Source organism: Taudactylus pleione, unplaced genomic scaffold (genome assembly GCF_031769625.1).
Source record: "Taudactylus pleione unplaced genomic scaffold, aTauple2 ptg000116l, whole genome shotgun sequence".
NCBI classification, from domain to species: Eukaryota; Metazoa; Chordata; class Amphibia; order Anura; family Myobatrachidae; genus Taudactylus; species Taudactylus pleione.
In genome coordinates, this window is record NW_028284518.1 from 22,243,786 (window position 1) to 22,387,964 (window position 144,179).

General features: G+C 46.0%; 1 protein-coding gene across 1 annotated transcript; it reads right to left on the reverse strand.

Moving 5' to 3' along the window:
* Positions 1-8,097: 8,097 nt before the first annotated feature.
* LOC148524822 (leukocyte elastase inhibitor-like) lies at positions 8,098-72,022 on the reverse strand. The gene is made up of 8 exons (XM_088471803.1): positions 71,978-72,022; positions 71,563-71,752; positions 53,831-53,878; positions 33,985-34,122; positions 32,949-33,066; positions 20,914-21,056; positions 20,620-20,787; positions 8,098-8,604 (listed from the first exon to the last, which is right to left on the reverse strand). Exons 2-8 carry the CDS (start codon positions 71,725-71,727, stop codon positions 8,200-8,202), a joined length of 1,185 nt encoding a protein of 394 aa, XP_088327929.1. The 5' UTR covers positions 71,728-71,752; positions 71,978-72,022; the 3' UTR covers positions 8,098-8,199.
* Positions 72,023-144,179: the final 72,157 nt, after the last annotated feature.

Below are 144,179 nucleotides of genomic sequence, written 5' to 3' on the forward strand. Positions count from 1 at the left end.
TACAGTATACACATATCACATTTTCTCTTTTTTCAATTTCACATCCTCCTAACCCTAGTCCAATCTTGTGTGACAGAATCATACAGCTCACCCAGTGGTGTAACTATAAATTTTGCTCCCCCAAGCCAAAAAAGTTTCAGCCCCCCCCGCCCAAAATGAAAATACACCCAAAGACAACATTTAAGCTGTTTGTTTCATGATACAGTAATGTGCCTTACACCAGAGGTTCCCAAACACAGTCCTCAATGCTCCCCTATACAGTTCAGGTTTTAGTGATAACCATGGTTAAGCACAGGTGGTTAAATCAAATTGACTGAGGTACTAATTAAATCACCTGTGCTTAACCATGGAAACCACTAAAATATGAACTGTTGGCGAGCCTTGAGGACCGTGATTGGGAACCTCTGCCTTACACATTATGACACACTAAGTAATGCCACTATATAACACATTATGCCACACCAGAATACCCCTATAACACATTATGCCACACCGTAATGCCCCTTACAACACATTATGTCACACAGCAATGCCCTTTACACATTTGTCGAAGTCGAATAACTGCATGCGACCGCAATTCAACTGTTATCGGATGATTTGGTCGTCCACTGTCCGATTTATGTTGGTACAATCCATGATGCACCATTGCATGCGCACGGACCCAGTGTGCGCACGTATCCACACATTCGCACAACACTAAATAGAGAATAATATACAACACTCTCACACTGACAAAGACAATATACATGCAGGGTTTAGTTAGTAATGCAAAACAGCTTCTGTATACATGTCTGAGAAAAGTAATTAAAAAATATATACACCAGGATATTGTGAGTGTTTTACACATAAATTGAGAAGCCCCGCATACAGACAAGTATGGCTGTGGCAATTGAAACATAACCCAGACACTGATATGCACAATTGAATTTGTCTGAATGAGAAGTTAGGAACAATGGTCGGAGGTTTGCTTAAGAAGTACTGACAAGTGGATTCTAAATAGGCAGAGGAAAACCTTTGAATTAGCTATCAGACGAAGTGGCAATGGCAGTCAGCTGGGGGTATCCACCCTGCTTGAAAGTGAACCTCACTGCTTGTAACACCTTGCACTGTAGTTTTAAAATATGTTAGCAAGGGATAATATATATATTTAATCCATCATGCATAACACACACACATAGACTTACATGCATACACACATTAATGAAACATATAAATATATCAAAGCACAAAACACATAAACGCACGACACATATTAGCGAAACTATGCAATATTCTTACACTTACACATTGCACACTTACATAAATAGGTTCCCTAGCATTAAGGTTAATATTCAAGGTTTATTCATTATTAAGTATGTAATAAAGCGACTGTATTTAAGATCTCAGGTTTAGTACATGATAAACAGACCGTGTTTGGTGCTATTCTAAACCACTGTGTATTTGCAGACTTCCAGTTCCATCAGTGAGGAAATCACAACATGTGTCTGGGAATTATGGATCATAGAGAGATAGGCATTAAAATGTACTCTGTAATTCAGCCAGTTTAGACTTGTTCTTCAGTGGGAAAATGGACACAAAGAGCTGTTGGAGGCTGGACTGTGATCATACAAACTGAACTATGAACTGCATCATAACAGGAGAACCAGGAAGAAGAACCAATGGGATTATGCCAACTTGTTCTATTGTATTGCCTATCTCTGCAAGGGTTTATATGCAAGCTCCCTGAACCTGCTAGGGAGTCATCATATTCTTTTTGTTGACGGAGGCTTCACCTTTGATGCCAGAAATCTGGATCCAGAGCGCCTGCTTAATGTATTGACTGTACCTTGTTTATGTATAATCTTTTGCGCTAATTGTATTTAGATCACAGCGTGTAACCATCTGCTTTTTGGTGAATAATATCTTTCTGTACTTTGGAACCACAATCCAAGTCTGGAAAGCAATTATTTCTTGTGCAACCTATAACGGTATTTAGCGACATTTAGAGTTTATAGATAGGTAGGAATCAATACATGCCACACAATAATGCTACGTATAACACATAATGACAAACAGTAATGCCCTTATAACAAATTATGCCACGCCGTAACACCCCTATTTCACATTATGCCACACCGTAATGCCTCATACAATACATTTTGCCACACAGTAATGCTCCTTACACATTATGCCCCTTATAACACATAATGCCACACAGCATGCCACACTAAGTAATTCCCCTAATAGCAAATTGTGTACACGGTAATGCCCATTACACATTATGCCACAGAGTAATACCCATTATATCCCACCCTGACAGATCTACTTCACCAACCCTTCTCTCCGCTACTGCCAGTCTGTCACCTCAGCTCAAGACAGGTTGCAGTTTTTATGTCCATGTAGAACCAGATTTTTGGGAACACAGTTTATAACCTGTGAACTGTGTATATGAAGTTACTGCCCCTTATACAGTGTCCCCTGTAGTTGTGCTCCTTATGCAATGCCCCCTGTAATAGTGCCCCTGATGCAATGCCCCTTGTAGTAGTGCCCCTTATGCAATGCCTCCTGTTGTAGTGCCCCTTATGCAGGGCCCTCTGTAGTAGTGCCCCTTATGCAGGGCCCCCTGTAGTAGTGCCCATTATGCAGGCCCCCCTGTAGTAGTGTCTATTATGCAGGCCACCCTGTACTAGTGCCCCTTATGCAATACCCCCTGTAGTAGTGCCCATTATGCAGGCCCCCTGTAGTTGTGCCCCTTATGCAATGCTCATGTAATAGTGCCCCTTATGCAATGCCCCCTTATGCAGTGCCCCTTATGCAGGGCCCCCTGTAGCAGTGCCCCTTATGCAATGCCCCCTATACTAGTGCCCCTTATGCAATGCCACCTGTACTAGTGCCCCTTATGCAATGCCCTCTGTAGTAGTAAAGTAGTGCCCCCTGTAGTTGTGCCTCTTAAAGTAGTGCCCCCTGTAGTTGTGCCCATTATGCAATGCCCCTTAAAGTAGTACCCCTGTAGTTGTGCCCCTTCAAGTAGTCACAACTCCAAATTATGAATTATATATAAATGCAATAAAATTTTGCAATCAATAGAGGTGTTTAGCATAATCATGGCCAAGGTTATGGGCCTACCCACCATATCCAGGTAACCTCTTTCGGGTAGGTCCCTAACATACTAGGGTTCAAATCCAGAGCACAGGACCCCCCAAAACTGGCCCAGCCAAGCCGCCCCAGGGCACCACCATAGTAAGAAAAGTGCAGTGTAAAGAGATAGTTAGGAGCAGCTGCAGCTGCATATAAAGAATGAAAATAAAAAAGTGAAGTACATATATATTAAACACACAGAGTGGAGGGTTAAAATGTGTTATAAAGGAAAGTGGGTTATAATGCGGTGCCCTGAGACAGATTAACCAATACAATCCAGGGGGACCAAACCCCAAAAATGAACCAAAGTTGCACTACAGTATATAACTTGTAGGACTTACCTAGAATTGTGTCTAATACAGTGTGCATATACATTACCATACTCCATGCTTTGAAACCAATAAGGAAGGGTGCTAGTCCAGAATGAGGGCGTCTCCTTTCTCTCAGAAGTGCAATAAAGCACATTAAATGGAGTATGTGGGAAAGATTTCTGGACTGCACAACCTGACTATATATATAATGGGAGGTGCTACCTGATGAGACTAATTGCAGGCACAGAAACAGACAAATCTCAGGTGCACAACTCCAAATTATTAATAATATATATAAATGCAATAAAATTTTGCAATCAATAGAGGTTTTTAGTATAGTCATGGCCAAGGTTATGGGCCTACCCACCATATCCAGGTAACCTCTTTCAGGTAGGTCCCTAACATAATAGGGTTCAAATCCAAATAAAAAAGTACTTCATTTTTTTATTTTCATTCTTTATATGCAGCTGCAGCTGCTCCTAACTATCTATTTACACTGCATTTTTCTTACTATGGTGGTGCCCTGGGGTGGCTTGGCTGGGCCAGTTTTGGGGGGTCCTGCACTCTGGATTTGAACCCTAGTATGTTAGGGACCTACCCAAAAGAGGTTACCTGATATGGTGGGTAGGCCCATAACCTTGGCCATGATTATGCTAAAAACCTCTATTGATTGCAAAATTTTATTGCATTTATATATATTATTAATAATTTGGAGTTGTGCACCTGAGATTTGTCTGTTTCTGTGCCTAGAATTAGTCTCATCAGGTAGCACCTCCCATTATATATATAGTCAGGTTGTGCAGTCCAGAAATTTTTCCCATATACCCCTTCAAGTAGTGCCCCCTGTAGTTGTACCCATTAAAGTAGTGCCTCCTGTAGTCGTGCCCCCTCCCCTCCCCACCTCAGTACTTACCTGACTCTGCGCATCGTCCGGGCTGTCACTTCTGCTGTCGTGCTGACTGGATCTAAATTGATCCAGCAGAAGCTGCCGCGCAGGTTCCCCAGGTCGCTGGTGATGTCATGACTTCACCCGTGCACTGCATTACTGGGAACGCTGGCCTCTAAAGTGATCGGAGGCTTCCACAGCTTGTGCGAGCGGCCTGACGATGGTCACAATTATCGCGACCATCGGGCTTGTGACGAGACCCTGTGGTAGAGTCTTGGCTCCCGCAAGCCCGAGTGGACTTCCTGCTCTAATAGAGCAGGAAGTCCACTAATGACATCACGAGTGATGTCAGTAGGGCAGCCCACAATTGGCAGGCGTTTCTAAGGGAACGCCTGCGTTTGTGCAGCCAACCCCCCTCCCTGCCTACAAAGCAAGGCAAGCTGTCAATCAACATTGACAGGCGCCCCGTCTTGTAGCGAGCCCCAGAGTGACTTCAGTCATGCCAGACGCGGCGCATGCGCAGGGGCCAAACATCGACCCGCTTGTGAGCACTATGCGCTTGCCAGCGGGTCTGAATCAGGTCCTTAGACCACAAGTTGAGAACAATGTGCAAGATGCATTGCAGAACTCCAGATTGTTCTTTATAACCACTTATGATAAAACATCCCATCACTTAAGACCACTGTCCCCTGGACAGGCTGTCCGCATCCATAACCCTGTCAGTTTTTAAAGAGTCGAGACTGAGGAGGGATCTTGCAATCTGACGGTGCCATGTTTAAGTGTGAAAGGAGCCACTTACTTGGGGTGTGTAAGCCAAAACCTCCATCTCACCTGATACCAAACTGAGGGTGTTTGAGCATCCATTATCATGAACAATGAATCCCCTGACAAAGCACCTATTAGGGTGTAGGACAGTTCCATGCCCTCACCCAAAAGTGAACCCATTCAGACACCAGCCACACAACTAGCCCCTTTCTTTGTCACCAGGTCTGGGATAATTTACAGGCCTAATCTAAAATTCCAGGACAATGTTACTTTGTCTCCCATGTTCAATTTGTGTTTGTTCTTTATAATTCAAAGAACAAAAATATCACCATATAAATTCAACAGGCACTGAAAGATGCATCAATTCTGTGTCAAGGTCAAAAGCTTCTTGTACTATCCTCAAGTTAGACCCAAAAGAAAAAGAAACATAGACAGAAAATAGTGAAGTATATCCATGTAGAATGGATGCTCCCCAAAAAATAATGAGGTACTCCTACCAGCTGTTGTGGTCTACCAAATAAGTAGACTGTAGTCGCTTAATAACACAAATCTTTCAGCAATTTCTTTTACTCTTCCATTTGGTATCATCGGTTGTACATAAAAATCAAATGAAAAATAAAAACTATATACTGTAATATAGTTTTAATAAATGGACAAAAACAAATAACAAGTGGTCTCTCTCGAAATGTCAAAGTCTACATAAAGTAGACACATAGGATCCAGGTCATGTGGATATATTTATGCTATGTGTCTATTTGATGTAGACTTTGACATTTGGTGAGAGACCACTTGTTATTTGTTTTTGTAGGGTTATGAGGGCCGGTGGTCATTCATACTGATTCCACGTAGCCATCAGAGTGCTGGATGTCATGATCTGTTGCAGTACCACCCTCCTACCAGTGCTGCTACTGTCTTCTGTGGTACTTCCAGCATATTCTGGTCTTGGTGATTCTGCAGCCTGTGTTGTTTAGCTGATTCAGCAGAATGGACTGCACCTGTGATGGCCTGACTTAAACCAGCTCCACAGTGATCTTTGGGCCAAATCATCATGTTATTGCATTCCTGTCCATCTGCAATTCCCAATGTTATCTGTGATTTTACTACTATTGCATTCCTGTTCATCTGCAATCTCCAGTGTTTTCCAGGATGTTACTGTTATTATATTCTCCAGTGCAATCTGGGACATTACTAGTATTGCATTCCAGATTTATAGAGGGCCCAGTTAACCAGAGATATTAGGGCTGATTCAGAGCCGGACGCTATTTGCGCTCGCTCGTTCAGAAAAAGAGGCCGGCTATTTAAATTGAGCGCTCGCTCTTTGTGGTCTGTTGACGCCTCTATGTCTGAGCGAGTGAACAAAACATGCGCTCGCTATTTTGTAAAGACGCCCCCTGGCCGCTCACATCCTACGTAATCTCCGCTATTTATTTGATTAATCGAGTACATCGAAAGGCATCTGAACTGCTCGCAGTGCTTGTGGTAGGATTTTCCTACCGCAATCATGCAAACAGTTCAGGCTAAGAAACAACCATGTGACGTGGTCGATGACGCTGCTTTGTTAATTATGCAGACCCTTAAAACGCCCGTTTTGACTGTTTGGCACGCCTGCGTTCGGATCTCCACTTCAAGCACCTTCCCCTGTTACCACCCACAAACGCCTCATCCTGTCACTCAAATTAGCAGGCACTCGCTATTTTGCGATTGCTCGATTTCCGACCGCAATGACTGGTTGGTGCATGCGCATTACGACCCATACGCATGCGCAGATGTGCAAACATCGCTCGGAGCGAACGAGCGGCTGCTTACGAGCGGCTCTGAATCAGGCCCTCAGTCTGCTCACTCTAGTTTTTGCTATATGTATTGTGTGCCTTGTCAGGCTCCAGTTTTGAGTTCCCTGCATTGGGTACCAGTTCTGAGTTTCCTACATTGGTTTCCAATTCTGAGTTCTTTGCATCAGGTTCCAATTCTGAGTTCCCTGCATCACATTCCAATTCTGAGTTCCCTGCATCAAGTTCCAGTTCTGGGTTCCTTGCATCGGGTTCCAGTTCTGAATTCCCTGTATCAGGTTCCAATTTTGAGTTCCCTGCATCAGATTTTAGTTCTGAGTTGCCCACATCAGACTCCAGTGCTATCTGAAAACATGCAACTGTATTGCTCTAGGGTTTGTTCCACAGACATCCTGAAAACAAGTTTCTGGATGTACTTTCAGTATTGTGCTTATCCAATCCAGGACTAGACTCCTAGACTAAATGATTATTGACTTTGTGTTATCCTGCATCTCCAGCCTTATTATGTTTCTGCACTTTACCCCATGTGTGTGAATAAGGGGTCTATTTACTAAGCAGTAAGGTGATAAGGTGCCAGCCAATCAGCTCCCAACTGTCATTTTTCAAACACAGCCTGTGAGATGGCAGCTAGGAGCTGATTGGCTGGCACCTTATCACTTTTCACTTCTCCCAACACTGCTTAATAAATAAATCTTGTTTGCTTCACTCCTATATACATGGCGCTACTGATTCCTCTGGGCACACACACAGGGGAATTTCCCCCAAGACACATGAAACTGGAAAGCGGTGACTACTTTCTTGTTGCACACATCCTCCTTATTATTCTCCCCTGTGTTTCCCGAATGTTGGGTGGTGAATTATGACATCATTACTGTGGCGTGTACACCAAACCCAGCCTTAGGGATATTGCTAAATGAGGAATTTATGTATCCTAAACTCTTTTGTTACTCATACACTGCCCCCTTTTCAGTTAACTTGGTAGGAGAAATTTTATCCAATTCTCCAGCACTGTATGTAAAATGAAACATCAGGGGTGAGGAGAGTGTCACCTTTTACACCAAATAGGTACATTGTAACACAGAATTCAGTCCAGCATGATCTATGCAGATTTTGTTTTAAAAGTGAATAAAGAATGCACAATGGTAGAATCACTTACTTGCTCTTTATTGAGACTACAAAGTACTTCAAATTTTATATGGTTCCCAATATGTTTATACAATATAGACTTTTTCACAAATTAGCAGGTAATGGGTACCACTATTAAAAAACCCCCAGCATCTTAATAGTAAAAAGTGTGTGTGTATATATGCTATGCTCATCATGTTGAAATATTCTATGGGGATACAAATTTTCCCCAAAACAAAAAAGTGTTTGTCACGTTATCCTTTATAATGAAAATGAAAGGGTGATCTGCCTGAAATTTCACCACCACGGGAGCCATTTTAACAGTTACAACAGCAGCAGTAGCTGCCGCAGCTTCTGTTCCTTCCTCATTTATTTCTACAAATGCTTTGTGAATGATGTGTGACACATAGAGTTTTCCTGTGTCCGATATCCCAGTGATATCAGCTTTATCTGCATTAAAAAGGTCAGCAAGCCCCATTTTGCGCAGGTGTGACTTCAAGTCATAGTTCTCCTCAAGACGAATGCGTGGAAGATCTATCTCCACTTCAGTTTTCTCCATGACTTCAGCCTTGGTCCACTCACTCAGCTTGTCATAGCTCAGTTCTTTTTCTAGCTATTTATATTTTAAAAATAGAAAGAAAAATATAAATATGCACATTTGTATGAATTAATGATACTAAACTGGGTTTTGAATGAGTAATCCTTCCTTATCTAATATTGCAGAGTGTGCTTAGATAAGCAGTACAATAATTATAATGTTCTAAGTAGCATTACACCCATGTCGAGTTCCTGGCTGTGGCATTGTCAGGACGATATTGTACTAATTATTCACATAGTGAGTGTAGACCTCATGATCACATCCCAGTGTCAAATTTTTGAGTTGCACTTGCAGCCCCTTACACTTGAAAACATAGACCAAGAGTTTTAATATGCATGTTCTTTATTGAATACGGCCCTAAGTTTGTACTGTATGGAAAAAAGTTAAGTATATTCCTATGAGATGCACCTGAGGTGGTTTTGGCAGAAGCGTGCAAAAGGTTGTAATAGTCATGGTTAAGCAGCTCAGAAATGGAGGTGCCGAGCCTTCTGGTATCAGATAATTAATGCCATGTGACCAAGGGGCCGATTAAATTCTAAGCGATATATGCAATGTGCCATCAGAACAGGGTGGGAACGATTGTGATGGTAGCACATCACAACCACAACATCAGGGTGTACAATAAAATAAACGATGTTGCTCTACCATAATTCCGAGTGATGTCCACAGCCGCACATCACTTAGAATTTAAAATGTTATATAAAGCAAGTTCAAGTTTTGAAGTTGATTGTGATTATTGTCATATTTAGGTTTCAGATGCATGTATTTGTATGCTAGATTTAAGGTTGCATGTAACTTGTATGCCTTTCAAAATATCGACATGGAAACCAAGAGCCCTGGGCCCCGCTTGAACATTAATTAAGACTGCGGTGCTAAGTGCAGCATCTGGACTTGCTGGGCTGTAAGCAGAGGAGGAGGAGAGGGAGTGGGTGTGTTTTGAGGAGGAGCATTGCTAAACAGCACTGGGAACAGTCCAACTGAGCTGATATAGGAAGGAGGTTCACAATGTCAACATTAGGAATGTCAACAATCATCGACATATGAAATTAGGGTTAAGGTTAGGCTGCAATTAGAGTTAAGGGCCATACACACTGGACTATAAAAGTGAACGATATGAATGATAATGATATAGTTCAATGATATATCGTTCATATTGTCCAGTGTGTATGCCCTGAACAATTAATGATGCGTGCTCCCACGGGTTATCGTTAACGCTGCCACGCTGCCGATTGCAGCATGGCCCCACTACCTCCCCCCCCATGTTGTGGCAGACAGCTGCAAGTGTGTACACACTTACCGAAGTTGGCACCCACCGCAGTAGATATTAGCTCATACACACATCGTCTAATGTGTAGGAGTCTTTAGGGTTAGGCTGCAATCAGGGATAAAGGTTGTCAACATTATGACTAGCCACATTCATAATGTCAACAAAATAAACAGGTCAACATTTTACACATGTGGACTCCTCAAATTATGGTGTCATATTATGAATGTCGACATTTCATACCACACCCTCAAGGACTGCAGAAACAGGACACAAATCATTTGGTAAACATAAACGATCTCTCTTTTACAATGCGGCATGGCATAACTAGGGCAGGTCGACCAGGGCTTGTGCCCTGGGAGACGTGGGACCAGCGGCACATGGGGGCGCCACCGGCTGCGGTCCAGGTCTGCCAGTAAAGTCAGTTTAGTGCGGACTGCAGCGAGTGCAGTCCACACTACACAGTAACACACATCGCCGACTCGGTGTGTGTGTTTCAGCAGCCAATGAGAGATAGACAGACTCTCATTGGCTGCTGTGCCCACTGCAGGTGCTGGGCTGGTGCTGACTAATGAGCTCCGCCTTCCGGCTCCTGCAGTGGGTGATGGATGAGCCGAAGGAGCAGACAGTGGTGGGCGCGGCAGGAGCGGGGATTCAGGTAAGTGTTTTGTCTATGTATGTATGTATGTCTGTGTTTGTGTGTGTGTTATGTAAGGGGCACTACTGGCCGGGGGCACTGTATAGGAGCAGAGCCGGATTTAGATCTCATGGGGCCCTAGGCAAGATACCAGTTTTGGGGCCCCCCTCCCTCAAACATTCCATAGGACTATATTTTAATTTCTGATTCTCAGCACAGAACCCCCCTCCTCCCCTCACAGCACAGACCCATTCTTTCACTGACCCCTCTCCCGTCTCAGCATAGACCCCCCCTCATGCAATGCCCCTGTACTAGTGCCCCTTATGCAATACCCCCTGTAGCAGTGCCCTTTATGCAATGCCCCCTGTAGCACTGCCCATTATGCAATGCCCCCTGTAGTACTGCTCATTATGCAATGCCCCCTGTAGCAGCACCCCTTATGCAATGCCCCCTGTAGCAGTGCCCATTAAGCAGGGCCCCTTAAGCAGTGCCCCCTGAAGCAGCGCTCCTTATGCAGTGCCCCCTGTAGTTGTGCCCATATGTATTGCCCCCTGTAGTTGTGCCCTTTAAAGTAGTGCCCCTGTAGTAGTAGTAGTGCCCCTGTAGTTGTGACCTTTAAAGTAATGCCACTGTAGTAGTAGTAGTGCCCCTGTAGTTGTGACCTATAAAGTAGTGCCCAAGTAGTAGTAGTAGTGCCCCTGTAGTTGTGCCCTTTAAATTCGTGCCCCTGTAGTAGTAGTAGTGCCCCTTTAGTGCCCTTTGCTCCTGTAGTAGTAGTCCCCCACCCCCCCGCCCCCTACTTACCTGACTCCACGCGGCCGTCATCCGGGCTGACGCTCCCGCTTCTGTACTGACTGGATCTAACTTGATCCAAAAGTCGTGGCCGCGCAGGCTCCTCACGTCGCAGGTGACGTCATGACGTCCCCCGCCCAGTTGATCACTGGGAACGCTGGCTTTGAAGCGATCGGAGGCTTCCTTATCCTCCGATCACTTCAGAGGCCAGCGTTCACTGGCCCTATACTGAAACTCCACCTTCTCCTCCCTCCACCTGGTAGGAGCAGGGCCCTGGACATGGTGCTGCTGCTGGCACCGGCCGGTGAGAGGAGACACAGCAACAGCACATCCAGAGCCCTGCTCCTACCATGACAGGGAAGGAGAAGGTGGTGTTAAAATGCAAGCTCTCTCCAGGGCCGGATTCTGGGGGGGCCCGTGGCCAGGCCCTTTGGGACCCGCCGGTTCCTGAGCATCCGCCTAGGATGCCTAGCGGTAAATCCGGCCCTGTATAGGAGGCTCCTTATCACTACTGGGGGCACTGTATAAGGGGCACTCCTGGGGGCCTGCATAAGAGGGACCACTATTGGGGGCACTGCATACTGGGGGTACTGTATAAGGGGCATTACTGGGGGCTTGCATAAGTAGGGCCACTACTGTGGGCACTGCATAGAGTGAACTGTATAAGGGACACTGCATTGGTTGGCATAGTATAAGGGTGTACTACTAGGGCCACTGCATAATCGTCACTGTATAAGGGTGCACTACTGGAGGCACTGTATAAAGGGCACTACTGGGGGCACTGAATAAGGGGCACTACTACATGTGGTACTGCTACTGGGGACATTGCATAAGGGGCATTACTACAGTAGGCATTGCAAGAGGGGCACTACTGCTGGGGGCATTAAGGATCATATAGAATGGAATGTACCCAGAGTGGCGAGAAAGGCTGTGTGTGTCACGTTGACATGCCCCTTTTTTCTGTGGCCACGCCCCTTGTGGCATGTGACCACGCACACTTTTTGGCACATGCACATGGGAGGGAGGGGGGGTTCCATTTTTCATCTTGCCCTGGGCTACAAATACTCTAGTTATGCCACTGCAATGCGGCTCAGCCACTAATAAATTTGTCCTAATTGTAAAGCATTATATGGGACTATTTTTGTCTGCTTCTTTATTTAAATAGTGGAGCATTTTGCTAGGTTTTCATGAATTTAAAAAAAAAAGAACAGACTACTTGCACATCTTTGAATTTTTGGTTTAAGTACAGCTGATTTTCAGCTCTAATAGTAATAAAATAAGAGATATGGTAAGACCTTACCTTTGTTATCTCTATTTCTATGAAGTCCATAGGGATCCACAGGAGACCTTGGGGTATAGGTTGATGACGTCAGTCATCGAGCACCTCAATAGTTAAATTTGTGCTCCCAGGAAGCACCGGGCTCCTCTCCTATACCCTGCCCCAGGCCAAGGAACCTCAGTTTCATAACAAGCCAATGGCTGGAGGAGGAAAAGAGAGAAGGAAGACATTCTGGAACACTCAAGTATCACATTCTCACATACAGAAGGAGACGGAAAACTGGTGACCAGAACACAGGCCATCTGCAGCACAAGTGCGACAGGGCGGGAGTCCTGTGGATCCCTATGGACTTCATAGAAATAGAGATAACAAAGGTAAGGTCTTACCAGATCTCTTATTTTCTAAGGCAGGGTCCATAGGGCTCCACTGGAGACCTTGGGGATGTCCCAAAGCAGGCTCCTTAAAGGTGGGGACGCTCCTGTGCAGAAAGCATCCTGAGAGGCAAAGGTAACAAATGCATAATACCTTAAGAATGTATGGACAGTAGACCACGTGGCCGCCTTGCACAGCTGAACAGCAAAGGCGCCACAACGAGCTGCTCACGAAGGACCCACAGACCGAGTAGAATGAGCCTTAACAGAGGATGGTACAGGAAGGCCCTCATGAAGGTAAGCCTCTGAAATTGCCAGGCGAATCCAGCCTGCCAAAGTCTGTTTAGTGGCAGGCCATCCTTTCTTTCGGAAACCAAAAGGACAAACAACGAGTCTGACTTCCGAAATGGGTTGGCACAGTCCACATAAGTTTGTAGAGCACGTACCACATCCAAAGAGGCCTCACCAGCTGAAAGGTCTGGGGAGTTAAAAGCTGGTACTACAATTTCCTCGTTAATGTGGAAGCTGGATATCACCTTAGGTAGGAAACTAGGGTGAGTCCGAAGAGCCGCCCTGTCCCTATGAAAAAGCAGAAAGGGAGGGCGACATGAAAGAGCCCCCAAATCTGACACCCTTCTGGCCGAAGCAGTGGCTAGAAGAAACACAGTTTTAATTGTGAGCCATTTTAAATCCACTGAGCCCAGTGGTTCAAATGGCGGTCCTTGTAGAGCCCTAAGGACTACAGTCAAATCCCCAGGAGCCACCGGTGGGATAAAGGGAGGTTGTATGCGAAGCATACCTTGCATAAAGATGTGTACATCCGGAAAAGTAGCAATCATATGGTGAAACAGTACTGACAGGGCAGAAACCTGCACCTTCAGAGAAGCAAGGCGAAGACCGTGATCTAAGCCCCCCTGTAGGAATGCCAAAATCCTGGATAATCCAAATGTCTGAGGATTATAACCTCTGGGGCGACACCATTCAAAGAAGGTGTGCCACACTCTGTGATATATTCTTGCAGAAGCAGGCTTGCAAGCTCTGAGCATGGTGTTCACCACCGAGCTGGAAAAACCCCTGGAACTCAAGAGGGCAGTCTCAAGAGCCACGCCATCAAAGACAGATGACTCTGGTTCAGTTAGAGGCAAGGACCTTGGGACAACAGGTTCGGACGTTGAGGCAACAGCATCGGAGTGACTATAGATAGGCTCCGAATATCTGCATACCAGTGACGTCTGGGCCAAGCTGGAGCTACCAGCAGTAGCATACCTCCTTCTTGCTTGAACTTCCGAATCACCTGAGGCAGAAGGGAGAATGGAGGAAACAGGTACACGAACTGGAAGGTCCATTTGAACAACAGAGCATCTACCAGCAGAGCCCCCACGTCTCTTGTTCTTGAGCCGTGCCTTGGCAATTTGTGGTTGTGCCGAGATGCCATTAGCTCTACTTCAGAAAGTCCCCACTTGTTCACCAGAAGCTGAAATACTTCCTGGTGAAGTGACCATTTCCCTGGGTGTACATCATGACGGCTTATGAAGTCCGCTTCCCAGTTCAGGACTCCCGGGATAAACACCGCCGATATGGCCTGGACATTTTCCTCCGCCCAAGTCAGGATGCGGGACACTTCCATTAGTGCCGCCTGACTTCGAGTGCCTCCTTGGCAGTTTATGTAGGCCACTGTGGTGGCATTGTCTGACTGGACTTGCACGGGTTTTCCGTGAAGTATGAGCCTTGCTGAAGAGCCCCCAAGAACCGCCCTGAGTTCCAATATGTTTATTGGAAGCACGGACTCCTCTATTGTCCACCTTCCCTATAAGAGGTGTGAACCCGTCACTGCACCCCAACCCCGGGGACAGGCATCCATTGTCAGAAGGACCCATTCCAGGATCCAAAAGGGGCGGCCCTTGGTAAGGTGACTTGTGTGGAGCCACCAAGTCAGAGACAGACGTACCTCTGGAGAAAAGTACCAATGTCTGGGTTCATATCCGGCGTGGAGATCTGTCCCATCTGGAAAGGATCAGTGTCTGTAGAGGCCGGGAATGGAACTGGCCATACCCCACCATGTCGAAGGTCAACACCATGAAGCCCAGTAACTACATTGCCGAGTGAATTGACACCCAGCGACTGTGTAGGCAGCTGCAAACCCACTGCTGCAGCGTGGTTATCTTGTCCCTGGTCAAGAAAATCCTCTGTTGTTGAGAATCCAACAATGCCCCAAGATGTAGCATCCTCTGTGAGGGCGTCAGTGAGGACTTCTTCCAGTTGATCAACCAACCGTGGCTTTGTAGCACTGTTATTGTCAGCTGTAGATGCTGAAGAAGTAATTCCAGAGACCTGGCAACAGACGGACCCCCTGCAGCCGCAGTTGGGCCGCCATAACTGCCATAAGTTTGGTGAACACCCTGGGTGCCGTGGACAGTCCAAATGGCAGGGCCTGAAACTGGAAGTGTTGTTGCAATACTGCGAATCTGAGGTACCTCTGGTGAGCCAAAGCTATCGGGACATGCAGGTAGGCATCCTGAATGTCCAGAGACACCATAAAATCCCCAGGTACCATAGCCAATATAATTGACCGCAGGGTTTCCATTTTGAACCAAGGCACTCGGAGAAACTTGTTTAGGGACTTGAGGTTTAGGATAAGTCTGTATGCACCATTCGGTTTTGGAACCAAAAAGAGAGTGGAATAATAGCCCATTCCCCTCTGGGGAGTAGGTACCGGAACTATAACTCCCTGTAGGAGCATAGATCGTATAACTTTCTGCAGTTCCAATGCCTTTTCCTGATCCATCTGAAGTCCTGTAGGGAAGAATTGATGAGGAGGTCTGTATTGGTAGGAAAGGGCGTACCCTTGAGAGACCACTTCCCTTACCCAAGTGTTTGTCGTGGTATGTCACCAACACTGGGCAAACTAAAGAAGTCAGCCTCCCACCTTGGGGGCCCCCAAGGAGAGGCCCACCCCATCAGGCTGAGGGTTTTGCATCGGGCTTGGCAGCTGGACGCCTGGTACTCCAAGCCTGCTTCTTGGGCTTTGTGACCTTCTTAGCTCCTAATGGTCTGGGAAAGAGCTGAACCTTGGCCTTACCCTGAGGATGGAAAGTCCGAAAGGACTGAGTTCCAGATCCTGGTGGCATTGGGGCCGAAGGTAAACAGGCAGACTTGGCAGCAGCCAAAGTGTCCACGATTTTGTCCAAATCTGGCCCAAGTAAGACCTGGCCATTAAAGGGTAAACCTTCTAACCCTTTCTTGGAATCAGCATCCACTCTCCAAGATTGCAACCAAAGAGAGTGTCTAGCTGACACTGCAGCCAATGAAATGCGAGATGTTAGGAGACTAACATCCAAAGCAGCCTCATTCACATATGTAGCCGAGTCTCTGATGTAACCTACCAGTTCAATTTGTTCTCTGGTAGTCTCTACAGGCAAGGATGCTTCCAAGGCATTTGCCCAACGTTCCATGGCCCTGGCCACCCAGCATATAGCCATAGCTGGCCTAGCGACACCCCCCCCCCCCCCGAGAGGGAATAAATGGACTTTAGGCACACCTCCACTTTTCTGTCCGTAACATCCTTTAATGATGACATGGACAGCATAGGAAGTGGTGCACTTTTGACAAGGCGTGTAATATGAGAATCCACCTGAAGAGGAGTTTCCCATTTAGAGAAATACTTCTCCTTGAATGGACAAGTCACTTCCAACCATTTCTGCGGTTTAAACCTCCTGCCTGGAGTTTTCCAGGCTTCTTCCAGATGTTCAACTAGCTGATCCGACAGGGGAAAAGCCGGCGCTGAACTTTTCACTTCCTTAAAGAAAGCATGTTTGGATTTGGCTGCTGGGGTATCCCCATCCCCAAAATCCATAGCCACACGAACTGCAAGAATGAGGCTGTGTACATAAATTTTGGACTTAGGCTCCGCCTCCTTTTGAGGGAGCTCTGTATCTGATAAGTCCTGAATTTCCCCATCATCAGTCGACACATCATCTTGATAATACTTGGACTGGGAAGACAGTACCTCCTTCCTAGCAGAGCGCTGGAAAGACTCTCCCTATAAAACCTCCATCAGGTTTTGCACCGTATTGGAGAGAGTATTAACCCAAACAGGTTCAGTCTGGTAGGGAGTAGGTTGTAAGGGCATATTATGAGCCACAACCAGCTGTCGGGGAGTCCCCTGTGACATAGATGGCATAGCAACCTGCGGAGCGTACCCCAATTGTGGGGCCACTGGAGGTGCAGCAAGCCAACCCATCAGTGTAGTTAGTGCTTGTGCAAAACAAGCCCTGGGCAGCTCTTGAGAAGAGCTGGGCCCAGCAAGTAATTCTGCATTTCTGGTACACAGGGTCCTCCCACAATAATCTCTCCCTCCTTTTGTCCAGCAAAGCACCTGTTGCAGGATTGTGTAAGGGGGATATCAGCCTGAGCAGAATCACTGCCAGCCATAATGAATGTATGTGTCGAACTCCTCAGCTCAACTTAGGCTCCACCTTCACCACTGAACTGTGAAGTAATTTGATCCCTCAGCAGCACTGTCACCGCAAGGGCTAATGAAAGAGAAAGTACAGGGATAGCTAAAATGGCTGACAGAAAAAGAGTTTTACAGTCAGACAGTGCTAGCAACAGACACATACAATGCCAGGAAAACCTGCACTATACTGCACTATTATCAACTAACTAGACCTTGTGTCTAGTAGGAATAGTGCTACATACACCAACCTGCTTGGAGGAGGGGTATGTAGGGGGACACAGGCTCTGCAGCTCTCCCTGTGAGACTAGCGATTTATGCACATTAAAATGGCTGCCGGAGGACTCACAGGGGGTGTGCCTGAGGGAGGAGAGCTGCCTGTAACTGCCAAACCACTGGTGCACCGTGCAGCGTGGGAGGGGCCGGCTGTGCCATACAGGGAAGGCCCGCTCCCCTGGCATGCTATTAACTCCTGGGATGCCACAACGTCCGCTCGTTGTGGCCCCCTATCCCTGATGGTCTAGTGACAGCGCAGGTGCCGTGCCTGGTGCCACACGCAGCCTCTTCCCAGGGTCCCCCCAGCCCTGGGAAGTAAATGAACTGTGTTATCAGCGGGCGCCCGCCGCGGACACCCGCTGCTTACCTGAATGTCCCCCGTGATATCCGGCCACAGTCCTGGGCGTCTGTCGGGCTTTTGCTAGCCAAAACTCCCAGACACCTGCCGCGAGCCCTAGCGCCATCGGTGGGGTGTCGGAGTGGCAGCATGGGCGTCTGCTGGACATCCCATGCTGACCATTCTGCAGTAAAAAAAACAACTATTTTCTGAGCTGTCAACGCAGCCCCTCTTGAAGTGACCTGACTCCGTGCCGAGCACCTACGAAACTGAGGTGCCTTGGCCTGGGGCGGGGTATAGGAGAGGAGCCCGGTGCATCCTGGCAGCACAGATTTAACTATTGAGGTGCTCGACGACTGACGTCATCAACCTATACCTCAAGGTCTCCTGTGGAGCCCTATGGACCATGCAGTAGAAATAAAGTTATCAATCACAATATGACAAAAGAATATACTTTTATTAATTGTAGCTGTGCAAATTTACCTAAGATAAGACTGGGAGAATGTGTAATTAGGCACATATTTGTTTTTAATTAGCTTAATATGGCCAATAATTACATGTCAATTTTGTGGTGATATTCTGCAAAGTGCAGAATAATGGGTTAAATTATGAGGGAAAGGTATATAAGGGTGCTGTATGAATGGGACAGGTGTTTTTAAGATTGCAGGTGAGAGTTACAGGTGTTATTTAAGACATTATTAAATGTTGCTTAAAATGACATAAAAATCAACTTTACAGGCATATATATGCACAGCAAATTAATCTAGAGCATTTATTTACTAAAAAACACTAGCTTTCTATCTTTTTGAAACTGTTTTTACAAAATTAGTACCGTATATACTGGAGTATAAGCCGAGTTTTTCAGCACATTGTTTGTGCTGAAAAAGCACCCCCTCGGCTTATACTCGAGACATGCCCGCATGGTACGCTGCTGAGTAGCGTACCATGCGGGCCGCGGTGCAGACTGTGTCACTGTGACACAGCCTGCACCACGTGTGTAGCGCTGACCGGATGGAGTTCGGTCAGCGCTACACACTGCTATACACACAGCCGCCGGAGCCGGCAGCTATGTGTTTGGTGTAATCAGCAGCCGCTGAGAGTCTGTCAGACTCTCAGCGGCTACTGCTGTTCCCACTGCGGGAGCCATCTTCCGGCTCCCGCAGTGGGTAATGGGAGAGACGTCGTCATGACGACGTCTCTCCCATTATGCAAAGCGGCGGAGGAGCCTGTAGCAGCGTCGGGACCAGGAGCGGGGTTACAGGTAAGTGTTTTTTTTTTTTACATTTCTTTCTACTGGGGGGGCTACTACCGCGGGGTACTACCAGGGGGGGATATCGCTACTGGGGGCACTACCAGAGGGGGGGGATTAATAATGGGGGAACTACCAGGGGGGGATGTTGCTACTGGAGGCACTACCAGGGAGGGGGGGAATACTGGGTGCACTACCAGGGGGGATGTTGCTACTGGGGGCACTACCAGGGGGGGTTAATACTGGGGGCACTACCAGGGGGGGATATTGCTACTGGGGGCACTACCAGGGGGGGGATTAATACTGGGGGCACTACCAGGGGGGGATATTGCTACTGGGGGCACTACCAGGGGGGGATTAATATTGGGGGCACTACCAGGGGGGATGTTGCTACTGGGGGCACTACCAGGGGGGGATTAATACTGGGGGCACTACCAGGGGGGGATATTGCTACTGGGGGCACTACCAGGGGGGGATATTGCTACTGGGGGCACTACCAGGGGGGTATTACTACTGGGGGCACTACCAGGGGGGGATATTACTACTGGGGGCACTACCAGGGGGGATATTACTACTGGGGGCACTGCCAGGGGGGGATTACTACTGGGGGCACTACCAGGGGGGGATTACTACTGGGGACAGTACCAGAGGGGGGATTACTACCAGTAGCTGCTGCATTTCCCACCCTAGGCTTATACTCGAGTCAATAAGTTTTCCCAGTTTTTTGTGGTAAAATTAGGTACCTCGGCTTATATTCGGGTCGACTTATACTCGAGTATATACGGTAATTTTAAACCTTTGAAGAGCCCCAAATATTTTTAATTTGTAACATGTATAAAACTTGCTCCAACGTAACCTCCAACCGGAAGTAGTTTACCTCTATAGTATATAAGAGAAGCACTTCTGTCACACTGCCCTGAGTAAGAGAGATACTCTTTTGAAACGCGTTGGCAGCATGTGACAGGAGAAAGTTCAACATACCATTTGGAGCAGCCTGGAGAGACCATCACATTTTAGTTCTGCAAGAGGTTTTTCAGAGATCTCCAACTTTATATCTACAGGCCCTTTCATAAGGGATATCTGGTAAAGCACCATTTTGTTGCATTGTATGCTTTGAGTGTTTGCCTTTGTATGATATATATTCATATTTGGAATTTTTATGAAAACAATAAAATAGTGTGTTTCGTATTACACCTTGTTATAATATATTTTTCTCTCTATGTGATGACAATAACCGTGTATGATATCACATACTTCTACAGGGGACTTATGACCAATATATTGAAATACAGAGGAAAGTATAGTCTTATAAAGTATATATTAGACATAAGCACACCTGTGTGATCTAAATCTCTTTTTGTGTTAATATCACCTGTTCCAGTCCAGTAGAATTGTCTTTAATGTCATCTGGCAGTAACATTATCATGCTCAGCTCATTGTTAACATAAGGAAGTTCCAACAATTTTGTCTCAAATTCTTCAACGTAATACATATTAAATTTATTCCTCTGGAACATCATTGGGACCGGTTTACTTTTTGTCTGTACAAAGAGACACATTGTTTTTGTTAATGTGAAATACCAATTTCTTATATAGTTATTAATCTGTCTTTTAACGCAGCAAAGCATGCAATATTATACGAAAACACGTCAATTATATGTCCATACCTTACTCATTCTAAATGGTCTTTGTTCTGTATTTTCTTCTGGAAATTTAATATTCCAGTTTCCTTTAAAGTAAATTGCATTCACCAAGACAAGCTTAGTAAGAGCATCAATGGACCCAGGAGCCAAAATGTCCTTTATATTCCCTTAAAAAAAGAAACATCATTGACTTAATTTAACCTGATTATTTCTGTTTTATGATTACTTGACAGCAAAGCTTCTCTATTGTGCCCACCTAATGTACATTCATTACCCTCATAAAGATACTGGAACGTATGGTAAATTATTATTTTGTTGAAATTGCTATTATATACTGTAAGTATATAGCTGAATTTACACGAGGGCCTAGCAATCTGTATGTTCTCTATTAAATTCTAGTATAATACACATGATACGTCAACTTTCTATATTACTACAGGTTGAGTCTCCCATATCCAAATATTCCGAGATACGGAATATTCTGAAATATGGAATTATTTTGGCATGACTGAGATAATGAAACCTTTGATTTTTGATGGTTCAATGTGCACAAACTTTGTCTAAGGCACAAATTATTAAAAATATTGTATAAAATAACCTTCAGGCTGTGTGCATAAGGTGTATATGAAACATAAATGAATTTCAGTTCTGTACACAAACTTTACATGAGCGACAAAAGTATTGAAAATATTGTATAAAATTACCTGCAGGCTGTACGTATAAGGTGTATATAACACATAAATGCATTCTGTGTGTATATTTGGATCCTATTCCCAAGATATTTCATTATGATATGCAATTATTCTAAAATACGGAATATTCCGGTATCCAAAATACCCCTGGTCCCAAGCATTTTGGATATGGGAGACTCAACCTGCATTATAATATGAAATATTTTTTATTGTTTTGATATGCTCAAACGACATCTAATACTGGTCTGGCCAAAATGTGGGTCGCAATCTAACAGTAGCTCGCGGAGCTCCTGCCAGTAGATCGCGACCAACTTGCTACATCAACTGGGAACGCTGTTCTCTGAAGCGATCATAAGGGGCACAACTACAGGGGGCATTGCATAAGGGGCACAAAAACAGGGGGCACTGCATAATGGGCACAACTACAGGGGGCATTGCATAAGGGGCTCTAATACAGGGGGCACTATTACTGGAGGTATTGCATAAGGAGCACTACTACAGGAGCAGGGACGCATCTATAATGGGTGCAGGGTGTGCGGGGCACACGGGCCCGGGTCCAGGGGGGCCCCGCACCGCACACCCTGCACCCATAGTATTACTTACCTCTCTGGAGTCCCACGTCGGCACAGGAGTCCGGTGCTGTAAAACGACTGGAAAATGGCGCTGGCCACGAACAGCTCAGTGCGCTGCCGGCCGCCGGACAGAGAGGAGAGGGCCCGTGTTGGAGACTGCACATGGGCCCCCTCCTCTCTAGAAACGCCCCTGTAACGGAGGCATTGCATAAGGGATACTACTACTGGGGGCACTGCATAAGGGGCACTTCTACATGGGGCACTGCATAAGTGGCACTTCTACTGTGGGCACTGCATAAGGGGCACTACTACAGTGGGCACTGCATTGGGCACTACTACAGTAGGGCTGCAACTAGGGGGAGGCTGGAGGTGCCGCGGTAGCTAGAGGCTGGAGTTCTCTCCTGAACTCCAACTTCCAGCTCTCCCCACGGGCACTATGGGAGAGACGTCATGATGTCTCTCCCATAGTTCCGAGGAGCAGCCGGGTGGACCGGACGGCGGCGGATGTAGGAGCAGGGTTTAAGGTAAGTGTTGTTTTTTTATTCATTGTGTAAGCGTCACTACAGGAGCAATACCATATGGGCACTACTACAGGGGCATTACTATGGGGGCATTACCATATGGGCAATACTACAGGGGCATTACTATGTGGGCACTACTACAGGGGCATTACTATGGGGGCATTACTATAGGTGCACTGCTGAAGGGGGCATTACTATAGGTGCACTGCTGCAGGGGGCATTACTATGGGGGAATTACCAGGTGGAGCGCCAAATGACTGTCTTGCCCCAGGTGCCAAAAATCCTAGTTTCGTCCCTGACTACAGGGGGCATTGCATAAGGGGCACTACTACTGGGGGCATTGCATAAGGGGCACTACTTCAGGGGCATTGCATAAGGGGCACAACTACAGTGGGCATTACTACAGTAGACATTTTATAAGGGGCACTACTATGGACATTGGGAATAAGGGGCACTACTTTGTGTCGTAATGTGAATAGGAACACTACTATGTGGTTTAATATGAATAAGATTGTGCTACTATGTGGCGTAATTTGAATTGGGGATATGTGTGATTTTGGCAGGACAGACGCCACACCCCTTGTTGTGAAGATCATTTTGTTTTACAGCAGAGCTAATATATCCATCCTATCTAGTAGCTGGACTCCTAATTCATCTTGTTTCAGTAGATAACAATATATAAACTTACAAAAAACCTGCAAAGGAGGGCACCCTGTGCTATTTGCCTTGTTCATTATTATGCTTTAAGCATAATGTCAACTTGACCTGAATGTCAACATTCAGAATGATATTTTCAAAATGTCGACATTTGACAAGTCAACATTCACAATGTCACCAGTTAGAATGTTGACAATAGGATTTTCAATCTAAACCTAATCTAACCCTAACTGCAGCCTAACCTTGACCCTAACCTTAATCTAACCCGAACCCTAAAATCAGATGGCAACATTCTGGTTGTCGACATTATGCTGTCAACATTCATAATGTTGACAATGTGACTGCATACCATGACGTTACCTCTAGCAGCCTCACAACATTTACCATAGCTTTACTGCTTCTGGGCCTGATTCTGATGTGAAAAGATAGCATCGCTGCTGCATCTATGCAAAAGCAGCAGGAACGGTCTGTAGTAGAAAGACGCCTCCTGTATACCTCAGTGATCCACAGCTGCATCCGAGGACGTAACCATCGGATCACTTGCGTGACCTTCAGCCGTCTGAGTAACCATCAGGTTACTCAGGATGGCTGGTGGTTTGATGCTGTCGGGGACAGGAAGTCTGCATCGGAAGTCTGACCTTGGCACCCTGTTTTGTGGAATGGACCTGGTCACTGCCCCTTCCACGTCCCCAAATAGCTGCAGCCTGTCAATCAGGCTCGGGCTCAGTGGGCACTGCGAGTGTGATTGCAGGACCCACTCTGCACTTGCACAAAATGGGTCCTGCGCATGTGCAGATGCCTCACCATCGGATTTCTACGTAATCAATCCAGTTTGCGTACAAATACGAATCAGACCCTCTGTTACAAACCAGAGCCATAACTCATGTCTCCAAGGTAATCTCCTCATCACAGTTAACGATGAGGGCTCCTTTGTGAATGAAAAGGGGATCGCAGAATATATCTCCAATAGCTGCTAAAGTCCTTGTAGATACATTAAGGGGATACGTAAAGTAATATTTGTTTTTGGGTTATGTCCTGCTAATATGATTTGATAAATAGATAACCTATACATGGAAAGAGGTGACACTTAGCTGTGCTCCTACACACAATGGTCCTGATTCAGAGATGTATGCAAAGCCGATATTTACTCAATTGAGCAATTATCTGTAAAATGCACATGTGTCTAAGTTGCTCTCTGCATGCATCAAGGTACATTACCGCAGTCGATTGCAGTGACTTTTAACTTGCAGTATGTGATTGGCAGGCAGGGAGCTTTTGGGGGAGGTAATGGGGGCAAAAACACAGGCGTGTCATGACTATTTTCAGTGCGTGTCACAGCCTGCATGTTACGATTCCCATACGATGATGGGATCGCTACAAGGACTAGTGGAGTGTTGCTGCAGAGAGATGGCACAAGCAGCGGCAGATACTATGGTCCGATGAATGTCTTGAGACTAATCGCAGGAATGACCAGGACTGTGGTTAATAGCAGGATTACAACACAAGACTAGACTGACAACGACAAGATAGGCAAGACTGGTCAAAAGGGCTGAAATTAAACTTAAGACATTACTAGAGAACTGAGGTGCAACTTGAGACTGGACAGATGAACAGAATACAGGAGTTGAAGTGAATGCTTGAATACAGGAGTTGAAGTGAATGCTTGGAACACTAGAGTTGAAGTGAATGCTTGAATACTGGAGTTGAAGTGAATGCTTGAATACAGGAGTTGAAGTGAATGCTTGAATACAGGAGTTGAACTAAATGCTTGAATACAGGAGATGAAGTGAGACATGGCAAGTACACTGACTGGAAGCAGCGTGGATGAGAACACTGCAAACTTAACTTTGGTGAACATAGACATGGCAGATGATCAGTTGATATGCAGGCTGTTATGTGGCCCAGCAGGCTGAGATGCAGGAACCATATAGCAAACAGGAGCACTCCGACACAGGCCCGGATTTCCCACAAGGCAACCTAGGCGCTCGCCTAGGGCCCCGCGAGTCCCAAGGGGCCTGTGGATGGGCCCCTTTTGGCTCGCCGGGACCTAGACAGGCCCCTTTTCCCCAAGAAATCTGGCCAGTCAAAATGCTCCCAGAGGTGCACTGTGCGAGTATCGCATGACTTCATGAGTTCACGAGGACCCGCTTATACTCCCAGAGTCCCGCTGCGGCACCCCTGTCTGCACTGTCACAGAGTGACTGTGCATAAGAGGGAGGAGGAGGGTCACCGGGTCCTCCAACCAGCCCCATCGAGCTCCAGCCCATCCCCAGCACAGCAGCCTCTGCTACTGACTGCCAGGCTTGCAGCTTGCCACCAGCAGCATGCACCGGTGGCACCCAGCGAGGAGCAGAGGAACAGGCCAAGGCAGAGTCTGGTTGAGTGAGACAGTGACCGGGGATCCAGATTTCAGGGAAGAACAGCAGCCAGACAGGTAGGGTAAAGTACTGTGCTATTCTCAACTACTCTAATATAGATTGAATTATGTAGGATTTATTTTTTATGGTAGGTGGGGTCTGGGAGGTGGACAGGACTGCCTTATATTACAAGCATATAGTAATATACATTATGATGATCATGATATTATTAGTACATCAATCCAGGATGATGGTATTTTCATGTTAGATACTTGTAATATACTTGTACTATAATGCAGTCCTGTCCACTCCCCACCTACCATTAAAAAAATAAATCCTATAGTGTACTTTAAAAAAAATGGGGGGGTGTAATGCCGACGACTCATCCCCATCATTGTACTCAGCTGAGCACAGTCACACACAATACTGGGCATGACCACACCACAGCCCCCACTGCAGATGCCACCTCTAATCCTTAGCACTCCTCTGGTTTATGTGTTGTATTTAATGGATAATGAGGAGTAAAACCTTAGGGTATGAGGTTTAGTTTGGGTTATGGTATTAGGGATAAGGTATTAGGGTTGGTGTATCAGTTTGGGTTAGGGTATTAGGGTCAGATTAGGTGTATCAGTTGGATTATTAGGGATGGTGTAGGGTTTAGCGGTTATGGTTAGGGTCAGGTTTGAGCTTAGGGTTGAGTTAGGGTCAGCATTAGGGTAGGGATGCTTTGCATGAATCAGGAATGGAAATAAAGTGCTATGGATTGTTTGAGGGAGGGGGGGCCCAAACTGGTATCTTGCCTAGGGCCCCATGAGGTCTAAATCCGGCTCTGCTCCGACATGACAGGAATGCAGGCTGGATGACACGCAGGCAAATCCAGGTCAGACAGATAGGCACTGGGTACTGAAACAGCAGAACTAGTTTAGGACTCAGACTTCTGAGCACAGAACAAACATACTCCGGACGTCAGACAATATAACAAGCATTGAGTGAAGGGCTGGCTGAAATGTAACAGAAGCAGGGGCCAATCAGAACCAATTCCTGGAGAGAGCAATTCCTAATCACAGGCATGAGTATACCTGCTCTGCACACAGACAGCTAAGTAAATAGTGAGCACATGATACCAAACACACAGACAGACATGAATGACAGGCTATTATCTAAACACAAACATAACAGGATTTCCAGCTACCTGCAAAAAGCTAGAACAAGGACAAGACATGATGCAGTATCCCAGTAAAAACTATGACTGGGAACTGCCACCAAGATGATTGGCTAACCACAAATCCTAACACTGCATCTGCTATCCCACATACAATAAAAATTGTTCTGGCATCTCAGTTCCCACAGAAATTCTGTGCGACCATAGCATTACTCAGAAGACTGATAAGTGAATGGTCAGCGACCGATACTAAGTCATTGTACACAGATGCTTGGATTTTCAAAGCCACAGGTGGATGTCTCAATACATTCCTCAGCATCTGCGACATTTGCATATTTTGGTAAAACAGCTGCACAGCGGATCCCAGCTGTGATGGCATTATCGGACATCTTTGAATCAATCTATACTAATCTTTGAAAACTATATATATATATATATATATATATATATATATATATTGTGATAGAAGCACTGGAGAAGTCTGGGAGGGCATATATGTGTGTCCCAGATTCCTATCATATGTGTTTTAAAAACCCCAGGAAAAGTCTGTTATGCCAAACAGACCAGAAGTGTCGGCTTTTGGTAAAATCCGGATAATGGGTCCTAGGGGTCTGGATGTGAGTAGAGACGGGAGGGCTCCATCCACAGGCCATTTCAGGTGTTGGGTCTTTCAGTCTGAGAGCAGGCTGACTAGTAGTTGCACATGCAAGTGGTTCATATAGCTGTTTTAAGGTTTTGGTTCAGTGGCTCACATACCCTGGGGAGAACAGACACTGAGGTTTGTTCAGAGACACTGTGATATTTGAAAGTGCTGTGTTTGTGTTTGTGGTAAGGCAGTAGGCCCTGCCACTTGTAGAGAGGGAATAACCTATCTTGTTAGTGCCCAGAAGGGCTAGGATTTATTTTTATGTTTTATTTATTTTGTTGTTTATATTGCACAATAAAACTAGTTCCGACCAGCTTGCATGAAAACCCTGGACTGGTGTGCTGTTTCCTGGCTGCTGTGTGTAAGGAGGTGTCCATCTACCCCAGGAGAGGGACCCCCTACCATGACTATATCACAAGTGGTGGAGAATGTGGGCAGACACACGGAAATCTGCAGCAAGAGGAAAAGTTTTGCATTGAAAATTTAACGAGACAGACACCAATTTGTTGTTTGGATGTCCACCTGTGTTTTATGTAATCCAGGAAGGTGGCTTCGGTAGATGCTTAGAGAAGCCAGATTCCGCTTCCAACCTACACCTAAAGACACCATGGAGGACATTGTTAAGGCCTTGCTCCAAGCTACAGCAGCTCAGCAGGAACCTAACAAAATTCAGCAAGAAGCTACCAGAACTCAGCAGGTCGCCATAGAGGAAACCCGCCAAGCCTTAAAAGAGCTGGTACAACAGCTACTAGTCCGGTCTGGAGATGCTTCCCCTGCTCTTCCAACTAACACTTACACCATATGGGTCAGTCACTTTCTGCAAAAGATGACCCAGAATGATGATGTGGAAGTGCATCTTACGGCCTTTGAAAGAACCGCAGAAAGAGAGAATTGGCTTAAAGAGCACTGGGCAAGTCTTGTGGCACTCTTCCTGTCTGGAGAACCACAGAAAGCATACTATGACTTGTGTCTGGCTGATGCAAAAGACTATGTTAAATTGAATCAGGAAATCTTAACTCGTTTGGGAGTCACAGTATTTGTTCGCGCCCAATAAGTCCACCGCTGGGAGTTCCAAACAGAAAAGCCTCCACGCTCGCAAATGCATGACCTCATCCATCTTACCACAAAATGGCTGAAGTCAGAGACTCTAACAGGACCACAGATCGTGGAAAGGATCATTATGGATCGATATCTGCGGTCTCTACCTGCAACTCTGCGCAAATGGGTGAGCCATGCAGACCCTAAAACAGCAGACCAATTGGTTGAACTGGTGGAGAGGTATGTGGTGGCTGAGGAACTTTCGAGTGTGCCCCGCTGAGCCCCGATTCTGCAACGGCGATCTCTCATGATCACTGGTAAGACTGTTTCAAGGGAGAAGGGTGCTGGGCGGTGGAATGTACTTAAGACTGAGGGTTTGGAACCTGGGGATAGGCCAGCCAGGCCAGGAATGTTCCTACCCCGTAATAGACTTGATAATAATATGATTCAATGTTTCTGATGTGGTGGTTTGGGCCATATTTCTGCTAATTGTTCACTTACCTCTGAACCTATGCAATGTGATACTGCTTACGTCAATTGCAGAATGTCTTTCTTTGCACAGACAGCCTGTACTGCTGATTGACAGGCTGGGACAGATAAGCAAATGTTTATAGTTACTGTAGAAGGCAACCGAGTAGAGGCTCTGTTTGATTCTGGTCGCCTGGTTACACTTGTGAAAGCTGAACTGGTGACCCCCTTGAAGCATAATGGAAAAACTGTTGGTGTGACCAGCATACATGGGGATACTCGCTATTATGTTACTGCAGAGGTGAACATAGAAACACAATGTGGTTCTGCGATAGTCTCTGTGGGTTTGGTGCATGGCTTGATGTATGATGCAATATTGGGGAGAGACTTTGCCCACTTCTGGAAGTTGTGGGAAAGCCAATTTGTCATAGAAGTTAATAACCACGACCCTTTTGAGAAGGTTACTGATGCAGTAGCAGAGGGAGTTTCTTCAGAATCTGAGAATGATGGTGGCTCACGAAGTGATGTGCCTCCTACTGAGTTGGGAAGCGTTATTGAGCCAGTTGGTCATCTGCCTGATCTTGAAGTCAGAAAAGAGGTCTTTGCCATGGAGCAGTTAAATGACCCTGCTCTGGTAAAAGCCAGGGAAAATGTAAAAGTGATTGATGGTAAATTCGTGGACCCTGATAGTCCATATAAAACTGTTATTGATCATGTTTCCCAAATGCAGGAAAGAATTGCTGTTGTGGTGCCGATAGTGAGAGAGCACTTGGAACAGGCCCAACAGGCACAGCAGAGGGTGTACAACCGCAATGCTCAGTTACGTGTCTTTGCTCCTGGGGACAGAGTGTTGGTGTTGGTTCCCACAGTAGAAAATAAACTTTTGGTGAAGTGGCAAGGACCCTTTGAAATTCTACAAAAAGTGGGGGAGGTTAATAATAAAGTTTACTAGCCTGGGAAAAGAAAGCCAGAACCGATATGCCAAGTAAATCTTATAAAACCTTGGAAGGATAGAGCAGCTCAGTCAGCCATCCAAGCCCCTCCAGTAAACCTAGGGCCCTTGGTTCCCGAAGTGACAGTATCTAAAACCCTGTCGGCAGTTCAACAGCAGGAAGTTAAGGAATTTCTAAAGCCCTATAGGTTACAAGAATCCCAAAGAGAATCTGTATTTAAAGAAATGTAAAAAATTTTGGAATTGGGTGTAATTGAAGAATCGCATAGTGAGTGGTTAAGTCCCATTGTGCTTATTCCAAACCTGATGGAAGTGTGCGTTTCTGCAATGATTTCCAAAAATTGAACAGTGTGTCAAAGTTTGATGCCTACCCTATGCCTAGGGCGGATTAACTAATTGAAAAACTAGGAACAGCCAGGTATTTAACCACTCTAGACTTAACCAAAGGGTATTGGCAAGTGCCGTTAACTGAGAATGCCAAAGAAAAGACAGCTTTTTCTGTACCAGAAGGGTTGTTCCAATACAAGATGTTGCCCTTTGGGTTACATGGGGCACCGGTTACCTTTCAAAGGGTGATGGATAGAATTCTAAGGCTCCATAGACAGTATGCTGCTGCTTATCTAGATGATGTGATCATTCATAGTCCTGATTGGCAGTCTCACTTGCCCAGAGTGCAAGCAGTGTTGGACTCCATCTATAGGGCAGGGTTGACAGCCAACCCAAAAGGATGTTGCCTAGGGATGGAAGAAGTAAAGTATCTCGGATACACCATTGGTGGAGGTTTGATAAAGCCACAGCTTAATAAAATTGAGGCAATACAAAACTGGCCACGAACCCTGACTAAGAAGCAGGTGAGAGCCTTCTTAGGGATTACTGGGTATTATAGGAGATTTATACCCAATTTTTCCACCATTGCAGTCCCACTGACTGACCTTACCAAAGGCAAACAGGAAGTCATGGTTAAATGGAGTCCTGAAGCAGAGATGGCTTTTCAGGGGTTAAAAATTGCATTGTGTACCCAACCAGTTCTGATGACCCCTGATTTTGACAGGGAGTTTGTTGTGCAAACTGATGCATCAGATGTAGGCATATGAGCAACCCTGTCCCAGAGTAAAGAAGGTGAAGAACACCCTATTTATTACTTAAGCAGGAAGTTGAATGTATATGAGAGAAACTATGCGACAGTCGAGAAAGAAGCGTTGGCCATAAAGTGGGCATTAGAAACTCACAGGTACTACTTGATGGGAAGGAAGTTCAGGCTGATCACTGACCATGCCCCTTTGAAATGGATGTCAGAGAACAAAGTGAGCAATGGGAGAATAACAAGGTGGTCCTTGGCACTGCAGAACTTTAAGTTTACAGTCAAACAGAGGCAGGAAGCCAGCTGATCAATGCAGGTGCTTTGTCGAGTGTTCATTGTTTGGGGGCTGCAGTTGTTTCGCCCCACAGGTCAAAACAAAGGGGGGGGGGGAATATGTGATAGAAGCACTGGAGAAGTCTGGGACGGCATATATGTGTGTCCCAAATTCCTATCATATGTGTTTTAAAACCCCAGGAAACGTCTGTTATGCCAAACAGACTTTGGTAAAAGCCGGATAATGGGTCCTAGGGGTCTGGATGTGAGAAGAGAAGGGAGGGCTCCATCCACAGGCCATTTCAGGTGTTGGGCCTTTCAGTCTGAGAGCAGGCTGATTAGTGGTTCACCATGCAAGTGGTTCTGGGGAGAACAGACACTGAGGTTTGTTCAGAAACACTGTGATATTTGAAAGTGCTGAGTTTGTGGTAAGGCAGTAGGCCCTGCCACTTGTAGAGAGGGAATAACCTGTCTAGTTAGTGCCCAGACGGGCTAGGATTTATTTTTATGTTTTGTTTATTTTGTTATTTATATTGCACAATAAAACTGGTTCCGACCAGCTTGCACAAAAACTCTGGACTGGTGTGCTGTTTTCTGGCTGCTGTATGTCCATCTACCCCAGGAGATGGACCCCCTACCATGACTAGATCACAATATATATATATATATATATATAAAATAAAATGTCCTGACTGATTGACTAACTGACTGACTGACTCATCCAGGGCTGGAGCTAGGCTTCTCGGCAACCAGTGCCATCTTGTGCTACACTCCCACTGCCCTCACCCTCCACCCTTTCCCTCCCCCTGCTCCCTCCCCCTGAGCTTATATATCAATAATTTCAACATGTGGGTGGAGTTCTCCTGGAGCTGGCCAGGTTGTGGTCCTGGTGCCTTTGTGCGGCCGCACAGACAGAACATGTCTCTAGCCATCTTTGGACTCATCAATGCCCAAACCCCTGGACCTAGAAACATGAATATTGGGGAGTATATGCCTTTCATGATGTAGGTACCCACTAAGAAGGGATTTTATTTCTAAATTTGATTCCTAAAGGGATGTAAAGGGCTAAAATGTTTCCTCACCCTGTACAAATTCCTGCCTGATTGTCTCATCATGGCTGTAGCACAGTTCAATCCAAACACCAACTGTCATCAGAATTGCTGCCAAACATCACTGGCAGTTGGTGTGGCTCTCCTGTTTAAATAGTGAGGGAAGAAATGTGTTACACCAGTCAAGGGATGGGAATATGTTACTACAGGGGAGAGTGGGGGCAATGTGTTACAACAGAGGTGAGGGAGGGGAATGTTGAATGTGTTAAAACATGGGCAAGGGAGGAAAATGTGTTACTACAGAGTTAAGCGAGGATAATGTGTTACTACAGAGATAAGGGACTGGAATGTGTTAATACACAGGTGAGGGAGGGTAATGTCTTACTATAGCAGTGATGCATTACTATAGAGGTGAAGGATTATGTGTTACTGAAGTGGTGAGATGGAAATGGAAACAGGAAATATCTAAGGTCTACCTGGGTGAAACAGAGTACATCAGCTAGTATTCTATACTACATTTTTCTTTCCTGGTAAGATGAGGTACACTAGAATATCTTCTTTATAAAAAAAAAACAGAGAAGTGGTGCTCACCCTCTGTCTGCGCTTCCACCCAGCTGTTAATTTCCTTTCTACTTTTTTCGTCATCTCGTGAGAAATCCACAGATTGTATTTCAGCATGAAAAGATTTCTTCATTTGTTGTGCATAATTCTTGAAGGAGAGAGAAAAATCAATTCATCCTTTTGAATACTTTAGGAATAAACTGAAATTAAGTGAGCAATAAATTGGAGAAAGAGGGCTGTGTGGGGAGTGTTTATGTAATAACATTATTTTAATTCAGTGTCTGGTGGTATTTTTTGTTTTACCATTTTGCCCTAGAGGTCCCAATGTGCCTTGGATGCCAGGCAATGCTGGCACTTGTGGTTCTTCAAATACCAGTATGCTGGAAGTGTATTTCTAAAAAAAGCAGCATGCCCAGCCACTGTATGTAATGCATGCGCCGTACTTGTCACACATGCGCAGTGGCAAATAATTGCTCAACTACATGAATAGCGGCAGTGCCTTGGAATTGTGTGCACCTCTGAATCAGGCCCTCTGCCACAAATAGTAATTTACAGGAATTTGTACTTTTTATTTGCATCATATACACATACAAAGTCACGTATAGGGGGGTATTCAATTAGGTGGGAGATTAGCAAGAATCCCGCACCTGCGCAGTAGACAATGGCACAGTGCCTGATGCTACTTGTGATGTTTTCATTTTCATTTTCCCAGTTGCTGACAAGCTTGTAATCAGAATTAGATCATTTTCAGTTTGCCTAACAAAGCAACTGCCACATAGAATAGCATAAATAAAGGTTATGAAGTCATTTTACCATATCCCTTTTGGAAAGTGAAGAATAGAATAGGACTTGGAACACTTTAGTAAAAGGCACTATAGACAAAATATTCAATAGTCATTGCATAATATAAAATGTTATCAAAGTATGTCTTGTTTATCAGTCCAAAACTGGCGCAATGCATCTGATGAATATTACAATTACCAGTCTGTTAGTTCAGTGTAGTTTTCCTTTTTTCAGCACAAGCAAAGAATGTAGTATACATTACATAAACTATTAGACAACTTACCGCTACAATCTGGAAGCTTTTTTCACTATATAGCCTGTTAGCTGTTTTCATTGTGTATTTGCTGTTGGGTTGATTGATGTGTGAAGACAATTCTTCATATACTTTGGGAATGTTTTGTATGTCTACAGCACCTGCGTTCTGAAAACCAAATCTGCAGGTTTACATTATACAACTTGTATAAAAGCATATCACTGTACTAATACATTAGATATTTTAAGCTAACAGACTCGATGAGCGTTCCCGCTTGTCAGATTATGATATCTGACATCTGATGTGTTTGCAGTCAGATTTGGACAATTCCATTCATTTTAATACAGTCTAAAATCGTTCCAATCGTTCATCTGACATATCTGACGTGTGTATGCACCATTAGAATATGTTACAGTATACATTTCTGAAAAGAATCAGTCAAAAACAAAACATATTTTGTGTACTTTGTGTAGATACTGTAAGGTAGAAGGATTTTTAGGGCATTTGTGGAGGCAACTGTAGGTGTGTGGCAGAAATCTTTCAGCAGGATATAAACAGCTAGTTAATAAATTGTTGGAAGATAAAGGAAAGGGTAGAATAATAAGATTGTTGATGGTTTGGAGGAGGGGGGTATACTGAAAGCAACTCTGGTACAAGTGCTTAATGCCCTATCACCCCACAGGTGGATAAGTATATGTTATATCTCTTTTAAACTAAAAATCTAGGTCCAACCTGAGTTTTTGGACATATTTCCAACCCAGGTCAGACCCAGGTCAGACCCCCGTTTACACTGCACCTTCGATCTGGGTTACTCTCAGGTCAGCCCTGTTCACACTGAACCCAGGTCTGCCCTGCTAAACTTGTGAGGTCATAAAAAGTGTCAGGTGACTGCTCCCCAACCACCAATCAGCACATTTTAGGCATGACACAGGTCGGATATCTTGGATTGCGTCGTTTGCACTGCACCATTACCCAGGTCCATCCTGGGTTAGACCCTGGTAGCTACCTGGGTTGGATTGCAGGGTCACTTAACCCGGGTTATTTTTCAGGGACCCTTTTACATTGAGCTGCGACCCAGGTAGACCCAGCACCCACGTTTTTGCTCTGGTGTAAAAGGGTATTAGTGTACATATGAGAATTACATAGGAAAGGCGTGCTGTGTGATGGCAGTTTCTGCTTGTCGCAGAATCAGCCTCAAACCAGAATGTCTAGAAACTGTAGTAAAAAGACAAGAGCACGCACTTAAGGCTGATAGGATAATTTTGCTAACCTGCACTTCTTAAAGCGACCTAATTTGGGGCATTTAGGGCTGCTGTATTTAAAAGGGCAATTATATTAAATACAAAATCAGGTGCATTTGTATTTAATATAATTACCCCTTTAAATTAACCATCCCAAACCGGCGAAGGCATGGCAGCTTTGAAAACTGCTGCTTAGTAAATTTAGCCCATAGTGTAATAATTAAAATTTGCAAGTTAGTACAAGTTCAATTAGTTGTTAATAATGTGCGAATTGAATTCATTACTCTAAGGGTCTCATTCAGACCCACTCCCAAGCGCATATGCGCTCGCATGCGGGTCGATGTTGAGGCCCTGCGCACGCACAGCGGCCGCACTGCGTGTGCCAAGCCCGTAGCGAAAGAGAAATTCTCTCACTCCGGGACTCACTACAACAGGAGCGGCTGTCGATGGTGATCAACAGCTTGCCCTGTTTTGTAGGCGGGGCAGGGGGGTGGCTACACAAACGGAGGCGTTCCCGACAGAACGCCTGCAGTTTGGTGGCAGCCCCACTGACATAACTCGTGATGTCAGTGGTGAGCTTCCAGCTCTAATAGAGTCAAAAGCTCAGTGGGACTTGCAGTAGACAAGACCCTACCACAAGGGTCTTGTCGCAAGCCCTGATGGTCACGATGGTCTTGACCATCGTGACCATCAACCAGGCAGCTTGCTAAAGCTGTGGGTGGTCAGCCACAGCCTAGCGAGCGGCCAGGAGGCCAGCTCTGAAAATAGAAGCCGCCGCCCTCATTCAGAGCGAGCGCTCGCATCTTGCGAGCAGCTCTGAATGAGGTCCTATGTGCACTCTCTTGTCTTTTTACTAGAACACACATGCACTAAATTAAGTCTAGAAGGATGAAACACATTGGGACATATTCAATTTGGAGCGAAAAGTCAGTTGTCATCTGAGGTTTTCAGGTTGAAAAACTTATCGCGCTCGTTCCCGCTTATCCCTGTATTCAATTCCAAAACAGCAAAAACGGGAGCCGGCAATAACGAAATCAGCGAAAGTGCTGTCATTTTTGGGGAAATCAGCCTGACACCTACCCAAAAGGTGGTCTGACATGGGGGTTCACTATGGGTACCACCGAATAGCCCTGCTAAAGGTATTTGGGGTGTTTAAACAGTCTCAATAGCTTTAATTTTGAGTCTTTAAAAAAGTGGTGAAGAATAGCATTTTCAAAATTTTTGGGGGAAAATAAGTAGTCCCATCAAATTTGGGGTACCTGAAAATGGGTGCAGTGGCTAAAGTGAACTTTTAAAAATCGTGAAAAATCCACCTGCAGCAAACAAACACAATCAAAAAACACCTGGGGCATACTTGGGGACCCCCCTGAGTCTATTTTGCTAATTTTAAAGTTTGTCCCCTAACTTTTTCTTTTTTCACTCCCAAAATGAAAGCACTGTTTTTGGGGTGTCCTGTTGAACTTTTTATTTTTTGACACAGATTACCTTTTGGGGACTGTCCAAGGGATGTAGGGTTGCTTTTTGAAGTTTGTACCCCAAAACCGCAATTCTGCCCTTTTTTTCGACACCTATTCATTCATAGGTGATACTTTATCACTGGGTTCGAACCACTGATTTTCCACACTGGCGAAAAGTCCGAAAAACTGAATACGGGGATAAGTGAGAAATGCGAAAATGACCTCATTGGCGATAAATTGCCGATAATGGCTTTTCGCAGCCTAATTGAATATGGCCCATTGTGTCTTGCACTGTTTGGACACCTCCATCCTAACACTAGGTTTTGGCTCTTTTTGATGTATGTATATTGGCATATGTTTGTTTTAGTGTGTAATACATTATATTATACTATCAGTAATATTTATTTCTTGTTATGGGGCTGATTCTGATTTGGGAGCAAAGAAAGAAGTAACTTTGTAACGACTGGAATAAATGCTGCAATGGAAAGGGTGCAAATAATAATCTTTTTTTTTTTTTTTTGGCTGCAAGGTAAATATTGGCTGCTTTACATGTAACCCACAAATAATGACATCTTTTACACTGCAGTTTAGAATTCAGCTAGGGTACGCCCCTCCCAATCTAAATCTCTCTGCATACTTTTAATCTGGCCCACCTGCATTGTATTATGGTTTTACCAAGACACAAAGTAAAGGGCCCCATACATCTGCAATGAATTGTCACGATCCCGCGATGCTGCAACCCGGCATCGCAGGATCGCAGAAATCCAACATGTTGGATTTTCCCGATTTGATGATCGCAATCAAAAAATTATTGTGATTGTCTAATCGGGGACATTTAACATGTCAAAATTCAGCAATCCTGCGATAGATCGCTGAACATCGATGGTGGGCGGTCGCTGTTTCCACCTGGAAACGCCGGCATTTCCCATCGCATCGCCGGATCACGACAAACAGTCACTGATGTATGGGCAGCTTTATTTGCTTATTTTTGCTTTGCTCCCAACTCAGTATAAGCTCCAATGTGTGTAGATATTGCTAATAATTCATCAGTATTTTGATGACTATCTTAAGTCCCTTGTTGGGATTTCAATGTAGGTATTGAGACCGGCGGCATTGCGGCTGCCGGTCTCATAACTACATCCGCTGTAACATAATGCTACCACTAATATACTGCACTATAGACATGGGGGCTGATTCTGAATTGCATGCTGTGTCAATGGCTGATGTTTTAAGTCTGCACATACATCCCAGTGGCACAGTGCATGCATCCTGATTGTTAGCGCTCACAGACACAGAATAGAGTTGGATGCATGTTCTGTGGAATTCAGTGGGGTTTCCTGAGTAACAGGGGTGGAAACGCCAGCATTTCCCATCGCATCGCCGGATCACGGCAAACAGTCGCTGATGTATGGGCAGCATTACTTGCTAATACCTCTTTTCCACCAAAAACCCAGGTCCGACCTGGGTTTTTGGACATGGTTCCAACCCTGGTCAGACTCAGGTCAGACCCATTTACACTGCAGCTTCGATCTGGGTTACTCCCAGGTCAGCCCTGTTCACACTGAACTCAGGACTGCCCTGCTAAAGCTGTGAGGTCATAAAAAGTGGGAGGTGAATGCCCCACAACCACCAATCAGCTCATTTTAGGCATGACCCAGGTCAGATAACCCGGGTTGAACCGTTTACACTGCACCATTACCCAGGTCCATCCTGGGTCCAACACTGGTAGCTACCTGGGTTGGATTGCTGGGTCACTTGACCTGGGTTATTTTTCAGGAACCCTTTTACACTGAGCTGCGACCCGGGTAGACCCAGCAAAAACCCAGGTTTTTGCTCTGGTGTAAAAGGGGTATTATTTTTGCTTTGCTCCTCCAATGTGTATAGATATTGCTAATAATTCATGGGTGAAAAAGAACATCTCAGTATCCCAAAATATATACATAGTTAAGCCCATACTTTCCTTCATTACGATCATGCTTACAGTTGTACTACTGCTGCTTGTAAAATACTTTAAATAGCATTTTACAACGGCCAACATAATGATGTCCTAGTTCTGGGGTTTACATATACTGTAGCTTGCTGGCATTTTGATTGTTAACCAGCCATATGTAACCCGTTTTGGGGTGGTTACAAACTTTCCACTTTGTTTGGGAGTGATTTTAGCCCATTCATCTGAGCAGATTTGCTTGAGGTTTTTTAAATTAGTCAGATGACACTTGTGCTCCACAGCCCTCAAACAGTGCCACATATTCTTATCTGGATTAAGATCAGAGCATTGATTAGGCAATTGTAGGACATAAACCCTTTTCTTCTTGAGCTTCTTTAATGTTCTTCTTGAATTTTCACCCAAGCTTCCATTGTTTAGTAGAGTGAAACAGGTCCTCTTGCAATATTTTCTTGTATTTTACACAGTAACTGCTGAGGAAAAGCAGCTCTGCAACATGGAATGGGTATGTAATGCCATCTTTCGAGATGCCGACAGCGGCATCCCGATGGTTGGTATCCCGACAGGGGTCGGGTAAGTATACTTCCCCTCCCCCCTTCCCCCTCTAACCCTCCCTTGTTGTAGCCTAACCCTACCCCTCCCCGTTAGTGCCTAAACCTAACCCCCCCTTCATGCCTGAACCTAACCCTCCCCCCCTGCGGCTAATGCTAAGGGCACCCCGGACTTACCTCGTTCGGGCTGGCGTCCTTCGGCATTCCGGCACCGGGATTAAGATAGGCGTTGGTATTTTGACGACTATCTTAAGTCCCTTGTCAGGATTTCGATGTAGGTATTGAGACTGGCGGCATCGCGTGCGCCGGTCTCATAACTACATCCCCTGCAACATAACGCTACCACTAATATACTGCACTATAGACATGGGGGCTGATTCTGAGTTGCATGCTGTGTCAATGGCCGATGTTTTAAGTCTGCACATACATCTCAGTTGCACAGTGCATGCGTCCTGATTGTTAGCGCTCACAGACACAGAATAGAGTTGGATGCATGTTCTGTGGAATTCAGTGGGGGTTCCTGAGTAACAGGTGGGTGGCTAAGCAGATGTAGGCATGTCGTGGGCGTGTCACTGTAATTGTCTGCGTACAAAGACACACAGGAGGCCATGGTGCGATGGAGAAACTGCACCTGTCATAGGGCTGGCGCAAGTTTCGATGGTGTATCCGACGGTTCATCTAAAGAAGCGCAAAGATGGAAATGCACTACTGCAAGACACTGCAAGTGGGCAACTCAGTTACATTGTTTTGGCCGTGGCATTAGCATAAGATGCAGCCACGGCTTCAGTTAAAGATGCAGAAGCAGTCGGATCTGAGAACGACTCGGAATCAGCCCCATGGTGTTTGATATGGGTTAGTGGTAGGGATGTGCAGGTTCGGATAGGTTCGAGTTTGTACGCTGAGTTCGGATTTTTCTCTCCAAAAAAACGGAACTCAGAAAGAGGCAAAACGTCACCTTGCATGGACAACCATCATCATTCCTGGACTTTTGTCCAGGAATGATGATGTTTGTCCATGCAAGATGACGTTTTGCCTCGTTCTGAGTTCCGTTTTTTTGGAGGGAAAAATCTGAACTCAGCGTGCAAACTCGAACCTATCCGAGCCTGCACATCCCTAGTTAGCGGTGTACCTATTCTATATTCTCAGTAATGGACCTTACAGCTTCTTCAAAGTTATAGCTGGCCTCGCAGTGGCTCCTATCCCATGCTTCCTTCATATTTGTGCAGTTAGTTTTGATGAACACCCAAGATAATGGAACCACCAGTGCCCACTTGGACATCCAAACCCCTGTATTTTGCTTTGTAATTTTCTTAACACATGCATCTGTATAACTTTATATTTTTTGGTCTTTGATGGGCTCTTTAGCCTTCATTTCACAACTGTTCTCCAGATTTACAACCAAACAAGCCCTGATATGGGGGATTTTATATTGAAATTGTAGGAATTATTTTTACGATTCATTAATGGAGGCCAACTGTAAAGCAAATGATGTCCTCATTTGAAAAGTGTTTTTCACCAGTGTAAACTTAGAGGTTTAACAACACAGGAACTATTCTTTTTTAAACAGCACATTTTAATATTTTTCTTAAGATGTTTTTGCAACATAAAAGAATGACACATTAAATAAAATAATTTTAGTACTTCACAATAAAGTATCACAAAGAAGTGCATTTGCTATTCAGTAAAATGAGATCAATGTAAAAGGGTCCACATTCTTTTGCAAGGCACTGTTTATAATGATATGTATGTATGTATGTAAGTATGAATGTATATATGTGTATACATATATATATATATATTATATATATATATATATATATATTGTGATAGGATCACTGGTAAAGTGGTCTGTGGCAGGTACATTTGTCCCAGATTCCTGTCATTATGTGTTTTAAACCCCCAGGAGAAAGTCTGCAGTGTAGCAGGCTTGAGTCTCGGCTTTTTGAAAAGCCGGTTTGGGACCTGGGGGTTGTGGGTGAGAGGAGAGGGAGGGCTCCACCCACGGCCACTCCAGGTTTTGGTTCTCGCAGCCTGGTAACAGGCTTGTTAGGGTTTCCACCTGAGAGTGGCCAATATAAGCCTAGTGTGTTTAGGGCTGAGTGTCTCACCTGGGAGAGCAGGCAGGGAGTTTGCTCAGAGACACTTGAAAAACCTATTTGTGAGTACTGTGCTGTGCCTTGTTGCTGGTGAGGGCATTAGGCCCTGCCAGGTTCTTGTAGTGAGGGAACCACCTGTAAAGTTAGAGCCCAGCCAGGGCTAGGATTTACGATTTATGATTTCTTTATGCTATTTCTGTTTTGCACAATAAAGACTGGCGCCGACCAGCTTGTACTCGAATCCAGTCAGGAGTACTATTTCCCAGCTGCTGTGTGTGTAAGGAAGGAGTCCTCTACCCAGGAGAGGAACCCCTAATCTGACTGTGTCACAATATGGTGGAGAATGCGGGCACCCACACACACTGAAGTTGCAGCGAGAGGAAAACTTTCCGTTTAAAAATTAAAGGGACAGACACCCAATTTGTGAGTGTGGAAATAACGCTGTGTCCTTGGAGTCCCATAGAGGAGGCGTCAGCCAATGCTCAGAGAGGCAAGGTTCAGCTTCCAACCTACACCCCAGGACAAAATGAAGGAAATTATTAAGGCCTTGCTCAAAGCTACAGGAGCTCAGCAGGAGACGAACAAACTTCAGCAGGAGACGAACCATCTTCAGCAGGAATCTACCAGGGCTCAGCAGGAATCTACCAGGGCTCAGCAGAAATCCACCAGGGTGCAACTGTTGGCCTTAGAGACAGCCCAGAGGCAACAACAGGTCGCCATCGCGGAAAACAGGCAGGCCATAAAAGAGGTGGTACAGCACCTGGTCGCCCGGCCCAGAGATGTTAATACTGGTCCTCCCACCACCACTCACTCCGTACGAGCCAGTCACTTCCTCCAAAATATGGCTTTGGGCGATGATGTGGAGGCCTATCTCGCCGCATTTGAAAGAACGGCCGAAAGAGAGAGTTGGCCCAAGGAGCAGTGGGCAAGTCTGGTGGCACCTTTTTTGTCTGGGGAGCCACAAAAGGCCTATTTCGACTTATGCCTGGCTGATGCCAAGGACTATAAAAAACTAAAACAGGAGATCCTAACTCGCTTGGGAGTCACCACCTTTGTTCGTGCCCAACGGGTCCACTGCTGGGAGTTCCATAGGGACAAGCCTCCACGTTCACAGATGCATGACCTCGTCCATCTGTCCTCAAAATGGCTACAGCCCGAGACGCTGACCACAGATCGTGGAAAGGGTCGTGATGGACCGGTACCTGCGATCATTACCTGTGACTCTGCGCAAGTGGGTGAGCCATGCAGACCCTAAGTCCGCGGACCAGTTGGTCGAACTGGTGGAGAGGTACGTGGCGGCTGAGGAGCTGATGAGTATGCCCCACCGAGCCCCGATGGCGCACCGGCGAACTCCCACAGACACTGGTAAGACTGTTCCAGGGGAGAAGGGTGCTGGGCGGTGGAATGTACCTAAGACTGAGGGTGTAGAACCTGGAGACAGGCCTACCAGGCCAGGAAGGTTCTTGCCCCATAAACGACTAGACATTAATATGACTCAGTGTTTCCGATGTGGTGGCTTCGGCCATATTGCCGCTAATTGTTCACTTACAACTGAACCTATGCAATGTGATACTGCTCATGTCTACCGCAGGGGGTCTTTCTTTGCACAGACAGCCTGTACGGCTGACCGGCAGGCTGAGACTGATAAGCACATGTGTGTACTCACTGTAGATGGCAACCGAGTAGAGGCACTGTTAGACTCTGGTAGCTTGGTGACACTTATAAAAGCTGAGCTGGTGAACCCCTTGAGGCATAAGGGGAAAACTGTTGGTGTGACCTGCATACATGGGGATACTCGATATTATGTTACTGCCGAGGTGAACATCGAGACACCATGTGGCTCTGCTATAGTTTCTGTGGGTTTGGTGCATGGTCTGATGTACGATGCAATATTGGGGAGAGACTTTGCTCACTTCTGGAAGTTGTGGGAAAGCCGTTTTGTTCCAGAGGGGAACAACCCCGATCCATTTGAGAAGGTTGTCGATGTAGTGGAGGAGGGAGTTTCTTCTGAGTCAGAGTTATTCCCTTTTTCTACTATGATTGGCGAACCAGAGAATGCGGAGCGTGACGGTGGCCCGCCAACTGATGTGCCTCCCATTGAGGTGGGAAGTGTTGTTGGGCCAGGTGATCATCTGCCTGATTTAGAGGTCAGAAGAGAGGTCTTTGCCGTGGAGCAGTTGAATGACCCTACTTTGGTAAAAGCCAGGGAGAATGTAAAAGTAGTTGATGGTAAACCCGTAGACCCTGATAGTCCTTTGTCCTATCCCCACATGGCAATGTGTCAGGATTTGTTATATCAGGTGACTAAGAAGGGGGAAGATATTGTGGAACAACTAATAGTTCCCAAAGCCTACAGAAGAACAGTGTTGGATCTGGCCCATGGTCATATAACGGCAGGCCATCTAGGGGTAGAGAAAACCACTGAGCGAATAATGCAGAGGTTTTTCTGGCCCGGGCTTCATAAAGAGGTGTCTGACTTTTGCGCATCCTGCCCTGAGTGTCAGTATCATGCTCCCAGGCCACATTTTAAGGGTCCACTAGTTCCATTGCCTGTTATAGAGGTGCCGTTTGAAAGAATAGCGATGGATTTGGTTGGACCCTTAATGAAGTCTGCCAGGGGACACCAGTATATTTTGGTCATAATGGATTACGCTACCAGGTACCCGGAAGAGATCCCGTTGCGCAATACATCAACCAAGACCATTGCCAGAGAGCTAGTTCATGTCTTTAGCAGGCTGGGTATACCCAAGGAGATACTAACTGACCAGGGTACACCGTTTATGTCAAAAGTCATGAAAGAGTTATGCCGCCTGTTCAAAATTGAACAGTTAAGAACTTCGGTTTATCACCCCCAAACCGATGGGCTGGTCGAGAGGTTTAACAAGACGTTAAAACACATGCTTAGGAAAGTGGTCGACAAGGATGGTAGGGATTGGGATTACTTATTGCCATATTTATTGTTGGCCATAAGAGAGGTTCCCCAGTCCTCCACCGGGTTTTCACTAGGGATGTGCAGGCTCTGTTCTACTCGGTTCCGTTCGGTTCTTTTTACCGGATCTTATTGGGTTTCAGCTGTCACGAGTTTTGGATAGCCAATAAGGTTCGGTAAAAAGAACCGAACGGAACCGAGTAGAACCGAGCCTGCACATCCCTAGTTTTCACCCTTCGACTTGTTGTATGGGAGACACCCAAGGGGGTTACTAGACATTGCCAAAGAGACATGGGAGGGGCAGTCTAGTCCTTACAAAACGGTGATTGAGTATGTTTCTCAAATGCAGGAGGGAATGGCTGCGGTAGTGCCGATAGTGAGAGAGCACCTGGAACAGGCTCAACAGGCATAGCAGAGGGTATCCAACCGCAATGCTCGGTTATGCAGCTTTGCTCCTGGGGACAGAGTGTTAGTGTGGGTTCCCACTGTGGAAAATAAACTTTTGGCTAAATGACAAGGGCCCTTTGAAATCTCAGAAAGAGTGGGACAGGTCAATTACAAAGTTTACCAGCCGGGGAAAAGAAAGCCGGAACAGATATACCATATAAAGCTGTTAAAGCCCTGGAAAGATAGAACGGTACTGTCGGCCATCCGAGCCCCTCCAGTAAATCCAGGGCCCTTAGTTCCCGAAGTGACAGTGGCAAGAACCATGTCGGCAATTCAACAACAAGAGGTCAAGGAGTTTCTAATCAGAAATAGGGTGCTGTTCTCTGACGTATCTGGGAAAACCTCAGTCGTTAAACATGACATCATCACTGACCCAGGGGTTAAAGTTAATCTAAAGCCCTATAGGTTACCAGAAGCACAAAGAGAATTGGTGTCGAAAGAAATTAGAAATATGCTAGAGTTAGGGGTTATTGAAGAATCACATAGTGAATGGTCAAGTCCCATTGTGTTGATTCCAAAGCCCGACGGGAGTGTGCGTTTCTGCAATGACTTCCGAAAGTTGAACAGTGTTTCAAAATTCGATGCCTACCCGGTGCCACAGTGGAGAAGGAGGCGTTGGCCATAAAGTGGGCGTTAGAGGCTCTCAGGTACTACTTGGTTGGAAGAAAGTTCAAATTGATCACTGATCATGCCCCTTTGAAGTGGATGTCCGAAAATAAGGACAGTAGTGTGAGAATTACGAGATGGTTCTTTACGAACGTTAAAATTTTCAGTGGAACATAGGCCAGGAAGCCAGCTGGCCAATGCAGACGCATTGTTACGCGTTCATTGTTTGGGGGGCTTCAGATGTTCCGCCCCACAGGTCGAAACAAAGGGGGGGGATATGTGATAGGATCACTGGTAAAGTGGTCTGTGGCAGGTACATTTGTCCCAGATTCCTGTCATTATGTGTTTTAAACCCCCAGGAGAAAGTCTGCAATGTAGCAGGCTTGAGTCTCGGCTTTTTGAAAAGCCGATTTGGGACCTGGGGGTTGTGGGTGAGAGGAGAGGGAGGGCTCCACCCACGGCCACTCCAGGTTTTGGTTCTCGCAGCCTGGTAACAGGCTTGTTAGGGTTTCCACCTGAGAGTGGCCAATATAAGCCTAGTGTGTTTAGGGCTGAGTGTCTCACCTGGGAGAGCAGGCAGGGAGTTTGCTCAGAGACACTTGAAAAACCTATTTGTGAGTACTGTGCTGTGCCTTGTTGCTGGTGAGGGCATTAGGCCCTGCCAGGTCCTTGTAGTGAGGGAACCACCTGTAAAGTTAGAGCCCAGCCAGGGCTAGGATTTCCGTTTATAATTTCTTTATGCTATTTCTGTTTTGCACAATAAAGACTGTCACCGACCAGCTTGTACTCGAATCCAGTCTGGCGTACTATTTCCCAGCTGCTGTGTGTGTAAGGAAGGAGTCCTCTACCCAGGAGAGGAACCCCTAATCTGACTGTGTCACAATATATATATTTATATATATATATATATATATATATAAATGTTCCAGTGATCTCTGTATATAAATAGCAGAGATATATTCATGAAGCAGTTTCACAATATAGGGTGTGCAGCAAGCCCGATCCTCTGTGCAGCTACCTCGCTCCACGCCCCTCCACATCGTACCTCTCAGGAAAGTGGGTTCTCCCTCCTATGTGGTGTCATCTTCCCAGTGATATTCCATAAGATGACGCATGCAACAAGATAGCAAATGCACAGTGTCAGAGTCTTTGCTTTCACTGCATGGTGCCATCTTTTCGACTGTCACTGCACCACATAGGAGGAGGACTGTACTTATGCTCTGGGTGCAGGGTGTGCAGTGCAAGGCCCCACTGGGCCCGTGTGCCAAATATAAATATGTCTATGCTTAGAATATAAAGAGATGTCTCTGTTTACTAATGAAGTGCAGAAAGGCCGGTTCTCATAAATAACAGTTCACCTCACAAAAAGTCAGCCTCCACTATGTTCAAGTAAAAGGTATGCTTTAAAGTAAGAAATTGTTGGCATCATTGAAGTGGATCTGGCAGATCCTTTTTCTTTATTTAGATTTTTCATTTTGTTTAGCTGAGCTTCAGTTGGCCTTCCTACTGGAGATTGTTCTAATCTAAGTAGTATTCAGAGGCAGCGTTACTTTCTCTTCAAGACACTTATTGACACCAGGGTTGGTCCTGACCAAATTCCTGCCACCCCCCACTGGAAATAGATGCCACCTCAAAGTAGCGTCGCACCAACATCTTGCTGTGAGTGAGAAGGAAATATTTTAACTGGAGCACCTTAAATTGAAGCCAATTTCACAATTCAGTATATTATTCGGGAATGGATAAGTTTGATATGTACCCGACAACCCAGTCCCAAGCTCACCTACTTTGTTTCCTAGTTAAATCACCTATGAAAAAGTTGTTGTGGCAGTAAGAAAAAAAATGAATATCACCTGGTACTTTAAAGGATTTTGATCAAAGTCCAACTTAGTTACAGTATATTAACTTGAGTGCTGGTTCTAGTAAGGCCCCTCAGCTGAATGCCAATAATATTCACTGCACAGCCCCAACTCCCTTATCCTCTTCTTGGCTCATCTGCCTCATTTTCTTGACCCAACTTTGTCCTCTTCCTGGCTACACTTCCCCAAGCCCCAGCCTGACTACCTCCTCTTCCCTACCTGCCTCCTACCTGTCCATGGCCTGTGTGTCTGCCTCTTGGGTATCCCTCCTCTGGGCCACCTACCTCCTATTTCTAATCCACTTCCTTCCTCTTCCCGGCCCACCTGTGTCCTGCTACCAGCTCTGCTTCCCTCTCTTACAGCCTGCCCAGCTTCTCCCCACACTCTGAGCCTGCACAGCTCTGCATATTTGAAGAGTGATCATTGATCACCAGCCGGTTATCATCTGATCATGGCACCACAGCTCCCCCAATGAGTGTCACCTCTCTTCTTCAACTGGTGCACGAGCCTCACATGTCACCTTAAATGCACCCCCCCTGGAGCTAGGTCACCCTGGTCAAGTGTCCTATGTACTATAAACTTTAAACTTGCCTCTTTGCTAGGCAGGATGGTAGATATTAGAGAGCCATGATAATAGGTTATAAAATATGCAAGGGATTTTATTCCATTACTATGCTGTAGTTAAACCATACTTAAAGCTTCCAATTCAGTTACAGATATTCTCTAAGGTGTCAGGTCTGCAAGTTAATCCTTAATTGATGAAGGGTTTAAGAAAGATAAACATTTTTATTAGGGGTGAGCGGGTTCGGATTTCTGAAATCCGAACCCCACCGAGCCCCCCGATCCGAGTCCGATCCGAGTCAGGCTCGACTTTTCCCGCCTGACTCGGATCTGAAATCGAGGCAAAACATCATCATCCCGCCTTCCGAGTCTCGCAGGTTTTGGATCCTATATAAGGTACCCGCGTCGACGCCATTTTCTCACTCGGCTGTGGACAGTGAAGAGGGAGGGTGGGAGTTAGGGCTGTGTAGTGTAGTGTAGTGTAGTGTAGTGCTGCTGTTGTCCACTACTTCAAAGTCCATAGGGGCTGGCTGTGTTGTGCTGTGCTGCTGTTGTTAATAGGGGCTGTGTCCACTACTTCAAAGTCCATAGGGGCTGGCTGGACTGTGTTGTGCAGTCAGTTCTCCATAGGGGCTGTGTCCACTCCAAAGTCCTGTGCAGTGTCCCAGTCCTAAAGGGGTGCTGTAGTGTTGTCCAGGGGGTGCTCTGTCCATCAGGGGTGCTCCCCCCAAGTGCTAAAAAAATAATATATTTTCTGTGTTTGTGAATTGTGTGCGCAGTAGCCGCACGTGCATCAACAAAGTAGTGCCAAGCGTGCGCCTGTGTCATAAGTAAAGGGCCGGCTGGCTTGACCGTTAAGGGTGCTGTAACCCCCAAAGTACACTCCAGTCCAAACCAAAAAAAAAATTATTTTCTGTGTTTGTGAATTGTGTGCGCAGTAGCCGCACGTGCATCAACAAAGTAGTGCCAAGCGTGCGCCTGTGTCATAAGTAAAGGGCCGGCTGGCTTGACCGTTAAAGGGTGCTGTAACCCCCGAAAGTACACTCCAGTCCAAACCAAAAAAAAATTATTTTCTGTGTTTGTGAATTGTGTGCGCAGTAGCCGCACGTGCATCAACAAAGTAGTGCCAAGCGTGCGCCTGTGTCATAAGTAAAGGGCCGGCTGGATTGACCGTTAAGGGTGCTGTAACCCCCGAAAGTACACTCCAGTCCAAACCAAAAAAAAATTATTTTCTGTGTTTGTGAATTGTGTGCGCAGTAGCCGCACGTGCATCAACAAAGTAGTGCCAAGCGTGCGCCTGTGTCATAAGTAAAGGGCCGGCTGGCTTGACCGTTAAAGGGTGCTGTAACCCCCAAAGTACACTCCAGTCCAAACCAAAAAAAAAATAATTTTCTGTGTTTGTGAATTGTGTGCGCAGTAGCCGCACGTGCATCAACAAAGTAGTGCCAAGCGTGCGCCTGTGTCATAAGTAAAGGGCCGGCTGGCTTGACCGTTAAAGGGTGCTGTAACCCCCAAAAGTACACTCCAGTCCAAACCAAAAAAAAAATAATTTTCTGTGTTTAGCCGCACGTATATATCAAATCGATATAACATAAATGGAGGACCAAACTTTCTCCGATAAAAATAAAATAGAGAAAGATCAAGAACCACTTCCTCCTAGTGCTGAAGCTGCTGCCACTAGTCATGACATAGACGATAACATGCCATCAACGTAGTCTGCCAAGGCCGATGCCCAATGTCATAGTAGAGGGCACATACAATCCCAAATGGCAAAGTTCAGGAAAATGACCTTGAAAAAGACATTTAAATCAGCTGAAGAGAAACGTAAACTTGCCAATATGCCATTTACGACTCGGAGTGGCAAGGAACGGCTAAGGTCGATCCCTAGTATGTTCATGACTAGTGGTTCAGCTTCACATGACGATGGAAGCCCTCCTCCCACTAAAAAAATCAAAAGAGTTAAGCTGGCAAAAGCACAGCGAAGAACTGTGCTTTCTAAGAAGATATCACAAATCCCCAAGGAGAGTCCAAGTGTGGTGGTGGTTGCAATGCCTGACCTTCCCAGCACTGGACGGGAAGAGGTGGCTCTTTCCACCATTTGCACGCCCCCTGCAAGTGCTGAAAGGAGCACCCACAGTCCACTTGCTGATATGCAAATTGAAGATGTCACTGTTGAAGTACAACAGGATGAGGATACTGGTGTAGCTGGCGCTGAGGAGGAAGTTGGCGAGGAGGATTCTGATGGTGATGTGGTTTGTTTAAATCAGGCTCCGGGGGAGACAGTTGTTGTCCGTGGGATGAAAAAGCCCATCACGGTCATGCCTGGGCAGAAGACCAAACATTCCACCTCTTTGGTCTGGCAATATTTCTATCCAAATCCGGACAACAACTGTCTTGCCATATGTACCATATGTAAAGGTGAAATAAGTAGGGGTAGGGACGTCAACCACCTAGGAACATCCTCCCTTATACGGCACCTGCAGCGCGTTCATAAAAAGTTACTGTCAAGTTCAGAAACTTTGGCTAAGACCGTAAGCAGTCCAGGGACACCTAAATCCCGTTGTCCTGTTGTATCCAAGCGCCTGCAAACCACACCGTCAACTCCCTCCTCGTCAATTTCCTCCTTAGCAGGATCGGAAGTAGTCCTGCAGGCCATGTCACTGGCATGACTGACTCTCCTATCCGGGATTCCTCCGGAGGATCCTGCATTGCTACGCCTACTGCTGCCGCTGCTGCTGTTGCTGCTGCTGGGAGTCGTTCATCATCCCAGAGAGGAAGTAGGAACACCACTACTTTTACTAAACAATTGACCCTCCAACAGTCCTTAGCAAGGAGGATGAAGTACGACAGCAGTCATCCTGAAGCAAAACGTATAACTGAGGCCTTGACTGCTATGTTGGTGTTAGACGTGCGTCCGGTATCCGCCATTAGTGCAGTGGGATTTATACAATTGATGGAGGTAGTGTGTCCCCGGTTCCAAATCCCGTCTAGATTCCACTTCACTAGGCAGGCGATACCGAGACTGTACAGAAACGTCAGAAAAAGTGTCCTCAGTGTCCTGAAAAATGCTGTTGTACCCAATGTCCACTTAACTACGGACATGTGGACAAGTGGAACAGGGCAGACTAAGAACTATATGACTGTGACAGCCCACTGGGTAGATGTATCACCTTACGCAGCAACAGCAGCAGCGTCACCAATAGCAGCATCTCAGAAACGCCAGCTCGTTACAAGGCAGGCTACGCTGTGTATCACCGGTTTCAGTAAGAGGCACACCGCCGACAACCTCTTAGAGAAACTGAGGGAAATCATCGCCCAGTGGCTTACCCCACTTAGACTCTCCTGGGGATTTGTGATATCTGACAACGCCACCAATATTGTGCGGGCATTACATCTGGGCAAATTCCAGCACGGCCCATGTTTTGCTCACACAATAAACTTTTATGGTGCAGAATTTTCTGAAAAGCGACAGGGGCGTGCAGGAGATGCTTTGGGTGGCCCGAAAAATTTCTGGCCACTTTCGCCATTCAGCGACTGCGTGCCGAAGACTGGAGCGCCAGCAAACACTCTTGAACCTGCCCCACCATCACCTGAAGCAAGAGGTTGTGACGCGGTGGAACTCAACCCTCTATATGCTTCAGAGGATGGAGGAGCAGCAAAAGGCCATACAAGCCTATACATCCACCTATGACATAGGCAAAGGAGGGGGTATGCACCTGACTCAAGTGCAGTGGAGAATGATTTCTGTGTTGTGCAAGGTTCTCCAGCCCTTCGAACTTGCCACACGTGAAGTCAGTTCAGACACTGCCAGCTTGAGTCAGGTCATTCCCCTCATCAGGCTTTTGCAGAAGCAGCTGGAGAAAGTGAAGGAGGAGCTAAGACAGAGCGATTCCGCTCGGCATGTGGGACTTGTGGATGAAGCCCTTCATTCGCTTAGCCAGGATTCCAGGGTGGTCAATCTGTTGAAATCAGACCACTACATTTTGGCCACCGTGCTCGATCCTAGGTTTAAAGCCTATGTGGTGTCTCTCTTTCCGGCCGACACAAGCCTGCAGAGGTGCAAAGACCTGCTGGTGAACACACTGTCAGCTAAAGCGGAACGTGACACGTCAACGGCTCCTTCTTAATTTTCTCCCGCAACTGGGGCTGCCAGGAAAAAACTTAGGTATCCTAAGCAACCCGCTGGTGGTGATGCAGGGCAGGCAGGACCAAGTTTGGACATCTGGTCCGGACTGAAGGACCTGGCAACAATTTCTGACATGTCTACTGTCACTGCATATGATACTGTCACCATTGACAGAATGGTGGAGGATTACATCGGTGACAGCATCCAAGTAGGCATGTCAGACAGTCCATACCTGTACTGGCAGGAAAAAGAGGCAATTTGGAGGCCCCTGTACAAACTGGCTCTATTTTACCTGAGTTGCCCCCCCTCCAGTGTGTACTCCGAAAGAGTGTTTAGTGGAGCCGGGAACCTTGTCAGCGAAAGGCGTAGGAGGTTGCTTCCACAGAATGTGGAGAAGATGATGTTCATCAAAATGAATTATCAGCTCTTCCAGGGAGACCAGCCTCCAGAAGGTACAGAGGGACCTGTGGTGGTGGATTCAAGTGGGGACGAGTTAATACTTTGTGAGGATGAGGATGTACACACTGAAGAGGGTGAGGAATCGGTGGATGAGGAGGATGAGGATGACATCTTGCCTCCGTAGAGCCAGTTTGTGCAGGGACAGATTAATTGCCAGCTTGTTTTGTGGGGGCCCAAACGAACCAATCATTTCAGCCACAGTTGTGTGGCAGACCCTGGCGCTGAAATGATTGATTTGTTAAAGTGTGCATGTCCTGTTTATACAACATAAGGGTGGGTGGGAGGGCCCAAGGACAATTCCATCTTGCACTTCTTTTTTTTCTTTGCATTATGTACAGTTTGGGGCCTAGTTTTTCTAACTGCCATCCTGTCTGCCACTGCAGTGTCACTCCTAGATGGGTCACGTGTTTGTGCCGCCCACTCGTGTCGCTTAGCATAGTCATCCAGCTACCTCGGTGCAACCTTTTGGACATAAAAACACTATTGTGAGGTGTGAGGTGTTCAGAATAGACTGGAAATGAGTGGAAATTAAGGTTATTGAGGTTAATAATAGCATAGGAGCAGAAAAACCTACAAATTCTCTGATTTTAGCTGTTTTTATGCTTTTTTTCAAAAAAATACAGATCCAAAACACAAAACCCAGAACCCAAAACACGGAAGGGTGGTTTTGGCAAAACCAATCCAGATCCAAAACACGAAGAAAGATCCAGATCCAAAACCAAAACACAAAACACGAAAAGTGGCCGGTGCACACCCCTAATTTTTATAAACAATGTCATACTTTTACAAGACATTTTAGTTAATTATTTGCTGATAATAAAATGTACAGATGTAGAGTTGTGTAACTGACTTTACTACATGTACTGTTAAGCTGGGTTCACTCTATACCAGAGGTTCCCAAACTCAACCATTACAGTCCAGATTTTAAGGCTATCCATGCTTGAGTCCAGATGGTTAAATCAAATTGATTGCGGTACTAATTAAGTCACCTGTGTTCAAGCATGGATATCCTTAAAATGTGGAGTATAATGGTGGAGTTTGGGATCCTCTGCAGTATACAATTATCCAGCAGATGATCTGAGAATTTTACACAAGGCCTGATTGATAAGTGGAGGCGTACACTCAGGGGAAAGCATGCACTGTAGGGGTTTCCAGGTCTTTTCGCACATGCACAGTAGCAAATAATGCAGTAGCTCAACTGTGCAAACATTGACATAGCGTTCATCTCTGAATCAGGCCCACAATCTCTATTTACAGTATCTGAGATAAATAGGTCTCATCTCCTCATTGTTCCATCTAGGATGTTTATAAAATGCAATATATTTGGCCATGGTATCATAAACATTTTGCAGTGATCTTTCTATCCAATCATTAGGATAGATAAATAGTAGAATTGGAAGAAACAATTGTATAGTGTGTATAAGTGAATATCGGAGGATTTCCTTGCAAAGACAAATCGTGAGTTCATCACATCTTAAGTAAAACTTGTGTGTACCCAGCTTTACAACTATGTAGAAAGTTTTTTCTTGAAAATAATGCCTAGTTTGCCAGTACTAATAAATGTGGGATACAATATACATGCCTCGGAAGATAGATGTTTACCTGAGAATGGCAGCCATGTGCACCTGCAGGCTTCTTGAAGTTTAAAACCTAATAAATAGATAATGAGTAGACAAAATAAATGTAAAGCATGTTATATGATTACTACAGAAAGTGGTAATATACAGTAACATGGAAATATAACGGGCAGGGTACTGGATGCCGGTGCTTGGGATCCCGGCAGTCAGAATCCCGATGCCGGCATCCAAACCCCAGTACTTACCATCGGGATGCCGGCGTCTGTATTCTGACAGGTGTCGGGATTCCGGCATAGGCATCCTTAGTGCCGGCATCCTGACTGTCTGTATTTTGACCGCATTCCAATATAACCTAGTGTTGCATGTACAAATGTTATACACAGTGATAAAGTAGTCATGTAGGATGCTTCTTAAGACCGTTTTCTATGTTACAAGCATTTATTTATTATAAATGGCGGTGTACCCCCGATATCAAATAATCCTTATTGATGCAATTCTCAGCCAAAACATTTTCAAGCACAGATTTTGTTATAAAAACCTATGTGTTGATTCCAAAGCAAGAACACAATGTACTCTTTGGTTGTGTTTTTGCTTTTAGTTCCATTTTTTGGTAGTTTTTCTTTGCCGTATCAAGCGGTATCAGCAAACTAATTACATACGAATTTTATATATTTAAACAAAGGGCCTGATTCAGCATGGATCACAATTGCAGCCGTGTATGCAGATCAGTTGATGGTGCGTACAGCGCATGCATATGCATTGCAGTGCACGTGTGTGAGTTAGCATTGTGATCTCTCTGTAATCATGCAAGGAGAAAGAAAGCCATTGCAAAGTGAGTGACGGGACATCAGTGTTTGGGGATGATGACATGGGAGTGGTCGGAGAAACGCAGGCGTCCCAGTTCGTTTGAACGCAGTTACTTCGGCATGGATGAATTTGCCACTGCGACCGCATACACAGCTCGCAGCTCACTGCGTGTGACAAGAGTTGTAATTTTTGAGACAGGCCAGACCTGCTATAATTGTGCTTGGTGGGCCGATGTTACTAGATGGTACCGATGTATACACAGGTCTTACGGAAGTGAGACAGCGGTTGTGAGTATCTCTATATTGGCTTTGCGATTGCAGACATTAGCATATTTTTGAAGCAGAACTGCGTGCGTGATCACAGCTGTGATCGCAATAGCAATCCGTAGTGAATCAGGCCCAAAGAACGGTACACTGTTGGAGGCTTTATCAAGAATACAGCATAGAGTAAAATAAGATTTTAAAATTCTTACCCAAAGGTGTTTGACATACATGAACCCCAAGCACCTCAATAGGGTTCCGGACTGTAGATAGACACGAATTAGATAGACCATGCCTAGATAGACACCAGATGTTAGACAGTCAATAGGTTGAGAGGGACAAAAGGTCGACAGGGGCAAAAAGTTGACACACTAAATGTCGACATGTAAGAAGGTCAACATGTACAAATGATCAACAGGGTCAAAAGGTCGACATGAAAATGTTCGACACAAAAATGGTCGACACAATTTTTTTTTTTATTATTTTTTTTTTAGGGTTAGGATTAGGTTTAGGGTTAGGCACTTACTGGAGGATTAGGTTTCGGCACTTACCCCCACGGTTAGGGTTCGGCACTTACACAGATGATCAGGGTTAGGCACCAGGAGGGAGGGTTATGGTTAGGCACTTACTGGAGGGTTAGGCACTAGAAGGGATGGTTATGGTCAGGCACCTTCCCCGATGGTTAGGGTTAGGCACTAGGAGGGAGGGTTAGGTTTAGGCACCAAGAGAAGGGCTAGGGTTAGAGTGAAGATTAGTGCTAATAAAAGAAAACATGCGTCAACCATTTTTGTCGACTATTTTTGTGTTGACCATTTTCATGTTGACTTTTTGTCCCTGTCGACCTTCTTACATGTGGACCTTTGTCCCTGTCGACCATTTGTCCCTGTCAACCTATTGTCTGTCTAACATCTGGTGTCTACCTAGACCAGTGATTTTCAACCTTTTTCAACTTGCGGCACATTACACAAGATTTTAAAATTGCCAAGACACACTATCCGGCGATGCGGTGTACGCGGACTATGAAAAAACACACTACATTGGTTCCCACAGGAACAAAACACACTACATTGGCCCCCACAAGAATAAAACAATCCCACTGGCTGGCCTCCACAGAAAAAAACCCCCACATTGCTCCCCACAAAAAAAACAACCATACCACATTACGTCCCACAGGAAAAAAACAACCATACCACATTGCGCCCCACAGAATTGCTCCCCACAGAAAACAACTGCCACATTGCTCCCCACAGAAAAAGAAACCTATGGCTGGCCCCACAGAAACAAAAAAAACAAACAAAACCCATTGTTCCCCACTAAATAGGCAAATATATGGCTGGTTCTCACAAAAAAAATTACATGACTGGTTCCCACGAAAAAATAAACTATGGCTGGTACCCACTAAGAAGAAAAAAATGTCTGGTCCCCACCGACATAAACAATACCCACATTTCTTCCCCCCTTGTCACTCACACTGCAGCAGGATCGTGTGCGTGCGGGCTTCCAGGTAGGCTGCCGGGCGGGAGATGAAGAGAGAGTGCGGGCTGGCTGTTTGGTGCCGGGCGGGAGGTAAAGAGAGACAGAGCGCGGGCTGGCTGATTGGCGCAGGGCGTTGGCTGGCAGAGCAGGCTGGAGGGCAGTGGACAAAGCGGCGTGAGTGACCTGTGATGTCACGCCGCCGCATCTTTGCAGGTCACTACCCAGGCGCGCCTGAGTCTCCCAGAGGAGCTCAGCAGCCCGGGATGCTGAAGTACAGTAAAATGTGCCCGGTGGCTCTGACAGCCCCGCGGCACACTTCACAACCGGCCATGGCACACTAGTGTGCCGCGGCACACTGGTTGAAAACCGCTGACCTAGACATTGTCTATCTAATTACTGTCTATCTCTTATACCACACACCCTCAATCTGTGTCAGATGCATCTGCAGGCGCTGTTCCATTCAGCCGCGGAAACCTTCTTTCTACCTTATGTTAATAAGAGTACTCGGTGAGAGTGCGGCGTTACCAACGCCGGCATACATGTGAAGACCGATGGGATGATTCACATCCTGAATGAGCTTGAGTCATGCATCCTGCCCTCTATCACCCCAGCCAGCACCCCTTGTGTCTCTCCATACAGCACCATTTATTGACAGGTCGATGATATCACCGCCATTACATGCCGAGCAGGCACGTGGAGATTAAATCATCTACAAGCAACAGTGCTTGCTATGCTGTGAATTGGACCCGTGTTGCATCGACCCAGGTTACTTGTTCACACTACACTGCCAGCCGGTTTGAACCCATGTTCAACTCTACTCATTACCCGGGTTGCTTCAACCGGGATTTTTCAATTGGCCCTTTCACACTGCACAATAGTCCACGTTGCTGCATGTTCACGTGAATAATCCTGGTTATTGCTGGCAGTGTGAAAGGTGTATAAGAGATTGGTCTGGAACAGGCATCCTATTTCTGTCTGCATACTAAAACAAGCATGGAAGTAGGACGGCACGCCCAAAGCACTCCCATGAATGACACTTCTACGTGATCGATCAGTTTTGTGCAATCACATAGTAGCCGCTCAGTTGCCACACAGAAACACCCATTTCAAGGAAACAATGTCCAATAATGCACAAATCAGAATACCTGTCCATGTTCATATGCATGATCCAGCGCATGCGCACTCTGCAAATACTTTCTAAAAGTATTTTCTGAAAGCCAACTATAATAGGGTGAGAATTTAGTAAATGTGAGAGTTTAGCAGTAAACTCTCACATTTTTTAGACTAAAAAACTATCACGATTTAAACTCTCATCTGAATGTTTTCCCATTTTGAAGATAAAACTCGACCAATGTGAGAGTTTACTGCTAAACTCTCACATTTTCTAAACTCTCACCCTATTACATTTGACCCAAAGTATTTTGAAGATTAAAGCAAGCTATAATTTGTGTGGATACTACATAAACACATTGCTGATATTGATGTCGTTATGTGGCCAGCCCAAGATTCTGAAAACAGCCTCAACACAGGGGTGAGAAAAGCCTCAGTAGAGAAGAGGTTAACTGAATAATTAAAGTAACACTTTAGTGTTAGAGTCATTGAAATATTTATAATGGGTGCAGGGGTGAGCGGTACAAATTGGTTCAGGTGGGTCAACACTGCACACCTTGCACTAATGTTTAATACTTCATACTATCAGGAGTCCAATGTCCCAGCTGCAGCACAAATCGCCGGGAAAATGGCGTGGCGGCCATTTTCTCAGAGATTTTCTCATGTGCAGTAGATAAGTTTCTGGGACCATGGCACAATCAGGGCTACTATCAGATATCATGGTGCCTGGTACTGACTAAATAGGCAGGGCCCCTCCCCGTGATTCTGTAACTCCAGCTCCTCAGTATTACCACAGCTAGCACCCCTTCTGTATCTCCAGCCTGTACACCTTATCTCTCCCCAGCCAGCACACCTTCACTCTGTCTCTCAGTGTGCTGTGGGGCCCTCACTACCACCTGTTGCAAGGAGAAGGGGTCAGAATACCAGAGCATGCTGGGGAGAAAGAAGTGTGCTAATCTCTGCTCAGGCATATGCTGATCTGGGCTGCTGTGAGCTCATGGCAAGGTGAATGGTACGGGGAGGGGCCAGTCACCAGGAAGTATAGCTATGACAACTGTCAGTGACAGTTGCCTGGAGCCATGGATCCTCAGTAATGATGATCCGGTATGTGCTGGGATCCCGGTGGGCCCATTAATCCCAAGGGGCCCCTGCTGCATCGCTGATAGGTCCGTCCCTGAGCCGGCTCTAGCTGCTGCCTGCATGCAATGTGATGTCACAATGCAGGTCACAGCCCTATATAAAGAATGCCCAGCTACTGGTAGCCATTTTGTGATGAAATTTTGTCCAACATTGACACTCTCTGAGTAGCTCCTGCTTTATTAACCACTTAACTGACAAATTCTTTTTCCAAAAACCGCTCCAAAATTGTCGGTTTCTTTTATGATTGAATTAGGTCACGAACATAGGCCCTCATTCAGAGCCGTACGCTCTGAGCAGAGCGCACGCTCTGAATGAGGGCCGGGCTCCATTTTCATGGAGCGTCCTCCTGGACGCTCGTATAGCTGTGGGTCACCACCCACAGGCTATACGAGCGTGCATTGTGATGGTCGCGATGGTCGAGACCATCGCGACCATCGAATTTGCGAGCCGGAGCCTGCGGTTGAGGTTTTCAACCGCAAGCTCCGGAGTGATTTTGGCTCTATCAGAGCCAAAATCACTCCCACTGACATCACTAGTGATGTCAGTGGGCCGGCTTCTGACGGGAGGCGTTCCCGTGGGAACGCCCCCGTCAGGGAGGCACGCCCCCGGCACGCCTACCAAAGGGGGCGTGCTTTCAATCAACATTGACAGCACGCCCCCTTTGATCGGACACAACGAGCGAAGGACTTTCCTTCGCTCGTCGCGTCTGGCGCATGCGCACGACGGAGCTCCCTCCGTCGTGCGCATGCTCAGTCCATAACATCGACCCACTTGCGAGGGGACAGCCGCTCGCGAGTGGGTCTGAATCAGGCCCATAATTTTAAACTTATCCATCACTATTTTATTTGAAAAAAATATTTTTTAAAAAACACAGTATACCATAAAAATAGCAATTTTTATATTATACTGTAGTGATGGCCATTGACGGCTGTACCATCGATGGTTCAACCATCGTTAGAAGCCATCAATTGTTTTGCGCTTGGTCGAGGAGATCTGTGTACACCACAACTGCCGATGTTTCCTAAACATCGATTGAGGGTTGCCATTGATGGTGCAACATTGATGGCCACAAGCAATGGCAAACCACTTGTCTTCAGTAAGATCATCGATGGTTTGCAAACCATCGATGGTCAGTTGCCACCCCTAATCAGAGGCTCTGCGATAATCATCGATCGATATATATATATATATATCGATCGAACATTATATATATATATATAATATATATATACACACACACACAGTATATATATATATATATATATATATACACATACATACGTATATATATATATATATACACACATACGTATATATATATACATTCGTATATATATATAATACATATATATATATATATATATATACACATATATATATATATACATACACATATATATATATATACATATATACATATATATACACATGTATACACATATATACATATATTTACATATATATTTACATATATATATATATTTACATATATATACATACATTTATATATATATATATATATATATACATACATACGTATATATATTTGTTATATTTGTTCAAAATGATTTATTGCCCGATCACTGTGGCCAGCAGTGATCGGGCACATGGGGACGGGGAGGCGGAGCTGAGCCCGGGCGAATATTGCAGCAGCCGCGGCTACCAGAGCCGCTGCTGCTCCTCCACAGTGATCAAGGTGATCACTGTGGTGCCGGAGCCGCAGCGGGAGCGTCTCCCGCTGGCGGCCCGGATACAGAGCAGCGGCGGCGGCTAGCAGAGCCGCTGCTGCTGCTCCTACACAATGATCACCTAGTGATCACTGTGGTGCCGGAGCCGCAGCGGGAGCGTCTCCCGCTGGCGGCCTGGATACAGAGCAGCGGCGGCGGCTACCAGAGCCTCCGCCGCTGCTCCTTCACACACAGTGATCACTATGTGATCACTGTAGTTCCGGAGCCGCAGCGGGAGGGTGTCCCCCTGGCAGCGCGGATAGATAGCATTAGCGGCGGCTACCAGAGCCGCCGCTACTGCTGGTTGCTGAAGGGGGTGGATGGCTGCCCGATGACTGCTGGCCACAGTGATCGGGTCACAAAAGGCAGCACTGCTGCTTCTATGGGAGGGGGGCTGCCTACGGTGCCCGATCACTGTGGCCAGCAGTGATCGGACACGCTGGAGACGCAGCCATTTTTGCAGAGGGACCAGAAGGTCCCTCTGATGTTGGCGGCTGCAGGAAGATTAGCTTCCCACAGCCGCCTAGTGGCCATTTTCTGACTGGTCGTATCAGATATGACCATGTCAGGGAAAGCCCAGCCTGGTGCGGTCGTATCTGATACGACTGTGCCAGGCAAGTGGTTAAAGGACTTTGGATAACTACTACTGATATGGACTTTGAAATACATCATCCAATAAGGTCCTAAATAGCAACATCTTCAGAAAAAGAATCTGAATAACATCTTCAGGTAAGGACTATATAATACACTTTGGCTAATCTCCCTTACCTCTTCAGACACCTCCCTCCATTTAATCTGCAGTTTTTCATTTTGAAACAATGGATAAGCAAATTATTAATCTCATGTGTTGTGACACTGCATGACTTAAGAGGAGTACAGACTTGTCAAATCCTCCAGGGATCCAACTCCAGATCAGACTATTGAAACAATCCTACTGGAGACCTGGACGCAGATTCAACACCCAATATATGCCTATACAGCTGTCCAATATTTTAGCAGATCTAATGGGGGGCAACCACTACAAGATCTGAAAACGACTGCACAATTACGACATTATAATCGTGCAGTCGTTTGTCAGTCGTGTGATGTGCCTGCACTGAACGAGCAGACGTTCAGTGCAGGGTCATCCATCATCTGGAAACATGCATGCTGAGCCTGACGATATCGTCAGGTTGACCAGCATGTTTGCACGATGATAGATGTCTAAAAGATGTCTAAAAGACCAAATTTTCAAACGATATTCAAACGATGATTGAACGATTATCGAACGATTATCAAACGATTTTATCGTTATCGTTCAATCATTCAACTTTATCGTCTAGTGGATACCCCCCTTTAGATGTACATCTTCTAATATAATCTACTAAAAGGATTTTGTCACTGTGCACACTCTTCCACTCACAGGAAAGTGTGTAGCTACAGTAGGTGCAGAGAATTTGTTGTGAACTGTCCTCTCCAGAAGTTACACTGCCATCTCCTTAGCCATGGCTTTTCTATTCTCACCAGAATTGCTGCTGCAGAGCATCTGGCCAAAAGCTTATCTAAGCTACAGCCATCTCTAGCTGCTGCTGGTATGCATTGTGGTGTCACAGTGCAGTTCACAGGTCTAAATTAAGGCTGTCCAGTTACTGGCAGCCATTTTGTGGTGATATTTTGTCCTACATAGATACTCTGTGTGTAGCTCCTGCTTTATTTAAGCAACTTTGGATAACGACTACTGATATGGATTTTGAATTACATCTTCCAAAAAGGTCCTGAACAGCAAAATCTTCAGAAAAAGAAATTGAATTACATCTTCTGGTAAGGACCAGGGGCGGAATGCAGCAAAGGGACAAATGCGGTCAAACCCTGAAAATGCGGGTTTGACCGCATTTCTCATATGCACCAAGGTTGTGGTCGGTAACGCCATCTTCCTGATCCTTTGCGCATTCCTACATGCATATCGGCATTACCAATGCGGGCATGCATGCGAAGAACGGCGGGACCCAGCCCTCTACCTGCACTGAGTTACACTGCCACCCAGGGCTGCCATCAGAAATCGTGGGGCCCAGGACTGACTAAATAAGCAGGGTGCTTCCCTATGTTTCTGCAACTCCAGCCCCGCAGTATTTCCCCAGCCAGCACCCCTTCTGTATACTCAGCCAGCACACCTTCTCTTTCCCCAGCTACCACCACTTCTGTCCCTCCATATTCCTCTTTCTCTCTCAGCGATTCCCTCAGCATTCCTCTCTCAGCGATCCTCTCAGCATTCCTCTCTCTCTCTCAGCGATCCCCTCGGCATTCCTCTCTCTCAGCGATTTCCTCTGCACTCCTCTCTCTCAGCGATTCACTCCACAGTCCCATATATCAGCGATCCCCCCCACATTTCCCCACTCATTATCAGCGATCCCCTCCACATTCCTCTCTGTTTGTTAGTGACCCCCTGCACATTCCTCTGTCTCTCTGTAATCACCCCCACACACATCCAACTCTGCCTCTCAGTGATTCCTCTCTCTCTCTCTCTCTCAGCAATCTCTCCCACTTTTCCCTCTCTCTCAGCGATTCCCAAAACCCTCTCTGTGTGTCAGTGATTTCCCCACATTCCCCTCTGTCTGTAAGTGACCCCCCCAGACAAACACACATATCCCTTCTGTCTCACTGTGATCCTCACACACATTCCCCTGTGTCTGTCAGTGACCTTCCCCCCACACACACAGCTTCCCCTTTGTTGTCCTGTGGTCCCCTCATTTATCTCTGTCACTAATGTTGGCCATACACAATTGCAATTTTGGGCCAATTGCCTGATTTTAGTCGCGTACTACGATGAATCATGTGGAAATCGTGTAGGTTTTAGGTAGGATACATTCTGATGCATGCTCCCGCCGCTCTTAAAACCATACTTGCCGACATTCAGCTCCCTCCTTCCGGGAGGGGGCTGAATGTCAGCTTACAGCGGGGGGCGTGGCCGCACAGTAATGTTGTTGCGGGGGCGTGGTCAGTGCGGGCCGGGGGCGTGGCCGCAAGATCGCGTCATAGCGGCTCCGCCCCCTCTTCACAATGCCAGGGTTAACGGCATTGTAAAGCGGGGGGCGGGGCTACGATGACGCGATTCAGCGCGAATCGCGTCACCGGGCCACCCGCTGCGGGGGTTGTGCTAGTAACTCTGCGGGGGGTTAGGGAGGGATGGCGGCTTGCGGGAGGCTTGCCTGCCTTCCCGGGGGGCCGGGAGCGGCACCCGATAATCGGGAGGCTCCCGGCCAAATCGGGAGGGTAGGTAAGCCTGCTTAAAACATATATGATCAAATGTGCAGCCCATATTATCTATCATAATCATATGCAGATCGTGCCGTGTATTTGTGCATGCGATGCATCGTGCGTCCGACCGGAGTCATTTGAGTTACATTTTGAAGAAGTGTGTGTTCTTTTAATAACCTTCACTCCTAAGTGCAGATGAATTGTGTCGTGTGATCGTATGTACATCGTATGTCAATCGTGCGGCCTGGACTGCCATGGAGCTGCTGGGGAGTTCAAGGTAAATCTCATCTTATGCTGGTCATACTAGTGTATGGCCAGCATTAGTGCGCTGTGGTCCCTCACTGCCACCTGTTGCAAGGGGGAGGGGTCAGAGTAGCGGAGCGTGCTGGGGAGAAAAGAGCGTGCTAGCCACTGCTCAGGCATATGCTGATCTGGGCTGCTCAGAACTCATGGTAAGATGACTGGTCCAGGGAAGGGCCAACCACCAGGAAGTATAGCTATGACAGCTGTCAGTGAGGGCTGCCCAGCGCTACGGATCCTCGGTAATGATGATCCGGCGCGGTATGTGCTGGGATCCCGGCAGGCCCATTACTCCCAATTCCCCTCTCTGTCTGGGCCCTGGACTCCAGGTCCGGATGTCCCCCACCGGATGGTGATCCTGGGCACAGTTGCCATGTTACCAGAGACATGTGCATGCACAGTAGACTCTGGCATGTGGGCCCCCTGGTTAGAATAAGTATTTGACTACATCCCATTAGTCTACTGCTGTCCTGCTTGTTGTTTATAGTTTTTGTGAGTTTGTTAGTAAAGTTTATTTTTAAAATAGGCAGGGTGGGATTTCACTATGATAGGGAGACCCACACGTGTGGCCTTTCATATTCTAAATGAAACAAAGGCAAAAAAAGAGAATGAATGAAAGTATGAGGGAAGGGAAATCCTTCTATCTCCTTGACCCTTGCCCCTATAAAAATGGGGGAACCCTCATTTAAAATATGAGAAAGTGATAACCAGATATTAATCCCAACACTCCAGAAAAATAATGGAGTTTAGAGATGGGGGGAAATTTCCCCTCAACCTGGCATCCAAATATTTAGGGTAGGGGTGTGCACCGGCCACTTTTCGTGTTTTGTGTTTTGGTTTTGGATCTGGATCTTTCTTCGTGTTTTGGATCTGGATTGGTTTTGCCAAAACCACCCTTCCGTGTTTTGGGTTCTGGGTTTTGTGTTTTGGATCTGTATTTTTTTTTAAAAAAGCATAAAAACAGCTAAAATCACAGAATTTGTGGGTTTTTCTGCTCCTATGCTATTATTAACCTCAATAACCTTAATTTCCACTCATTTCCAGTCTATTCTGAACACCTCACACCTCACAATAGTGTTTTTATGTCCAAAAGGTTGCACCGAGGTAGCTGGATGACTATGCTAAGAGATACGAGTGGGCGGCACAAACACGTGGTCCATCTAGGAGTGGCACTGCAGTGGCAGACAGGATGGCAGTTTGAAAAACTAGGCCCCAAACTATACATAATTCAAAGAAAAAAAAGAGGTGCAAGATGGAATTGTCCTTGGGCCCTCCCACCCACCTTTATGTTGTATAAACAGGACATGCACACTTTAACAAACCAAACATTTCAGTGCCAGGGTCTGCCACACGACTGTGGCTGAAATGATTGGTTCGTTTGGGCCCCCACAAAACAAGTTGGCAATTAATCTGTCCCTGCACAAACTGGCTCTACGGAGGCAAGATGTCGTCCTCATCCTCCTCATCCACCGATTCCTCACCCTCTTCAGTGTTGTGTACATCCTCATCCTCACAGAGTATTAATTCGTCCACGCTGGAATCCACAACCACAGGTCCCTCTGCACGTTCTGGAGGCTGGTCTCCCTGGAAGAGTTGATAATTCATTTTATGAACATCATCTTCTCCACATTTTGTGGAAGCTACCTCCTACGCCTTTCGCTGACAAGGTTCCCGGCTGCACTAAACACTCTTTCGGAGTACACACTGGAGGGGGGGCAACTCAGGTAAAATAGAGCCAGTTTGTACAGGGACCTCCAAATTGCTTCTTTTTCCTGCCAGTACAGGTACGGACTGTCTGACATGCCTACTTGGATGCTGTCACCGATGTAATCCTTCAACAGACAGACGCACGCTTGTCGCTGCTGCTTTGAGGATGCAAGTGCGGCTACAGCCCACACAATTCACAAAGACAGAAAAAAAAAGAATATTTTTATTGTTTGTGGTTGTGGAGCGCACTTTGAGGGTTACACCACCCTTTAACAGACAGACGCACGCTTGTTGCTGCTGCTTTGAGGATGCAAGTGCGGCTACAGCCCACACAATTCACAAAGACAGAAAAAAGAAGAAGAATATTTTTATTGTTTGTGTAGCACACTTTGAGGGTGTCACCACCCTTTAACAGACAGACGCACGCTTGTTGCTGCTGCTTTGAGGATGCAAGTGCGGCTACAGCCCACACAATTCACAAAGACAGAAAAAAGAAGAAGAATATTTTTATTGTTTGTGTAGCACACTTTGAGGGTGTCACCACCCTTTAACAGACAGACGCACGCTTGTCGCTGCTGCTTTGAGGATGCAGGTGCGGCTACATCGCACACAAGTCACAAACACATTAAAAAAATAGTTTTTTATTTTTTGGAGCACTTTGAGAGTTACACCACCCTTTAACAGACAAACGCACGCTTGTCGCTGCTGCTTTGAGGATGCAAGTGCGGCTACAGCCCACACAATTCACAAAGACAGAGAAAAAAAGAACAATATTTTTATTGTTTGTGTAGCACACTTTGAGGGTGTCACCACCCTTTAACAGACAGACGCACGCTTGTCGCTGCTGCTTTGAGGACAGTATCATATGCAGTGACAGTAGACTTGTCAGAAATTGTTGGCACGTCCTTCAGTCCGGACCAGATGTCCAAACCAGCCCTTGACTTATGACACAGGCGCACGCTTGGCGCTGCTACTATGTTGATGCACGTGCGGCTACATCGCACGCAAGTCACAAACACATTAAAAAAATAGTTTTTTATTTTTTGGAGCACTTTGAGGGTTACACCACCCTTTAACAGACAGATGCACGCTTGTCGCTGCTGCTTTGAGGATGCAAGTGCGGCTACAGCCCACACAATTCACAAAGACAGAAAAAAGAAGAATATTTTTATTGTTTGTGTAGCACACTTTGAGGGTGTCACCACCCTTTAACAGACAGACGCACGCTTGTCGCTGCTGCTTTGAGGATGCAAGTGCGGCTACAGCCCACACAATTCACAAAGACAGAAAAAAGAAGAATATTTTTATTGTTTGTGTAGCACACTTTGAGGGTGTCACCACCCTTTAACAGACAGATGCACGCTTGTCGCTGCTGCTTTGATGATGCAAGTGCGGCTACATCGCACACAAGACACAAACACATTAAAAAAATAGTTTTTTATTTTTTGGAGCACTTTGAGAGTTACACCACCCTTTAACAAACAGACGCACGCTTGTCGCTGCTGCTTTGAGGATGCAAGTGCGGCTACAGCCCACACAATTCACAAAGACAGAAAAAAGAACAATATTTTTATTGTTTGTGTAGCACACTTTGAGGGTGTCACCACCCTTTAACAGACAGACGCACGCTTGTCGCTGCTGCTTTGAGGATGCAAGTGTGGCTACAGCCCACACAATTCACAAAGACAGAAAAAAGAAGAATATTTTTATTGTTTGTGTTGCACACTTTGAGGGTGTCACCACCCTTTAACAGACAGACGCACGCTTGTTGCTGCTTTGAGGATGCAAGTGCGGCTACAGCCCACACAATTCACAAAGACAGAAAAAAGAACAATATTTTTATTGTTTGTGTAGCACACTTTGAGGGTGTCACCAACCTTTAACAGACAGACGCACGCTTGTCGCTGCTGCTTTAAGGATGCAGGTGCGGCTACAGCCCACACATTTCACAAAGACAGAAAAAAAAAGAAGAATATTTTTATTGTTTGTGGAGCGCACTTTGAGGGTTACACCACCCTTTAACAGACAGACGCACGCTTGTCGCTGCTGCTTTGAGGATGCAGGTGGAATCTAGACGGGATTTGGAACCGGGGACACACTATCTCCATCAATTGTCTAAATCCCACTGCACTAATGGCGGATACTGGACGCACGTCTAACACCAACATAGCAGTCAAGGCCTCAGTTATACATTTTGCTTCAGGATGACTGCTGTCGTACTTCATCCTCATCGCTAGGGACTGTTGGAGGGTCAATTGTTTAGTAAAAGTAGTGATGTTCCTACTTCCTCTCTGGGATGATGAACAACTCCCAGCAGCAGCAACAGCACTAGGAGGAAGTGGTTCTTGATCTTTCCCTATTTTATTTTTATCGGAGAAAGTTTGGTCCTCCATTTATGTTATATTTATATATACGTGCGGCTAAAGCGCACACAAACACAGAAAATATTTTTTTATTTTTGCTGGAGAGTAGTGCACTTTGTGGGTTACACCACCCTTTAAGAAATGAGCCAGCCGGCACTTTACTTATGGGACACAGGCGCACGCTTGGCGCTGCTCCTTTGTTGATGCACGTGCAGCCACAGTGCACACAATTCACAAACACAGAAAATATATATTTTTTTGGTTTGGACTGGAGTGTACTTTGGGGGTTACAGCACCCTTTAACGGTCAAGCCAGCCGGCCCTTTACTTATGACACAGGCACACGCTTGGCACTACTTTGTTGATGCACGTGCGGCTACTGCGCACACAATTCACAAACACAGAAAATAATTTTTTTTTTGGTTTGGACTGGAGTGTACTTTGGGGGTTACAGCACCCTTTAACGGTCAAGCCAGCCGGCCCTTTACTTATGACACAGGTGCACGCTTGGCACTACTTTGTTGATGCACGTGCGGCTACTGCGCACACAATTCACAAACACAGAAAATATATATTTTTTTGGTTTGGACTGGAGTGTACTTTGGGGGTTACAGCACCCTTTAACGGTCAAGCCAGCCAGTCCTTTACTTATGACACAGGCGCACGCTTGGCACTACTTTGTTGATGCACGTGCGGCTACTGCGCACACAATTCACAAACACAGAAAATATATATTTTTTTGGTTTGGACTGGAGTGTACTTTGGGGGTTACAGCACCCTTTAACGGTCAAGCCAGCCGGCCCTTTACTTATGACACAGGCACACGCTTGGCACTACTTTGTTGATGCACGTGCGGCTACTGCGCACACAATTCACAAACACACAAAAAATATAATTTTTTTAGCACTTGGGGGGAGCACCTCTGATGGACAGAGCACCCCCTGGACAACACTACAGCACCCCTTTAGGACTGGGACACTGCACAGGACTTTGGAGTGGACACAGCCCCTATGGAGAACTGACTGCACAACACAGTCCAGCCAGCCCCTATGGACTTTGAAGTAGTGGACACAGCCCCTATTAACAACAGCAGCGCAGCACAACACAGCCAGCCCCTATGGACTTTGAAGTAGTGGACAACAGCAGCACTACACTACACTACACTACACAGCCCAGCCAGCCCTAACTCCCACCCTCCCTCTTCACTGTCCACAGCTGAGTGAGAAAATGGCGCCGACGCGGGTGCCTTATATAGGATCCAAAACCCGCGAGACCCGGAAGGCGGGATGATGACGTTTTGCCTCGATTTCAGATCCGAATCAGGCGGGAAAAGTCGAGCCTGACTCGGATCGGCCTCGGATCGGGGGGGCTCGGGGGGGTTCGGATTTCAGAAATCCGAACCCGCTCACCCCTAATTTAGGGGCACCCACGTTTGATACATTGGGTTTCTTCTTTCGAATCATGGGGCCCCTTAGTACATATTGGGGCTATTTCTAAGTTGGGAGCAAAGAAAAAAAGAGCAAGTAACTGCACCTCGGCAAAACCATATTTAGGGGCATGTCAAAATTGAAATCTAATTAAACGTTGCAATGTAAAAATAAAGCTGTCAAGCAATTGTGACTACATGCAAAAGCAACCAGTGTTTACCCTGCAAGCAAAACAAATAAATGTATTTGCACACTATGCATTGCAACATGGTTTGTTACAGATGCAAAGTTACTTGCTTTTTTCATTTGCTTTGCTCCTAACTCAGAATCAGTCCCAATGTCTGGTTGTCACCCAGCAATGGGAGTATTTATGTGTTTTAAATGTGTAACAATTTATCTCTTTGGAATAATTGAATGGCAATGGAAGAATCTCTGTGTATCTCAGCAATGTTTCTGGCAATCTAAGTACATCTGTGGAACAAATTGCTGGTAACAGAATTACCTGTGTGCAATGTATTGATGGCAGTTGAATTATCACTGTGTAATATGCTACTGGCAAATAGAAGGCTGTCTATTGAAGTTCTGTACTTTTGAGTGATGACAACTGTATGGCTCTCAATGTTATGCATAGCTGTCAATTACAGGGATGTCAACTAGGCACATTAATTAGAGGATGAATCCTTATATTCTGTATCTGAAATATAGTGTTAAAATACAGTATATCCTTTTTACAAGAGTGCATACAAAGTAATAATTAAACCTCTTTACATTACTAAATTAATTCTAGCTATATATTACTTTGCAGACCACCCGTACACACCTGCCGATGGATAGATATATCTGCAGACATATCTGTCCATCAGCTGTGCAGCACAGCCAATGCGATATGTCTGTGAACAATGCCATTCATAGACATATCGTGGGTACACACTGGCCAACAGGCAGCAGATATATTGGCCTATCAATTGATCAGCCAATATATCTGTCAGTGTGTACCCAGCTTAAAGGGTCTATTTACTAAGCCTTGGATGGTGATAAAGTGAACAGAGATAAGGTACCAGCCAATCAGCTCCTAACTGCGATGTCACAGGCTGTGTTTGAGAAATGACAGTTAGGAGCTGATTGGCTGGTACCTTATCTCCGTTCACTTTATCTCCATCCAAGGCTTAGTAAATAGACCCCTATAAATATACATTTTACCAGGGCAAGGGTGACCACCACAATACAAAAAATATACAGAGTGTTTGAGAAATCACCATCCCTGGATACATACAGTAAGTTGCTGTAAGCTCCACTTCAAACAAACTTCTACTTCTTCTTGAACTGTCTGACTTGAAAATTTGGACTGCAGCAGATCTACACCAAATGTTGTTGCAATTAAGAGGACTTTTACAGATCACATCTCTGCTGCAGCTTTCTTACAGTTTTGAAATTGCTGAGAAACTGTAAAGCACATTTTGTTTTATGGGACAAACGAGTTATATTACTATAATATTACTATTTTTGTTATAATATAAATTGTTATGGTGAGTAATAGTTAACAGGCTAATACAGTAAACCCCATAAATCCATACATTTTACCTCCATAACCTTGGGGTAATTACAGTATAGCAGATGTTGAGGTACTGTACCCCATTGTACTTCAAACTGTAAATAAAAACAACAGTTGTATTCATTTTGAATCACAATGGGGTTATATATTAACAAAGTACACACATATAGATGTGAAATAACCCATACCTACAAGTCAAAAGTGTAAACAGTTTCCCCCAATCTTTGTACCTGCATAGTATGGGTCAATTCTCTTTGGTCCAGGTCCTTCAGCACTGAGGTACCCCGAAGAAAGTGAGCTCCCACAAATGAGCCACTGTGAAATGTGTTATATAAGCTCGTTTTTGTGGTTTGCTTTGTATATTTTATCTTTTTATGGAGGCTCAATATCTTCAAGGGTACCATTGACACTAAAGAGGAGAGTCTCAAAGCCAAAAAACCCTCATACGCAGGATTAATGTGGAAAAGTCAGTTAATCAAGAATTAAAATAATATTTTCAGATGAATAAAATAATGTGATGCGAAGCAGTAGTTTAAAATTGTTGTTGTTTTATGAAACATGATCACCTAGCAAAGGGAAGAAATTAGGAGATCACCATCACCTTAATTTTATACACTGTACTGCCCTTTCATTGTCCAAATTGCAAATTACTTACTTCAGCCAACTGCATTTCAGTGTTGCCCTTCGCACCAAGACTAATCATGGTGAGGGTAGAGGCAATGCTCAAAGGAGAGAAAAAAATATTTTGATCATTGCTTTCAATTATGTCCTTGTAAAGATTCACAGCAAACTTGTTGAATGATGTAGTTAAGGCTTCCATTATCCTCTTCTTAATGTGTGTAGACCTTGGACAAAATTGGAAGAATGTTTGTTAAAGCACAAAAAAATAATAGCAGTACACACACACATATATATAGTATATATATATATATATATATATATATATATATATGTGTGTGTACTATTTATATAAATATAAATAGTACATACACATGCATTCAGAGAGAGAGAGAGAGAGAGAGAGAGAGAGAGAGAGAGAGATAGAGAGAGTAATTTGCATGGACAAGTACCTGATATCATCAGTGTTGATTCTTCACGACTGATACACTTTGCAGTTACACTCAGATATAACAAGATCTTTCTTCATCATATAAGATAACAAACATTTCCTGAAATCGTTAGGCTCTGTCTCAACAGGTACTTTTTTGCTTATTACCACATGGGAAGTAGATTGCCAACACCATTGAGTTATAAAAAGGGGATAGGCATCAGGTACAGTACATGCTTCTGCAAACTGTGGCAAAAACATGTTAGGGCACTGAGGTGGGGAGAGAAATATACTTACAAATAAAGGGAAATAAACACATTATATGAGATAGCATACATGACCTGCTAGTGTATAATAAATTATAGACTATCCACTGCCAAACAGAGTGAATAGTGTAACAATATACCTGCCTAGCAACCAGGGGTGGATTTAGGGGTCAGACTGCCGCTAGGTACAACATTATTGCCTGTCCCCCCATACCCAATTTTATTATTTTCATTATGTTTATAAGCATCTTACCTGATTCTTGGAAAAACACCCAGAAGCAGGAGAATAAGCTGCCAACCATGATTTACAGCTGTGGAGAATGCAGCAGTTACAGTATTGTTCTGCCCCTCACTATGTGTCTGACAAATTTGGAGCAGCCAGCATAACCAATACTCTATCTTCCAATAATCCAGTCAGATGTGATCTGAAGAACTGAGTTTATTATTCAATAGAGGAACTTGCGTGAATGTACACAGATACGTGCGTATAAGCGAGTGTGCGGTAAAACTGTAAATGTAAACAATAAAAGGCAATTACTATATGTACATGGAAATGCAAGGCAAACATATACATAACATGGAATATGCAAACAGCATCAAATATACAGTATGCAAAGTATAGGCTGCAGTGTGACATAGTACAGCTAACATACATAACTGGCTAAGCAGATCTATGATGGCACAGTTGAAGCTTAGAAACTCACCATCGGATGCTATACCAGGTTAAGCATATGAAGTGATGACTGTCTGGGACCATGTGTGTGGAGGAAATGGCTGCCTACAGCTACTTTAGCCCAGAATGCATTGCTAGACTGCTAAGGCATGTTAGGAGGGACAAAATTGATCCGATTTAAACTGCTACTGTCCTGACCACTAGGTGGGGCTGCTAATATGAATTAATGTAACATAACAAACCCTATGCCGAAGGCATGACAAATATCAATGCTCTGTTAAGCTTGGAGCTGGGTTAGGGCTTTTGGGTGCCCTAAGGGGGGCCCTAAACAGTATAATTCAGGATGCAGAGATTGGGTACTTGTGGCAAGCCTCCGGTGTGTACATGAAATGGGGAGGAGTCACACTTCACTCCCCTATTTCATGTCACACATGGGACATGTACATCTCTTCCCCAGCTGCTGAGTTGCCCCTGTCTCAAGCGCACAGAAGATGAGAGAGTTCCCTCCTTCCTTTCCTCCCCATGGGACACTGCAGCCCATGAATGGGACTGTGTCTGAAAAGCAGGACCGTCTTGCCAAAATCAGTATTGTTGGTAGAGATGCATACAGTGTAACACATAGTTATATAGTTACAAACATACAGGTACATACAGTACAGGTACATACAGTAACACACTTATACACATACATATAGTCACGCACCTATACACATTTATGCTGTCACACAAAGTCATACACATACATATATGCAGTCATACATACTGTATATACACATAGTATTCATACAGTCACACTCACAAATACAGTCGCACACTTATACACAAACATACATACCTACATACATAAATACAATGCCCCCTCCCTGAGACCCTCATACTGTATAGGTTGGCAAACGGATAGTCCTCATTACTCTGCAGCACTTCCTTCCCTCCTCTCTCCCATGCTGCTAGCTGACTGTAAGTGCCCGGTAACTTCACCCCTGTTTAGACTCCAACTCCCTCTTCTTTTCTTTAGCTCGCAGTGAAGTCCTGCTCTGTGCTGCAGCTGTAATTAAAGAATGGGGGACACCCTTAAAGAAGGGTCCTGAGGCACATGTCCCCCCTTAATCTGGCTCTGGATATGCCACATGGGCAGCTGCATCAGTCACAATGGCAAAATTGGTGCTGAATGAAATAGTGAATGATTAAGGTTGGCTCTAGACCATGTTGAACATTTCCCACCACATGTGACACACCAACACCATCCCGTGTATACATAATATATATATTATGTATTTAACTTCACAAAACCTGTACTGTACAACATCATGTACCATACTGGAAGAAAAGAGGGCACTCACCAGACTTCAATATTATTTCAGTGTTTTATTTTCATGCAAGTTAGACAAATAAATGTAGAATCCAAAGTCTGTGCTTTAATTCCTGCAGGACAAATGTCAAGATATAAATAAAGACATAAATCAATTCATTTCGCCAGCATCCCAGTTCCCATCCAGAGGAGAATTTAAATTCCACTTTCTTTGGGTCGCAGGGCCCCAGGCAATAGCCCTGCAAGTCAGCCACTTGAGCCGCCCCTGCTCTTTATATAAATACAACAGAGATGAAGTGAATCCATATTTAAAGCATAGTACAATGCCCCATCTTCCTCCCAGACATACTCATTCCATCCTCCTCCCAGACACAATGCAAGTATCCTCCTTCTAGCCACACTGCTCTATGCACCTCCTAAACATGCTGTGCCCATCCTCCTCCTAGACACACTTCGCCCATCCTCTTCCCAGACACACTGCACCCATCCTCGTCTCAGACACACTGCCCATCCTCCTCCCAAATACACTTCCTTTATCCTCCTTTGGGGCACACCGCCTCTATCCTCCTCCTGAACACACTACCCCCATCCTCCTCCTGGACACAATGCCCCATCTTCCTCCCAAACACACTGCCTCCATTTTCCATAGTCATATTGCCTCATCCTCCCCGACACACTACTTCATTCTCTACCCCCAAAACACTACCCTATTCTCCAGCCCAATATAAACTGCCTCCAATCTTCTAGACACAATGCCTTCATTCTCTCAAACACACTGTATCCATTCTCCCAGACACACTGCCTCATATTCCTCCATCCTCCTCCCAGACACACTGCTCCTATCCTCCTCCAATTCTCACAGCCCCATCCTCCTCCCAGAAACACTGTCTCCATCCTCCTCCCGAACACACTTCACACATCCTCCACTTCAACACACTGTCTCTATTCTCTTCCCGGACACACTCCCAGATACAGTGCTCCATCCTCCTCCAAGACACACTGCCTCCATTCATCCAAACACACTGTCCTCATCCACCAAGATAAACTGTCCCATCCTCCTCACAAACACACTGCTGTATCCTCCCCCCAGACACATGCCCCCATCCTCCTCAAGGCACACTTCCCCCATTCTCCTCCTATACATAATGCCCCATCCTCCTCCATGATGCACTGCCCCATTCTCTTCCCAGCCTTCATCATCCTCTCAGACACACTGTCTCCATCCTCTTCTTAGACACATTGCACTGATTATCTTTACAAATACACTGCCCCCATCCTCCACCTGAACACACAGCCTCTATTCTCTTCCCAGATACACTGCCTCCTTCCTCCTCCCAGACCCATTGCCCTCATCCTCCAAGTTAGACTGCCCCATCCTTCTTCTATCCTCCCCTGGACACACTGCCTCCATCATCCTCCTGGGCACACTGCCTCTATTCTCCCAGACAGACTGTATCATCCTCCCAGACATGTTGCCTCCATTTTCCCCAGGCATACTGCCTCATCCTCCAAGACACACTGCCTCATTCTCCTCCCAGAAACACTGCCCAATTCTACACCCCCAGACACACTGTTTTCATTCTTCCAGAAACAGTGCCTCCATTCTCCCAGACACACTGTCTCCATTCACCCATACACACTGCCCCATATTGCTCCATCCTCCTCTCACACTGCACCAATCCTCCTCCCTGATACATTGCTCCCATCCTCCTCCACGATGTACTGCCCCATCCTCCACCCTGAAAAACTTACCCATCTTCAACCTGAATACACTGCACCATTTATCCACCCAGATGCACTGTCTCTATTCTCTTCCCAGAAACACTGCCTCCATCTTCCTCCCAGACACACAGCTCCATCCTCCTCTAAGACACACTGCCTCGATTCACCCAAACTCACTGTCCTCATCTTCCAAGATAACAACCCCATCCTCCTCCCAGACACACTACCTCCATTCTACACCCAAACACACTGCCCCATCCTCCTCCCAGACACACTGCTCCATTCTCCTCACAGACACACTGCTACATCCTCCACCCAGACACATTCCCCCATCCTCCTCCCAGACACAATGCCCCATACCCTCCCATACATACTGCCTCCATTCTTCTTCCAGACACACTCGCTATCCTCCTCCCAGACACACTGCCTCCTTCCTCCTCCCAGACACATTGCCCTCATCCTCCAAGTTAGACTGCCCCATCCTTCTTCTATCCTCCCTGGACACACTGCCTCCATCCTCCTCCTGGGCACACTGCCTCTATTCTCCCAGACAGACTGTATCATCCTCCCAGACATGTTGCCTCCATTTTCCCCAGGCATATTGCCTCATCCTCCAAGACACACTGCCTCATTCTCCTCCCAGAAACACTACCCAATTCTACACCCCCAGACACACTGTTTTCATTCTTCCAGAAACAATGCCTCCATTCTCCGAGACACACTGTCTCCATTCGCCCATACACACTGCCCCATATTGCTCCATCCTCCTCTCACACTGCACCAATCCTCCTCCCTGAAACATTGCTCTCATCTTCCTCCATGATGTACTGCCACATCCTCCACCCAGAAAAACTTACCCATCTTCCCCCTGAATACACTGCACCATTTATCCACCCAGATGAACTGTCTCTATTCTCTTCCCAGAAACACTGCCTCCATCTTCCTCCCAGACACATTCCTCCATCCTCCTCCAAGACACACAGCCCCCATCATCCTCCCAGACACAATGCCCCCATTCTCCTCCCAGACATACTGCTCCATCCTCTTCCCAGACACACTCCCCATCCTCCTCCCAGACACACTGCCTCCAACCTCCTCCCAGACACGATGCTCCATCCACCTCCCAAACACACTGCCTCCATCCTTCTCTCAGACACACTGCCCCTACATTCTCCCAGACTTACTGCCTCCATCCTCTTCCCAGACACTCTGCCCATCTTCCTTCAAGATAAACTGCCTCCATTCACCCAAACACACTGCCCTCATCCTCCAAGAGAAACTTCCCCATCCTCCTACCAGACACACTTCTCCATCCTCTTCTCAGACACAATTCCCCCATCCTCCTCCCAAACACACTGCTCCATTCTCCTCCCAGGCACACTCCCCATCCTCCTCCCAGAAACAGTGCACTATCCTCCACCCAGACACATTGCCTCCATCCTCCTCTCAGAAATAGTGCCCCATCCTCCTTACAGACACACTGCCTCCATCCTCCACACAGACACACTGCCTCTATCCTCATCCCAGATACACTGCCTTCTTCCTCCTCCCAGACACACTGCCCTCATACTCCAAGATAAACTGCCCCATCCTCCTACCAGACACACTGCTCCATCCTCTTCTCAGACACAATACCCTTATCCTCTTCCCAGGTACACTGCCCCATCCTCCTCCCAGACATACTGGCCCATCTTCATCCCATATTCACTGCCTCCTTCCTCCTCTCAGACACACTTCCCTCATCCTCCAAGATAAACTGCCTCATCCTTCTTCCATACACACTGTCTCTATCTTCCTCCCAGACATACTGCCTCCATACTCCTCCCAGGCACAATGCACCATCCACCTCCCAAATACACTGCCTCTATTCTCCTAGACATACTGATTACTCCTCCCTGACAAACTGCCTCATTCTCTTCCCATACAAACTGGCCCATCCTTCACCCAGAAACAATGCATAATTCTTCACCCCCAGACACACTGCCTTCATTCTTCCAGACTCAATGCCTCTGTTCTCCCAGACTCACTGTCTCCATTCTCCCAGACACACTGCCTCCTTCCTCCTCTTACACTGCACCGATCCTCCTCCCTTACACACTGCTTGCATCCTCCTCCAAGATACACTGCTTCATCCTCCCAGAAAAACTGCCCCCATCCTCCTCTCAGACACACTGTTTCTATCCTCTTTCTGGAAGTACTGCTTCCATCTTCCTCCCAGACACACTGCCCCATCTTCCTCCCAGACACACTGCCCCATTTTCCTCCCAGACACACTGCCCCATCTTCCTCCCAGACACAATGCCCCATCCTCATCCAAGACACACTACCTTCATTCACCCAAACAGTCCTAGATAAACTTCCCCATCCTCCACCCAGACATACTGCCTCTATCCTCATCCCAGATACATTGCCTCCCTCCTCCTCCCCGGCCCACTGCCCTCATACTCCAAGATAAACTGCCCCATCCTCCTCCAAAATACACTGCCCCATCCTCCTCCCAGACACACTGCCCCCTTCTTCCACCCGGACACACTGCCTCTATCCTCATCCCAGATTCACAGCCTTTTTCCTCCTCCCAGACACACAACCCTCATCCTCCAAGATAAACTGCCTCATCTTTCTTCCAGACACAATGCCTCTATCTCCTCCCAGACACACTGCCTCCATCCTCCTCCCAGGCACAATGCTCTGTCCTCCTCCCAAATACACTGCCTCTATTCTCCCAGACACACTTCCTTCATTTTCCCCAGACAAACTGCCTAATCCTCCTTGACACATTGCCTCATTCTATTCTTATACACACTGGCCCATCCTTCTCCCAGAAACACTGCATCATTCTTCACCCCCAGACACACTGCTTTCATTCTTCCAGACACAATTCTTCCATCCTCCTCCCACACTGCACCGATCCTCCTCCCTGACACACAGCTCCTATCCTCCTCCAAGATACACTGCTTCATCCTCCTCCCAGAAAAACTGCCCCCATCCTCCACCAAGACACACTACCTCCATTCACCGAAACAGTCCTCATCTTCTTAGATACACTGCCTCCTTCCTCTTCCCAGGCACACTGCCCTCATACTGCAAGATAAACTGCCCCATCCTCCTCAATGATACACTGCCCCATCCTCCTCCCAGACACACTGCCCCCTTCTTCCACCCAGACACACTGCCTCTAGTCTCATCCCAGATTCACAGCCTCCTTCCTCCGCCCAGACACACAACCCTCATCCTGCAAGATAAACTACCTCATCTTTATTCCAGACACAATGCCTCTATCCTCCTCCCAGACACACTGCCTCCATCCTCCTCCCAGGCACAATGCTCCGTCACTGCATAATTCTTAAACCCCAGACACACTGCTTTCATTCTTCCAGACACAAATCCTCCATCCTCCTCCCACACTGCACCGATCCTCCTCACTGACATACAGCTCCCATCCTCCTCCAATATACACTGCTTCATCCTCCTCCCAGAAAAACTGCCCCATCCTCCTCTCAGACACACTGCCCCATCCTCCTCCAAGACACACTACCTCCATTCACCCAAACATTCCTCATCTTCCTAGATAAACTGCCCCTTCCTCCTCCCAGACACACTGCCTCTATCCTCCTCCCAGACATGCTGCTCCCTTCTCCTCCCAGACACACTGCCTCCATCCTCCTAAAGAAACACTGCCTCCATCCTCCTCCCAAACACAGCACCATCCTCCTCCCAGGCACAATCCCCATACTCCTCCCAGACATACTGTTCCATCCTCCTCCCAGACACACTAACCCCATTTTCCTTTCAGAGACACTGCCTCCACTCTCCTCTCAGACACACTGCCTCCACACTGCATAATTCTTCACCCCCAGACACACTGCTTTCATTCTTCCAGACACAAATCCTCCATCCTCCTTCCACACTGCACCGATCCTTCTCCCCCATCCTCATCCAATATACACTGCTTCATCCTCCTCTCAGGAAAACTGCCCCCATCCTCCTCTCAGACACACTGCCCCATCCTCCTCCAAGACACACTACCTCCATTCACCCAAACATTCCTCATCTTCCTAGATAATCTGCTCCTTCCTCCTCCCAGACACATTGCCCCTATCCTGCTCCCAGACACACTGCCTCCATCCTCCTCCCAGACATGCTGCTCCCTTTTCCTCCCAGACACACTGCCCCCATCCTCCTAAAGAAACACTGCCTCCATCCTCCTCCCAAACACAGCACCATCCCCCTCCCGGGCACAATCCACTTCCTCCTCCCAGACATACTGCTCCATCCTCCTCCCAGACACACTGACCCCATATTCCTCTCAGAGACACTGCCCCCATTCTCCTCTCAGATACACTGCCTCCATCTTCATGCCAGATACACTACCCCATCCTCCTCCCAGACACACTGGCTCCAGCCTCCTCCCAGACACACAATCCCATCGTCTTCTCAGACATACAGCTCCCAGACACACAGCTCTATCCTCCTCCAAGACACAATGATCCAACCACCTCCAAAAAAAACTCTCATTATTCTCCCAGACAAACTACCCCATCCTCTTCCTAGACACACTGCCTCCATTTTCCACCCCAGAAGCACTGCCCCATTCTCCACCCTAAGACAGACTACCTCCATTCTTCCAGACACAGTGCCTCCATTCTCCAAGACACTCCCCCATCCTCTTCCCAGACACAATGCCCCACCCTCCTCCCAAATACACTGCCTCTATTCTCCCAGACATACTGCATCATCCTCCCAGACATGCTTCCTTCATTTTCCCCACCCATCCTGCCTAATCCTCCCTGACACACTGCCTCATTATCTTCTTATACACACTGGCCCTTCCTTCTCCCAGAAACACTGCATAATTCATCACCCCCAGACACACTGCTTTCATTCTTCCAGACACAATTCTTCCATCCTCCTCCCACACTGCACCGTTCCTCCTCCCTGACACACAGCTCCCATCCTCCTCCAAGATACATTGCTTCATCCTCCTCCCAGAAAAACTGCCCCATCCTACTCCAAGACACACTACTTCCATTCACCCAAACAGTCCTCATCTTCTTAGATACACTGCCTCCTTCCTCCTCCCAGGCACACTGCCCTCATACTCCAAGATAAACTGCCCCATCCTCCTCCCAGATACACTGCCCCCTTCTTCCACCCGGACACACTGCCTCTATCTTCATCCCAGATTTACAGCCTCCTTCCTCCTCCCAGACACACAACCCTCATCCTCCAAGATAAACTGCCTCATCTTTCTTCCAGACACACTGCCTCCAACCTCCTCCCAGACACAATGCTCCGTCCTCCTCCCAAATACACTGCCTCTATTCTCCCAGACACACTGCATCATCCTCCCAGACATGCTTCCTTCATTTTCCCCAGTTATACTGCCTAATCCTCCTTGACACACTGCCTCATTCTCTTCTTATACACACTGGCCCATCCTCCTCCCAGAAACACTGCATAATTCTTCACCCCCAGACACACTGCTTCATTCTTCCAGACACAAATCCTCCATCCTCCTTCCACACTGCACCGATCCTTCTCCCCCATCCTCATCCAATATACACTGCTTCATCCTCCTCTCAGGAAAACTGCCCCCATCCTCCTCTCAGACACACTGCCCCATCCTCTTCCAAGACACACTACCTCCATTCACACAAACATTCCTCATCTTCCTAGATAATCTGCTCCTTCCTCCTCCCAGACACATTGCCCCTATCCTGCTCCCAGACACACTGCCTCCATCCTCCTCCCAGACATGCTGCTCCCTTTTCCTCCCAGACACACTGCCCCCATCCTCCTAAAGAAACACTGCCTCCATCCTCATCCCAAACACAGCACCATCCTCCTCCCAGGCACAATCCCCATCCTCCTCCCAGACATACTGCTCCATCCTCCTCCCAGACACACTGACCCAATATTCCTCTCAGAGACACTGCCCCCATTCTCCTCTCAGATACACTGCCTCCATCTTCATACCAGATACACTACCCCATCCTCCTCCCAGACACACTGGCTCCAGCCTCCTCCCAGACACACAACCCCATCATCCTCTCAGACATACAGCTCCCAGACACACTGCTCTATCCTCCTCCAAGACACAATGCTCCAACCTCCTCCTAAAAAAACTGCCTCCATTCTCCCAGACAAACTACCCCATCCTCTTCCTAGACACACTGCCTCCATTTTCCACCCCAGAAGCACTGCCCAATTCTCCACCCTAAGACAGACTACCTCCATTCTTCCAGACACAGTGCCTCCATTCTCCAAGACACTCCCCCATCCTCTTCCCAAACACAATGCCCCACCCTCCTCCAAGACACAATGCCCCATCCTCCTCTCAGACATACTGCGTCCATTCTTCTCCCAGACACACTCCCCATCCTCCTTCCAGACACACTGCTCCATCCACCTCCCAAACACACTGCATCCATTCTCCCCAGAAATACTGCATCCGCCTTCCAGACACACTGCTTCATTATCCTCCCAGACACACTGGTCGATCCTCCTCCCAGAAATACTGCCCCATTCTCAACCCCAGAAACACTGCTCCATTCTCCATCCCCGACATAGTACCTCCATTCATTCAGACACAGTGCCTCCATTCTCCCAGACACACTCCCCAATCCTCCCAGACACAATGCCCCATCCTCCTCCCAGACACATTGCCCCATCCACTTCCCAGACATACTGCCTTCATCCTCCTCCCAGACACACTGCCCCAACCTTCTCCCTGACAAACTGCTTCCATTCTCCTCCCAGACACATTGCCTATATCCTCCTCCAAGACACAATGTCTCATCCTCCACCCAGACACACTGCCTCATCCTCTTCTCAGACACATTGCCCCAATATTCTCCCAGACACACTGCCTCCATCCTCTTCCCAGACACACTGCCAATCTTTCTTCAAGACACACTGCCTCCATTCACCCAAACACACTCACTGCCCCATCCTTCTCCCAGACACACTGCCTCAATCCTCCTCTCAGACACACTTCCTCAACCTTCTCCCAGGCACACTACCTCCATCCTCTTCCTAGACATTCTGGCTAGCCTCCTTCAAGACACTCTGCCTCCATTCACCAAAACACACTGCCCTCATCCTCCAAGAGAAACTACCCCAATCTCCTACCAGACACATTGCCTCCATCCTCCTCCCAGACACAATGCCCCCATTCTTCTCCCAAACACACTGCTCCATGCTCCATTGAGTCACATTGCTCCCATCCCCCTCTCAGACACACTGTCTTTATCCTTCTCCCAGACACACTCCCCATTCTCCTCCCAGACACACTGCCCCATCTTCATCCCAGATACAGTATACTGCCCCATCTTCCTCCCAGACACACTGCCCTATCCTCCTCTCATATACTCTGCCTTCATCCTCCTCTGAGTCACTGCCCCATCCCCCTCTCAGACACACTTCCCCATCTTCCTCCCAGACATACTGCCCCATCTTCATCCCAGATACACTGCCCCATCCTTCTCCCAGATACACTGCCTCCATTCTCCTATAAACATTGCCTCATCCTCCCAAAACACTGCCTCCATCCTCCTCCTGGACACTGCCTCTATTCTCGTCCCAGATTCACTGCCTCTATCTTCCTCCTGGACACTGCCTATATTCTCCCCCCAGATTCACTGCCTCTATCCTCCTACCAGACAAACTGCCTTCATCCTCCTCTTGTACACACTGCCCCATCCTCCTCCCAGACACACTGATCCATTCTCCCAGACACACTGCCTCCATTCTCCCAGACATACTGCCTTTATTCTCCCATCCACACTGCCTCCATTCTGTGAGACACACTGGCCTATCCTGCTCCAAGACACACTGCCTCCATCCTCCTCCCAGACACATTGTATATATTCTCCTCCTAGACACATGGCCTCCATCCTCCTCCCAGACACACTGCCTCTATTCTCCTCCTAGACACATGGCCTCCATACTCCCAGACACACTGCCCTCATCCTCACAGATTAACTGCCCCCATCCTCCTCACAGACACACTGACCCATCCACTTCCGAGGTGCACTACCACATCCTCCTTTTAGACACACTGCCCCAGTCCTCCTCTTAGACACACTTCCCAGTTCTCATCTCTGACATACTGCCCCATCCTCTTTCCAAACACACTGCCTCTATCCTCTTACCAAACACACTGCCCCACCCTTCTCCTAGACACACTGCACCTATACTCACAGACAAACTGCCCTTTCTTCTTCCCAGACACACTGCCTCCATCCTCCTCCAAGACAGACCACCATTATCCTCCTCCTAAACACACTGCATTGATCCTCCTCCCAGACACACTGCCTCTATTCTCCTCCCAGACAAACTCCATCCATTCTTCCAGACACACTGCCCTCATCCTCCCAGATATCCTGCCCTCATTCTCCTCCCAGAAACAATGACCCATCCACCTTCCAGGCTCACTCCATCCTCCTCCCAGACACACTGCATAATTCTTCACCCCCAGACACCATGCTTTCATTCTTCCAGTCTCAATGCTTCTGTTCTCCCAGACACACTGCCTCCATCCTCATCTTACACTGCACCGATCCCCCTCCCTGATGCACTGCTCCCATCCTCCTCCAAGATACACTGCTTCATCCTCCTCCCAGAAAACCGCCCCATCCTCCTCCCAGACACACTGTTTCTATCCTCTTCCTGGAAGTACTGCCTCCATCTTCCTCCCAGACACACTGCCCCATCCTCATCCAAGACACTACATCCATTCACCCAAACAGTCCTCATCTTCCTAGATAAACTGCCCCATCCTCCACCCAGACACACTGCCTCTATCCTCATCCCAGACACACTGCCTCCTTCCTCCTCCCAGACACACTGCCCCCATCTTCCACCCGGACACACTGCCTCTATCCTCATCTCAGATTCACAGCCTCCTTCCTCCTCCCAGACACACAACCCTCATCCTCCAAGATAAACTTCCCCATCCCCCTCCCAGATACACTGCCCCATCATCCTCCCAGACACACTGCCTCCATCTTCCACCCAGACACACTGCCTCTATCCTCATCCCAGATTCACAGCCTCCTTCCTCCTCCCAGACACACAACCCTCATCCTCCAAGATACACTGCCCAATCCTCCTCCCAGATACACTGCCCCATCCTCCTCCCAGATACACTGCCCTATCCTCTTCCCAGACACACTGCCCCCATCTTCCACCCGGATACACTGCCTCTATCCTCATCCCTGATTCATAGCCTCCCTCTTCCTCTACAGACACACAACCCTCATCCACCAAGATAAACTGCCTCATCCTTCTTCCAGACACAATGCCTCTATCCTCCTCCCAGACACACTGCCTCCATCCTCCTCCCAGGTACAATGCTCCATCCTCCTCCCAAATACACTGCCTCTATTCTCCCAGACACACTGCATCACTCTCCCAGACATGCTTCCTTTATTTTCCCAGACATACTGCCTAATCCTCCTTGACACATTGCCTCATTCTCTTCTTATACACACTGGCCCATCCTTCTCCCAGAAACACTGCATAATTCTTCACTCCCAGACACACTGCTTTCATTCTTCCAGACACAATTCTTCCATCCTCCTCCCACACTGCACTGATCCTCCTCCCTGACACACAGCTCCCATCCTCCTCCAAGATACACTGCTTCATCCTCCTCCCAGAAAAACTTCCCCCATCCTCCTCCAAGACACACTACCTCCATTCACCCAAACAGTCCCCATCTTCCTAGATAAACTGCCCCTTCCTCATCCCAGACACACTGCCGCTATCCTGCTCCCAGACACACTGCCTCCATCCTCCTCCCAGACATGCTGCTCCCTTCTCCTCCCAGACACACTGCCCCCATCCTCCTAAAGAAACACTGCCTCCATCCTCCTCCCAAACACAGCACCATCCTCCTCCCAGGCACACTCCCCATCCTCCTTCCAGACACACTGCTCCATCCTCCTCCCAGACACACTGACCCCATTCTCCTCTCAGACACACTGCCTCCATCTTCATACCAGATACACTACCCCATCCTCCTCCCAGACACACTGGCTCCAGCCTCCTCCCAGACACACAACCCCATTGTCCTCTCAGACATACAGCTCCCAGACACACTGCTCTATCCTCCCCTAGACACAATGCTCCAACCTCCTCCTAAATACACTGCCTCAATTTTCCGAGACATACTACCCCATCCTCTTCAGACACACTGCCTCCATTTTCCACCCCTGAAGCACTGCCCCATTCTCCACCCCAAGACACACTACCTCCATTCTTCCAGACACAGTGCCTCCATTCTCCAAGACACTCCCCCATCCTCTTCCCAGACACACTGCCCCACCCTCCTCCAAGACACAGGACCTCAGTCAGAGTCGGTCGTTGCGGCTGCACGGTCGTACGCCACCGATGTTCGCTGAACTGCACATGCGTAAAGTTCGCAATGCACGTGCGCAAACTTGCTGCTACTATCAGAAATTTCTCTCTCCTTGTAACACAGCCAGGTCGGTAGTTTGAGTGACAGAATGAGGCGTTTGTGGGTGGTAACAGGGGAAGGTGCTTGAAAACGGGGGAGTGGAGATCCGAATGCAGGCGTGCCTAATTATGCGAACGGCATTTTATGGGAGTGCATAATTAACAAAGTAGTGTCATGGCACAGGTGACATGGGTGGTTTGTACACTGACCTGATCGTAGTGCTTAAGAGAGGGTATGGTCAACCTTAAGTACTATGACCAGTTCCGATGGTTCCCGATGGTCTCGATTAATCCTTATATGGCCGGAGATGACATGTAATGCATACGAGAAGGGGGCGTATTTTTTTGTCTTCCGGCCGCTTCCTCCCCTTGGTCGGCCAGCTAACGATCCGATCTTAGGGACGCAGCATGTGAGTGCATCATTTGCATATCCGGCCCCTTTTCCCGTACGACCGTGCGGCCGCTTCGACCGACTCTGAATGAGGTCCAGTGTGTCTAGGAGGAGGATAGAAGCAGTGTGTCTGGGAGAAGGATGGGACAGTGTGTCTGGAAAGAGGATGGGGCAGTGTGTCTGAGTTGAGAACTGAGAAGTGTGTCTAGGAGGAGGACTGGGGCAGTGTGTCTGAAAGGAGGATGTGGTAGTGTACCTGGGAAGTAGATGGGTCAGTGTGTCTGTGAGGAGGATAGGGGCAGTTAATCTGTGAGGATGAGGGCAGTGTGTCTGGGAGAATGGAGGCCATGTGTCTAGGAGGAGAATAGTGCCAGTGTGTCTGGGATGAGGATGGAGGCCATGTGTCTAGGAGGAGAATATAGGCAGTGTGTCTGAGAGGAGGATGGAGGCAGGATGGAACCATCGGAACTGGTCGTAGAGCTTAAGGTTGACCATACCCTCTCTTAAGCTATACGATCATGTCATTGTAAAAACCTCCCTTATCACATGTGCCATGACGCTACTTTGTTAATTATGCGCTCCCATAAACCGTATGCACTCCCATTAAACGCCGTTCGCATAATTAGGCACGCCTGCGTCCGGATCTCCACTCCCCCGTTTTCAAGCACCTTCCCCTGTTACCACCCATAAACGCCTCAATCTGTCACTCAAACTACCGATCTGGCTGTGTTCAAGGAGAGAGAAATTTCTGATTGTAGCGGCTAGTTTGCGCACACGCATTGCGAACTTTACGCATGCGCAGTATAGCAAACATCGGTGGTGTACAACCGTGCGGCCGCTTCGACCGACTCTGAATGAGGTCCACAGATAAACTGCCCTTTCTTCTTCCCAGATACACTGCCTCCATCCTCCTCCAAGACAGACCACCTTTATCCTCCTCCTAAACACACTGCATTGATCCTCTTCCCAGACACACTGCCTCTATTCTCCTCCTAGACACACTGCCTCCATCTTCCTCCCAGACACACTGCCTCTATTCTCCTCCTAGACACACTGCCTCCATCCTCCTCCCAGACACACTGCACCGGTCTTCCTCCAAGATACACTGCCTCCATCCTCCTCCCAGACAAACTGTCTATATTCTCCTCTTAGACACACTGCTTCCATCCTCCTCCCAGACACACTGCCTCCATTCTCCCATACACACTGCCCTCATCCTCACAGATTAACTGCCCCATCTACCTCACATACACACTGATCCATCCACTTTCCAGGCACACTACCACATCCTCCTTCCAGACACACTGCCCAAGTCCTCCTCCTAGATGCACTTCCCAGTTCTCATCTCAGACACACTGCCCCATCCTCTTTCCAGACACACTGCCGCATACTCCTCCCAGACACTGCCTCTATCCTCTTCCCCATCCTCCTCCTAGACACACTGCCCCTATCTTCACAGATAAACTGCCCTTTCTTCTTCCCAGACACATTGCCTCCATCCTCCTCCAAGACAGACCACCTTTATCCTCCTCCTAGACACACTGCATTGATCCTCCTCCCAGACACACTGCCTCTATTCTCCTCCCAGACACACTGCCCTCATCCTCCCAGACACACTGCCTCTATTCTCCTCCCAGACACACTGCCTTCATCCTCCCAGACACACTGCCCTCATCCTCCCAGATATACTGCCCTCATTCTCCTCCCAGAAACAATGACCCATCCACCTCCCAGACACACTGCTCCATCCTCCTCCCAGACACACTGCCCCCATTCTCCTCACAGGCACACTGCCCAATCCTCATCTCAGACTCACTGCCTCATCCTCCTCACAGGCATACTTCCCCCCATCCTCCCAGATAAACTACCCCATCCTCCTCCCAGACACACTGCCTCTGTTCTCCGATCAGACATATTACTTGGATTGTGTTTTCATAGAGATTTGTCCACAAGTATTAATATATTGGATACTCTAATATATGATGCGACTCGAAACATGAAAATACATGAAAAACAATAAATGAGTTTAGAATGGTGATAGTAAGAGGAGAGAAAAAGAAAAAGGAGTGAAAGTAAGACAGACAAAGGCAAAGTCAGACAGGTATTTTTAATGTTCTGAACTCTAGCCAAGTGTCATGTCTGGGCACACAGTACTTTATTAAAAATTAATTGTATTTTTCAAATTAACCCTAGAGCATCAATAAATTTAGCAGGGCTGATTAACAAGTCTCTTTACACTTTGGCAAAACCATGCTGCAGCGCAAGTGGGGGAGTTTTACATTGTGCAGAAATATTTAGATTTGAGAGAGGTATGTACATGGACACACAGCAGTGACGGATTTTACCTAGAGGCTACAGGGCTGCTTCCCCCCCCCTCAGTAAAAATCTGTCACCTCAGTGAGCCAGTTGCAATCCGTGACTCCACTAGCTACACTGTGACTGGCAGTGGCTTCCCAGTCAGTCACATACAGGATAGGCAGCCCCAGGCTGCGATTAGCAGAGAGTAGCTTCCAGTGGAAACCATGCACCGCCTATAGGGCAACTCTACACAGCTTCTATGGGCTGCAGCCAGTGCTGTACCTAGAAGAGGTGTTATGCACTGTGCCACTGCCGCTTGTGCGCATGCGCTGTTCCCGGCGCCTGACAGACACTATGCGTAGGCGCTGGGACTCTGCCGGACCAGCAGCAGTGACAGCCCCGCTCATGCAAGAGGGTAGGAGCCACTACTGACATACAGTATCTAACGGTTAATTTGTAGTCACAGAAATTGTACAGCATTTACAGATGCGCCCAGTTACATTGTTGCTAATCGCACCACAAATGTGCGCACGCATCGAGCCATGCCATTCCATGCACCTACATAAGCTACAGTACGCTTTGGTGCACACTGTGATTGCACCATGCATTTTTTGGAGGCGCGTATGTGTACGCAGGGTGCATTTCGCTCGCAGACGCGCATCTCATGCTATGGGTGGTGCAATTCGCAGTGTGTACAAACTGAGGGCCTGATTCAGACCCGCTCGCGAGCGCTGTGCACTCGCATGTGGGTCGATTGTAGCCCAGTGCGTATGTGCACGACGGAGCCGGCTCCGTCATGTGCATGCGCGAGACCCGGATAGCGACGAGCAAACCATCGCTCCGGATCTCATGCCAAAGGGGGCGTGCTGTCGATGTTGAGTGACAGCACGCCCCCTTTGGTGGGCGTGCCGGGGGCGTGGCTGCCCAGATGGAGGCGTTCCCATGGGAACGCCTACTGTCTGGGGCCGGCCCCACTGACATAACAAGTGATGTCAGTGGGAGTGCTTTCGGCTCTGTTTGAGCCGAAAGCACTCTAGGGCTTGTGGCAATGAGACCCTACCACAAGGGTCTTGTCGCAAGCCCGATGGTCGCGATGGTCTTGACCATCACAACCATCTTCCTGGCCGCTCGCTATAGCTGTGGGTGGTCACCCACAGCTATACGAGCGGCCAGGAGGCTGCTCTAAAAATCAAGAAGGACGGCCCTGATTCAGAGCGAGCGCTCTGTCAGAGTGTCCGGCTCTGAATCAGGGCCAGAGCCAAATTATTAAATTCCATCTGAAGTTATAAAGTAGATGTTAGTATAATAATAATGAGTCACCGCTTGCTCACCACTCGACCTGCTGATGTTTCAGGCAGGGAGAAAGGTGAAGATGATCCAGCTGCAATGTAGCTGCTTGAGTACCGGTTAGTCAAGACCTGGCTTGTAGTCGGTGACATTGTCTCTCTTGCCAGTGTGTGGTGGCTGTGGAGTAATGATTAATAAGCATCTCTTAATCTGCTCACAGTATAGTGATCAGAAATTCACAGGGAGAGAATGTTGTGCTCCATACTTATGAGTGAAATGCTCAGGCCGGATTGTGTAAAGTTCATTGTCAAGGGCATGAGGTTAGGGTTCAACAGAGAGTAATGGATAAAACTCTGGGCCTGATTCACTACGGATCGCAACTGTGATTGCAATAGCGATTACGCACGCAGTCTCACTGCGATAGTATGCTAATCCACTGAGATCGCTATGCCATTGCGGCACTACATAAGGACGCCCAGTTTACCTTACACACATCTGTAATCCTTAGCAGACTGCAAAAACATCTGTAACATCGAGTACCATTGCAGCTTCACACACACTTGCACAAGGTCTGACCTTATTCAAGGAATTGCTCACTTCTGTAAGTACTCAAGCTGCGTAAGGAATCGCAGTGGATAATTTATGCACACCCCTGTAACGGTGTTCGAATGCACTGGCACGCCTGTGTTTCACCCACCACACCCCCTCGTCACCTCCCACAAACAGCACTTCCAGTCAATCACTCTGCAAGGGTCTGCATAGTCACTGTGATCGCAGTCCCGATCGCAGTGGCCAATTTGCACATGCGCAGAACGCAACAATTAGCCAATTAATTGCAATTATGATCTGTAGTGAATCAGGCCCTCTGTCTTTAAAGCAACAGGTTATGTTTGTGCACCACTCAACCTGCTCCAGTCTTTGGGCCTGATTCAGAGATGGACGATAATGCAATCATAGCTGCGATTTCATACAGAACGTAGCAGCGAAAATATGCTAATGGGACCCAAGATCACCTGAGCATAGGGACGCCCACTTCTACCTTCTTATCTGCGTACGATGTCGCTTACCTGCATAAAATCACTAACATCAATGCACATCAGGCGGCCATCTTGCCCTTGCGGCAGGTCTGACCAGCCACAGATTCAGCAGTTCTCATGACACGCAGAGGGCTCTCATGCTGCATATGCAATCACAGTGGCTAATTTATGCACACCCATGAAACGGCGTTCAAACAGACAGGCACGCCTGCGTTTTCTGACCACCCTCCTGTTATCAGCCGCAAACGCTGATAACCTGTCACTCACTTTTCAGTGGATTGCTCCATGCATTCATAATCACAATGTGATCACTGCGCATGCACGGAGCGGCTTATGCACATGCGCAGAGCGGCTTATACACATGTGCAATTGCAAACAATTGCTCGATCTGCGTAAATATCATCATTGCATAAATCTCTAAATCTCTCTCTCTATATGTATACAGTCAGGTCCATAAATATTGGGACATTGACAGAATTTAAAGATTTTGGCCTCTATTCACCACCACAATGGTTTTGAAATGAATCAAACAGGATGTGCTTTAACTGCAGACTTTCAGATTTAATTTGAGGGTAATTACATCCAAATCAGGTGAACGGTGTAGGAATTGCAACAGTTTCTATATGTGCCTCCCACTTTTTAAGGGGCCAAAAGTAATGGGACTATTAACTCAAAAGCTATTTCATGGACAGGTGTGGGCTATTCCCTCGTTATTTCATTATCAATTAAGCAGGTAAAAGGTCTGGAGTTGATTCTAGGTGTGACATTTGCATTTGGAATCAGTTGCTGTCGACTCACAATATGAGATTCAAAGAGCTGTCACTATAAGTGAAGCAAGCCATCATTAGGCTGAAAAATCAAAACAAACCCATCAGAGAGATAGCAAAAACATTAGGTGTGGCCAAATCAACTGCTTGGAACATTCTTAAAAAGAAAGAACGCACCGGAGAGCTCAGCAACACCAAAAGACCCGGAAGACCATGGAAAACAACTGTGGTGGATGACAAAAGAATTATTTCTCTGGTGAAGAAAAACCCCTTCACGACAGTTGGCCAAATCAAGAACACTCTCCAGGAGGTAGATGTATATGTGTCAAAGTCAACAATGAAGAGAAAAGTTCACAAGAGTGAATATAGAGGGTTCACCACAGGATATAAACCATTGGTGAGCCACAAAAACAGGAAGACCAGATTAGAGTTTGCCAAACAACATCTAAAAAAGTCATTACAGTTCTGGAACAACATCCTATGGACAGATGAGACAAAGATCAACTTGTACCAGAGTGATGGGAAGAGAAGAGAAGGAAAGGAACTGCTCATGATCCAAAACATACCACCTCATCAGTGAAGCATGGTGGTGGTAGTGTCATGGCGTGGGCATGTATGGCTGCCAATGGAACTGGTTCCCTTGTATTTATTGATGATGTGACTGCTGACAAAAGCAGCAGAATGAATTCTGAAGTGTTTCGGGCAATATTATATGCTCATATTCAGTCAAATGCTTCAGAACTCATTGGACGGCGCTTCACAGTGCAGATGGACAATGACCCGAAGCATACTGCAAAAGCAACCAAAGAGTTTTTTAAGGCTAAAAAGTGGAATATTATGCAATGGCCAAGTCAATCCCCTGACCTGAATCCGATTGAGCATGCATTTCACTTGATGAAGACAAAACTGAAGGGAAAATGCCCCAAGAACAAGCAGGAACTGAAGACATTTGCAGTAGAGACCTGGCAGAGCATCACCAGGGATGAAACCCAGCGTCTGGCGATGTCTATGCGTTCCAGACTTCAGGCTGTAATTGCCTGCAAAGTATTTGCAACAAAGTATTAAAAAGTGAATGTTAGATTTAGGATTGTTTAGTTTGTCCCATTACTTTTGGCCCCTTAAAAAGTGGGAGGCACATATAGAAACTGTTGTAATTCCTACACCGTTCACCTGATTTGGATGTAATTACCCTCAAATTAAATCTGAAAGTCTGCAGTTAAATCACATCTTGTTTGTTTCATTTCAAAGCCATTGTGGTGGTGAATAGAGGCCAAAATCTTTAAATTCTGTCAATGTCCCAATATTTATGGACCTAACTGTATATATACAGTATATATATCAGTGATGTGCGGTCAAGTGAGGCAGAGCCTTTCCTGTCATACTTCAGTATACTCCAGAGTTTTGACTGTAAATATTCTAAGAAAAAATTAAGAAAATATTATAAATATCTTCTTTGTATTATTCCAATAATTTTTATAGTCAAAACTCTGGAGTAAAAAGTGTATGGCAGGTGAGGCACTGCCTCTCCTGTCTACCTTTTCTGCACATCTCTGATCAAAGCTAACCAAATTTCCAGCACTATATACTGCTGCACCTTTGTATAATGCCCACAGGTACCCCGGATTCATATCTGTATCTGTAAATCTGGCTCTGATACTAGCCAGTGCCTCCCCAGCCATTTACCTCACCACACGTCACTGATGGTGGTGGCACAGTACTCATGGATAAAAAAGTAATAAGGGGTTACAAGTACCTTGCATACAGAACCTATCTATATCAAACAAAAGAAACAGTACCCAATGCCAATGACTCCGACATTTTCAATTTTCAGCAGCTACTAACAATTGAGGTTTGCAAGTGCTCACGTATAACACAAAAAGAGAGAATAAAAGATGTTGCTGCGCTTAGAAATCTATTCAACAATAGATATAAATATCATTTAATTACATAAATACAGAAGTGTGTTTATACATCTTTGCTGCAGTCGCTCCAAAAGAGCCTCTATCGGTGTGCCAGGTCCTGTGAGACTCTGCTAGCGCTGGGAGTCTATTAGACATCTTTTTCCCGAAAATGCATCCAAGTCGCAATATATACATACATATATATATATATATATATATATATATATACATACACTCTGGTGAGAGGGGTTGTCTCTCATCTAAATTGCCCACATTCCTGTGGGATCAACTCCATCCAAGGGAGGCTAAAGTGAAGCCTGTGCATTCTGCAGTAGCAGTGGAGGTGTGGAACTCCAGCTTTTCACAGTTGTACAGCCCCAGCTGCAGCACATCACTGAGGGACAGAAAGAGTTTAAAACTCTCATACACCTAGTGCTTTGGGCACTGGTGCTGAATAGTGGCCAGGGAATAGGCCCAAGTGACTGTAGTGCCAGGGACAGTAGCGGCTCCAGGCACAGGCAAGCCGGTCCTTCGCCCGGAGCGCTACTGTTTCCGGAGGGCGCAGGAAACGCCCACCTCCCTCCCAGTGCTATGGGATATATTTAAGCTCAGCTGGGAGGGAGCGGAGGAGGGAAGGGGCGGCAACACAGGACGGCGCTGGGCGCAGCTCACCCTAGCGCCGGCCCTGGCCAGGAACCAAGGGCTAAGCCGGGAGAGCATGGCCGATTGACCAAGGGATCGGACTGTCTGATAAGCACGAGGAGTGCTGGAACCTTTTATGGTTATTTGCTTATTTTCTGTATGTACCTGTTTTTGCAGGCCTAAGTCTGAGTATGCTGATCTTAAGTGTCTGCTGCCAGTAAAAGACACTATGTCTGATTCAGACCCGGTCGCAAGCGCTGAGCGCTCACAACCGGGTCGATGGTGGCCCACAGCGCATGCGCACAATGGAGCCGGCTCCGTCGTGCGCATGCGCGAGACCCGGCTAGCGACGGGCAATCCGTCGCTCTGGGTCTCACACCAAAGGAGGCGAGCTGTCGATGTTGAGTGACAGCTCGACCCCTTTGGTGGGCGGGCAGGGGGGGTGGCTGCCCAAACGGAGGCGTTCCCATGAGAATGCCTGTCGTTTGGGGGCGGCCCCACTGACATCACAAGTGATGTCAGTGGAGAGATTCCGGCTCTTAGAGCCGAAATCTCTCTGGGGCTTGCGGCCACGAGACCCTATCACAAGGGTCTCGTCGCAAGCCCGATGGTCGCGATGCGAGCGGCCAGGAGGCTGTTCTAAAAAAAAAAAAACCCTGTCAGAGCGACCGGGTCTGAATCAGGCCCAAGGTGTATTAACCGGAACTCTGCCTACCGAGTCCTTATTTCTAGTACCCTTTTTATACATATAAATTGTATATATTCCAATGTAGGTAAATATTGCTTGATTGCTGTCACGGCCATATTTATCTTACATTTATAACACTTAGGGGTCTATTTACTAAGCAGTGTTAGGAGACAGAGTGAAAAGTGATAAGGTGCCAGTCAATCAGCCCCTTTCTGCCATGTCACAGGCTGTGTTTGAAAAATGACAGTTGGGAGCTGATTGGCTGGCACCTTGTCACTTTTCACTCTGTCTCTTAACACTGCTTAGTAAATAGACCCCTTAAGCTGGCCACACACTAGATCAACTTACATCCAACCAGCCAACTTTGGTTGGATGTAAAATTGGTTGGAATGAAAATCTGGTAACGTATGGAAGTAAATGATGATCAGCAATTTGAAAATGGTCATCAGACAAGTTTGTTAAATGTTTGATCTAAATTACTTGTTCAAACAACAGTTTTGGTCCATTTTCCAGCGTTTGGGAGCAAATTGCTGATTGTATACCTTACCAGATTTTCATTCCAACCAATCAACTAGTTGGCTGGTTGGACAGATAATCTTTAGATGTGTGGCCAGCTTTAGTCCTAGTGCTGTGGTCCCTCTGTGTTATTCCCTCTGGAGGATGGCTGTAAGGTGGACCTTCATCCTTATAAGGCAGTCAGTGGTTGGTAGCCTGAGAGACCATTCTTTCCAGGGGAGTGGCTAGAAAGAGGGAGCTAAATCATCAAGAGACTCCATCAGAGATCCGGTGCAAATGCCTAGAGAGAGGTCTGTAATTTCCATTAATTACAGTTCCTCACCCTCTCCCCACACTTCAGCTGACAGCCGTGACAGGTTATTAGTGACAGGTTCTTTAGGGTGCAGGTTAGCATCCAACTACACTGAAGCCCTTAGTTCACTTCATTACAGTCTCTAGGGATAGCTGCATATCTGTATGCAGGGGAGTTTTAAGAGAGGAGGAGGCCCATGTGCAGCCTCCATTTGGGCCCCCTACTCTCTGGCAGCGGACTGAGCGCAGCAGATTCTGGCTTAATGCCAAAATCTACTACTTATGCGTGGGTGTCCAGGAAAATGGTGCCCGCGCCTTATTCCCGGGGACATCTTTTTTGTGCATGCGCGAGTCACCTGGAAAATGCCAGGACTGAAGACTGTGGAAATGTAAGTATAAACTAAATATGGGTGCAAGGTGTGTGGTGTGGGGCCCCTGGACTCACCCATTATAAATATGCCTCTGTCTGTATGGAATAATATCAGACAAGAACTTTCTACTAGAGAACACATCATACATGACCAGACAGGCATGATAAACATTTCCAGACAGGAGGGTTATTAAAAAGATCCATCGCCTAGAACATCCTGTCTGTTTAAAACCCAGTAAACTGACCTCTCTGCACCGCAAGCAAGAAAAGGCTTAGCCAGTCTGTAAAAACTATATCAGCTACTGTATATTCTGTTCCCTGTTCAGTAAAAACTGTACCGTATAAACTTTTCTGCTGTTAAATATCCCTGCCCTATGTGCAAAAGATTATTAGCCAGTAAAACGGGGATCACAAAATCAACTAGCACAATTAGGAGATAGAATACTTCTAAAACATGGATGCGAAGGATACTTAATTGCTAGTTCCCTAAAACTTGCAAAATATCAGCTTAAAGTAGCAACAAAAGGAGTTACATTATATTCTCATATAGGAACTCAGCAAGTTGTTACTAGAGCTTAAGCCTTAAAGGATTATAATGCACCCAGACCTCAGTTCCTCCAAGAAATCCTTTATTTATAGTAATAAAGTTTTCAGAATCATAAAAGTAAGTTTGGATCATCCTGAAGAAATACCACATCATAGGGTGAAAGCACTTACAAATCTGGGCTTTGATATGAGGGTATAATATATCAATAACACTTTTTCACGTTTTAAACTATTGTTGCACACATTTTTCTTTTTGAAGAGAGGCCTCTACCCGCTCTATATGGAAGATGTAAAGCAGCATACACAGTAGACGATGTGTGTATGCGGCAATATCATCTGTGCGGCACACTTAACAATGTTGGCCATGATAAACGACGGTGGGGGGGGCATGCTGCATTTGGCAGCATGGCATCGTCGACGATATCCCCATATTGAGCTGCATATTCAGCCGACTGGGGATATCGTTAATGACCCACAGGTCGATGGTCGTTCAGTGCATACACACTGGACGATATGAATGATATGGATGATAACGATATCGCTATCGTTCATATCGTTCATAAAAATCATATAGTGTGTATTCTACTACAGTTTTGTTCTGAATAATGCCATTGTATGTCAGGAAGCATGAATCTATATATGTAGACCACTTTTGCATGCTGCTGAACAAACAGCTAATAATATCTTCTTAGGACCCCTATGATCTAGGAAACCATCAGGGAGAATCCAAAATATAGCCCGTAAAATGTAGGCGTAAGAGGAAAGGGGCTTACTAAGTGATCTATCATACATTTCCATACACTACTGTAATACAGAATTCTTAATGAAAGAGCATTGTCAAAGGTAATTAAATAAATCAGCCATAGGCGCTGTACATTTTGGGCATTTGTAATCATCAGTCAATCCTATGTGAAAATGTCACTTAGAGGACAGATAAGCCTTATGAAACAAATGATAAAGCATAAACTAGAGATGTGCAGTTCGGTTTTACTCAAATTTACTTGGATATGTTCGGATCTCAAAAACTGCATCATATAGGCTATCCAGCTGTCACGTGTTTTGGATAGACAATAAGATAAATCCGAACAAATCCGAACTTGTGATAATTTGGCGATAAGAACCGAATAAAACTGAACCTGCACATCTCTAACATAACCGTGTAGGTTATTTCGGGGATGATGCAGAAGGAGTCTGCCACAGACCATAATAATATGTCTATTGTCAGAGTAGGAAAATTATCCTTCCAAGTCATAATTCCGGTGGAAATTCTGAGTAGTCTAATGTGGAATGGAAAAAGGTATAATGTGTAGAAATGGCTTTGCGCATGGGGAGCAGTAACTATAATAATTTACAGTATCTGGGAGTAGACAGATCTATAGATGTCAAAAGCCAGGAGACTAAACTAGCACAGCGATGAGCTGAAAAAAAGGCAAAATCATGCATTCAGATAGTTCTGTGAAGCAAACTGACTTGCATAAATGAGAAAGGTTTACAGGTAGACTTGTCTAAGAGTTATCCGATGGTCCATACACCCAGGGCCATAACTAGGGTAGTGCGACCAGTGCCATGGCAGGGCAGGGAGCAATGTTTGGGCCTGTCAGTTTTACTGTGTATTATCATTCTCACTTGTAGCTTCCTCTTCTTTTATCCCCATCATCTCCTGGCCTCCTCTATCAATTCCCTGTCCTTTCCCCATGAGACCATGACCCTTTTTCAGGTGCACTATCTTATGTCCCTATTTTAAAAAGGGGGGGGGCACTGCTCTCTCTGGCACAGGGCACCAAAAAGTCTAGTTATGACACTGCGCACACCGTCCTGTTTCCAACAAGTAAAGGGATAGTCTGGCATACTCTGAAATTCCAGTTCAGATTAAACCATTTGCGCAGAGGAATCCATATCTTCCTGGTAGACATGAGTAAGGAGTTATGAAGAATACTAGGTGGAATTTCCACATCATGCATATGTAAAAACAGTAAAAGATTTATATCTACTAAAAAGCCCTGTTTTAAAGACGTATCCATATATACCTGAAAGTTTTTAATCCAATCCCTAAAATGTCTAAGGGGAGCTGCCTGATTGGACTACTCCACATTAGGGAAATTAATGCCTCCATAGGGCTTTAAATTGTTGAAGTTTAATCAAGCTAAATCTGTTTTTTTTTTTGTTGCATTTAAAATTAAAGAAGAGCCTATTGATTTCCAGGGTATCCTTGTTAGATAAAAGCAGAGGAAGAGTTTGAAGAGAATAAAGTAGCCTAGGGAAGGACGCCATTTTGATTTGCTTTGCCCTGCCCATATATGATAACATAAGATGTTTTTGGTGCTAAGATGGCTACTGAGACATTAAGGGCCGGATTCAATTAGCCTTGATAAAACGAAAACTTAACGCCGGAAAAGTTTTCACACTATTCACCAGTTTTGGTGTAATATTTTTGTGTCTTTTTATAATGCACACTCCCATTTTTTGCCCTATCCCATTACAAAAGTCGCGAAAAAGCATATGTGCGATAATTGCGCATGGCGAAACTAGCAAAAAGTACAGCACATTTTGGGTAAATCAGTCTGTGCCCCATAAAAAGCCTAACTTATAAAGGAAATAAATATGTGTATTAATAGCCCTAATAAAAGTATTTTGTGTTCTTAAATTGTGTGAAATGGTTATCATATGCTTATTTGCATAAGTGTGGAAAATTGATCAAAAGAAATATTTTTGGGAGAAAATAATTGCTGTAGTCAAATTGGGGGTACATTAAAATGGGTACTAGTATATTTTTGTGTCTATAAAGTGCACTTTTAAAATTTTTAAAAAATACACCTGCTGCAGCCACCTGCAATGTTAAAAACACCTGTCCCATCCATACAGTCCCCCCAAATACCTGACTCAGTACTTTAAACCATTTTACAATACTTTTAACGTTTTCACCCTAAAAATTACATGTCATTACTAGGGGGAATTAAGCTATTAAAAAATATATTTTTGCCTAATTACTCATTAGGGGGGGAAGGGGGGGGGGGTCCAAAGGGTTCTGAACCAAGTTCCCACATCTTTAGCCAAAAATAAAGATTTTAATTTTTTCACCTGCTCCCTGCTCTGAGGAAGTGAAAACTTCTTGCCATTTTTTGTCTATGGAGTTTTCGAATGTGCGATAACTCTCCAGGAATAGGATTGCACGATACAAAATTAGGTGCGGAAAAAATCGAAAACTTATTGCAAAATCACTTATAATTAAATTCTCCCCTAAGAGTGTAAAGATAAAAGATATCTTTAGGGGGTATGTAGTCAGGAAGCTGGAGGTCAAAATGCCAACCGCCGGCTTCCCAACTGTCAAATCCCGGCATGGGACTAATGATAGGAGTCGAAATCCTTATGCCTATCATTCACCCGCTGATATCCCGATGCCCGGCTTAGTTTAGCCCGGCATAGCTTAGCCGCGGTAGGGGGGGTTAGATTTAGGCACTTCCGGGGAGACTTAGGGTTAGGCACCCCCCGGGAGAAGGTTAAGGTTAGGTTAGGGGAAGGGGGGGATTAGGGTTAGGAACCCCCCGAGAGGTTAGGGTTAAGCACAACCCTGGGAGGGTTAGGTTTAGGGTGCGGGGAGGGGGGCTAGATTTAGGCACACCTGGGGGGAGGTTAGGGTTAGGAACTAGGGGGGGAGGGTAGGGTTAGGCACTAGGAGGGGAGGTTAGGGTTAGGCACCCCTAAGGGAGGGGAGAGGTAGGGATAGCCTACTTACCTCTGCTGTCGGGATCTTCACCCATCTGGCTGCTGGCATCGGGATTTCAACCGCCGGACTCACATCCGGTGGTCATACATACCGATTCCCTTCAGGGAGTTGAAAGCCCTAGTAAGATATAGTTAACAGTTTGTATCTGTCTGGGCAGCACAGACGGTGTAATGGTTAGCATTACTGCCTCACAGCACTGAGGTCGTGGGTTCGATACCCACTACGGCCCTAACTGTGTGGAGTTTGTATATTCTCCCTGTGCTTGCGTGGGTTTCCTCCGGGTGCTCCGGTTTCCTCCCACACTCCAAAAATATACTGGTAGGTTAATTGACTCCTAACAAAATTACCCCTAGTGTGTATGTGTGTGAGCATGTGGTAGGGAATATAGATTGTAAGCTCCATTGGGGCAGGGATGGATGTGAATAGTAAGATATTCTCTGTAAAGCGCTGCGGAATATGTGCGCGCTATATAAATAACTGGTAATAATAATAATAATAATAATAATCTGTCCCGGTTTGAGTAATAATGCAGATGACATCTAAATTCACAGCAAATCCTGAAGCTATGCCAAAGACTTTGATTTTATCCATAAGAATATTTGGAGTTGGAAAAATTACAAGAAGATATTATCAGCAAAAGCCAAGATTTTAATGTATCTGTCTCCAATTCAAACTCCTTCAATGGCTGACCAAGCCTGTATAACTCTCACCATAAGGTCAAGAATTACTATGAAGAGGAGCAGGGGATAGCCCATTCTTGTACCAAGAAACATCTCATCTTTCTCACCTTTCAAATCATTGACCAGCAGTGAGGTAGCAGGAGAATTGTAGAAAACAAGAATCAAGGTCCTAAAGTCCCCACCAAAGCCATGATGAGACAAGACTTTATGGAGATAGTGGCCCAGAGACTGTATCACAGACTTTATAAGCATCCAGGCTGAGAAGCATATTAGAGCAAACAGTGGAGGGAATGTAAAGAAGATGCTGCCGACTGTATGCCCTTTACTGAATGGCGACCTGCCACAAAACCTAGTTGGTGTTCAGTGAATGAAGAGAATAATTTTAGTCAAAAAGTCCAAATTAAGGAGCTTAATGGCATGATAAAAGGTCAGTAACAGTGTCCTTTTCTGGTTTTGAGATTAAAGTGGTATATGCCTAATTAAAATACAAAAATACAGAACCTGAGGGGCGGCCTGCTGAGGCTGTCTTGGAGAGGGGGCATGGTCTTGCCTTTCCTGCTGGTGAAACCTGATTACCCCAGCGGCAGCACTCATCTACACCCGCACCCCAAAGAAGGCAAGAAAAACACACACAGTGAAAGCTGCGGGAGTCAAGCTGCAGCAGCTGGGTCCGGTGCCGGTGACGTCACACTGTCACTGGCTGGACCACTCTGCCGCTCGTCCTCTAGTCTGCCAGAGGGCAGCGCCTCGGTTGCAAGACAAGTTCTAAAGCTGCCGGCACTTGTGCCCCTCCTTCCATCCAGTACTGAGTGCTGACTCCTGAGCCACAGACAGTCCAGCCTGATGGCCTGTCCACCATGGGGCTCCCCACGCAGTCCGTGGGACACATGCTGTTCCTTGAGGACATCAACCAGTGGTAAGCAGGCTGGGGAGTGAAGGGGGTGCCATCTATAACTAGAAGTGCGTGCATGTGCATATATATGGGTAGCAATTTATCTCTGTATATCAATTATTTGTATATGGTATCAATAATTGTATTCAAAAGAGAGTGCTCTTTTGCTATCTTGTCTAGAGTGCTGTGATAAAACTTTGCATACTAACGTAATATTGAAATCATTGTTTTAATAAAAAAGGTGTGTCTTCAAAAGAAGAGATGAAGACTGTGCAAGAGACAACTACAAATACAGGCCAACCAGTTGCGGATGACAGAGTGGTGAAATTAGAAAATAATATGGTAAGCATTCTATTTTTTACTCTTTACTCAGTATTTTTTTACCCTATTCAAAAACCTATTTTTTTCTACAGATCATTGACATTGAAACACCTGATCCTATAGAAGTGCATCAGGATGAAATCATTTCAAGTACTGTGAAAAAAAAAAATCTCCTCTGTAAACCCCAAATACATAGTTTCCCCCAAAACACATCATACTCAACTTTGATGACAATGCAGAATGAAAAATGGAAGGTTCCTTGAAGAACATTGAAAAATAATGTAAAGACAAATATCAACCATATATTTTACACATAGTAAAGGATATTTATAATGTTTTAAAGAAATGTTGTGGAGAAATAAGTATCATTAAATAAAAAAAATAAAGAATCTTGAGGAAAAATTACACTTTATGCAAATTGTTCATGTACATCAGGAATAACAGCCCCTGAGAAAAAGAAACAGAAATGTATCTTATCAACATATTGGTATTAAGCTGGTAATAGCAGTATTACATAGTACAAGTTATTGCCCATTTTGTTAATTGTTTGGTTGGGGTGTGTTAGTATTAAATTGATAAATATTGTGCTACATACCACTGGTTACAGTTAGGCTACCCATGCTATCCCTTTATTATATATGCTATCCCTATATTAGATAGACACAGGTTCTGTGTTGCTGATTAAAACCAGGTGATATGCAGGCTTGAAGTCAGTCAGCCATAGAACCTGTGTAATTCATGAATGTCCTTGTTTAAAGGGATAGTACGGTAAGCCTAGTTATAGTTTTACCCCATTGTTTTATTTATGGTATTAAACTGATAAAATCAGTGCAACATAGTTCCAACCCTTTTTATTTATTTTTATTAGTTGGGGGGTGTTGGTAATCTTAATGCTACATAGCAAAGGTTAGTGTCACCCATTGGGGGGTCCCGGTTGGCTGGAAACCACCCTCCCCAGCCCACATCATCATCATATATCTATATGATCATCTATATCATATACAATCTATCTCTCTATATGGGCCTGATACATAGGTGGACAGTAATGCAGTAGTGTGAATTTATGCTAATGTTAATGCTGCAGCCAATGGGCTGCCTACTGTACTTAGATACCCACCGGCTGCGGCTCTAATCTGACGTGCTGCAGTACAAGTTGCACTTTTGATCGGACATCGGCTGCACCACTGCACATTAGAGCAACCATATGGTTGCTCAGAATTTCTGACAGTACATGGCCACCGGTGTCAGTGGAACTGCGTCTTTCAACACCAAATGATAGTCACTCCCCCAGTCACCGCCCAGGAATGCCTATTGGAGTTTCATGGATCGCCTATAACGATCTGCGTCCCCCAGTGGTAACCTTATTAAATACATCCACCTCTGGGCTCTATCTATTTATCTATCTATCTATCTATCTATCTATCTATCTATCTATCTATCTATCTATCTATCTATCTATCTATCATAAACATTGATTAGCATATTCTCACAGCAGACGGGTGCGTGCATCTGCTAGCGTGCGTTCGTTGCTGAATCAGGCCCTCAGAACACTGCCGACACTGCTGGTACCCCCGCACTGAGAACACTGCCGGCACTCCTACACTTCTGAGACCGCCAGCACTCCTGCACTGAGGACACAGCTGCCACCCCCTAACTGCCAAAACTGCCAGCACCCCCGAACTGCCGACACCACCAGCACTACTGTACTGAAGACACTGCCGCCACAGCCCCCAGCTGGCTGAAACCAACAGCACCTCCGCAATGAGGACAATGCCGGCACCCTCTGTCACAGTATGTTCACCATTGGTATATCCAACCTGCACTGTGTCCAGCCCGCACTGAGAACACTGCCGGCACTACTGCACTGCTGACACCACCAGCACTCCCGCACAGAGGACACCGCTGTCACCCCCGAACTGCCAACACCATCCGCACCCCTGAACGGCCGACACCGCCAGCACTACTGCACTGAGGACACTGCCGCTACAGCCCCTGACCGGCTGAAACCAACAGCAACTCCGCACTGAGGACAACGCTGGCAACCTCTGTCACAGTAAGTGCAACATTGGCATATCTAACCTGCACTGTATCCAACCCGCACTGTATTTGACCTCACTGTAACCCACTCTGTATGCGATCCACACTGTATCCGACCTGCACGGTATCCAGCTCACACTGTATCAAGCATTGTATGCGACCAGGACTGTGTGCGACCTGCTCTGTATCCAACCCACACTGTATCCCGAACTGTTTGTGACCAGGACTGTATGCGACGCGCACTGTATGCGACCCACGCTGTGTTAGACCCACACTGTATCCCACACTGTGTCCAACCCACACAGCAGGGGTTAAAATGGGCAGGAACGGGGTGGAACTGTGGGCCTGATTCAGACCCGCTCGCGAGCGCTCAGCGCTCGCAAACGGGTCAATGGTCCCCCACTGTGCATGGGAACACCGGAGCCGGCTCCGGCGTGCGCATGCGCGAGACCTGGCCAGCAACGAGCGCTCCGTCGCTATGGGTCTCGCACCAAAGCGGGGCAGCTGTCGATTGTGATTGACAGCTTGCCCCGTTTTGGAGGCGGGCAGGTGGGGGTTGCTGGCCAAACGGAGGCGTTCCCGTAGGAACTCCTGCTGTTTGGGAGCAGCCCCACTGACATCACGAGTCCCCATCGCGACCATCACCTGGCCACTCGCTAAAGCTGTGCGAGCGGCCAGGAGGCCGTCTTAAAAAAAAAACAGGGACGCCCTGATTCAGGGCCCGATTCACAGCCGGACGCTATTTGCGGATGCTCGTTCAGAAAAAGGGGCTGGCTATTTAAATTGAGCGCTCGCTCTTTGCGGTCTGTTGACGCCTCTATGTTTGAGTGAGCGTCCGAAACATGCGCTCGCTATTTTGTAAAGACGCCCCTTGGCCACTCGCATCATACGTCATCTCCGCTATTTATTTAATTAATCGAGTCCATCGAAAGGCGTATGAACTGCTCGCTATTCTTGTGGTAGCATTTACCTACCGCAATCATGCAAGCAGTTCAGGCTAAAAGGCAACCAAGTGACGTGGTCGATGACGCTGCTTTGTTAGTTATGCACACCCCTAAAACGCCCGTTTTGACCGTTTGGCACGCCTGCGTTCGGATCTCCACTCCCCGTTTTCAAGCACCTTCCCCTGTTACCACCCACAAACGTCTCATTCTGTCACTCTAATTAGCAGACATTCGCTATTTTGTGAGCACACAATTTCCGACCGCACTGACTGGTTGGCGCATGCGCATTACAACCCATACGCATGCGCAGATGTGCGAACATCGCTCGGAGCGAACGAGTGGCCGCTTACGAGCGGCTCTGAATCAGGCCCTCAGAGCGAGCGCTCTCAAAGAGCGTCCAGCTCTGAATCAGGCCCTGAGTTTCGTCACCTCTAATGGCAGGTGGAACTAGTTCCACCTCCACCAAGTCCCTGCACAGAAGTCCCACAGACAGAGAGCCACTCTCTGGGCCTGATTCAGAGTCGGACGCTCTGACCAGAGCGCTCGCTCTGAATCAGGGCCCTCCTACCAGAAAATGGAGCGGCCTCTTGGACGCTCGCATAGCTGTGGGTTACCACCCACAGCTATAGCGAGCGTCCATGATGATGGTCGCGATGGTCAAGACCATCGCGACCATTGGGCTTGCGACGAGACCCTGCAGTAGGGTCTCGCTGCCGCAAGCCCAGGAGTGATTTTGGCTCTATCAGAGCCAAAATCACTCCCACTGACATCATTACCGATGTCAGTGGGGCCGGACTCAGACGGTAGGCGTTCCCATGGGAACGCCTCCGTCTGGCAGCCACGCCCCCGGCACGGCCACCAAAGGGGGCGTGCTGTCAGTCACCATCGACAGCATGCCCCCTTTGGTGCGAGACCCATAACGACGGCTCCCTGTGCAGGAAGTCCACTACTGACATCAGTAGTGATGTCAGTAGGGTCTCCCACAAACGCCAGGCGTTCCTAAGGGAATGCCTGTGTTTGTGCAGCCACCCCCCTCCCCGCCTAAAAAAACGGGGTGAGCTGTCACTCATCGACAGCCGCCACGTCTTGTAGCGAGCCCCGTAGTGACTGAGCTGCAGTCGCTGAATGGGGCTTGCACATGCGCACGCCAGACGTGGCGCATGTGCAGTGGGGTAACATCGAGCCGCATGTGAGTGTTGTGCACTTGCGAGCAGCTCTGAATTAGGCCCTATATCCAACCCACACTGTGGGGGTAATTCAGACCCGGTCGTTAGCGCCGATGCGCTCGGACTGGGTCGATGGCCCCCCACAGAGCATGTGAACGACGGCGCCGTCGTGTGCATGCGTGAGACCCGCTACGACCGACAGCACCGGTCGTAGCGGGTCTCGATCCAAAGGGGGCGAGCTGTCAATGTTGATTGACAGCTCGCCCCGCTTGGAAGGCGGGCCGGGGGGTGGCAGCCCAAACGGAGGCGCTCCCATGGGAACGCCTACCGTTTGGGGGAGGCCCCACTGACATCACTAGTGATGTCAGTGGAGAGCTTCCGGCTCAGACAAAGCCAGAAGCTCTCCGGGGCTTACGACAAGGGAGACCCTACCCTAGGGTCTCGTTGTAAGCCCCGATGGTCGCGATGGTCTCTGACCATCGCGACCATCACTGGAGCGGTCGTTAGAGCTGTGGGTGTTAACCCACAGCCTAACGACCGCAACAGAGGTGGGCGGTCAGGATGCAAGCGGCCGCCCAGTTTCTGAGCGACCGCTTGCATCCTCTGACCGCCTCTGAATGAGGCCCTGTGCGCCACACTGTAAGCAACCAACACTGTAACCTGCACTGTATCCAACCTCCCTTTGCTACTAAATTTAGATGTCTGACTCCAGTCATTATTTATAAACAAATTGTTAAAACCCAGGTTTTTTTTTTTTTTTTTTTCATTTTTCAGTTTCATTGTGTATATATAAGATAACACTGCCATCCGTCTGTGACCGGAGATAATCTTTTTCAAGAATTTTGGTAAATACATACATATTGTCAAAGATTACCTTTTTCTAATATTTCGCCAACTTTTATCATTTAATACAGTATTAACCGCAATTTATTTTATAAAGGTATGCATTAATAAAAGTTATGTTTTAATCTATTACAACCAATACATCGGTTCATTATTTAAAGGGGAAGCAGTTGGGAAGCCGGCGGTCGCAATGCCAACCACCGGCTTCCCGAATACCTAATCCCAGCAAGGTACAAATGACAGGTGTCGAAATCTCGACGCCTGTCATTAGACCTATGCCGGGAGCCCGACACCCTGCTTACCGATCGAAGGTAAGCCAGGCGCCAGCAGTGGACAGCCGCAGGGGGGAGGGTTAGTTTAGAGGCTCCCGGGGGGGATTTAGGGTTAGGCACCCCCTGGGAGGTTAGGGTTAGGCTAGGGGAAGGGTGGGGTTAGGGTTAGGCACCCCTGGAAGGGAGGTTAGGGTTAGACCCCCCCTGGGAGACTTAGGGTTAGGCTGCGGGGAAGGGGGGGTTAGGTTTAGGCACTTAGAGGGGGGTTAGGGTTAGACACTTGGGGGGGAGGTTAGGGTTAGACATCCCTAAAGGATTTCCTCCTCTGTCGGGCTGCCGCCGTCGGGATTAGAACCGCCGGCCATTTGTCCGGCAGTAAATCATACTGAATCCATATAAAGAGAGGCCCATTAAACTGAATTTTTTTCATTTTTTTTGCCTGTGCAAAACAAAACTTAATATAGTGATATATTAATTCTCGGGAGCACTACCAACACTGTACTATTAATAAAGATAAAAATCCAGATAAATCACTTTACTGTTGGTTCACATACTGTACATTAAATTAGAGTCATTACATTTACATGAAATAAATCCTGTGCAAAAATCCATCCCCCAACCCCTTTTTATAATTATTAGACTGTATCCAACCCGCATGTATAGAACACTGTTTTTATGGTTGGGAAGATATTGGAGAACTGCTCAACAAAAAGGCTGATTGATCACATTACTAATTTGCAAAACATTTTTAAACAGAAATAACTGCCGTGTATTTGTGCCGCTACTAGTTTAGCCAGCCAGCCTTTGGCGTATATTGGTGAACAATATTGTGAGCTGTGAGGTGGTCAAAATTGAGTGGAAATGACTGGAAAATAATGTTATTGAGGTTAATAATACTCTAGGAACAAAAAAGGCCCACATTTTTCGAAAAAAATCCAAAACCAAAACCAGTCACAGCATTTTGGCAAAACCAAACCCAAAACCGGACCATGAATTAGAACCAAAACCAGCAAAAATGGCCTTGCGCACAGCTGTAGAAAATAGTAACTGAAAGAAGCAAGTACAAATGTACCATATGTAACCCATTATGTGATCTAAAGGGAGTGGTCAAGGTTTCTCAAGTGAAATGTTCACCCCCAAAATATAATACCAATAATCTAAATAGAGATTCCCAACCACGGTCCTCAAGGCACACTAACAGTCCTGGTTTTAGGGATAGCCATACTTGAGCACAAGTGACTTAATTAGTACCTCAGTTATATTGATTTAACCATCTGTGCACAATCATGGATATCACTAAAACCAGGACTGTTAATGTGCCTTGAGGACCGAGGTTGGGAATCACTTAACTAAACAGAACATTTATAGCTTAAAAGAAAAAAATACAGTGTAATAATATGTAACCAACACCAGGTGGCATCAAAACATCAGGAAGAGTGAAGTACAGCAATATAGTATAATACAGTATAATACAGTATAGTACAGCGGTTCCCAACCTGTGCGGTGCCTCAGGACACTTGCAGGGGTGCCTCAGGTTGGTGGTCCAGCACCAAATGAAATTATTTATGGTCAATGTAATGTAAATATGTGGACAAACAGAAGTTCAAACCTGTCCAACACCACATAACTGATTCAATGGATGACAGGTCAGCACAATTTACTCCACTTTACTAATTTACAAATTTTTTTTCAGATTTTCTCAATAACAAACGTTTGGCTTAGGGGTGCCGCGAAAACATTGCTGTTACTCTAGGGTGCCGTGATTCAAAAAAGTTTGGGAACCTCTGGTATAGTACACTATAGGACAAGTAAAACTAGCAAGAATGAATGAGAAAAAAAAAGAATAAAACCCTTGGAGAAGGGAGAAATAGCACACTCCAGATAGCTCCCAGGATCCAAATTTGACGGCTGTGATGGAATCAGGCGACTCGGAGAGGAAGGATGGTTTTGGATGACAAATGAGGCAGCGGAAGAGGTCTAAAATGTGGCCATCTTGATGACCTGCACATAGGAGCATATTAAGAAGCATAGCCTGCGTAATATGTGTGCGCTGCCTCAAAAATGCTACTGACATTGTGTGGCCAAGACTGCAATTACTGTGTTTTGGAAATGTGTGTACAGACTTGTGGATGTAGCAGAGTTTCTACTACACATCAACAGATGCCTTAAATCTATAAACAGCCCAGTGAAATGGTTTATTGATGTTACACAACGTACAGCCTTTCTCACTGTTATTCACACTATGTTCAGGATGGAGCAGAGCTTGTGCTGAGCAGGGTGTCATACAGCTCACAGTATAGTGGATGAGTGTATGGCGGGTGCGGGTAGAGGTGCAGGAGTGCCGAACAGCATCTGGAACAGCGGGTAATACTTGGTCTCTCTGGAACTAAGTGGTAAACCGCCATGTACCACTATGTTGCTCTTACACAGAGACAAGATGGCTCATGGTCGACAGACATCTTGGTATAGGTAATTAAACTTCCCAGGAGGAGCAGCAGCATGGAGTCTGTATAGTAGTGCACTCCACTTTCAAAATTCCTGGTGTTTTTCCACTCTTATAGCCTTTGAAACTTGCAAAGTCTCTTTTCAAATTTTAGACTTCCATTGTTGGATTTTGCCCTTGACTTCTGGGTAGCCTGATACCTACTGAATTCTCATCATACCTCTTAGGTGGCTTGCCTATAATTAATCTCGCAGAAGATCTTTTCTGTGGCTGAACTTCCACACTGATACATCTCCAGCTGCTGGCATGTCCAGTTACACATACTTATTCTGCGTATCAACTTCCAGTTTTTCTATAACTTGCACTCATTCTTTGAATATGATATCTCTAGACTCACTTTTTGGTATTTGAATTTCATAAACTGTGGCCTTTACTTTCATGGCAATAGCCAAGCATTGTGCACTTTACTGAATTTGAATCCAGCTGGTGTCTTGTTTCTTTTGGTAAATGCATGTTTTGCATTTGGTTTTCACTTTCAACATTCTTCAATAGATGTTATATCCTTATGGGCAACTGTGGAACAGTTTTTGACATGGACTGCTATGGACACGGCTTCTGCCCAAAACTGTTTGTCTAGGCCTGTGCCCTTTAGCATACAATTTCTAATAGTGTACTGTTTGCTTGTTCACTTACGCTGTTTTTCTAGAAGTGTAGGCAATGGTCAATCGATACTCTATTCCATATTTTCTCAAGAATTGTTCCACCTCTCATATTCTCCTCCATTTTCAGATCTCAGGGTCTTGAATCTGTGACTGGTTTCATTCTTTACAAGTCTCTCGTAGTCTGCAATCTTCTTTGCTATTTCAGATTTCTCTTTTGTGAAGTAGAAGTGTGTCATTCTTGTAAAGTCTTCTATGAGTGTTACAAAGTATCTGTATCCACTTGCAAACTTTACCTCCATTGGACCACACACATCTGAATGCACTATCTCCAGTGGTTTTGTAGTCTACTTGTTGATTTGGGAAATGGCTGACGACTGTGTTTCTCTAATATACAGTTCTCACATATGGGTTTCTCTGCGTCAGTCACTGACATTCCTGTGACCATCCTGTATCATAGCTTTTGAACACTGTCATATCCAATGTTACCAACTCTTCTGTGATAGAGTTCCGGTGACTGTGACTCGGTTTTCATCAGTGAGCGATAGTGTTGTTTATCGAGGATGTATAATTGGTGACACCTTGTGCTTGTAGCTATGACTGTCCCTTTTCTATTTCACGCAATACACTTTCCTTTAGTAAAGTGAATTATGCTACATCTCTGTTGTAGGACATTGATAGTTATAACATTTGTTCCCATCTCTGGTACATAAAGCATGTCTTGGATTTCGGTGACTTTTGTTATTTTTCCTTCTCTTAACTGGGCTTTAATTGTTCCAACTTTCATAACTGTTAGCACATGATTGCCAATTCCTTTCATGGTGATGGTTAACATTTGGTTAACTTGGTGAACCATTCCTTATTGCAGCTGAAATTACTTGTTGCACCTTATTCGACAAACCAGCAGACCATTCTGCGTTTATTTTTTAAAATGCTGGACTAATTAATTTATTGTTTTGCATAGTATTTAAATTATATTGTTTGCACACAAATGCCTTATGACCTATCTTGTGACAATTATAGCACTTAAACTTGAGTATGTCTCATGCTCAATGCCCGTCAACAAGAGTCCACGTGTTGTTGTTATGTAACTAGTGTTGGACTGGTGCATGAAGGGCCCACCAGGGGAATGCGGTGATAGGGGCTCATACTTAGAGGTGTGGCCAACTTCCAGTGGGGATGTGGCCAGCCTCCACAGTGGCTTGGCTAAACATTAGAGAGTGCATGGACTGGGCCATTTAAAAAAAAAAATATATAGTAAATACTGCTAGTGCATGCATAATAATGTACCAGATTAATAACAGCAATCCATTGTAGAAAATACACCATAGTCCTGTGCAGTATAATGTAATATATGTATAATGTAGTGCCCAATATATAGTGCCCCTAATACAGTGACCACAGTAGTGCCCCTTATACAGTGCCCCCAGTAGTACCCCTTATGTAGTGCCCCCAGCTGTGCCCAATATATAGTGCCCCTTATACAGTTCCCCAGTAGTACCCCTTTTACAGTGCCCCCAGTAGTGCCCAATATATAGTGCCACTTTTACAGTGCCCCCAGAAGTGCCCAATATATAGTGCAGTGCCCCTTTTACAGTGCCCCCAGAAGTGCCCAATATATAGTGCAGTGCCCCTTTTACAGTGCCCCCAGAAGTGCACAATATATATTGCCCCTTAAATAGTGCACACAGTAGTGCCCAATATATAGTGTCCCTTATATAGTGCCCCCAGTAGTGCCCCTTATATAGTGCCCCCAATGAGGGCCCTTATATAGGGCCCTCAGTAGTGCCCAATATATGGTGCCCCTTATACAGTGCCCCTAGTAGTGCCCAATATATAGTGCCCCTTATATAGTGCCCCCAGCAGTAGTGCCTTTTACACATAAGACACACACATACACACACACAACACATAATATACTTATCAGAATCTCTGTGCCTGTCACTGTTGTTCACTGCTCCCATCCTGCTCGGCACTGTGGGAGAGATGTCATGATGTCTCTCCCTTCACCCAGTGTGGGAGCCAGAAGGCGGAGCTCATGAGTGAGCTTCAGCCCAGCTCTGGCCCTGGGTGCAGCAGCCAATAAGAGTCTTTCTTACTCTTATTGGCTGCAGTGCTAAAACAAACACACCGCTGCTGCCAGCATGTTTCTTTTAACTTGTAGTGCCATGAACCGCATGTGCCCTGGACTGCAGCTGGTGGCACCTCCTGCGCCAATGGTGGCCAGGGCACGTGCCCTGCTAGACCCCCCCATTATACCACTGACAAGCAGTCCAGCAACAGCTAGTTCCCTTCTCTCAAGTTCAACTAGATCCCAGCACCTGCAATCTCTATTGCCAACACCTGCATCCTCAATATCCACAGTAATGATTGAAGGTAGTCCTGCATCCAATATTTTAAGGTTTGGTGACTCGTCCCTTATCCAGGATTCCTCAGAAGAATCCTTCAGAGCTAGGCCTGATGCTGCTGCTGGGGATGGATCCTAGCATATAAAAAAAACTGACTGTGAAACAATCCTTTGCAAGGGGAAGCAAGTATGATAGCTCTCACCCAGTCTCACAGTGCATCACTGATGCCATCATGGCTGCACTAGTATTAGATTTGAATCCAATATCCACCAATAATGTAGTGGGTTTCACACAGTTAATTGAGGTCCTGTGTCCCCGGTACCAAATTCCATCTCGGTTCCATTCTACCTGAAAAGCCATTCCTCGGCTGTACCAGGACATTAAAAAAAAACTAATTATTGGCCTACAAAATGGCAATGTACCTACTGTTGACCTAACCACAGATATGTAGACAAGCGGTAGTGAGCAGACTAATGATTACTTGACTGTATCTTTATCAGCAGCAGCAGTATCTAACAAAAACTCCAGCTCATTCAGAGGCAGGCTACTCTGTGTATCACTGGCTTCACTAAGAGGCATACCACTGACTTCCTCTTAGAAAAACTAATGTATGTATGAGGGGCCGTTCAAGTCAAAATTACAGCTTTCTGGATATGTCATATACCTAAATTATTGCTTTCTGGATATGACGTATGCTGAAATGGATATGACGTATGCTGAAATGAATATGACGTATGCTGAAAAGGATATGACGTATGCTGAAAAGGATATAACATATGATGAAATGGATATAACATATACTGAAATGGATATAACATATACTGAAATGGATATAACATATGCTGAAAAGGATATAACATATACTGAAATGGATATAACATATGATGAAATGGATATAACATATACTGAAATGGATATAACATATACTGAAATGGATATAACATATGATGAAATGGATATAACATATACTGAAATGGATATAACATATGATGAAATGGATATAACATATACTGTAATGGATATTACATATGATGAAATGGATATAACATATACTGAAATGAATATAACATATGATGAAATGGATATGACCTATGCTGAAATGGATATGACCTATGATGAAATGGATATGACCTATGCTGAAATGGATATAACATATGCTGAAATGTATATAACATACACTGAAATGGATATGACATACACTGAAAAGCACATGACAGTGCCAGCCGATCACAGCTCTCCTATATAAGCAGGGCTCCTGGGAAGGAAGAGCAGGATTACAGTGTGGCAGAGCTGTAAAGTGGAGGTGAGTGCTAACACCATAGTCAGTGGTGTAATAACTCTTGCTGTGCTGATTATGTTAATGTAACACATAACTACTACTGCATGTACTATTAGTTATAGCTGCAGATAGGAGACTGCCTCTTTTCAGCTTTTTCTCCTGTGAGGATTGTGCTTCTGCTGCAGGCAGGTTATGTATAAATGTTACTTTCACTTTCCTTTCTGTCCTCATTCTCTCTCATCTCAGCTCTTTCTTTACTCTCCTTTCTCTTCTTTCTCTATGTCTGATTTCCTTGACAGTGCCCCAGGTCCCTGCTCATGTTAGGGAGTGCCCTGACTCCCAGAAAGATGGCTCCTTCATAATCCAGCAGCTGGGGTAGGATTCCCCTATTGTCTGGCAAGATGTACTGTTACTGTATGCAGGCTGCTGGGTCAGACAATCGGCAGTAATCTGTGGTTTTCACACCCCACACGTGCCAAGCATTATTATAACCATACCACCCAACTGTACCACATTCAGCGGGACAGTCCTGTTTTTTTGGGACTGTCCCGCTGTTCCACCCATGGGCTGCAGTGTCCCGCAGTTGGGGGGGAGTTGGGGAAGCATACACTGCTGCTCTTCATAGCAGAGCAGCGTGTACGCAGAGCGAGAATAGATGAGCGCATGCGCACAGTATCTTTCTACTTCAGGGTCCATAGGGTATCCACAGGATACCTTGAGGTGTAGGCGGATGATGTCAGACATTGGGTACCACAGAGTTAAAGTTTTCAGCCTCCCAGGATGCACTGGGATCCCCCTCCTATACCCTGCCTCTGAGCCAAGACAAACTAGTTTTGTAGGTGTACAGCAAAAAGGAGAGGGGGGGGAGGAGCAGGTGCACACTATACTTCCCTCGCGAGCGGGTCTGAATGACCCCCTGTGTCAGCAATCCTCCCCCTGGCCCTCCTCCTCTCTGCTCCTAAGCGGCCATTTTCTAAGAGTGTGCAAACACTGCTGGACACTGAATCAAGGTGGCATCGTGGTCCGGGTCCCCCCGCATACCTCTCCTGCGATTAAGGTCAGAGTATGCAGCGCTGTTTCCTACCAGGCTCTGTGTCTGTGTAGTTGATCTCCGTGCTGGTACTGCAGGTGATTTATTTCTGCATTGTATGTGACTAACTGCTAACGCTGCTGCCTGTACTTTCACTTCTAACTGTCAGACATTTTACTATCCCTGTTCTTCCTCTGCTAAAGCCCTTGCGGTGCGGTGTTGCAGGGTGTTCATTGCTTCACTGTAAAAGCATTTATCTGTGAGGGGAGTCACATACACTACGGGTATACAATCGGGAAGCCAGCTGCCGGGTTTCCCGACAGCCGGCTTCCTGACTGCTTTATACCGGCATGGGATAAATGACCGGCGTCTATATCTAGACGCCTGTCATTTTCCTGACCCTGGAGACCGGCGCCTGGCTTCCCGATCGAAGGGATGCCGGGCGCCACAAGCAGACAGCCGCGGGAGGGGAGGGTTAGGTTTAGGGTACCCGGGGGGGACTTAGGGTTAGGCACCCCCCTGGGAGGGTTAGGGTTAGGCTAGGGGGAGGGAGGGCTAGGCTTAGGCACCTCTCGGGGGGGACTTAGGGTTATGCACCCCCCGGGGGACTTAGGTTTAGGCAGCGGGGAAGGGGAGGTTAGGGTTAGGCACTTAGAGGGGGGATTAGGGTTAGGCACTTGGGAGGGGAGGTTAGGGTTAAGCACCCTAAAGGAGGGTTAGGAGGTTAGGTTAATATAGAATATACTTACCTTTAGGATGATCGGGATTTCCAGTGCTGTCGGGCTTCCTCTGCCGGGCTCTGCTAATCTGTCAGCTTGCCGATGCCGGGAATCGAACTGCCAGCCATGCGGCCGGCGGTATTTCATATCGATTCCACACTACATTACACTCATCATGTCAGAGTAAACATGATTTTCCTCTTCAGCTAAATTGTACCACATGTAATGTACCATTAGCGGAGGGTGATGGAAACACTGAGGGGTTATGTAGGGCGTGTTATCTTATATCACGCCCGATTTCTGTCACTGCGCCTGTGCAGGAACCGCCCTGGGCTTGTTTTGCTAAGGCACTTACAACCCTTGTGGGCCAGCTAGCGACTCCCCCTACATTCCCCCAGATGGGGTTATCACAGCAGTCGGTTGTGTCGTCACCCATGCAGGGGTTCCCCAGGCAGTTGATGGTACCCCAGTGTCTCCCGCTTTCACCCCCCCAGGTCTCGCAGCAGCCTGCGTGGGTGAATTCATTGTCCAATACGGTGCAACACCTGTCGGATGTTTTACAGGGGTAGTCATCATTGCAGCCTCCTAAGCAGCCTTTAGTGTCTCAGATGGCTCAGTATGATGTTGTCTGATGACAATGAGATGTTTGACTTTTCAGACCAGGATCCCCTCCATACTAAGGAGGCGGAGTCTAAGTCTAAAGTCTATATACCTGGCCTTATATGGGCAGTCCGTGCGGCCTTGGTCATTGAGGATGATGATTCCCCCGTGGCTAAATCTAAATACGCCTTCTTTAAGGATATTAAGGGAGATGCCACTGGAAATATGCCTGAAATCCATTTATTCCCTTGCTGGGGTGCGTCCTGACCGGCTATGGCTGTGTGCTGGGTGGCCAGAGCCATGGAGTGTTGGGCTGATAGCTTGGAGGCGTCTCTGGACACTGACTCTTCACCTGAGCAGGTGGAGTTAGTGGGTAATCTCAGAGACTCAGACACGTACATTAGTGAGGCAGCCTCGGATATAGGTCTCCTCACTTCCAGAATCTCCTCGGTAGCGGTGGCGGCTCGCCGCACCCTATGGTTGCGCTCTTGGAAAGCTGACACAAATTCCAAAAAGGTTTGGAATGCTTGCCTTTTAATGGACAGGTCTTGTTTGGCCCTGATCTGGACAAAATTGTGGCCACTGTGGCAGTAGCTAAGTCTGCGTGTCTGCCATCGGCTACAGTCCCTTCAGGGTCGGGTTCTTTGTCCTTTTGGCCCTATAGGGCCCTGGGTAAGTCCAAAGTACAGTCCTTTCCGAGACAGTAAGGGGCCAAGAAATCTGCCAAGCCTAAGAAGCTGGCTTGGAGTACATTACGTCCTGCTTCCAAGTCGGATGATAAGCCTTCCGCCTGACAGGATGGGGTCCTTGGGGGACCCCAAAGTGGGAGGCCGGCTTCTTCAGTTCGCACAGTGCTGGTGTCTCACCACCACGGACATTTGGGTAAAAGAAGTGGTCTCTCGGGTATACGCCCTCTCCTTCCGGCAGAGACCTCCCAGTCGATTTTTCACCACAGGCCATCAGTCGGATCAAGACAAGGCCCTGGTTTTCCGGAAGGTGTTACACTCTCTGTTCCAGGCTGGAGTTATAGTGGCGGTTACGTTGTCCCAATGTCCCCGTGGTCTTACCGGCCCATCCTCAACCTCAAATCCCTCAACAATTCTTGAGGGTTCCTCTGTTCCGGATGGAGACCCTGCGTTCCATCATTTTAGCGATGGAGCCTGGGGATTTTATGGTCTCGCTAGATATTCAGGACGCTTACCTGCATATCCACATTGTTTCAGCACACCAATGTTTCCTCAGGTTTGCAGTGGTCGACCAACACTTCCAGTTTCAGGCACTGCCCTTTGGTCTGGCCATGGCACCTCAAGTATTTACCAAAGTCATGGCAGTTATGGCAGCCCACTTGCGGATGCAGGGGGTCCACTTGTTGCCCTATCTGGACAACCTCCTGTTGTTGGCAGGATCTCCAGAGATACTTCAGTGCCATCTGCAACTGACAGTCTCTGTGTTGCAGACTCATAGCTGGCTGGTAAACTGGAAGAAGTCCTCCCTGGTTCCCTCACAGAGGATGCTCCATCTTGGAGCCCTGTTGGACTCCCAACAGAGGATCTTTGTGACAGAGGAAAAGTACGCAGTTGCCTGCAGAGTTGCCAGGTGTCTAATCACTCGGTGATGAGGTTACTGGGATCCATGGTGTCGATGTTCGACATGGTGGAGTATGCCCAGTTTCACTCCAGACCTCTGCAGAAGTTGATCCTCTCCAGATGGAATGGGTTTCCCCATTGGATAAAGACACAGACAATGGTGCTTTCCCCAGAGGTACGTCTGTCTCTGGCCTGGTGGCTGCACACTGCTCACCTGAACAAGGGGCACCCCTTTTGGATTGTGGACTGGGCCCTTCTGACAATGAACGCCAGTCTCCGAGGCTGGGGAGCGGTGATGGGTCCGCACTTCTTCCAGGTAAGGTGGATGCCAGCAGAATCTACGCTTCCGATAAACATCTTGGAAATTCGGGCAGTATTCAAAACTCTCCAGCAAGCAAGACATGTCCTGCATGGAAAACCCATGCAGGAGTAGTCAGACAATGCCACCACAGTGGCTTACATAAACCGCCAAGGAGGGACCTGCAGTCAGACGGTCCTGATGGAGGTGTCCCGCATTCTAGCTTGGGCAGAAGGCAATCTCCCTGCCATTTCAGCAGTGTTCATACCAGGAGTCCTCAACTGGGAGGCAGACTATTTCAGCCATCAAGACGTGCATCCAGGAGAATGGTCTCTTCGCCAGGAGGTGTTTCAACTCCTGGAGAACAAGTGGGGCCTTCCAGAGATAGACCTCATGACCTCCCGACACAATAACAAGCTACCTGTGTCTGGGTCAAGAACAAGAGATGCACACTTCTGGTAGAAGCTCCGGTGGACCTTCCAATTTGCGTACCTCTTCCCTCCATTCTCCCTTCTTCCTCAAGTGATTCGCAAATTCAAGCAAGAAGGTGGCATGCTGCTGCTGATAGCTCCAGCTTGGCCCAGATGGCACTGGTACTCAGATCTTCAGAGTCTCTCCTTAGACACTCCAATGCTGTTGCCTCTATGTCTGGACCTTTTGTCTCAAGGTTCTTGCCATTACCTGGACCTGGGTCATTTGTCTTTGAAGGCATGGCTGTTGAGATTAAAGGTCCAGGGGTTTTTCAGCTCTGTAGTTAACACCATGCTCAGAGCTCGGAAGCCTGCGTCTGCAAGAATTTACCATCGAGTATGGCATACTTTCTTTGAATGGTGTCACTCTAGAGCCTATGATCCTCAGATGTTCTGGATTTCCAGGGTTTTGGCTTTCCTGCAGGTGGGCTTAGATCACGGTCTTCGCCTTGCTTCTCTGAAGGTGCAGGTTTCTGCCATGTCAGTGTGGTTTCAGCATAGGATTGCTACTCTTCCTGATGTCCGCACCTTTCTGCAAGGTGTACTTCATGTTCAGCCTCCCTTTGTTCCTCCAGTGGCTCCTTGGGATCTTGCTGTGGTCCTGAGTGCTCTCCAAGGACAGCAATTTGAAACACTGGGCTCAGTGGATTTGAAATGGCTTACAGCTAAGACTGTATTTCTTCTGGCAATTGCTTTGGCCAGAAGGGTTTCAGAATTGAGGGCTCTCTCATGTCGGCCTCCCTTTCTCATTTTTCATAGGGACACTCGCCCTCATTTTCTCCCAAAGGTGGTATCTAGTTTCCACATTAACGAGGAAATCGTAGTGCTGGCCGTTAATTCTCCAGACCTCTCGCTTGGTGAGGCCACCTTAGATGTGGTACTGGCTCTAAGGATTTATGTTGACCGTACCAATTCTTTTAGGAAGTCGGACTCCTTGTTTGTCCTCTATAGCTTCCGTAAGAAGGGAGGGCCTGCCACTAAGCAAACTTTGGCAGGATGGATTTGCATGGCTATTTCTGAGTCTTATATTCATGAAGGCCTTCCTGTTCCATCCTCTGTTAGGGCTCATTCCACTAGGTCTGTGGGTCCTTGTCACAATCCTGGCTAGTTTTTACCTTTTGTGACTTACCTCTGCCAGCTGCTCCATGGATCTGTGTTTGTAATTCTCCTGTGACATCTGCTCTGGCTGAATCATGCTGGCTGTAACATCTCTGTGTGTGCAGACTGCTCTGCCCCCACACTGATTAAACACCTGGACCCTGCTCTGTCTGTGAGCATTGCTAGTCTTAATTGGAATCACAGGTGTGGTCCTGTTTCTCAAGGGCTGCAGAGATGAATACTCCCTCTGCATGCTGTGCCTTGCTCCACTCTGAATGCCACTGCCAGACCACCTGTCTGTATCCACCAATCGCTGCCAGCCTCTAGGTATATAGATCCTCCTCTAATAGCACTCAGTGCTTGAACATCGTGTTACGTTCCGTGGTGTACTGCTTGTGCTATAGCAGTTCCTCTGTGTGCCAGTATGTCCCAGGCTCCTGCTGGTTCCTAGACCAGTGCTATCCGTAAGCCTGCTGCTTTCAGCTATCCACGCTACCAGACTCTCACCTACGGCTCCCAGGCCGCTCCACGTAGCTTCCACGCTACCAGCTTCTCCACACGGCTCCTAGGCCGCACCAAGTAGCTTCCACGCTACCATCTCTCACCCACGGTTCCCAGGCCGCACCAAGTAGCTTTCACGCTACCATCTCTCACCCACGGCTGCAAGGCCACACCAAGTAGCTTCCACGCTACCAGCGTCTACCCACGGCTATCCAGCCACTCCCCAAAGCCATCCAGCTACCAACGTCTACCCACGGCTATCCAGCCGCTCCACGTAGCCACTCAGCTACCAGCGTCTGCCCACGGCTATCCAGCCGCTCCACGTAGCCACTCAGCTACCAGCGTCTACCCACGGCTATCCAGCCGCTCCACGTAGCCACTCAGCTACCAGCGTCTACCCACGGCTATCCAGCTATTCCACGTAGCCACCGAGCTACCAGCATCTGCCCACGGCTATCCAGCCACTCCACGTAGCCACCCAGCTACCAGCGTCTACCCACGGCTATCCAGCCGCTCCACGTAGCCACTCAGCTACCAGCGTCTACCCACGGCTATCCAGCCGCTCCACGTAGCCACTCAGCTACCAGCGTCTACCCACGGCTATCCAGCTGCTCCACGTAGCCACCCAGCTACCAGCGTCTACCCACGGCTATCCAGCCGCTCCACGTAGCCACCCAGCTACCAGCGTCTGCCCACGGCTATCCAGCCACTCCACGTAGCCACCCAGCTACCAGCATCTACCCACGGCTATCCAGCCGCTCCACGTAGCTACCCAGCTACCAGCATCTACCCACGGCTATCCAGCCACTCCACGTAGCCACCCAGCTACCAGCGTCTACCCACGGCTAACCGGCCGCTCCACATAGCCATCCAGATACCAGTCTTCCTGCCGGTCCCAGTCCGGTTCCTCCAAGCCCACTCACCTCACGGCTCATTAGCTGCACCAAGTAGCTTCCGTGCTACCATCCATCTGCAGGCTCATCTACTGGTACCCCAACCAGCTCAGTCAGCCTACCTGCTGGTCCCAGTCCGGTCCCTCCAAGTTCCTTCTGGTCTCATTCCAACGTTCCAGTTCCAGTCACTCATCACCAAAGGCAGTTCTCACTGCTACCCACTTCTTATAATAAAGAGCTATTCATGGTTCCAGTCCAGCTGGCCTCCAGTGATTCCAGCTCATCACCTGATACAGGTAACTCGCTAGCACCAACTGTGACAGTCCTTCATGGGCAGCTCTACGTGGTGTCTCTGCTGTTCAGCTTTGCAAGGCAGCCACGTGGTCTTCTGTCCATACCTTTGTAAGGTATTATGCATTCCATACCTTCGCCTCTCAGGATGCTTCCTTTGGGCGGTGGATTCCCCTTTCAGCACAGGAGCGTCCCCACCCTTAAAGGATACTACTTTGGGACATCCCCAAGGTAACCTGTGTAAACCCTATGGACCCTGAAGTAGAAAATATGAGATATGGTAAGAACTTACCCTTGTTTTCTCTATTTCTACGAAGTCCATAGGGTTCCACAGGACTCCCACCCTGTCTCACGTGTACTGCAGATGGGCTTTGTTCTGGTCACCGGTTTTTCCATCTCCTTCTGGTGAGAATGTGATTCTTGTGTGTTCCAGACTTTTTCTCCTCCTCCAGCCTATGGCTTGTTACATAACTGGTTTGCCTTGGCTTGGGGGCGGGGTATAGAAGGGGGATCCCAGTGCATCCTGGGAGGCTGAAAACTTTAACTCTGTGGTGTCCTATGTCTGACATCATCCGCCTATACCCCAAGGTATTCTGTGGAACCCTATGGACTGGGGTTCCCCTTCTATACCCCGCCCCCGAGCCAAGGCAAACCAGTTATATAACAAGCCATAGGCCGGAGGAGGAGAAGAAAGAGAGAGAAGAAAGTCTGGAACACACAAGAATCACATTCTCACCAGAAGGAGATGGAAAAAACGGTGACCAGAGCAAAACCCATCTGCAGTACAGGTTCGACAGGGCGGGAGTCCTGTGGAACCCTATGGACTTCGTAGAAATAGAGATAACAAGGGTAAGTTCTTACCATATATTATTCACAGTACGGGGGGAGTCCGGGGGCAGCCCAGCATCTCGGAGATGCTGGGCACGCCCCTTAGCAATGTAAACAGGGCGTGCCGCTAGGTCACGCCCTTTTTTCACACAGGTCACACCCCTTTTCAGGAAAGCTTTGCCGCGTAGATGTCCCGAGTGGAACTCGGTTGGGAGGTATGTTATAACACTTACATGGCTTTGTGTGTTTATTTAGTGCATATAATGTATAGGTACTGTATGTGCATGTCTACATGCAATTCTATGTCTAGGGCTTTATATTGTGTATGTATGTATTTATTCTTCCACTACTTGTGAGTGGCAGAATAAATACATACATACAGGGCCGTAGAGAGCCTGGCCAGTCCCGGGTAAAGGAGGGGGCATGGCCTAATCGCGGAATGCGTGGCCACGCCCCCTTGGAAAAAACACAAAAATATATCAGCCCAGCGCTAAGCAGGGGGGGGGGTGCGATCAGTGTGATCACTCGCCCCACAGCCATAGGAGACAGGAGACTGGTCTGGCTGCTGCAGCAGCTGCAAGCAGTCTCACACTGCAGCCCAGCACAAGCTGTGTGCTGAGCTGCTGTGAGGGAAGGGGGGGGCATGCCAGGCCCCTCTAGCAAGCCCAGGCCTGGGTAAACTGTACCCGCTCCCCCCCTCTCGGCGCCCATGTATACATACATACACAATATGAAGCCCTAGACATAGAATTGTATTTAGACATGCACATACAGTACACATAGAATTGTATTTAGACATGCACATACAGTACCTATACATTATATGCACTAAATAAACACACAAAGCCATGTAAGTGTTATAATAATGCTGTGCATGTATGGGGTGTGAAAACCACAGCCTACTGCCGATTGTGGCAGACTATAAACCTCTGACCCAGCAGCCTGCATACAGTCAGTACATCTAGCCAGACAATAGGGGAATCCTACCCCACCTGCTGGATTATGAAGGAGCCATCTTGCTGGGAGTCAGGGCACTCCCTAACATGAGCAGGGACCTGGTGTACTGGCAAGAAATCAGACATAGAGAAAGAAGAGAAAGGAGAGTAAAGAAAGAGCTGAGATGAGAGCAGGGCCAGATTAAGGTCTGTGGGGGCCCCTGGGCAACAAACTTGTGGGGGGCCCTTATACAATGTCCCCAGTAGCAGTGCCCCTTATGCAGTGCTCCCAGTAATGGTCCCCCCTATGCAGTGCACACTGTAGTAATGCCCCTTATATAATGCCCCCAGTAGTGCCCCCAGACCCAGTAGTGCCCCCCCTATGCAGTGCCCCCAGTAATGGTCCCCCATATGCAGTGCCTACTGTAGTAATGCCCTTATGCAGTTCCCCCAGAAGTGGTCCCCCTATGCAGTACCCCTTATATAATGCCCCCAGTAGTGGTCCCCCATACAGTGCCCCTTATAAAGTGCCCCCAGACACAGTAGTGGTCCCCCCTATTGCCCCCAGTAGTAGCCCCCCTATACAGTGGGGCCAGTAGTTGACCCCACTATGCATTGACCCTAGAAAACACCCCCCAGTGCCCCCATGAAGCGGCCCCCTATACAGTGCCTCCTATAGTGGCCCCCCTATGCAGCGCCCTTTGTAGTGACCTCATCCCCTATACAGCCCCTTGTAGCTGCCCCCCCATGCAGTGACCTCTGTAGCGGCCCCTCCCCTATGCAGTGTCCCCTGTAGCTGCCCCCCCACCATGCAGTGACCTCTATAGCGGCCCCTTCCCCCCTATGCAGTGACCTCTGTAGCTGTCCCCCCATGCAGTGACCGCTGTAGCGGCCCCCTCCCCTATGCAGTGTCCCCTGTAGCTGCCCCCCCATGCAGTGACCGCTTTAGCGGCCCCCTCCCCTATGCAGGGACCTCTTTAGCGGCCCCCTCCCCTATTTAGTCTCCCCTGTAGCTGCCCCCCCATGCGGTGACCTCTGTAGGGGGCCCCTCCCCTATGCAGTGTCCCCTGTAGCTGCCCCCTCCCCTATGCAGTGTCCCGTGTAGCTGCCCCCTCCCCTATGCGCACACAATCAAAAAAAAAAATCACTTACCTGAATTCCCTCTCCTGACGCAGTCGGCGCTGCCCACTCCGAGTCCCGGCTCCTCCACTGCACTATGGGAGAGACGTCAGCGTCATGACGTCTATCCCATTATCAGCAGATGCGGGGGGAGCCGGAAGTCGGAGCTCATGAGTGAGCTCCGGCTGGCTCCCTCCGTTGTGTAGCAGCCAATGAGAGTCTGACTCTCATCGGCTGCTGTAACATACACACAGCTGCCACCGGCGGCTGTGTGTATGTCACTGTGTAGTGTAGACTGCGCTCACTGCGCGGTCTACACTACACTAGCGGAGGGGTCACTAGCGGTGGGTGCAGACAGCGCACCGCTGCTAGTGGGGGCCCCTCCGGGTGTGGGGGCCCAGGGACGACTGCCCCTGTCGCCCCTCCCTTAATCCGGCCCTGGATGAGAGAGAATGAGGACAGAAAGGAAGTGAAAGTAACATTAATACATAACCTGCCTGCAGCAGGAGCACGATCCTCACAGGAGAAAAAGCTGAAAAGAGGCAGTCTCCTATCTGCAGCTATAACTAATAGTACATGCAGTAGTAGTTATGTGTTACATTACCATCATCAGCACAGCAAAAGTTATTACACCACTGATTATAGTGTTAGCACTCACCTCCCCTTTCCAGCTCTGCCACACTGTACAAGTAAGAGGGGTGGGCCGCGCTTCAAAATATTATTTATATTATTATCATTTATATGGCGCCACAAGTGTTCCGCAGCGCCTTACAAAGTACATAGACAAATAAGTTACCATTGCCTTACAATACAATACAATACAATACAATACAGGACATGGATAAACATTGCTACATTAGCAACCTTTATGCCCGCATAAGCAGCCAAGTGTTAGTTGCCCTAGTGGGGAGTAAGAGATAAATTAAATTACAGTAGGGAGAAGCACAAGAGGGTAGAGAGCCCTGCTCGAAAGAGCTTACATTCTTTAAGGGAGGGGATGACAAACAGGAGTGACACAGATGGGGTAGGCGGGGAGAAAGGAAGATGTGGCAGCAAGTTAGGATGAGAGCTGGAAGGCTTTAATGAAATAGTGGGTCTTAAGAGCTCGTTTGAATGATTGTAGAGAGGTGCAGAGTCTGATGGGGAGAGGGAGGGAGTTCCAAAGGTGGGGAGCAGCACAGGCAAAATCTTGGAGGCGGGAGTGGGAGGAAGTAATCAATTGGCATGAAAGGTGGCGTGTATTAAGTGAACAAAGAGGGTGGACAGAAGAGTGAAGGGAGATGATATTAGAGATGTAAATGGGAGAGGAATGGGTGAGGGCTTTGTAAGTGAGTGTGAGAGCCTTGAATTGGGTTCTGAAAGGGAAGGGGAGCCAGTGGAGGGCTTGTAGGAGAGGGGAGGCAGATGTAGAGCGTTTGGACAGGAAGATGAGCCAAGCAGCAGCATTGAGCACAGACTGGAGAGGAGAGAGATGGGATTTGGGGAGGCCAGCTAGGAGAAGGTTACAGTAGTCCAATCTGGACATGACCAGTGAATGTACAAGGGTTTTGGTAGCATCCTGGGTGAGAAAGGGTCTGATCTAGGAAATATTCTTGAGATGGAAATGACAGGACTGCGAGAGGTTCTGAATGTGTGGTTTGAAGGAGAGGGAAGAGTCCATGATGACTCCAAGACAACGCACTTTGGGACTAGATGAGATAGTAATGCCATCTATTAATAAAGAAATAGTGGGACATGATGTTATGTGGGAGGGTGGGAAGACTATCAGCTCAGTCTTAAACATATTAAGTTTGAGAAATCGCTGGGACATCCAGGAAGAGATAGCAGAGAGACAGTTAGAGATATGAGTCAGTAGAGAGGGGGAAAGATCAGGTGAGGAAAGGTAGATCTGAGTATAATCAGCATAGAGATAATAATGGAGGTCAAAGAGCTGATGAGTTTACCTAGAGAAGACGTATAGAGAGAGAATAGGAGAGGTCCAAGAACAGAACCTTGGGGAACACCTACTGTAAGAGGCTGTGGGGGGGGGAGGAATCGACATGAGAGGAAACAGAGAAGGAACGTTCAGAGAGGTAGGAGGACAGCCAGGAGAGAGCAGTGTCACGTAGACCAAGGGAGTGAAGAATATGCAGCAGTAGAGGGTGGTCCACAGTGTCCAAAGCAGCAGAGAGGTCAAGGAGAATGAGCAGGGAGTAGTGGCTCTTGGATTTGGCAGCAAGGAGGTAGTTGCAGACTTTTCTGAGGGCAGTTTCAGTGGAGTGGAGAGAATGGAAGCCAGACTGAAAAGGGTCAAGGAGGAAGTGGGAGGAAAGAAATGTGGTGAGGCGGTTATAAACAATACGCTCAAGGAGTTTGGAGGCAAAAGGGAGGAGAGAGATAGGTCGGTAGTTAGAGAGAATGTTAGGATCAAGGTTAGGTTTTTTAAGAATGGGGGAGACAAGGGCATGCTTGAATGCAGAAGGAATAGTGCAAGAAGAGAGGGAGAGATTAAGGAGGTGGGCAAGATGGGAGCAGGCAGAAGGAGAGAGGTAGCGGAGGAGTTGGGAGGGGATAGGGTCAAGGGGAAAGGTGAAAGGGGGGAGGACAGGATAAGGGCCTTAACTTCCTCTCCAGTCACAGGGGAGAAGGATGTCAGAGTCGGTAAAATGGATGGGGAGGGGTGATCCGGGAAAGGAGGAGGTGGAAAGCTGGGGGACTGGTTGGATATGATGTCCTGACGTATAGAATCAATTTTAGATGTGAAATATGTAGCAAACTCAGTGGCAGAGAGCAAGGAGGGGAGACGAGGAGAGGGTGGGCAGAGGAGGGAGTTGAAGGTGGAAAAGAGAAGCTGGGAATATGAGGACAGGGAGGAGATGAGATTCTTGAAATATGACTGTTTAGAGAGGGAAAGGGCAGCACTGTAGGATGACAGCATGAATTTGAAATTGAGAAAATCTGCCTGAGAGCGTGATCTTCTCCACTGTCGCTTGGCGGTTCGTGAACATTTTTGCAGGTATCTGGTGCATTTGGAATGCCAGGGTTGAGGCGTGGATTTGCGAGGGTGAGTAGTGATCGAGGGAGCCACAGAGTCAAGAGCAGAAGTAAGGGAGGCATTGTATAAGGAAGCAGCTTGTTTAGCACAGGAGAAAGAGAGGATAGGGGAGAGAAGTGAGTCAAGTAGAGAAGAAAAGAAAGCAGTGTCAATAGCTTCAATGTTACGCTTAGTGATGGTGGCTCTGGGAGGTAGAGGAGGGGAAGGAGAGAGGGATAGGTTAAAAGAGAGGAGGTGATGGTCAGAGAGGCGGAATGGGGAATTGGAGTAGGCAGAAATATCACAACGGTGAGTGAAGACCAGATCAAGCAAATGCCCACTCACATGGGAGGGTGAGGAGGTCCATTGGGAGAGTCCAAATGAGGAAGTGAGGGTGAGTAGTTTGGAGGCAGTAGATTCTGTGGGGATATCAATAGGAATATTGAAGTCACCGAGGATAATAGAGGGAAGGTCTGAGGAGAGAAAGTAGAGGAGTGATGGGGTGAGGATGGGGGACTGGCGGGAAGTGGGCAGGTTGTGGCACCCAATATATTGGCAGGACTATTAGACCACTAAGGTGTCATTTTTTAGAGCACAGGAGACTTATCATGAAGAAAAGTATAATGCATAGTGTCCCGAGGCACTTTATGAATATCCATCGCTCCAATCCTAAAGATATCAAAATTACAGGAATTGAACATATTCCACAAACAGCAAGGGGTGGTGATAGGTTTCAAAAACTTTGTTTAAGAGAAAATTATTGGATACATAAAATGGGTACACTTTCTCCTGAGGGGTTTAATGAAAACATTGAAATAGATTGATGAGTACACTGTCCAGTAACGATGACTTTTGTTGATGGCTTTTTGGATTATTAGGTAGATGTATAATAGGGGTGGGTGGGACTTGATTTCGGGGACCCTCTGTCCGGAGGGATCTGAGATCTATATTTCTGCCACCCCTTATGTACTATGCCCTTCCTACTCCATTATTAAATCTGTTGTGCATTGTCCGTTCCTTCAATATCCATTTGATGCTGAAATACAATAATGTTTTCTTTTGACGTCCCTGTACAATACAATATACTGCTATTTGTTACCTATTAAAATATATACTGAGGACTACTATGTTTATATTTTGAAGACTCAAATAAACTCTAAGGGTGATTGTTTCAGATTATATATATATGTACTAACTGGATATATATATATTTATTGGGATCTGTAGGAATTAGTCGCTACAATTTCATCTTCATTAAGTATAGCGATCAAGATGTAATCTGATACTATCTTATAAATTACAATTGATTATCTTGTCAAAAGAATCCTTTGAAAAAATTTACATAGTGTCCTTACGATTTATATGGGGTGAGTGATGCATTATAATAGTATACTGGGTCAAATATGTCGTTATTCTACTGATTGGCTTTGAATTATTATTAATCTTTTATTATTTATGTTAGTTGGTATTTATTGGGATTTATTCACATTTATTTTTATGATTTATTTTATTTTCAATAAAATAATTTATGTCTACAATACATAATATTATTTTTCTAATGTTAATATGATCTTATATTTATATTATTTTCTATATTGATTGCAGATATTCATATTTTTATGTATTTTTCAGTATATTTATTATTTTTTAGTATATTTATATAACCAGTTATAGTCTGTATGGGTTATATGATCGAGAGATGAATCCACAACAATTAGTTATACATCAGTAGTGTCATATCTACGATATGTTTTATTACTATCTATTATTGGTAGATTTTTAAATTTATTAATACTGTTATATATTAATATATGTTGGTCACACTTCCATATACATTTATTATTTATTGTGTGGTCTTATGAATATCTTTTCCCTTTTTTTCTTTTTTTTTTTTGAATGCAATGAGATGTAAATGTATTATGTCTAACATTTATTGTCACAATGATCAGACCAAAATAACTTATTGATTGATTAATTGATTTCTGAAGAATCACCTGTGTCAGCAGGTATATAAAGGTAGCATGGAGATTTCCCTATCACCTTTGATAAAGTCACATGCTAAGTGACGAAACACGTTAGGCGGGACTACCTCATCACTAACTATTCACTGATACACTGTTGCTTCCTGTGATTGTCTACACTCCGAACAGATCCACGCTCCGGCGCTGTGTCCAGGCTCATGCTCCGGGCGCCTGTGACACATAAGAGATCATTGTGGCACGCAGATTGGCTTTTCAGTCTAGTCTGATACTAGACAACATACTCCTGAACACAGAAGACGGAGGAGGTGAGGAGAATAAAGGGGGCCCCCATTCTCTACATATCGTGAGCACTCACAGTTCCTCCACTTATGGACGGTCCGTGTCCAAGTTTTTACTCATAAGTCTTTGCTGGAGACTTGATTCAATCAGCTGCATGAGCTGTATCTAATTTCTAATTGCCTACAAAGCACCTACCACTTTGCCTTGAAGGGCTGTACTTATTGCAAAGAGAACTATTTTTATTTAACTTTTTGATTAGCGGTGGAAGTGTTAATAGGCGCAGCTGGAAATATATGTTTCAGAATATGTTAATAGGAGCCGACATCACATCATGATTTAATCTACAGAGATTGTCTTATTGAAAGCTGGAAGGAAACTAACAAAAACATATATGTTTTTGGACAGACTGCCTGATTTCCATAAATATCTTCCCTATATCAAGATCCTCTGGATATCCAGCTACATTTATCTGCTGTAGCACTAGCTCATAGGAGCATGAAGTTACTTTGTATCAAAGTTTAAAACAAGGCTACTTATGACCTAAATTTCTCTGTATTATCTGTAATAAGGAGCACAGTGTTCAGGTATACCAATAATTGGGGTACACTCATGTCCAATTATTGGTTTATTGTTTGTGTTTTATGTATTTTTTGACTGTTATTTATTATTTCTTTTTTATTGTCTAGATTATTGTTTTTATGTGCTAGTATTGGCTAATAAATGTTTAATTTTTATACATCTCATTGCTAGGTATTTATCCTTAGTACATATTTTAAATACATATCATTCTTTATTGTGCTTACTGGAGTGTAGGCGCTGAGTTCTTGTTTTTTTTATATCTATTATTTTTGCAAATATACACAGAGTTTGCAACTTGGCTTTATCACTCCAGTACCTTATTTTTATTTATATTTATATCTATTATTAATAGTTTAATACTAATCGGTACATGCGCCAGTATTTTGGTGGTTCTATACTCTACATGTGATTCTGTGTTTTCTGGCTGCAACTGTACCTGCATTAGTCATTTCCAGGTATTTTCATGATTCTGGTAGATAATTTATATATACATCCGCTTATTTAGTCTATAATATTTTTATATTTTAATATTTTTTACAAATACATACGTGTACATTTTTCACTTCCCTTCTTTTTGAATAGAAATTGTTATCTTATTATATCAATTTCCCAGCCTATTATGGCGTTACTATCATGTTTTAACGAACGCAATAGTAGAAGGGATAAATATGAGAAAGAACTTAAGGGACTTGATGACTTACAGCCCACAATTCGTGAAAATAATAATGACGTTTTTCATCGATTATTCCATAAACTGGAGGGCCTTTTAAAAGCTGAGACACGACATTGGTGGGACATGGTCACATTGAATAAATACATCTCTAAAAGAATACCAAGAGGGCTGAGAGTTTTTAAGGCACTCTCCATTACTGAAGACCCTGAGTTAAAAGAAAAATGGACCCAAACATTGGATGGAACTATTGGTTAATTATAGAAAAAGAAAGATTGATGACATCATCAAAGAAATAGAAACTTTTAGAGATCAATTGTTACCACTTATGGACCACCCTGAATATAAAGATAAAGATCATAGTCTCAATATTAAAATTGAAAGATATGAAAAGAGATTATTGATGGTAAAAATAAAAAATATCTGAGGGATAAAAATGATTATGAAAAGGGTGAGGAAAGAACCTATAAGAAACAGGCTAAGGGACCATATCCCTATAGGACTTCCTCCAATGATAGATTCAATCCCAGTGTGTACTCTATAAACAGGAGAAATCGTAGTAACTCAGGAAGGAGAGGTTTTTTTAGAGAAAAAGTATTGAATTATAATAAAAGACCATATCTCCCGAGTAGAGATAAACAACTTTTACAACAGATATAATAAATCCATTAGACAAGATTATTACCGTATCCCAGAGAGAGAAATAGAGAATGATCCCCACAATATTGTAACGACTGATGATCAGACACGAGACTCCCCTTCTAAATCTAGGAGGGACCTTAGTAGTCCAGTAAGAACTGATAAAAGGCATATCTCCAACCATGGGAAAAATAGTGACCACTTGACGATAAATAAGGATGTCAGACCAAAGACTTATAAGACCCAGGGAGAGACTAATAAATATGTAACTAGTCCACGTAGAAACGAAGATCATTCTCATGCTTTTTTAAGGGAGGAGTGGAGGATACAACATCCTCCATATCTAAAGCAGAGAAACAGATACCAGATCCTCTCCTCAGAGTCTCCGAAAAGAGGAAGAGAATTAAATTCAGAGGAAAGAGAGGGGGATATAGGAGGTGCAAAAAGAAAAACATGATTTCAAAACTAAATAAGACAAAAAGCAACAGGGGTATTTACAATTTATCTTCCAGAACATTAACCGATGATGAAATTAGTCTTTTAAATAGAGGGCTAAAGTTTTCTCCATCACTTGGTGCCCAATTCTTTGATCTATTTGTTGATCTTAACAGATATATCAGGACATTGTGTCGAAAAAAATATTTTGCTATGAAGAAACTAACATCCAATGATCTACAAGATGAATATAATAGCATCATCCTCGATGATGGTGACGTAGAAGCTCTGGAAGCTCTCAATGATTTATTGAGAGATAATGGTAAAGAGGGATTACCAACACAAAATCTCACAGATGTTGCTATACCCTCTATTACATTTTTTGATATTAATAATACACTAAGGAAAAACACATTTAGGAAGAAATCACAATTTTTTCCTACACAAGTTAAAAGCACCCCTATTGACCTATTCTATAAGAAAACATTAAATTAGTTTAAGCATCTGTACACAAGACAAAAGAAGAGATCGAAAAATACAGGGCCAACCTTCTTAAGAGGGAAAGGGCGGCATTGAAGAAACTGTCCGGCGATCCCTCCATCATTATCAAACTGGCTGATAAGGTTCGAGGGATCGTCATTCAGGATACCAATGACTATATGACTGAAGCACTTCGCCAACTAGGGGACAGGAATCAATATATTATTCTCAAGGTTGATCCGACGAATGCCTTTCAAAAAGCTCTGGTAACCTTGCTTGATAAAGCCTTAGGTGAAGGTGTGATATCGAGGGATGAAAGGAATTATTTGTTATTGAATCACCCCATAATACCCACTTACTATCACCTTCCAAAAATGCACAAAACACTTGTTACACCACCCGGGCGTCCCATTATAGCTGGTATTGGGTCCCTCACATCTAACCTTTCACAATTTATTGATTTTTTTCTTCAGCCATATGCCACTGCACAAATATCACAAATTAAAGACACTAATCATTTTTTGCACTTAATTAAAGATGTAAAATGGAAAGACACCTATCTATTTGTGACTTGTGACGTACAAGCCCTATATTCTAATATTCCTCATGATTTGGGCATAAAAGCTGTCAGAGATATTCTGATGGGAGACCTGGAAATCACAGAAAGTCAAAGAAATTTTATTTTGGATTCAATTTCTTTTATACTCACACATAATTATTTTATATTTTATCACATTTTTTATTTACAGACACTTGGGACAGCAATGGGCACGAGATTCGCGCCCAACTTCGCCAACCTCTACATGGGGGTCTTTGAGGAGGTACATGTGTGGGGGGCGGGGCTCAGCTCGAATCTCGTGTTCTATGGTCGTTATATAGACGTTTATTTTTCATTTGGGATGGGGATGTAGAATGACTCACTTTATTCATTTCTCAGCTTAATTTTAACACTTTTAATTTAACATTCACTAGCACTTACCACCCTTCAACTATTTCCTTCCTCGATATCACCCTTTATATTGAGGATGATAATATTCACACCAAAACTTATAGAAAGGATGTGGACACATACAATTTTCTTCATTTTAACAGTTTACACTATAAGCCCTGGATTAACAACATCCCCTATGGACAATTTAGGAGGATGCATTGCTACTGTACAAGTGACACCATTTTTGAGAGTCAATCTGTGGATATTCTTGAAGCTTTCAGAGAAAGAGATTATCCTGACACTCTTCTTAATACAGCACTCGAAAAAACTAGATCACTTGACAGGAAAGAGCTGTCAGCCTTTAAACCAAGATCCAATCCTTTTCTAGTGCAGCCTAAATTTATATCTAAGTATAATAATTGCTCTAACCAAATTAGGAACAGTATATCTAAGAATTATCAGATTCTATTATTAGATAATAAACTCAAAGAGCATATTCCGGCAGATGCTACAGTCATCTTCAGAAAAGCCAATAATCTGAAGGATATATTGGCACCGAGTTTCTTTAGAAAAGATCCTATAATCACCAACAAGATGAATAATAAGGGCGATTGGCTGAGTAATAAACCTAAGGGTTGTTTCAAGTGTGGTCGGCCATCCTGCATCACTTGTGACTACATCACAAATAGATGCTGTGAGATTGTATCAACAAATTCTAATGAAAAGTATCCTATAAAAAGTTTTATAAATTGTAATACAACATACGTGATATATATGTTGGAGTGCACTTGTGGCACCCAATATATTGGCAGGACTATTAGACCACTAAGGTGTCATTTTTTAGAGCACAGGAGACTTATCATGAAGAAAAGTATAATGCATAGTGTCCCGAGGCACTTTATGAATATACATCACTCCAATCCTAAAGATATCAAAATTATAGGAATTGAACATATTCCACAAACAGCAAGGGGTGGTGATAGGTTTCAAAAACTTTGTTTAAGAGAAAACTATTGGATACATAAAATGGGTACACTTTCTCCTGAGGGGTTTAATGAAAACATTGAAATAGATTGATGAGTACACTGTCCAGTAACGATGACTTTTGTTAATGGCTTTCTGGATTATTAGGTAGATGTATAATAGGGGTGGGTTGGACTTGATTTCGGGGACCCTCTGTCCAGAGGGATCTGAGATCTATATTTCTGCCACCCCTTATGTACTATGCCCTTCCTACTCCATTATTAAATCTGTTGTGCATTGTCCGTTCCTTCAATATCCATTTGATGCTGAAATACAATAATGTTTTCTTTTGATGTCCCTGTACAATACAATATACTGCAATTTGTTACCTATTAAAATATATACTGAGGACTACTATGTTTATATTTTGAAGACTCAAATAAACTCTAAGGGTGATTGTTTCAGATTATATATATATGTACTAACTGGATATATATATATATATCTATATTTATTGGGATCTGTAGGAATTAGTCGCTACAATTTCATCTTCATTAAGTATAGCGATCAAGATGTAATCTGATACTATCTTATAAATTACAATTGATTATCTTGTCAAACGAATCCTTTGAAAAAATTTACATAGTGTCCTTACGATTTATATGGGGTGAGTGATGCATTATAATAGTATACTGGGTCAAATATGTTATTCTACTGATTGGCTTTGAATTATTATTAATCTTTTATTATTTATGTTAGTTGGTATTTATTGGGATTTATTCACATTTATTTTTATGATTTATTTTATTTTCAATATAATAATTTATGTCTACAATACATAATATTATTTTTCTAATATTAATATGATCTTATATTTATATTATTATCTATATTGATTGCAGATATTTATATTTTTATGTATTTTTCAGTATATTTATTATTTTTTAGTATATTTATATAACCAGTTATAGTCTGTATGGGTTATATGATCAAAAGATGAATCCACAACAATTAGTTATACATCAGTAGTGTCATATCTACGATATGTTTTATTACTATCTATTATTGGTAGATTTTTTAATTTATTAATACTGTTATATATTAATATATGTTGGTCACACTTCCATATACATTTATTATTTATTGTGTGGTCTTATGAATATCTTTTCCCTTTTTTCTTTTTTGTTTTTGAATGCAATGAGATGTAAATGTATTATGTCTAACATTTATTGTCACAATGATCAGACCAAAATAACTTATTGATTGATTAATTGATTTCTGAAGAATCACCTGTGTCAGCAGGTATATAAAGGTAGCATGGAGATCTCCCTATCACCTTTGATAAAGTCACATGCTAAGTGACGAAACACGTTAGGCGGGACTACCTCATCACTAACTATTCACTGATACACTGTTGCTTCCTGTGATTGTCTATGCTCCGAACAGATCCACGCTCCGGCGCTGTGTCCAGGCTCATGCTCCGGGCGCCTGTGACACATAAGAGATCATTGTGGCAAGCAGATTGGCTTTTCAGTCTAGTCTGATACTAGACAACATACTCCTGAACACAGAAGATGGAGGAGGTGAGGAGAATAAAGGGGGCCCCCATTCTCTACATATCGTGAGTACTCACAGTTCCTCCACTTATGGACGGTCCGTGTCCAAGTTTTTACTCATAAGTCTTTGCTGGAGACTTGATTCAATCAGCTGCATGAGCTGTATCTAATTTCTAATTGCCTACAAAGCACCTACCACTTTGCCTTGAAGGGCTGTAATTATTGCAAAGAGAACTATTTTTATTTAATTTTTTGATTAGCGGTGGAAATATATGTTTCAGAATATGTTAATAGGAGCCGACATCACATCATGATTTAATCTACAGAGATTGTTTTATTGAAAGCTGGAAGGAAACTAACAAAAACATATATGTTTTTGGACAGACTGCCTGATTTCCATAAATATCTTCCCTATATCAAGATCCTCTGGATATCCAGCCACATTTTTCTGCTGTAGTACTAGCTCATAGGAGCATGAAGTTACTTTGTATCAAAGTTTAACACAAGGCTACTTATGACCTAAATTTCTCTGTATTATCTGTAATAAGGAGCACAGTGTTCAGGTATACCAATAATTGGGGTACACTCATGTCCAATTATTGGTTTATTGTTTGTGTTTTATGTATTTTTTGAATGTTATTTATTAATTCTTTTTTATTGTCTAGATTATTGTTTTTATGTGCTAGTATTGGCTAATAAATGTTTATTTTTTATACATCTCATTGCTAGGTATTTATCCTTAGTACATATTTTAAATACATATCATTCTTTATTGTGCTTACTGGAGTGTAGGCGCTGAGTTCTTGTTTTTTTCTATATCTATTATTTTTGCAAATATACACAGAGGACCTTATTCAGAGGCGGCCATACGGTCTACGACCGCACGGCCGCCTCAATGTTTTGCCAGTGCGCATGCGCACGAGGGAGCCGGCTGCCTCGTGCGAATGCGTGAGACCCGCTATGACCGACAGCGCCGGTCGTAGCGGGTCTCTTTCCAAAGGGGGCGAGCTGTCGATGTTGATTGACAGCTCGCCGTGTTTGGAAGGCGGGCCGGGGGGGTGGCGGCCCAAACGGAAGCGTTCCCATGGGAGCGTCTGCCATTTGTGGGAGGCCCCACTGACATCACTAGTGATGTCAGTGGAGAGCTTCTGGCTCTGACAGAGCCAGAAGCTCTCCGGGGCTTACGACAATTGAGACCCTACCCTAGGGTCTCGTCGTAAGCCCCGATGGTCGCGATGGTCTCTGACCATTGCGAACATCACCCGAGCAGTCGTTAGAGCTGTGGGTGTGAACCCACAGCCTAACTACCGCAACAGAGGCGGGCAGTCAGGATGCAAGTGGCTGCCCAGTTTCGGAGCGACCGCTTGCATCCTCCGACCGCCTCTGAATGAGGCCCAGAGTTTGCAACTTGGCTGCATCACTCCAGTACCTTATTTTTATTTATATCTATTATTAATAGTTTAATACTAATCGATACATGCGCCAGTATTTTCTCTGAGATTACCCACTAACTCCACCTGCTCAGGTGAAGAGTCAGTGTCCAGAGATACCTCCAAGCTATCAGCCCAACACTCCTTGGCTCTGGCCACCAAGCACACAGCCATAGCCGGTCTGGACGCCCCCCAGCAAGGGAATAAACGGATTTCAGGCATATTTCCATAGCATCCTTTAAGGAGGAAATGGAGGGCATGGGCAATGTATCACTCTTCACAAGGCATGTGACATGAGAGTCCACTTGCAGAGGAGTTTCCCACTTGGAAAAATAATTATCCGCAAAGGGGTATGCAAAGGCCAAATGTTTTTAAGGCTGGTACCGCTTACCCGGATTTTTCCACGCCTCCTCTAAATGATCCACTAACTGACCAGATAGAGGAAATACAGTGGCATCTCCCTTAATATCCTTAAAGAAGGCGTATTTAGATTTAGCCATGGGGAATCATCATCCTCAATGACCAAGGCCGCACGGACTTCCCATATAAGGCCAAGTATATAGACTTTAGACTTAGACTCTGCCTCCTTAGTATGGAGGGGATCCTGGTCTGAAAAGTCAAACATCTCATTGTCATCAGACAACATCATACTGAGCCATCTGAGACACTAAAGGCCGCTTAGGAGGCTGCAATGATGACTACCCCTGTAAAACATCCGACAGGTGTTGCACCGTATTGGACAATGAATTCACCCATGCAGGCTCCTGCGAGACCTGGGGGGGTGAAAGCGGGAGACACTGGGGTACCATCAACTGCCTGGGGAACCCCTGCATGGGTGACGACACAACCGACTGCTGTGATAACCCCATCTGGGGGAATGTAGGGGGAGTCGCTAGCTGGCCCACAAGGGTTGTAAGTGCCTTAGCAAAACAAGCCCAGGGCGGTTCTTGCGCAGGCGTAGTGACAGAAATCAGGCGTGATATAAGATAACACGCCCTACATAACCCTTCAGTGTTTCCATCACCCTCCGCTAATGGTACATTACATGTGGTACACTTTAGCTGAAGAGGAAAATCACGTTTACTCTCAGATATGATGAGTGTAATGTAGTGTGGAATCGGTATGAAATACCGCCGGCCGCATGGCTGGCAGTTCGATTCCCGGCATCGGCAGGCTGACAGATTAGCAGAGCCTGGCAGAGGAAGCCCGACAGCACTGGAAATCACGATCGTCCAAAAGGTAAGTATATTCTATACTAACCTAACCCCCTAACCCTCCTTTAAGGTTCCTAACCCTAACCTCTCCCCCCAAGTGCCTATCCCTAATCCCCCCTCTAAGTGCCTAACCCTAACCTCCCCTTCCCCGCTGCCTAAACCTAAGTCCCCCGGGGGGGTGCCTAACCCTAAGTCCCCCCAGGGGTGCCTAACCCTAGCCCTCCCTCCCCCTAGCCTAACCCTAACCCTCCCAGGGGGGTGCCTAACCCTAAGTCCCCCCCGGATACCCTAAACCTAACCCTCCCCTCCCGCAGCTGTCTGCTTGTGGCGCCTGGCATCCCTTCAATCGGGATGCCGGGCGCCGGTCTCCAGGGTAAGGAAAATGACAGGCATCTAGATATAGACGCCGGTCATTTATCCCATGCCGGGATAAAGCAGTCAGGAAGCTGGCTGTCTGGATTCCGGCAGCCGGCTTCCCGATTGTATACCCATAGTGTATGTGACTCCCCTCACAGATAAATGCTTTTACAGTGAAGCAATGAACACCCTGCAACACTGCAAGGGCTTTTGAAGAGGAAGAACAGGGATAGTAAAATGTCTGACAGTCAGAAGTGAAAGTACAGGCAGCAGCGTTAGCAGTTAGTCACATACAATACAGAAATAAATCACCTGCAGTACCAGCACGGAGATCAACTACACAGACACAGAGCCTGGTAGGAAACAGTGCTGCATACTCTGACCTTAATTGCAGGAGAGGTATGCGGGGGGACCCGGACCGCGATGCCACCTTGATTCAGTGTCCAGCAGTATTTGCACACTCTTAGAAAATGGCTGCCGAGGAGCAGAGAGGAGGAGGGCCAGGGGGAGGATTGCTGACAGATCGCTATGGAGAGCCACTGTGCAGTGGGGGAGGCGCCGGCTGTGAGACAGGGAAGGCCGCTCCCCTGACAAGCAATTAACCCCTGGGTGCCAGACCTTTGCCGCTCAGCTGCGGCCCGCTGTCCCTGGTGGTCTAGTGGAAGCACAAGTTAATACCTGGCTCCACGTGCAGCCAGTCCCGAGGGAGCCCCCTGCCTGGGGACTTAGGACTGTGTTTCAGCGGGTACCATCAGAGGGACCCCGCCACTTACCTACCCCCTTGAATCCGGACACAGTCTGGGTAATTTGGGGTCACCGCTAGCTGTGACCCCAGACACCCACCAGCATCCCTGGATCAGTACCGGCGTTCTGGTCTGGTGGGGTGAAGGAGCGACAGCATAGATGTCAGTACTGACTCGCTATGCTGTGCAGCTCATCTTGAGCAGCCACAGCTGCCTTGAAGAACTTCAGGGGCCATTATGAAGGTAATTCTTATATGGTATATGGTAATCCCACTCCGAGCCGTGCACCTATGAAACTAGTTTGCCTTGGCTCAGAGGCAGGGTATAGGAGGGGGATCCCAGTGCATCCTGGGAGGCTGAAAACTTTAACTCTGTGGTACCCAATGTCTGACATCATCCGCCTACACCCCAAGGTATCCTGTGGATACCCTATGGACCCTGAAGTAGAAAGATACTGTGCGCATGCGCACATCTATTCTCGCTCTGCGTACACGCTGCTCTGCTATGCAGAGCAGCAGGGTATGCTTCCCCAACTCCCCCCCAACTGCGGGACACTGCAGCCCACGGGTGGGACAGTGGGACAGTCCCAAAAAAACAGGACTGTCCTGCTGAATGTGGGATAGTTGGGTGGTATGGTTATAATAATGCTTGGCACGTGTGGGGTGTGAAAACCACAGATTACTGCCGATTGTCTAACCCAGCAGCCTGCATACAGTAACAGTACATCTTGCCAGACAATAGGGGAATCCTACCCCAGCTGCTGGATTATGAAGGAGCCATCTTTCTGGGAGTCAGGGCACTCCCTAACATGAGCAGGGACCTGGGGCACTGTCAAGGAAATCAGACATAGAGAAAGAAGAGAAAGGAGAGTAAAGAAAGAGCTGAGATGAGAGAGAATGAGGACAGAAAGGAAAGGGAAAGTAACATTTATACATAACCTGCCTGCAGCAGGAGCACAATCCTCACAGGAGAAAAAGCTGAAAAGAGGCAGTCTCCTATCTGTAGCTATAACTAATAGTACATGCAGTAGTAGTTATGTGTTACATTAACATCATCAGCACAGCAAAAGTTAGTACACCACTGACTATGGTGTTAGCACTCACCTCCACTTTACAGCTCTGCCACACTGTAATCCTGCTCTTCCTTCCCAGGAGCCCTGCTTATATAGGAGAGCTGTGATTGGCTGGCACTGTCATGTGCTTTTCAGTGTATGTCATATCCATTTCAGTGTATGTTATATCCATTTCAGCATATGTTATATCCATTTCAGCATAGGTCATATCCATTTCATCATATGTCATATCCATTTCAGCATGTTATATCCATTTCAGCATATGTTATTTCCATTTCAGCATATGTTATATCCATTTCAGCATAGGTCATATCCATTTCATCATATGTTATATCCATTTCAGCATACGTCATATTCATTTCTGCATACGTCATATTCATTTCAGCATACATCATATTAATTTCAGCATACGTCATATCCATTTCAGCATACGTCATATCCATTTCAGCATACGTCATATCCATTTCAGCATAAGTCATATCCATTTCAGCATACGTCATATCCATTTCAGCATGCGTCATATCCATTTCAGTATATGTTATATCCATTTCAGCATACGTCATATCCATTTCAGCATATGTCATATCCCTTTCAGCATACGTCATATCCAGAAAGCAATAAATAAGGTATATGACATATCCAGAAAGTTGTAATTTTGACTTGAATGGCCCCTCATATGTATGTCATAGCAAAATGGCTTACCCCACTTGGACTCTCCTCAGGATTTGTGACTTCTGACAATGCCAACAATATTATGAGAGCATTACAGCTGGGTGAATTCCATGTTTTGCTCACATAATCAACTTGGGTGGTACAGGGTTTTTTTTAAATGACAGGGGGAAGCAGGAGAATTTTGGGACATTTTCACCATTCAGCCACAGCATGTAGGAGATTGCAGCAGGTGCAAAAACAGTTGAATTTGCCCTGCCATCAACTGATGCAAGAGGTTGTAACCAGGTGGAATTCCACCCTTTATATGCTTCAGTGGATGAATGAACAGCAAAAAGCCATCCACAGCTATACAACAAACCTTGACATTGGGAGAGGAGGGGGAGTGTTCCTTAGTCCAGCACAGTGGACAATGCTTTCCATCTTGTGCTCAAACCCTTTCAAGTAGCCACCTGTGAAGTGAGTTCAGATACTGCCAACTTGAGTCAAGTGATTCCCCTAATAAGGCTTCTGGAAAATCAGCTGGAGAAAATGAAGGAATAGATTAAACAAAGCAATTCCGCTGAGTATGTCGGACTTGTAGATAAAGTCCTTTGTTTTTCTTTGTCAGGATCCAAGGGTTGCCAGTATCTTCAAATCGGATAACTACATTTTGGTGACTGTGTTTGATCCTAGGTTTAAGTTGTATGTCATGTCTTTCTTTCCAACTGACCCAGATCTTAAGAGATGCAAAGAGCTCCTGGTGAGCAAGTTGGCAACTCAAGTGGTACACCATACAATGACATCTCCTACAGTTTCTCCAGCAGCTGCCATGAAAAAACTCAGCTTTCCCAAAAGACCCAGTGGTGATGCAGAGAAGCCAAAACAACATTGTGACATCTGGTCAGGTCTAAAAGAATTGCTGAAAATTAGTTACACTGCTATTGTGACTACATCTGATAGGGTCACCCTCCAATCAATGGTTGAGGATTATTTTCATGACACCATACACATAGGCATGTCACAGAGTCTCTTTGACTACTGGAAAGACAAATAGGCAATTTGGAGGCCTTTGTACAGACTGACTATGCATTACCTAAACTGCCTACCCGGAAAGAGGTTTCAGCACAGCCGGTAACCTTATCAGCAATCAGCATAGGAGGCTACATCCTCAAAATGTGGAAAAAATTATTTTCATAAAAATGAACTGGAAATTCCACAAGGAAGACCTTTTCCACCATTTGCATCAAAAGATGCGGAGGTACCTGGTGAATTCCAGCTGGGATGAATTAATATTGTGTGATGATGATGAGGAGAATTACCTCTTCCAGTTCCAACTGGAGAGAGGATTAACAATATTGTTAGCTGCTTTATGCTCATTGTTAGCTTGTTTTGTGGGGGCCTAAACAATTCATTCACTTCAGCCACAAGTGGCAGTCCCTGTCACTGAAGTTATTGGTTTGTTAAGCTATGCATGTCCTGTTTAATATATATAATATTAGGGTGGGTGGAAGGGCCCAAGGACAATTCCATCTTGCACCTCTTTTCTTTGTATCATGTGCTGTTTGGGACTGACATTTTTATTAGAGATGTGCGCCAACCCTCGTGTTTTGGTTTTGGTTTTGAATATGGATCTCCCCTGGTTTTGGATCTGGATTGGTTTTACCAAAACCTCACTTCCGTGTTTTGTTTTTCGTTTTTGGTTTTGGATCTGGATTTTTTCTTAAAAAATCATAAAAACAGCTAAAATTACATAAAATGGGCCTGTTTTTGTTCCTGCAGTATTATTAATCTCAATAACATTTATTTCCACTCGTTTCCAGTCAATTTTGACCATCTCACAGCTCACAATATTGATGTTTTTTCATCTAGTTAAGGGCCAAAAGGTTGCATCCAGCTAGCTGGCTCAAAACTGAGTGATAAATAGAGTTGAGGACTGTGCAAAGATGATGGTTGGGGTACCCCTTGAGGATTGAAGAATTGATAGTTGATGGCACAGCCAATGGCTGAAGTAAGAAGATTTGTTACTTGATAATTATTGCAGCCACTGGCTGAAGAATTGATAGTTGATAGTTGGTGCAGCCCCTGGCTG

What these genes read in the sequence shown, in the direction of transcription:
- LOC148524822 (XM_088471803.1), bottom strand. Translation starts at nt 71,727, where the DNA reads ATGGAAGCCTTAACTACATCATTCAACAAGTTTGCTGTGAATCTTTAC. An exon ending in CACATGGCTGCCATTCTCAG is followed by an intron (nt 34,123 to 53,830) that starts GTAAACATCTAT and finishes TTTGGTTTTCAG; the next exon opens with AACGCAGGTGCTGTAGACAT. An exon ending in GACCATTTAGAATGAGTAAG is followed by an intron (nt 20,788 to 20,913) that starts GTATGGACATAT and finishes CTCTTTGTACAG; the next exon opens with ACAAAAAGTAAACCGGTCCC.